This window comes from Spermophilus citellus (genome assembly GCF_964194105.1).
Source record: "Spermophilus citellus genome assembly, chromosome: 9".
NCBI classification, from domain to species: Eukaryota; Metazoa; Chordata; class Mammalia; order Rodentia; family Sciuridae; genus Spermophilus; species Spermophilus citellus.
In genome coordinates, this window is record NC_138191.1 from 24005991 (window position 1) to 24150169 (window position 144179).

The 144179-nt window shown below is 38.2% G+C and overlaps 3 protein-coding genes and 2 pseudogenes across 9 annotated transcripts; 2 read left to right on the plus strand and 3 right to left on the minus strand.

Moving 5' to 3' along the window:
- Nucleotides 1-25378: 25378 nt before the first annotated feature.
- On the plus strand, nt 25379-42632 carry DENND2D (DENN domain containing 2D). Of its 2 annotated transcripts, none has more exons than XM_081308748.1 (12): nt 25379-25795; nt 30184-30359; nt 31143-31255; nt 32096-32165; nt 32865-32942; nt 33992-34132; nt 35319-35467; nt 37841-38018; nt 40785-40826; nt 41234-41315; nt 41638-41877; nt 42173-42632. In XM_081308748.1, the coding sequence occupies exons 1-12, from the start codon at nt 25645-25647 to the stop codon at nt 42247-42249; spliced, it is 1497 nt and encodes a 498-aa protein (XP_081164874.1). In that variant the 5' UTR covers nt 25379-25644; the 3' UTR covers nt 42250-42632. The 2 variants fall into 2 exon arrangements, with proteins under 2 accessions (XP_081164874.1, XP_081164875.1); XM_081308749.1 differs by lacking the exon at nt 25379-25795 and adding an exon at nt 29229-29605.
- Nucleotides 42633-44794: 2162 nt separating this feature from the next.
- CEPT1 (choline/ethanolamine phosphotransferase 1) lies at nt 44795-83352 on the minus strand. Of its 3 annotated transcripts, none has more exons than XM_081305284.1 (9): nt 83234-83352; nt 76256-76666; nt 68549-68696; nt 66548-66689; nt 53328-53412; nt 47366-47497; nt 46776-46934; nt 46149-46274; nt 44795-45570 (listed from the first exon to the last, which is right to left on the minus strand). In XM_081305284.1, exons 2-9 carry the CDS (start codon nt 76592-76594, stop codon nt 45451-45453), a joined length of 1251 nt encoding a protein of 416 aa, XP_081161410.1. In that variant the 5' UTR covers nt 76595-76666; nt 83234-83352; the 3' UTR covers nt 44795-45450. The 3 variants fall into 3 exon arrangements, with proteins under 3 accessions (XP_081161410.1, XP_081161411.1, XP_081161412.1); XM_081305285.1 differs by lacking the exon at nt 53328-53412 and adding an exon at nt 60251-60335; XM_081305286.1 differs by lacking the exon at nt 83234-83352 and adding an exon at nt 83131-83222.
- Nucleotides 83353-83829: 477 nt separating this feature from the next.
- DRAM2 (DNA damage regulated autophagy modulator 2) lies at nt 83830-108274 on the plus strand. Of its 2 annotated transcripts, XM_081305294.1 has the most exons (9): nt 83830-83949; nt 85705-85775; nt 91042-91186; nt 95482-95549; nt 96440-96579; nt 103361-103538; nt 104050-104132; nt 105062-105154; nt 105642-108274. In XM_081305294.1, the coding sequence occupies exons 3-9, from the start codon at nt 91056-91058 to the stop codon at nt 105747-105749; spliced, it is 801 nt and encodes a 266-aa protein (XP_081161420.1). In that variant the 5' UTR covers nt 83830-83949; nt 85705-85775; nt 91042-91055; the 3' UTR covers nt 105750-108274. The 2 variants fall into 2 exon arrangements, with proteins under 2 accessions (XP_081161420.1, XP_081161421.1); XM_081305295.1 differs by lacking the exon at nt 91042-91186.
- Nucleotides 108275-133668: 25394 nt separating this feature from the next.
- Nucleotides 133669-134396, minus strand: LOC308657221 (small ribosomal subunit protein eS6-like; annotated as a pseudogene). Its single transcript has one exon. The product of its transcript is annotated as a small ribosomal subunit protein eS6-like (transcript).
- Nucleotides 134397-137354: 2958 nt separating this feature from the next.
- LOC308655460 (lanosterol 14-alpha demethylase-like) lies at nt 137355-138731 on the minus strand (annotated as a pseudogene). The gene has a single exon. The product of its transcript is annotated as a lanosterol 14-alpha demethylase-like (transcript).
- Nucleotides 138732-144179: the final 5448 nt, after the last annotated feature.

Sequence of the window (144179 nt, forward strand, 5' to 3'; positions counted from 1 at the left end):
CACCCACCTTTAAAATGTAAGAAGAAAATCCCTTAAAAATATTAATGGGGGCTGTAGCTCAGTGGTAGAGCACCCCGCCTCACACAGGTGAGGCATTGGGTTTGCTCCTCAACACCACATAAAAATAAATAAATAAAGATATTGTATCCATCTACAACTAAGAAAAAATTTAAAAAAATATTAATGGAGGGCTGGAGTTGTGGCTCAGTGGTAGAGCTCTTGCCTACCATGTACTGGGTTCGATCCTCAGCACCACATAAATGTAAATTAAAGATATTGTGTCCACCTAAAATTTAAGAATAAATATTAAAAAATATTAATGGAGTGTTATGTCAGCTACTATATAAACCAGTAAACCAAATATGACTTGATTCCAGTTTTCTAGTGATTTATGTTTTCAGTGTGGGAGATGAATGCAAAAATGAAATGGTTTTTTTTTCCTCCAAACTGAAAATTTTTAGAATGTAATTGTTGCAAATATATATTACAGCAACACCCTAAAGGAGATTTAGGAATATAAAGCAGAAATTGAAAGTATTTACTAATTCTTTTTTAAAAAATTCTTTTATCACTTTGTTATGTATCATTTCTAGCTCCAGTTCCAGACTGCTTCTCCTCTCCTCTCCTCTCCTCTCCTCTCCTCTCCTCTCCTCTCCTCTCCTCTCCCCTCCTCTCCCCTCCTCTCCCCTCCTCTCCCCTCCTCTCCCCTCCTCTCCCCTCCTCTCCCCTCCTCTCCCCTCCTCTCCCCTCCTCTCCCCTCCTCTCCCCTCCTCTCCCCTCCCTCTCTCTCTCTCTCTCTCTCTCTCTCCACACACACACACACACACACACACACACACACACACACAACAATTCATGACAAAGCATCCTTTCATGTCATGAAAACATAGTCCTGTACTCATCATGACATTTCTATCAGTGACAGGCACATACCTGATGGTGGTCCTGAGGGCAGTCCTGTAAGATGCTGTTGTTTGTGATGCTGTAGCCATCTTAGTGTGTGTAAACACTTGCTGAAATGTTTGTAAAAGAGTAAAATCAGCTAACAGGGATTGCATTCGACCACTGAGCCACATCCCCAGCCCTATTCTGTGTTTGCTTAATGTCTCGCTTTTGCTGAGGTTGGCTGTGAACTCATGATTCTCCTGCCTCAGCCTCCCCAGCCGCTGGGATTTACAGGCATGCGCCACCATGCCAGGCTTAAAAAGTATTTTTGATGTCCTCTGTCCATCTTCATCTAAAGCATCTTCCACTAGCAGGGGAAAGAGGACAGAGGTGAGAGCTACCTAAGAGGCAGGATAAAGGAGCAGAGAATTAACATTCGGACACCGCAGCTGTGCAGGCAGAAGGTGGAGCAGTGCTGAGCGGGAAACCTTCCCTGCCCTTGGGGGATCCAGGCAGGCTTCCTGCAGAAAGCAAGCTTTGAGCTGGATCTGGAGTCCGGACTCTGCGGGGGGGAGGGGGGGGAGCGACACCCTCTGCAGTGGAGCTGCAGGCGCGGGAGCCACTTACCTGTGGCAGAGGGGAACTGTGGGACCGGCGAGAGTAGGGGCGTCGTGGGGACTGAGATCCCCGAGCTGAGCAGGAGCCTAGGATGTCTACTTCTTGACGTATAAGGCCAGATTTAAAAGCCAGCCCTGGGTCCCCTTGATTTGCAAGGGGCCTGGGAAGGCAAACCTAGCTCTGTTCCAACCTCCGGGAGGACCCAGGAGGGAAAAGCTGTTCTTACTATCAAAGGTTAGCTCCGAACTATGCTTCAACCCGAGGAGAAAAATCGGGAACCCCATTCTGTCACAGGATGAAGTAACAATGAAGGTTGGCTATTTATTAATCACTGAGAAAAATGCGACACTGTCTCAGGTCCAAACACAACCCTGGGTCCAGAGTAGAATGACTCCAGCGAGCGCGACCGTAGCAGGAGATATGGGGGAGTAGCGCCCTCTGGTGGTAATTGTTGGGCAGCTCAACAGCCGGTTGGCTCTGCGCTAGTGTCTTGGGCAGGTAATTTATCATCTCTTGGCTTGGGGATGTCTCAGAACTAAGTTGGGAGGATGGGTAGGGAGACAGGAATTACGTCATGATCCTGCTCACTGTGGAAATAGGTTTGCACCAAAAAAGAGGAAGCAGAGGGAGAACACCAGTGAAAATCAAAGGGGGAAAATAAGTAAGAAGAAATGATCTTTTTGAAATAGGGCAAAGTGAGTTTTTCTGGTTTGCCCTAAAACATTTGCATTCCTAAGGCTTGGAACCCTCCTGTCTTATATTCTGGGGACTGATCCAGGCCTCAGCTTGATATAACAGAAAGGGGATTTTGTTTGTGTGCCTATAGACTGAGGTAGAGATGGCTCTATTAGCATGTGTCAGCATGGAGCACTGGGGATACCTGCTAAGAGTCCTTCCATCTACAAGGAAGTCCCTCTGAGTCATTCCATCTACAAGGAAGGACACAGAGGGAGGCGTAAAGAGGCCAGGTTCCCTAGGGGTCAGGTGGGGATAGAAGAGACAGCAGCAGATTCAGAGAGCTAGTGAGAGCTTTGGGCCTGTGAGGCACCCAGAGAGTCTAAATAAAACTAGGCCCATTGAAGAATCATGGGGGGGGGGGGACTTCAGAAGGTTCCAAACACCTCACTGGTCCTGGGACCCTTTATAAATGAGCAGTTCCTGCCAAACCTGAACTCACATCTCTTGTACACATTCTGGACTTTGTGTGTGCATGACTCAGGTGTTAAAAACTTGTTTGATAATGGACTTGAACCCTTCTGCCTTCCACTATGTGGAATGTGAGCTCAAGACTGTTTCTTGATCCCTGCCATAACTTCAAGACTTGTGCTTTAAACAAAATTAGATCTCAGTTAAATGGACAAGTGCAAGAATAAGTGAATGGACCACTATCCACAACAGTTTTGTGGTGGGTAGTCCATTGCTGGTGAATGAATGGGTGACCTCTTGGAGGCACAGGCTGTGTGGTTGCTAAATTGGCTGTGAGTTGAAAGATGTTATGCTTGGGTTGATCCACCTGTGGGAACTTTGCTTCGAAGCAGGATGTGGGCTGAGAGCTTCTTCTCTTCCTATTTTTGAAGGTGGGGGTTGGGTACTGAAAGCCTCTCTGATCTGTTAGTGGGGCCTCAGCAGGGGCTGCCAGATCTGCAAAATGGAGAGTTGAGGGGGGAAGGGAGAAAAAGAGGATGTAAGCATCAGCCAGTCATGAGAATGCAGGCCGCCCACAGGGACTTGGGTTGTTCAAGTTGAGGCCAAGACTCAGCCGCCATCCACCCATGGCCCTGGCCCAATGTTTTGCAAGACAGAGACTAGGATGAAATGGGGTGCTATTATTAGAGCTACTGGAGGGGATTAAATGTGATAATGTATGTGAAGCACTTAGTCTAATACCTGGTTCAGACTGTACACTCCATGATTATTACTTAATATTATCAATTATTATTTTCCAAGGATTTCTGGATGTTCACATTTAAATGGAAAAAAAGGTGGAGTATTGTGAGGAGCAAAAGCCTGTGGTCTCAGGGTGACCCTCCTGTGGAGTCATCACCGACTGCCGGTGCTTTCCCTGGTTGCAGAGAAACTGGACTGGACCTTAGCTGTCATAGCCCAGTGGTCATTCCCTGTGTCACAGGCTGGGTTCTCCGGAAGCAGATGTGGAGCTGGAGTGTGGGCACAAGTTGTTTATCAGGAGTTATCACTTGGGAAAGGAAGGGAGGGAACAGGATTGGGCTGCAGGAAGAAGCTGAGTTTTTAGGCAGCTTTAACAAAGCTGCGCCCAACCTTGATAGAAGTCCTAGAGCAAGTGACATCCATCAGCAAGCTCACACTTCAGACCCAAATTTTCCTGAGCCTTTAGACCCTCATCTCATTCAGTCACCAAATGTAGGCTACCCTGGTAAGGTCATGACCTTGAAAAGAGAGGAGGCTTGCAGCCCCACAGCAGGGTGACAAGTATCTAGAAGGCTGCTCAGTAAGGAGGGCATCTTTATTCAGGACCTTCAGCCTGTTGGGGCCTGACGCACAGAGACGGATGTTTATTATTCTCATTGTTCTTTGAAGAATCCCATTTCCTCCAGTGTGGCGGTTCACAGTGCGTGTCCGCAGCATGCTTTCACAGACCCGGTCACATTTCCATGTTGGTGAGGGGCCCTCAGGCCATCTGAGGCACAGCCAACGTGGGCAGAAAGGGGTCATCCCACTGGCTCATGGTGGAGCCAATGAGTGATCTGATACCTTTCCCACCTAGTCGGAATGGGGGTCTGGGGAGTCCTGGGGGGATCCTGACTGAAGAAGTTAGCATCCCATGTGATGCTGGAAATAGGGACTGAGGGGAAGCTGAAGGTGGGGGGAGCTCAGAGCAACTACACCAGGGACTGGATGATGTGGCTTGAACAGAAAAAGAACCAAACACCCAGTTCCAACAACAGCTTTGCCTTGGACAAATTATTTCCCCGCCCTGAGTTTCAATTCTACCACAAGCCTGTGTTCTCTCACCCCGGTAACCGGCGTACAGGCTGAAATGTTTCACACACTTAATAAGTGTGGTCGCCTCCAGTCATAACTGAGTAACCCTTGCAGCATAATCTAGAAAAGTGCATGACACTTTGATTATGTGGGTAACGTGCAGTTCAGGGCTGTGGCCTTTGACAGCATGAAAGCAAATGAGGCGAGTCTTACCACTACCCCAGCTTTCTGCCTGGGGGCAAGGTCTGGACTGCAGCACAGGGAGAAGGACCCAGGGAGAGCATGGAAGTCCCACTGAGCTAAGGAGGCAAGGGTTGAGCTTAGGGAGGCTGAAATGTGCGTAAGTCCTGCCATAGAATAGAACAAGAGCTCCAGCAGCCTGCACCGCCTTCCCCCTTGGAACGCTGGTTGAACTGTAAGAAGTATGCCCATGGGGTGAAAGGTCAGGAGAATGGGCAAAGAACAATTACCAAGGAACTTAGTACCCCCAGAAAGCCAGAGGCCGGGAGACATTGTGCTAAGAGCCACAAGCAAATAATATGATGCATGGCACTTTTGGTTGTAAGGTGACAACGCCAGCTAACCATTGAGATGATGATTATGTTAAGATTTACATTCATATGGAAATTGGACTCCTGCTGTTCACCTTGGCCTGCTACCGGACTCATGTTACGGGACTCCTGGAGAGTTCCCATTGGTTGGGGAAGGATAGTAGGAGGGAATTCCGGGGGAGGTCCAGGCCCCCTGGTTCCGGTAGACGCGCACATAGGTGGACCGTTTTTTGGCTTGCCGGCGTGTATGGAGTATTGGCGGCTTTTTCAAAAATAAAGTTTTGTTCCTGCTTGAGTGGCTCGTGATTCTGTGCCCAGCCAGACTGAGGCAATTGGTGGCCCGTACGGTGAACACCTGAAACTTAGAGGTGAGTAAAATTGCTCACCCCTGAGGGAAGGCAACAAAATGGGTGACCATTTCAAAAAACAATGTGTTCTTGTTTTGATTTATTTTGTTTTTATTTCAAGCTCCCTAGCCCTAGAATTTTCTCAGGCGAACTGGGAAAAATGGTTGGCTCAAGGTTTGAAGTTATTCGGCCCTGAGAAAGACAAAATTGATACAACCATTCTCTGCTCCGTTTTTGTTTCATTCTGCTTCGGCTTTGTTTTATCCTATCTTATTGGGTTACGTTACCTTTATAGTAGATTAGAATCTAGTAAAAAACAAACCGAAAAACTGTTAAGTAAATTGTTAGAGGTCCAAACTATGGTAGAAAAAACGCTAAGTCAAGCAAAAGAGAAGGTCTCTCAAGCTAGTCAGACAGAGGAAAATTTAAATAAAGAAAGCTTAGAGGAAAAACAGCCATCAAGTGGAGAATTACAACAGGAGACTGCTACTAACTCCGTTCTATCACCAGAGGGCATAATTCAACCAACAGCTCCATCTACAGCTGAGCGGCCCTCAACTCCCGTAGTTGATGGACAGAATTCTAAGGCAGGACCCCAAAGATAAGCATGCCCTGTACTTGAGCAGGCAGGAAGGCAACAAATTCACCGTGCTTTAGATTTCAAAACAGTAAAGCAATTAAAGGAGGCTATAACAACCTATGGGCCGCAAGCTCCCTTCACGGTAAGCATGGTCGAATCTGTTACCAACTTGGACATGACACCAGCAGATTGGGCTAACATGTGTCGATCTGTGCTAAATGGAGGACAATATTTGTTATGGAAGGTTGCCAATGAGGAATTTTGCATGGAGACAGCTAGGCAAAATGCAGAAGCCAGTTACCCTCAAAGAAACCTAGATATGTTATTAGGAAAGGGACCTTATGAGGGTCAAAGACAGCAAATTGAATATGACCCTGGCATATACACACAAATTGCTGTAGATGCAGTTAGGGCATAGAAAACTTTACAGGGGCATAGAGATTTACAAGGTCAATTATCTAAGGTAATACAAGGAACTAATGAACCTTACGCTGAATTTATAGATAGGCTTATTCAGACAGCCTCTAGAATATTTGGAAATACAGAACAGGCAATGCCATTTATAAAACAACTGGCTTATGACCAAGCAAATCGTTGCTGCAGAGAGGTCATTAGACCACGGAGACATGAAGATTTAAACACATATATTAAATTATGTAGAGACATTAATAAACAAGGGCAAGTCTTAGCAGCAGTACAACAGGCTTTAGATGCCAGGCCAAAAACATGCTATAATTGTAATCAAACAGGACATTTTAAAAGGAGTTGCCCCATAAGAGGAGGGTTTAACAAAACTAGGTATCAAAGGAATAGAATACTGGGTATTTGCCCACGATGCCATAGAGGGAAACATTGGACTAATGAATGCCGTTCTCAAACCACCATAGAGGGTATTCCGTTATCAAAAAACAGACAAGGACCAAGTGTTTACCCACGATATTGTGGAGAAAGGTATCAAGCTCCATTGCCAAAAAACGGAGTAGAGGGCCCAATGCCCAGGGGCCCAAAACCACAAATATACGGGGCAATGGAGGAACCCAGCAGCACCATCAAGGTAGTGCCCAGGACACATTATCCATTAAATCCCTCATCAGACAAACTAGAGGGAGAGCAGGGTTGGACATCTGCACCTCTGCCAGAGCAGTACTAACTCCAGAGATGGGAGTTCAAATCATTCCCACAGGAGTAAAAGGACCTCTTCCCCAGGGAACAGTAGGCTTATTATTGGGATGCAGTTCTTCTACACTAAAAGGACTTATGATAAGTCCTGGGGTAATTGATCCCGATTATGAGGGTGAAATAAAAATTATAGCTAGTTCTCCAAGAGGTATATCAGTAATTTCACCAGGAGATAGAATAGCACAGTTATTAATAATACCCAGCCTGCATGATAAATTTTCCAGTTGTAATGTAGAAAGAAGTTCCAAGGGATTAGGCTCCACAGGTGTAGATTGGGCTATGCTGTCTTTAAATTTAGATTCTCGCCCAATGCTAAAATTAAATATTCAAGGACATGACTTTAATGGGCTGCTGGACACAGGTGCTGACCTCAGCATCATATCTCATCAAGAATGGCCAAAACATTGGCCATTACAACAAGCCACTCAAACGCTTCGAGGCCTAGGAGTGGCAACAAATCCCCATAGAAGTGCTATGGTATTAGATTGGAGGGATCCTGAAGGATGTGAAGGAACTATACAGCCCTATGTATTGGATCATCTTCCCGTAAATTTATGGGGACGAGATGTCCTAGATCAATTAGGATTAACATTAACAAATAACATCAATCCTAAGGTGCCCACTACTAGGGCTAAACAAGGCTTTAGGAAAGAAAAAAAGATTAAGAGAACAAGAACAAGGTATGACAGCACCTATTCAAATAGATCAAGAAATAAATAGACATGGATTGGGTTTTCAGAAAGGGCCACCGAGACAATCAAAATTACTTGGAAATCAGAAAGACCAATGTGGGTTCCTCAGTGGCCCCTGACTAAAGAAAAGATACAAGTAGCACATGACTTGGTCAGACAACAATTAGCAGAAGGACATATACAACCTTCCATATCCCCCCATAATACTCCCATTTTTGTCATTAAAAAGAAATCTGGTAAATGGAGATTATTACAAGATTTAAGAGCCATTAATAATGAGATGGTTATTATGGGACCTGCTCAATCAGGGATTCCCCAATTGTCTGCTTTACCAAAAACCTGGCATGTTTTAGCTATAGATATTAAAGATTGTTTCTTTTCAATTCCAATTCATCCCGAGGATAGTCCACATTTTGCATTTACTATCCCTGCACTGAATCATGAAGGTCCTTATCAGAGATATGAATGGAAAGTACTCCCTCAAGGGATGGCTAACAGCCCAACTATGTGTCAAATTTATGTTAATAAAGCAATCCAGCCACTTAGAAATCAAAATCCTGAACTACAAATATTTCACTATATGGATGATGTGTTATTGGCACATAAAGATAAAAACACATTGCTAGAATGTTATGCCACACTTACAAACTTATTGAAAAATTATAATCTAGAGATAGCAATAGATAAAGTACAATTAAATCTTCCAATTAATTATTTAGGAGTTCTATTATCCTCAACCATGGTCTGTCCACCAAAAATTCAAATACGAGTAGATCAACTCAAATCACTTAATGACTTTCAAAAGTTATTGGGAGACATAAATTGGATAAGGCCTTATCTAGGCATACCAACAGGAGAGTTGGGACCTTTATTTGATATTCTAAAAGGTACATCAGATCCAAATTCACCCCGCATGTTAACGCCTGAAGCAAGAAAAGCATTAAAAATCATTGAAACATATATGGAAAATATGCATTTGGATAGAATTGATATAAGTTTGCCTTTATTATTTATTGTACTACCAACAAAAAATATTCCTACAGGAGTATTTTGGCAAGAAGGTCCATTATTATGGATACATTTATCTTATTCTCCTAACACTATTCTTACTAGATATCCTGAGGCTGTAGGACAATTAATACTCTAAGGAATAAAAGCAGCAAAGGGAGTATTTGGGATTTCTCCCAATAAAATTATTACTCCATATACTATAGATCAAATTGATGAGTTAGCTAATGAGTTAAATACTTGGGCAATAATCATATGTAAAACTAGTGTTTCATTTGATAATCACTTACCATCTAATCCTTTGTTGTCTTTTTGGTCTAAGCATCCTGTAGTTTTTCCAAAAATGACAAGAAAAACCCCTATCATAAATGCTCCAAATATATTCACTGATGGGTCAAACAATGGTACAGCAGCAGTAGTTACTCCTGATCAAACTTTTACATTTTTAGTACCCAAACAATCAGCTCAAAAGGTAGAGCTTAATGCAGTATTACAAGCTTTTATGATGTTTAAAGATTCTGTATTTAATTTATTTTCTGATAGTCAGTATGTAGTTAATGATATAGTATCCCTTGAAGATGCTGGTAGGATTTCACCTTCTTCTACTGTTTTCTCTTTGTTTTCCGCTATACAAAGTATAATCTGGGACAGAAAAGATCCATTCTTTATAGGACATATCAGGGCACATACAGGATTGCCTGGAGCCCTTAGTATGGGCAATGAACTAACAGATAAATCTACACATGACATACATATTTTCTCCACAATAGAAGAAGCTATAAATTTTCATAAAAGGTTCTATGTCAATGCTAATACTTTACAAAAGCATTTTAAAATAACTAAAGAACAAGCCAGACATATAATAAAACAATGTCAAAATTGTGTGACGTTTTTACAAGTTAATCTTGGAGTCAATCCTAGAGGACTGATACCTAACCATATTTGGCAGATGGACGTCACACACTTGCCAGAATTTGGAAAATTAAAATATTTACATGTTACAGTTGATACTTCTTCCGGATTTTTGATGGGCTGCCTTCATGCCGGAGAAAAAACTAAAGATGTTATAGCTCATTCCTTACAAAATTTTGCCACTGTGTGCGTTCCAAAACAGTTAAAAACGGACAATGGTCCTGGTTATACTTCCACCTCTTTTAAACAATTTTGCTCATCATTTGGCATTACTCACATAATAGGAATTCCATACAATCCACAAGGACAAGGCATAGTTGAAAGAGCTCATCAAACTATTAAAATGTACTTATTAAAACAAAATGAGGGAATTGGAAAGGGGTATATATCCCCCAAAGATAACTTAAAATAACCCTTTTTACTCTAAACTTTTTAAATTTGGATTCATCGGGACTTAATGCTGCGGAAAGACATTTGTATTCAAAAAATGTACATAAGCCTAAGGTACTTTGGAAAGATATTCTAACAGGACAATGGAAAGGTCCGGATCCAGTGATAGTCTGGAGTCGGGGCTCTGTCTGTGTTTTTCCACAGGAGGAACAGCAACCGATTTGGATTCCAGAGAGATTAACCAAAACAATTTCTACAGAAAAAGAAGATGATTTGACTCAAATCCATAACAGCTGATATCCAGAACTCCAGCTTGGCTATTCTTACATCTTCGACCGTGATCAACCAGGATACTTTTTTCAATATCTATTTTATTATTGCTTTTCCCAGATCATAAAGTTCCATTTTAATTTTGAGCTCATACAGACATAAATTAATGTTTTTCTGATCAGTTTTATTTTTTGACTATGGAGTTTTTAAACATTGCAATGGAGATTTCACCTAAGTAATCTACAAGGCCTTTACTATTGTCTTATATGTTGTATGTTACGTGTGCACATTTCTGTTTTGTGTCGTATGTCTGTATGTGCGTATGTCCATATATCATATATGAGGAGCGCTCATAAAAATATGGATCCCCAATTTTTTTTTATTATTCACGTGATCTTAATGGTTTAATTTAATTTGGGTAAACAGCTGTTGAAGACTGTTTTAATATGTGTACAAATAAGCAGGTTAACAGATCTGTTTGTTTACTTTCACCTTTCCTTTTCATTATATTTAATAATTCTGTTCAGGATAATGTAAATTGTTCTAAAAATTGTTTTCTTAATACCTGTTGAAATGTTACATTTTTTTTTCTCTTTTCTTAACATCATTGTCAATCCCTATTTTCATCCCAGTGCTGGTGAAGACAAAGATGAAACCAAACTACAACTTCTTCAATAATTATCACAACAAACTGTATAAACTGATGCATCAATGAATAATAACTCAACAAGTAATGCTCAATCACTGAGTCGATTTATTTTGGGAGGAAATGGACATATTGATAGATTCCTCCACTTTGAACTGCTTACAAAACTTGCCTGGACTATGTATCACTTGTATGCATTGTGCTCTATCTGTTGATGCAGCGAATTATGGTAGTGCTGGTGTATCTTTGCTGTAGTGTCACCAGTGATGCAATTTTTTCTAAAGAGCTGTCTATTGACTTGATGTTGTGGCATTTCTGTATCCTCCTCCCTTCTACTAGTGATGGTCTAATTTGGGGGGCCAACTGAGGTGAGGCAAAGAACTTCACCCCCCCACCGGCACCAAGGTCAAATTTGGGGGCCAACAGAGGTGAGACAAAGAACCTCACCCCCCCACTGGTGCGTAGGCCTATCCACAGGTATGGCTATATACTGGACTGGTAGTCAGTGACGGGTATGATTCAGTTGCAGTGGTATCAACCTAAGACAGGAGGCTGATGCCTAGATGTCAGTTTTCCGATGACGGGTAAGAACCATATGTTAAATTGGACATACCTAACAGGCACGGTCCCTAGCCACATTGCCTGTTGCTTAATTAAACAGAAGGGGGCAAATACTAAGAGCCACAAGCAAATAATATGATGCATGGCACTTTCAGTTGTAAGGTGACGCCAGCTAACCATTGAGATGATATGATTATGTTAAGATTTACATTCATATGGAAATTGGACTCCTGCTGTTCACCTTGGCCTGCTAGGGACTCATGTTACAGGACTCCTGGAGAGTTCCCATTGGTTGGGGAAGGATAGTAGGAGGGAATTCCGGGGGAGGTCCAGGCCCCCCGGTTCCGGTAGACGCGCACATGGGTGGACCGTTTTTTGGCTTGCCGGCGTGTACGGAGTATTGGCGGCTTTTTCAAAAATAAAGTTTTGTTCCTGCTTGAGTGGCTCGTGATTCTGTGCCCAGCCAGACTGAGGCAATTTTAGACTGGTCAGAATGGAAAGTCCTTGTCAAGCAACCAGGAAACATTATAGAGGCCTCAGAAAAATCAAACCTTAGTAAAGGACTACACGAGCCCCAGAGTAAAGACCACTCTAGACCTGACCTAACTAAGCTGAAACACAAGGTTCAGAATGCTCAAGTTGATCTGCAAATAAATCAACTACCCGGCAACAAAATCTAAACATCCAACTACATAACATTTATTGCATTCAGTATCTAATAAAAAATTACTATGTATGCTCCATTTTGAAAACAAAAGACAAAAAACAAAAAACAAAAAAAAACAAGACAACTATGGAACTAACCTAGGTGCCCTGCCACAGATGAATGTTGGATAAAGAAACTATTTTACACACACACACACACACACACACACAAAATGGAATATTACACAGCCTTAAAGAAGAATGAAATGATAGCATTTTCTGGTAAATAAGTGGAGCAGGAGAATATCATGCTAAGCAAAACAAGCCAATCCCAAAGAACCAAAGGCCAAATGTTTTCTCTGATATGCAGATGCTGATTCACAATACTGGCGGTGGTGGTGGCTGGTGGGGGGCTAAGGAAGAATAGATGTACTTTGGATTAGACAGAGGGGAGGGGATATGAGGGTAGGAAAGATAGCAGAATGAATAGGACATTATGACCCTGTGTGCACATATGATAACATGACTGGTGTAATTCTATGTCATGTATAACCAGAAGAATAAGAAGTTATACTCCATTTATGTATAATGTGTCAAAATGCATTCTACTGTCATATATAACTATTTAGAAATTTTTAAACATCAAGAAAAAGCTAGCAGTAGAGTCCAGGTGTTTTGCATCCCCTCAGGTATTCTTTCCCACTCAAATCACATCATTCCCCCCTCCCAGCTTAGCTACTCTGAGCATCCCCTTCCACATCAATTGACTTCTCATTTTCTGCCTTCTAATATTGCGTGGGATGCTGACTCATAACCAGGAGAAGAATGGGTCAATAAAAATAGACCTAGAAGTGACAGAAATGATCATACAAGAACTTTAAAACAGCTATCCTAAATATGAACATAAGGAAGAGAGTAATGGAAATTATGAAAAAACAGGGAACTGAAAAAATACAACGTCTAAAATGAAAACTTCACTAGATAGGCTTCATAGAGTAGGTCCTGCAGAAGATATTGGTAAGTTTGAAGACAAGGTGATAGAAACGACCTAAACCCAAACAAACAAGAAAAAAAAAGCAAAAGCAAATCAGTCACATGCCCTGTAGGTCATTTTCAGGATTTTGATCTCCAATCTAAGTCATCGAAGCAGCACCATGGAGAGCTTTTAGGGGAGAGGCAATCCCATCTGACTCATGTTTTAATGGACTAATCCTAATTCTGGCTACTGTGTTGAGAATCGACGGAAAGAGAAAAGGACTTGATATTGGACAAGTTAACACTGCATTATTATGAGTGAGAGGTGTTGGTGGCTTAGACCAGGTTAATGGCAATGCGGGTGGTTAGAGGTGGTTGGAATCACAGCATGTTGTTTGGTGGTAGAGGGAACAGGATTTGTTCATTCATTTGATTTGGAATCAAGAGTGATGGCTACATTTCTATACTGAGCCTTTAACCATTTCTTGGGGGTAATAACTCTGTATCAGGTGGGATGCCCTTAGGTGTATGTAATAGGAAACTCAACTAATGATATAAAGGAACTGGAGCTTCTCCATTTCATACCTGGTTAGACCAGGGCTGGTCAGTTACTCAAGATTGCTGAAAGCATCCCAGGCTTTTACTATCTTTCTGCTAAACCATACCTTTTTAAAAAATTGATTTTATTTTTTTAAATACACGAGAGCGGAATGCATTACAATTCTTATTACACATATAAAGCACAATTTCTCATATCTTTGTATATAAAGTATGTTCATGCCAATTCATGTCTTTATACATGTACTTTTTTGGCATTACAATTCTTATTACACATATATACCACGATTTTTCATACCTCTGTATGTAAAGTAGGTTGACAACCAATTCGTGTCTTCATACATGTACTTTGGATAATGATGTCCATCACATTCCACCTCCTTGCTAACCCCCGCCTCCTCCCTTGCCCTCCCTCTCCTGTTCCCCATCCAGAATTCATCTATTCCTCCCATTCTCCCCCTCCCTATGAGTCAGCTGACTATGAGTCAGCCTCCTTATATCAGAGAAAACATTCTGCATTTGTTTTTGGGGGGATTGGCTACCTTCCCTTAGCATTATTTTCTTTGACTCCATCCATTTACCTGCAAATGCCATGATTTTATTCTCTTTTATTGCTGAGTAAAATTCCATTGTGTATATATACCACATTTTTTTTATCCATTCATCCACTGAAGGGCATCTAGGTTGGCTCCACAGATTAGCTATTGTGAATTGTGCTGCTTTAAACATTGATGTGGCTGTGCCCCTGTAGTATGCTGTTTTTAAGTCCTTTGGTTATAGACCGAAGAGAGGGATAGCTGGGTCAAATGGTGATTCCATTCCCAGATTTTCAAGGAATCTCCATACTGCTTTCCATATTGGGTGCACCAATTTGCAGTCCCACCAGCAGTGTATGAGTATACCTTTTCCCCCACATCCTCGTCAACACTTATTGTTGTCTTCATAATGGCTGCCATTCTGACTGGAATGAGATGAAATCTTAGAGTAGTTTTGATTTGCATTTTTCTGATTGCTAGAGATGATGAGCATTTTTTCATATATTTGTTGATTGATTGTATCTCCTCTTCTGAGAAGTGTCTCTTCCAGTCTTTGGTCCATTTATTGATTGGGTTATTTGTTTTTTCGGTGCTTAGCTTTTTGAGTTCTTTATATACCCTAGAGATTTGTGCTCTATCTGATGTGTGAGGGATAAAGATTTGCTCCCAGGATGTGGGCTCTCTGTTCACCTCACAGATTTAAAACATCCCTTAACAAGTTTTTTTTTTTTTTTTTTGTCTTTTTCCTTTGCCTCATAGTCCCAAGATTGCTGCTGAACTTCCAGGTGTAATGGTACTATTCCAGGAAAGAAGAAATGGCAGAAGGTCATAAGGTGCCCATCCAGCCGAGCTTGTTTCTTTTTATCCAGAAAACAAAGCTTTACTGGAAGCACATACCCACACACATGGGTCTTGTGGTCATCCTTAGGAGAATGACATTTGTATGTTTTGTTGAAAACGACAGGGGGTCATTGTTTTAGGCTAATCTCCTACAACTGGACCCCAATAAAACAAATTAAAAATCAAAATAGAGTCACTCATACTAAAAAAAAATCAACCAGAAATTAAGTGTGTTATCTTACCTTCCAAGAAATCAGAAAAGAGATAACAGCCCAAATTCCCAGACCAGCTTCAGGGGGCACTATGATGAGGTTCCTTCTGCCTTAATCCTTACACACAGAGTAACCTGACATGAACCAGCTAACTATTAGGTGTTGTGTATTGCTCTGTCTTCCTGCCCCTGCCTTACGAGAAAGTCACTTTAAAATCATCAAATGGTGTTTTCTTCTTGGTTGCTGCTTCTTTAGCCCTTTTCTGTCTATAAAATCCATCTCTTCAGCCCCAGCCCATTAGAACTCTTAAGTTCTGGGGCTTGATTTTGTCCAACCAAAAATAAGGCCGATTTGGATCTTTAAATTGTAATCCTGCCCTTTGATGATCTGATTTAGGTGGATTCCATTTCTCTCCTCCTTGAATTCAAGGGATTCGATTGGTTCTTGCAAACAGGGCTCCTGTTAGCCGGGAAGAAATGACATGGGACTGGCAGGAGGGATGTGCAGTAGGGAATGGGTGATTTCTACCATTGACTGCTTTTTGCTGCCCAATGGCATTGTGCTTGGGGAGGACTTCATAAATCAGCTGACTGAGAAGCACAGGAGGGGCACGGAGAAGGGCACCATTTCTGATGACAAAGCCACAGCCTGGAAAGACAGCAGCAGTGCCCTGGGGCCCCTCGGGGTCTGTGTAGAAGACGGCAATCAGCCTGGTTACCTGGAGAAACAAGGGACGTTCAGTGAGACACTAACATGGTAAGAGGGGTGGGGGGTGGAGGGGAAATGTGTCTATTTTAAAGCTGGGGGCAGAATTCTCCTTAGAGATCATTTTGTTTGTTTGGAAAAAAATTTGGATGATCACTTAGGTCCCGGGATCCAGTCTTCAGAGCAAAAAAAAAAAAAAAAAAGAAACAAAACTGAATTGCTCTGCAAAATAAAATAAGCAGAATCTTGAGTTTTGGCTGTCAGTGCAAGAGGAGGGTTAAAGCCATCCTGGGAACTGGGAAGGAAAGGGCAAATACTTAAGCTGATGGGAGAGAAAGTCAGTTCCCCAACGTGAGGCCCTCTCCCCTTTGTGCATAGAAGAAGTCTACCAAGCAGGCCAGGATTTAAACACAGGAATTCCTGATTGAAAGCCTGGTGCTCTCTGTGCCTGCAAGCCTCCCCAAGGCCACTCGCAGCTCAGTGTTGACCTGGAAGCTTTGGCTGGAGTCTGTTGATCATGGAGAGATGGGAGGTATGGGCTCACTGTGCTGGCAGGAAGTCCCACCACCCTCTCGGGGAACAGCCATTTCCGCTGGTTAGTGGTGAGGGTGACGGTTCCACCTCCTTCCCCAGAACAAGCTGATAAACAACCTTAGTCCTGTCCCTCAATTGGGTGTAATGCAACCAGGCCGCTGTTGCTAGGCCAACCGAGAACTTCAACCTGATTTCTTGACGAGGACTGGCACCTGAGGCCCGGACGATCTGTGCCAATTTGCATTGAGTTTCCTTTGAGCGCAAAACAAAACAGTTATTATCACCGCATGGCGCACTCACCCCGGAAACTTGAGGCTCCCTGTTTCTTATATTATCTACAACTTGATTGATGCTGAGACCTCCTACCCCTCATGCGGTCTCAGAACCTGATTACTACTATATTCGGCTTCCTCTCCGTTGCTAGGCCTCTTGTAAGCTCAGTTGAAAAAAAAATTAGTTGTACATGGCAATAATAAGCTCAAATGCTCCAATAACTGAAAGCATTTTTTTTTCTATCTAAAGTTTTCCTTGATCTTTGCAAGAACTCTACAAATTCTGTTGGATGTAAAAACACCTTAGAGGGCTGGGATGAGAACTTTGTGGAGTTGAGGCAGGTTTGTGAGGTTCCAATTCCAGCACTCAGCAGGGTGACTCTCAGGAAATGACAGCTGTCTCCAGACTTATTAGGGTAAGACATAAAAGTGAACAAAGAAGTGGGAAGTGACCCAGTGGGCTGGTCATTTGGGGGCTCCTAGAAAAGTCAGCTAAAAGTCAGCCTCCTTGGAGGCTGAGGCTGGCCCTTGGCCCCCAGTTGGTTTGGAATTCCGAGTGCAAGCTCCCTGAGGCCACTGAGTTAGGAAACTCTCTCTATTCACCAGAGTTCAATTTGGGGACAGGTGCTAACTTGGTGTATATGCTTAAAAAAGCACAGAGGACCTGGATATACATATGATGTGCATCCATCTCTTTAAATAAGACACGAAACTTAAGACAGAATGATGCTCTTCCGCAGCCAGGAGGGAAGGAGGAGAGTCGTTTCTGAGACCCACGTCTTTCTTCCTTCCAGGCTTCTGCCCCCTTGGACCTACCTTCTTTCTTCCTGTGGTTCTTTCAAAGCCTCTAGTCATCTCCTTGGCTTCCCCTGCATGTCACTGAGCAGGCAACTGTTCTAGCAGGGTCACTTGGCCCAGCTCCTTCCTGACTGAAGTGTGAGATGGGAGGAAGGGAATGGGGGTGGGGGGCAGGGGGCGGCGCTTTCTTGGCCTTTGTTACTCAGGGGAACTGGAGAAGGGTTGGGTGTTATAACAAGGACTTACTGATTTCTCTGCTCCAGGCCTGTGCCAGTAGCTCTCTGTTCTCTGTTGTCTGTCTCTGCTCCTGCAGTGAAAAGAGGGAAAACACAAGGCAGTTACCCAGCAGATCCCTCTCTTGGGCTGAAGACAGAGGCTTGGGCAGAGATGGCTCCTGGAATCCGGCCTGGCAGCCTCTAACTGGCTGTATGGGGAAGAGGCTCACGCCCTTCAGGGAGGCCAGGGGCTGGCAGGTGCTAAGTGCTCCTGGCAGCAATTGTCCCGTCGCCAAAGCTAAGCGCAGCAGAGCTCCCAGCATATGACAGCATCAGCCTGGGGCATATGATCACCTCTGATACTGTGCCTTCTGACTTGGTATTCTGCAATTCTAGATTCTTTTTGTCAATAAATGGACAGACTATGGTGATTCACAAGACAGATAAGGTGCAAAGGATGTGGAAACCAAGCAGGTGATAAACAGATTTCATTGACACTTAGGGAAAGAGAAGAGAATTTCAATTTAAATTAGTCAATTAAAATTCAGGTAGCCAGGTGGTGGTACACACCTGTAATCCCAGAGACTTGGGGTTGGGGGCTGAGAGGCAGGAGGATTGCAAGTTTGAGGACAGCCTCAGCAACTTAGTGAGGCCCTAAGCAACTTAATAAGATCTTGTCTCAAAATCAAAAATTAAAAAAGAGCAGGGGATGTAGCTCAGTGGTTAAGTGTTCCTGGATTTAATCATATAAAGTTATGTGTGTGTGTGTGTGTGTGTGTGTGTGTATAAAGTGTTGTGTGTATATATATAAAATTATGTATATATATATATATATATAAAGTTATGTGTATATATATATAAAGTTAAATGTATATATATAAAATTCAGGAAGAAGACACCTTTGTAAAAATGGTATAAAAGATCATTTATTGTTCAAAAAGACAATGAAAGATACATCATATTGCAAGATAAGTTATAGAATTAGGAAATTTTATAACCAGAAGAAGGGTTCAGTTGGTTAGCTTTGGAATTGAGCCTCGTATCCCTGATCAGAGTCTCAGACCAAATCCTGACACTGGAATTTCAGTTCCTGTAGTTGTGACACTGGGTTGATGCTTAAATTTCTCTTGTCTGACTAGGAGCAAAGTGCAGTTCTGGGAAATCATAGAGATAAGCAGAGAGATGATAATAAATTGCCTTACTGAGGTCATTCTTCCTGGGGTAGGTTTTTCTAGCGTGTTCCTTCAGGTAAGCAATTTTGTCTCAAAATCAAAAATTAAAAAAGAGCAGGGGAGGTAGCTGTTGACTGCGTTCTCAGGTGAGTATGGTTCAGTTGACACAACTTGCTTACGTGTCCACAAAGTTTTTTTCTTGTTCAGGTTTTTAAATCTTCTCTGCCGGAAGTTTGAAATATTGAGAAAACCAGGCATTTTGCATTTTGAATTGTAGCTAGAAATATCCAAGAGTCTGATGAATTTACAAAGCCCCGGGTGCTCTTCTGGCCCCTTCCTTCCCCTGTGTTGCTGAATGCTGTGCTCATTTCCCAAGCATTAAGGTAAAACTAGTCACCAGCTTTATTTCTAGGGGTCATGTGCATCTTGGAGGACTTCCAATAGCTATGACATCATTACGATGAACCCATGCAGGGAAATCAAAAACAAAACGACAATACAAACTCCACCCTTTGGGGGAATTCCTCAGAGTAGAAAATAGAAATGGGCAAGGCATTCGGAGACCAGTGAGCAGGCTGACCTGACTTCAGTCACACAGGATGTCTATTTGAAGTCATCATGGGCAGCGTTCAGGACATGGTCCAGTATGTTCAGCGTACTGGACCACGTTCAGCTCCATGGAAGACTCAACAACAAATCCTAGTGGACTCATCAGAGTTTTCCAACAACCTGAAGATAAGGTTTCCATTCGAGTTTGTTCACTTTGCCTGCTGGGTGACCTTGGGCAGGTTCCTTAACATCTCTGAACCTGTTTCTTCCTCTATAAAGCAGGAATATTAATAAATATCAACAAATTATTGATAAGGATGACTCGAAATAGTATTTGTAAAACACTTCCCATAAGGTCTATCTGTTTCTCTTACATGAATGGAGAAGGAGAACTGGGAACTCCTTAAGTGCAATCAAGATGGTGGGAATATAGTTCAGTTCAATAAATACATATTGATCATCTGCTAATATTGTACTCATAAAGCTGTGGATTCATTCATTCATCTATTCAAGAAATATTTATTAAGTAGTTTTTTTGTGAAGGGATTTGGTTATTTCTACTGGCTACTCAAAGCCCTAAATAATGCTGAAAATACATTTTGAAGTTCTTACTCTTTGTTCCTTTATTATGAATGGATTCTGCATTCACAGAGGGTTTAAAAGGGTAAGTAGAGCTGGGGATGGTAGTGAAAGCCTGTAATCCCAGTGGCTTGGGAGGCTGAGGCAGGAGGATCACATGTTCAAGGCCAGCCTCAGCAGCTTGTCGAGGTCCTAAGCAACTTAGTGAGACCCTGTCTCAAAATAAAATGTGGCTCAGTTGTTAAGCACCTTTGGATTCAATCCCTAGTATCAATCAATCAATCAATCAATAAAAAGTAAGTAGGTATTTCTAAGTGGAAGAAGCCAATCTGAAAAGGCGACATACTGCAAGATTCCAGCTATATATGACATTCTAGAAAACGTCACCTATGAGATAGTGAAAAGCTCAGGGGTTGAGATAATGTGGGAATGAGCAGAGGACTTTTAGGACAGTGAAGCTGTACCATGTGGTATTGTAATGGTGGATACATGATTGTCAAAACCTATAGAAGGTACAAGACAGAGTGAGTACTACAGCAGCCTATGGACTTGAATTAGTAAGAGTGTGTCAATATTAGCTCAGCAGTTGTAACCAGTGTACCCCACTAAAGAAAGACATTAACAATAAAGGAAACTATGTGTGGGGTGAGGGTGAGGGGAGATAAGGGAACTCTGTGCTTTCCCTTACATTTTCTGTAAACCTAAAACTCTAAAAATTAGTCTACTAGTTAAATTAAAAAGTAAGCAGAATTTTCACAATTTATTTTGTCTCCCGGGGGTAGGTTTGATTCCTCAGGCTAGATGCCTGCTTCTCTTCCATGATCCAGGGCTGCTCCGTTGTTGTCTTAACCCCCATACCTCCACATGATATCTCTTCCACAAGAATGTTGTCTCCACGAGGATGGGACTTTGTCTTCCTTGCTCACCTTTGTGGGATCATGTCAATCTTCTATGTAGACCTCCCAATGGCTTTCTATGCCTAATGCTTCATGTGTAGTAGGTCACTTAGTCCTAGGAGGTAGGTACCAATATTACACCCATCAAATCTGAGAAAACTGAGCACAGAGAGGTAAAGAAACTTGTCTGATGTAACACCAGCAATGACTGGCAGAGCTGAGATGTCGACCCAGGAAGTTCTGCTCCAGCATTTGCAGAAAAGGTACCAGAAAACCAAAGAGTGTTTTAAATTGTAGAGTATAACACATATTTTGGGTGGTGAAAGCATTTTAAAATATGCCTCAAACAGGCATATTTTTAAAAATGCAAAAAAAAAAAAAAAGGCAACTCCTATTCGCACATGGTAGGAGTTGGAATTGCACTGTGAACTTGTTTTATTTGGGGTGTGTGTGTGTGTGTGTGTGTGTGTGTGTGTGTGTGTGTGTTTGGATGCAGCATGGAGGCTGCTGTGCTTGAGACAGATGCAGACTGCTCATCCATTCACTCTCTCATTGGTTCACTTACTCAGCAGGATTTACTGATGATCTAATGTGTGTGTGGCCTTGGGTTAGGCAACAGGGACATAGAGGGACAAAAGAGACATGGCCCATGCCTCCTGGGAATGACTCCAGAAAAGGAGAGAATAGTTGAACAAATAATTTCAGAAACATATATGGAACTAGATACGTTCTAATAATTATAAATGCTTTTAAGGGAACAAAGGAAAGGTGTGATTGGAGGATCTGCTTGAATGGGGCCAGAAGTCAAGGAAGTCCTCTCAGAAAGGATATCCTAAGCAAGATACAAAGAATGAGTGGAAGGTGTCGGAGGTGAGCATTTCAAGGAAGAACATTCTGAACAGAGGTCTCGGCATGTGCAAAAAAATGTTGGGATTGAAAAGATCGGGGCACTTAAGAAGGATGGTATAAGGAGGGACAAGGTGACACGGATGAAGCCAGAGAAGAAACAAGGGACAGATAAGTTACATCAGGGCTTCATTCAAGGAATAGATGGTTTGTTTGTCCACGGTCGAGCAGAGTCTTTCATCCAGGGGAGACATACGAGGGCATTTGTTGCAGGGCAGACCGTCATCCTTGTTTCCCACATTCAGATGCTCTTTTCTATCCCTGGGTGTCATCGCTCATTCCTGGCAGGTGTGTAAGTCATTTGTCCAAGCTGTTTCTCACAGGAGATCAAAAGCCAAGACTTGAGGCAGCTTGAAGGAATCAGGGCTGAGGCTTCTGTTCCTCTCAAGAGGAAGAGCACCTTAGAGCACTGTGGATATTGTCATCCTGGGGGAAGGAATGTGGTTTTCATTGTTGTTATTTTAGTGCTTTCGTGGCTAAGGACCAGATCAGACCCAGTTATGGGATAGGGTTACCTCTGAGTGGAACAAACAGTGCCACGGGTCACTCATTCTGGAATATGTGGATGCTGAGGCAGGGCTGAGCTCCAGGGCATTTCCACGGGAGTCAGGTCAGCCACATGGGGCAAGTCTAGGGAGAGGTGGAGGTGTGACAAGGAGAGGACCCCTGTGCAGCCCCTAGAAGTGGTATTACTTTGGCTTTAAGTTCTCCTTTCCAATGTGCTTCCTCTATCACAAAACAAAGTCTTAACAAACCCCAGGCAAGGTCCTGGCAAGCCTGATTCCTGATCTTCAACTGTCATTGTTTGAAACTGAAGACAGGGTCAAAGTCCAAAGCAGCAGAGGAGAGAACTGGAACAGTCTGTCTTGAGACAAATGTGTGTAACTGCAGATGGAGAAAACAGCAACTGGGGTCCCCAGGAGTGGACTGTAGTGAGGAGTAACTGCCAAAGCTGGTCTGTGGAGGATGTGCTTCTTGGAGTGGCTCAGAAATGCTTGGAGACACAAGCCTGATACAACTGCTCTCAGCATTCAAAAGAGGCAGAGCTGAGACTCCAGCGATGTGAGGATTAAAGGGACAAGAGAAGTTTGGAAATCAGATTATGAATGTTCTTTCTAATCCTCCCGACTGCCCCAGAAGTGATTTTATCATTTTATCATCTCAGGAGAGTGAGCTCAGGGAAGCACCTAACCCAAGGCTGCAGGTCAGGTCAGGGGCGGAGTGGGGCTCACCTCCAGGTGCTTTTCAGATGCCTGACCTGCTGTTGTGTCAGGCTGCCTCCCTGAAGGACACCGTTGTGTGCATCCTTGCAAGACCTTCATAAAAGAAAGGCTGGGGTCATTGTCCGCCACTCCACAGCAAGACTTGGGGGAACAGTCACAGGGGCACAAAGGGAGATGGCAGCTATAAGGAAAAGAGCTTTTCTCCCAGCAGAAACGGAGGCCTCTTGTGCTGCCCTCACCACTTCCTTATCCACACATTTATCCCTGCTGTCCTCTTTTTCATCTCTCTTTGCCCCCTTAGGTAACATTCCCTTTTCCTATTTAAGCCAAACTTCTACCTAAGCCTCTGCTGGCACTTCCTTGCTCCCCGGGCAGGCCTTGTTCATCTGCACACTTTCTTATACTCTAAACCTCTGCCCTCTCTCTCTGCCTCTAATAAGCTCTAATCTTTACCATCTAACCCACTACTTTAAACCAAATCTCCCTCTAAATACAGACCAGTCAACAAGTGCTTCTTGTTATTCACACTTTGCAAAAATGTAGATGATGCTCCCTAACCCCTCAAATCCGAATCATTCCTCATGTCATTCTTAACCAAATTCCACCTCCATTTCACTGTTGTTATTCAAGTCCCCCTAATGTCCTAATTAATGAATACTTTAAAAAATTGGGGAGAAAGTCTCATATAGAGACATATAGAGAAGTGCTAGAGTGTACAATGCAGAGAAAAAATACTTAGTGAGTACACTTATATATCTACCACCAGGTTAAAAATGTACGTGACCACACTCTGAAGCCCATAGTAAACTTCATTACTTCCTTCTTCCTTCTTAAACATAACACCATCTTGACCATACACTAGTTTTGCCCGTGTTAAACTTTACATAAATAGAATCTTACATCCTGTACTCTTTGGTGTTTGGCTTCTTTTGCTCCTTATATTTGTACAATATAGCCATGTTAGTATGCACAGTGGTGGTTTATTCATTTTAATTACTATACAGTACTCCATTGTTTGAATATACCACAATTCATCCATTTTACTGTTGAGGGACATGTGAGGTTTTTCCAGGCTAAGGCTATTTCAAATAAGGTTTTCATGGACATGCTTGCCTTGTCTTCTCGGTGCACTCTTGCACTTTTCTTTATCTGTTTTTAAGGAAAAAAAAGTAGTTTGGTTGGGAAGATTAAAGTACAATAAAGTTGACCAATGGGGCAACTTTATCACAAGCAACTCCTGCGTTGACAGAGACATCCAAGACAAAGGTCTAGCCTAGAGAATGTACTTGGGGGAAGAGCTGTGTCCTTGCGTGCAGGAACCCAGAGAATAGGGAACAGAAACGGACTGTGTAATTAAGTGCAAAATTGCCTACGCCCAAAGTAAAGGCAACTTTTAGAGTCTCTAGGCTAAGAGTAGACAGTTTAATACTAGGGCTGGCTTCCCAACTTCTGCTCTCCCCTCATCTGTGACTGGAGGGTCACCTTGAAAGAGAGGAAAGGGGGATGTGGGTCTGGGCGGGGGGCCATCCCATGGATCCCAGACATACTTCTGCCAAAGTCTCTTCTTCCCTCTGAGACCCACTCTGGAAGCTGAGTGGTGAACAGAGAAACTTCAGATGGGCTCTGCACTTCCCACCCCTACAGATGCGTGTCCTGGGAGGGAGTGGGAGCCAAGGCAGATCCCCCAGGAACAAGTGGCGCTTATCAAGCTGTCATGGTTGGTCACTAGAATTTGAAGTCTTGGCATATTTGGAAGTCAGTGACAGTGAGAAAAGGGAGGAGAAACTGCAAGGCTGCCATGGGATTTGGGATTAGAGGAGGAGTGGAGATAGTTGCAATGATGATGACAGTGTCTCTTAAATTTGTATCACATAACAGCTTACAAAAAGCTTTCCATTCCCTGAGTTTTACATCTTTCCGGTAGGGCAGGTAGGACCGTCATCTTGTCCATCTGGAGAAGGAGACTGGATGGAAGGCAGGGTCAGGCCCCTAAACCAACTCTCCAAGAGCCTCCAGGGTGATATGCAGAATGTGGCAAGAGAAATGGCCAGAGGCCAAAGCAGTTGCAAGGAGAGGGGTGCAGGGGTTGAAAAGGTGGGAGGGCTCTGAAAATTCCGCCCCCTTCTGGGGTTAGGTTGGTGCCATCTGGGAGCTGCACCTTCCAGCCCTCGTCCTGGAGGTGGGGGTGCCTTTAGCCGGGACCCCATGCGTTCGGGGACTGCGGGGCTCGGAAAGTCGAGCTTCCTTGCGGGGTGGAAGCGAGGTGGCACCGCCCCTCCCGGACGCGCGTCGAGCGCCCTCTGTCACCCCACACTGCCCTGCCAAGGGCCCAGAGAAGCGCGTCCCGCCCAGGTGCGCCGGGGGGTTGGGCCGGAGCCCGGAAGGTGCGCCGCCCCGCCCCAGGCCGGTCCCCGCGGCCCACCCCCCGCATGAAAGTGAAAGTGTCGGGCCCGCGGAGGTCAAGGATTGGGGGGCGGGGCCGGCGCGGACCTGGGAGCGGGCGCCCGGGCACTCGAGGGGCCATGGATGGGCTCGGCCGCCGCCTTCGAGCCAGCTTGAGACTGAAGCGCGGCCACGGGGGTTAGTGCTGGCCAGGGCGCGTCGGGGCGAGGGTGGGGGACCGAGCGGGGGCCCGGGAACCGGTCCTAGAGGGTGGCGGGAGTTGGGGACCCGGGAAGGACGACGCGAGGGTCGAGATCCGGGAGCAGTTGGGCGGGACTCGGAAAGACAGGGCGATTGGACGGGATTAGGGGTCATGTGAGCCGGGGACAGCGCAGGTAGCGGTGAAAAGGGTTAGGTGGGGGCGGGGGCGGAGTCAGCCAAGCGGCCAGGTCCACCGGGGCGAGGAGGAGGCGACCAGCCGGCGACCAGCCGAAGGAAACCGTTGTGGGGCCCCGGGGCCACGTGTCCTTTTATTCAGGAAACTTGTGGTGCAACCGCAGTGTGCCTGAAGCGCCCGGGCTGCGGTGTCCCCTCGAAGCGCCGCCTCAGTCCCACGTCGGCTGGCAGCTGCGCCCCGCCTCGCAGCCCCACGCCCGCCCGTAGCCTTTGCCCAGTTCCTGGGAACCAGCTGCCCCTGACCCTGCCAAGACAGCCGGCCACGAAAACGGCCCTGCCCGGTGACCACGAACCTATCCCACTCAGGGGCGCCCAGGTGCCCCGCAGACTAGCGGCGGGTGGGCAGAACTGAGCTGAAGCCTGCTTAGCTGCTTCCTGAGTGACCCAGAGATGTGGGACACTCCATCCCATCACTGAGATGGGACTAATTCCCCTCATCCAGTTGGTGGGGATGACGTTAGTAGTCCATGTTAGTTTTCTTTCTTTTCTTCTCAGAAGAGGGTTGGGCTTTGGAGGGAAGGTAATTAGGATATCACTAGGTTATTCATTCATTCAACAAAGGTTTATTGCTGCTTGACTAGCCAGTCCTACTGCTGAGTAGCCATAACCGTTTAGATTTTTTTTTTTAACCTTAAGTTTCCTTTTTTGAGGAGAAACAAACACGGGAAGGGGGGACCAGCAGGGGTCACTCCCAGACCGCCCACTCCTTCCAACATTGACAAATGGACAGCCCAGTGAGCTTCTTTCCTGCTCCCAGTCCCAGAGTTGGAGAGACCCCAGGATGAGGTCAAAGCCTCCTTCTCTGAATTACAGTGGCTGTGTCCTTTTCCCATCCATTCTGACACCCGGTGCTTTTCCCCAGCATCCTTGCTGTTCTCTCCAGTATCTATTCCAGCTTGCACCCTGAGGGAGAGGTCAGAAGCTGGACAGTGACTGGAACAGAATGCAGGGTGAGACCTTTCTTCTCTGGAGAGCACTGACCTGGGAAGTCAGCCCAATGGATGGAGTCTGCCTTTTGTAGCCCACATGAGACTTTCCTCTGGCCCCCACCCACTCACTCCAACATAGATCTGGTGATTGTTGGGAAGAACTTCCTGGCTGTTTAGGAACCGGAAGATAATCAGTCTCTATTATCTGTCCTGAAGTTCAGCACCTGTCAGGTCAGGAGTGTGTCTTCTTTGGCTTCTACACGGGACAATCCACCTTCCTGGGGATTTTCCCTTTCCTCTTGTGTTTTTCTGGTGCCTGGTGCGTAGGTATTTGCATATTAGGAGGGGGTGTGTGTGTGTGTGTGTGTGTGAATTGCCATAGTGAGGAGGAGTGTTGTTAGCGGTCCTGGGTGGAAAACAGCTCAGTTCAAAGAGAAAAGTTCAGCTTTTCAGACTGCGGTCAGAAAATCCCCTCACCTCTATTCTAAAGGGTTCTGGGACTTCAGTCCTATGGTTGTGGGAGGGGCTTCCTGGTGGAGGAAAAAGTGTAACTAGTCCTGACTTCCCTAGAAAGGGTGAGTCCCTCATCAACTAAAACCCAGGATGATAATCCCTTTCTGGGGCACTGGGATTACATGAAATGCTTTACAGGAAACGTTTGTGATGGATGCTAGTTTTCTGTCAGGCTTTTCTCTTCTTTTGATGACCCCTTTTGAAACTGGGGAGGGAGAAAGCAGGTTTTTGTTAGATTTCTTGCGCCTCAGTCAAAAAGTCTAGTTATGTTTTTTTGTCAAGGATTTTTGATTTTTCGCTGTTCCTTTGGTCTCCTGATAAAGCAAGAGGAAGCAGGCTTAAAATGCTGCCCGAAGGATTTAGGAAAGGGCATGATTTCCTGAGGTTCAGGAATGATCAGCGAGAAGATTCTGGATCTCAGAGCCCTTTGCAAACCTCTGTGGGTTTTTTGCTGTGTTGCTTATTGGCAGTGGAAGGCAGGAACCCGGACCTGGAGCTTTCATAATCCCCACCTTCAGCAGATCCTGTTAATTTTAAATAGCCTCTGAATTACTTCATGCCTCAGTTTCCTCACCTATATCAGGAAGTTGCTTGTTCCTCAAATAGGCAGTAAGGATTATTCAACAAGTCTGTGCAGGTGGTATGTAGGTAAAGGTGTGGCAAAGTCTCTGAGTTCTGGTTCATGCTTCTCGCCAATTATAACATTTGTAATATCCTTATTTACTGGGATTGGGATTTCCCCAGGAATCATGGCCACAAAAGCCCAGCTGACAGCTCTTAGCAGCAAGGCAGCCACCTCTCCTACCCCAGAACCCCACTCTCTCCCAGAAGGCTGCTTGTTCTCCGCAGGAGTGGCTGACCCTGACACGGAACCCCTCGGCCTCCAGTCTCTTTCTTCTCTGAGGCAATTTCCTGACAAAAAGTTCTTCCTTCTTATCGTGTGCATTTCCTTATTCAAGGGTGTCTGTGAGAAGCCTAGATGGTTTACTGCTAGTTTTTCCCTCTTCCTTGTTCTTCAGATCCAGCCGTGGGCCAGCAGTTCAGCCTGTTGGCCTGCCCCCACAGGGAGACAGGCTAAGCAGGAATGGGGTGGAGTGGAGATCACCCAGATGCTTTCCACTGCCACTAAGTGACCTTTAGGCTGCTGATGCAACCAGTCCCCTACTTTAGGCTGGAGACAATTTCCTGAGTCAGTGGTTCCTATTTGGAAAGAGGGAATTTGCTAGAGCCCTGGAATAGTCCTAGTGAGAGAACTCTCTGCCTTTGCACAGGATGTGTTGCAGGGGGTTATTCCAGAAATAGCAAGAATTCCCAACTCAGGGGTGGACTTTGTTCTCTACTTCATAATCAGGAGAGGAGGCTGTGGTCCATATTAGTTTCTAGGACTCCCTCTCCTGCTAGAAGAATTCATCAATAGATCATTATTAGGCCAAGTCTACCTTGATCAGGGAATGCTTGGTTCTGTGATCTCATTTGAGGTCCTGAAGTCCTTGAAGTTTGTAGCAGGTAACCTCGTAGGAGCTTTCAGCTGCTGTTGACCATGTTGAGAAGTGAAAGGTGAGCAACCAAAGCTATGGGGATGTAAGATCCCTGTCCTGAGACTGGCGAGGTTCCAGGATCCACGGTCTGATGCTATCAGGCGTTCCTCAGGGCGGTGAGGTTGTAAATAAACTCGTTGTGAAGTCTGCAGTCCAGAGTTACAAGCCCTCAGCCCAGAAGCAGCCGGTCCTTGGAGGTGTTTGCTCATGACCTTTTCTTTCACCACACCCTGGGGCTTTTGGGAGGAGCCTGGAGCTGCGTTGCAGTGCCAGGATGCTGCCGCTCTCATGCCCACGTTCAGCTGCCTCCTGGGTCCCGTGACATCTTTCTTGTTCAACCACTGGGTGCACAGGATGGGAACTGTTCTCCCCTCTTTGGAAGCTAGCGTGTGGCTCCTCTTTAGAGAGTTGTGGCTGGAGACCAAAGCAGTGGCCTCTCTGTAGCCAGCCTGTGCTGGGGGAAAGGGGAGCCCACTCCATGTCCTGAAGGCCCAGGGAGATGGAAGGACGAGCGGTCGGCCGAGCACTCAGGCGCTTCCGAAATCGACTGCCTCGACTCCGACACCGAGCAGGTCAGGACTGGCTTGTCCACTTCCTATTTTATCAGGAGAACCCTTTTAAATGGGACTGTTCCTTTCTTGAAGTGCTCCTTCCTCTTTTTCCTTCATATGTTGACCTCCACGTGTCCCCCCATGTGGCTGGGCCATGAGGTTTTCCCTGCAGTTTTGCAGAGCTGATTGTGCCCTCTGTGGCGGTTGGTGTGATCACAGTCATATGCCCCTTGGGCCTGTCCTGCTCATGTAGAACAAGTTCACTCAAGGCATGCTGTTCCTGGACTCCTCCGGTAGGCAGAGACTCTGTGGTTCCCCAGGGGATAGGGGCTCTATGAGCCTGTCTAGTATATTTCCTCAGCTTCTGCCTCAGTGGTTTCTCTCCTTCTCTTGGCTTATCCCAGTTTTAAGCCTCCCAGGGCGTGTGTGGAAACTGCCCACTTGGCTTTGGTTTTGTTTGCTGACCGGCAGTGCTGGCCAGGCTCAGGTGTCTCAGCATGGGCAGGGCAGCCTGGAGCCCTGCAGCTTGCCCACATTCTCACAGACTCCACAGAATGGATCAAAGAGATCCTGAACTGACGGCACTGTCTTGGTTTCAGGATCTCCCCGGGACAATCTAGGGGAAGCTGTAAACGAACCAGAAAGGACTCAAGAGAACTCTCTGCCCAGCTTTGCTGGGGGGCAGCATTTCTTTGAATATCTTCTGGTGGTTTCTCTTAAAAAAAAGCGCTCAGGAGACGACTATGAACCCACCATCACCTACCAGTTTCCCAAGGTAAGGACTGAAGGAGGGGCTGGGGGCCGAGAATGGGGGTTCCACTCTTCCCCCCTCCCTGCCGGGACTGGAGCTCTGGGTGTGCTGCTTTTATTTCCTTCTTAGCCCAGCCCTAGTTTTCTGTTATCACCCAGAGAATCTAGGTCTGCTGCTTCTTTGAGGCTGAGGCTCCCTAGAGGGGAAGCTAGACTAGAGCTCTTGCCCCTTTTGGGACCTCAGAGTTTGCCCAGATTCCATCCTCAGTCACCTTTCTCCATAGGGAAGCTTACCTTCTGCCATGCCTTCTAGAAGGAGTCCCCTCCTGCTCTGTGGGAAGGAGAGGGCAGGGCAGCACAGAGTTAGTGGGTAGGCCGGGGACTGCACCGCAGCCCAAGCTTCAGGTTCCTTCTTGTCTGATGCTGCACTTGGGCAAGAGGTGAAATAGGGCATCTTTCTGGTTAACCCCTCTCGTTAGCAGGTGCAGCGACTGAGTTGGCCGCTTCTCTTTTCTGATGTGGTATCTCTCTGACATCACCCTCCCAGGGGCTGGGTCAGCTCAGGGCTTTTCAGTATGCAGTGTGGCCCCTGATCTGCTCCTTAACTATGTAGATCCTCAAGACACTAAAGTCCAACCCACGTTCACGTCAATGGGGCCCAGAAGGACCTCTCTTGCTAGACCCAGAATTCAGACAGAGGTGCCCTTTGACCCCCTATGTGGAAAAGCATATTCCGAGATAGCTTTAAAGCCTCAAAAGCCTGCTATCCTTCCTGCCCTCACAATCCCTTCCTTTCTTTTTCTTACAGCGGGAGAATCTGCTTCGAGGGCAGCAGGAGGAGGAGGAGCGGCTTCTCAAAGCCATCCCCTTGTTCTGCTTCCCAGATGGGAATGAGTGGGCACCACTCACTGAGTATCCCAGGTAACTGCTCCACCCTGGAGTATCAGATTGGGAAAGAAGGGGCAAGTGTGGGCCACGTGTGTCTCCTGTGGTCCCCTCCCCTGGTGTGCATGCCGGATTTCCTGCCACGGGGTGGAGTTGATTCATGTATAAACCTCTTGCCTGAGGGCCCTTAAGGCCAAGCATCTAGCTGTGGTTCTACCTCTGTCCAAAGATGGCTGGAATTCTCAGATGTCCCAGGAGCAATAATTGTATTTGACTCTGCTACTGGTGGAAACTGGACTGGGCAGGAGGCCTGTGGCCTCTATGAAGGCAACATAGCAAAGACCCTTATGACATCAGCCCTGGAAGTTGACTCCCTGGGTTTGAATTTGGCTTTACCACTTACGAGTCTGCCTTCAATACATACCTTTACAGGTGGGGTGTGGTGGTACAGGCCTGTAATCTCAGGGACCTGGGGAGGAGTCTGAGGCAGGAGGATTGCAAATTTACAGTCAGCCTCAGCAAACTAGCAAGACCCTGTCTGAAAATAAAAAAAATAAAAAGAACCGGGGATGTGACTCTGTGGTAAAGTGCCCTGGGTTCACACCCCAGTACCAAAAATAAGTAAAGCAAGCAAGCAATATCCTCTCACCCTCTCAGAGCCTCAGTCCTTCATCTTTAAAGTGGAAATAATAATCGAACCTACCTCAAAAGATTTCTTTGAGGATCCGATGAGGTGATGCATTTAGGGCTTGACACCAATAAGCGTTTAATAAATTACTGGGGTTATTACTAACATGATTATTCATCAGCTCCCTTTTGACCTCCTTTTAGAATCTAGTGAGTAATGCAAACCAAGTCTTGTTTGCTCTTTTGCAGGGAGACTTTCTCCTTTGTCCTGACCAATGTGGACGGCAGCAGAAAGATTGGATACTGCAGGCGCCTCTTGGTCTGTGTCGCTCAGAACTGCCCCCTCCTATCTGCAGCCTGCTCAGCTCCACAGCTGGGCTTGCTCAAGCTTCACTTGCAAAAGCTCAGGCTCCCTGCAGTGGTGGTTGTAGGGACTCAGCCCAGAACTTGCTATTATGCTAATGTCCCTTCTGCAGCCCCATGAGAAGGAGGACATTGCAATCCTTCTTTCTCACCTGTGATACCTTTGCTGGCCAGGTTCTGGTCTGTGCTCTTCCTAGCTTTTAATAGCTCCGTGCATTGTGAGAGGCTCCACTTGACTCCTCTCCCTGTCTTCTTATCCAGACCTGCAGAGGCTGGAATTTGAACAACTAGGTCCACTTCTTTGGGTCTCCATGATTCTCCACAAGCACCTTGACAGTGCTGTCCTACTTAGCCATTTCCTCATCTCTAAGACGTGCCTGCTCCCTCGCTTTGCTGATCTTCAGATTGTGTTGGCCCTGAAGGCAGCAGGGCTTGTCTATGAACCTCAGCTCCCTGAAGGCCATCTTCTTTTGACCTTGGTGACCATTCTGACCTCCCAGCTGCCTGCCCCATGAATGGAACCACTGCCTAGCCAGGCCTTTCTCCATCCAGCCCATAAGTCCCCATTTACCCCCACCCCCAGCACTCAGCCCTGAGCTCCTCAGCCCCAGGTGGGAAGGCTGCAGCACTGAAGATGCCTCTTGTCCCTCTCCAGCCTGCCGGCCCCGGCCCTCGACTTCCCAAAGTGTACTGCATCATCAGCTGCATTGGCTGCTTCGGCTTGTTCTCCAAGGTAGGGATGGAACAGGATTCCTCAGGGCCTGTTAGGCCTGTTCAGCTTCTGGGCTTGGTCTGGCTTCTCGAGCTTCCTGTGCAACTTGTGTCCTGAGTGGACCTCCTTTCCCGTAGCCTGGCCTTCATCAAGGACATTTGGGGACACTGGAGCAGAGAGGGGCTTGGGCCTAACTTGATTTTAGGAAAATCTGGAGGATTATCTCCCCTGCAGAGAGAGCAACACTGCTCCAACTTTAGTCAAGTCAGAAAGCAGTTGAAGCAGGATAAGGGGAAGAGCCTCAGGAGTCTTCTGCCCTGAATTCCAGTTACCTCCTCTGTCCAGTGGATCTAATGGTCCTTCAGCTTCCTCTCCCCTGGGCTGTGATGAGAAGTCTCTTTATGAACGAATAGGAAGGTAGTCATCATATAGTAGGGGCCCCAAGCCTTGCTCTAACCCCTTTAAGGGTAGAATTTGAGGTGCCCAGGTCTTGGGCTGCTGGATTGATTGGAGCCCCAGCACACTGAGTCAGGATCGGAGAGGAGCCGTCAGAGTGGACATGTCTCAGTGGCTGTCAAGGGCTTCTTAGTGCTCTGCCCCAGCAAGACTCCCGGGGGACCAGGGCAGGACCTCCGTCAGCTTTGCTTGGGTGGAACTTTCATCTGAGCAGTGTTCCGAGGGCTGGAAGCAGTTCCTGACCCTGACTTTGGAGAGTCTCCATTGGAACTGGAGGTCAGAGTGACACTCAAGAGGTCACTGGATCCATTCCAGGCACTGCTGTCATGGATGCTGAGTACTCTGGCGTGGCTTTCTGGGGCCTGTCGTTTTATTTTAGTGTGGGAAGGGAGGCATATGGCTTGGTAGAGAGAATGAAAAGAAGGCTAGGACATATCTGGTCTTGTTCAGAAGATAGAGAGCAGATGATTGAGCCTGAGAGCAAGGGAGGGAAAGAGCCAGATGGTGGAGGGGCCTCGAAGGTGCATGAGACTAACCTGAAGCAGCGTGAGCGCCTCGGGATGATCAGTGGCATCCCTCTGAGTCTTGTCTCTTGTGGCCCTTTCTTGTGGCAGATCCTGGATGAAGTGGAAAAGAGGCATCAGATCTCCATGGCTGTCATCTACCCATTCATGCAGGGCCTCCGAGAGGCAGCCTTCCCTGCACCTGGAAAAACTGTCACCCTCAAGAGCTTCATCCCTGACTCTGGCACAGAGGTGAGCTAGCACATGGGTGAAAGGCCCCTGGCTGGAGAGGGTAGGCTTCTGTGGCACCTCTCACTACTGTTCTTCTACTCACCAGGTTAACGTACAGAGAAACTGAGCCAGGCAGGGACTGGAACTTGGTTAGAATTAATGGCAGAGCTGACAATCAAACTCACATTTGCTGAGTCTTCCAACATGATACCCCAAAGCTCCTAGTTATTGTTCAAGCCACTGAGATCAGTAAAACATGTAGATTGAGGGTTTTGGTGCTAGAAAGGACTTTGTCCCCAGTCCCCAAAGGGCTGCTTGCATAGAACACCTCCCTTTTATTCTGTGTGTCTGTCCTATATTTCTTTCTTACCTGTAGCCTCCACCTGCCTGCTTCTGATCACATATCTCCATCCCTGAGTCCACCCCCACCATGGTACGTGGGGATGCTGTTGTTCTAAGGCACAAAACAGACTGAATAGTCCAGCAAGTGGGACAGTGTTCAAAGAATTCTAGTCTGACCCCTGGAATTCTAGTCCAGAGCCATGGAGGGTCTATGTGCCCCTCTGAACTCTGTCTTCCCCATGGAAGAATATGGAAGCATCTAGGATTGTTCATTTACTTGAAAAATAAGTACTCAATGATTTCTGTGTGCCAATATGTACTATTTTCTGCATACCCAGTGGTGACCAAAATGAATGTGGTCCCTTACCGCGATGGAGCTAAGAGCCTGATAGGGAAGACAGACATTAAATAAGCAAACTATCAATGAATATATAATTAAAAAGTGTATCATCTCAAAGAAAGAAAATCCAGGGCGTTACATGAGAAAAAGATGATGAAGTAATTGGTGGTCAAGGTGGACCTCTAAGGCCTGATAGAAGGTAAAAGCCATGTGGGGCAAGGGAGGACCAATCTGTGAAGGGCTTCAGGTGGGAGAGCATGGTCTACTCCTGAGACACAGGTAGACAGGTGTGAAGTATGTTGAGAGGAGTGCATGCTCAAGGCAGGACCTCATGTGCCATGTTGAAGATTAGGTCATGCCATCCTTAGAGCAGAGCAAACCCCCCTGTGGGTTTTTTATAGGGGCAAAGAGACAGAATCAGATTTCTCCAGTGGGAAGCATGGAGTAGGGCTGGTAGCAGCCCAGCTTTCTGGGGTCTGAGGGATCTTGCAATGTAACGACTCCTCCCCTCTGGTTTTCCCACAGTACATCTCACTGACCCGGCCCCTGGACTCCCACCTCGAACACGTGGATTTTAGTTCCCTGTTGCACTGTCTTCGTTTTGAACAGATTATTCAGATCTTTGCCTCTGCGGTGTTGGAGAGAAAGATCATCTTCCTGGCAGAAGGTCTCAGGTGGGCTCAGTCACTGGATGGCCTGCATCCCTCGGCCACGGGAACAGACTAGAGGTTCTCAAAGGAAGTCAGACTGTAGGATCTGTGTGTCCACTCTCCTGATTCCTGTTCTTGAATCCTCATTTTAGATGTAGAAAAACATCTATTGCAACTCCCCATCCCTGTCTCCAAACTCAGTTATATCCTGGGCTTAAAGAAGTTTCCTGATTTAGCTCTGAGCAGGACACTGAACTGTCCTTGTTCCTGAGACAGCCTAGGCAAGTCCAGTTAAGGTGAATGCAGGCATGATGGTGCCTTTGCAAGGCTGAGTGAGGAGAAGGGGTGGAGAATAGTCCAGGAGGGCATCTGATGCTATGAAGGATAAGCCTATCTACCCATTGATTCACTCATTCAACAAACGTTTATTGTATGACAACTGTTTGCCAGATAAAAGCATTGGGAAGATACCAACAAGACATGGTTCTTGACCTTAATGGGTTGCAGGATTGGGTAGTGGTTGAAAGGATTGGTATTGAAGTCAGCAGATGAGTTTCAAATCCTGTTTTCCATCTGCAGCTATGAGGGTCCCCCCAGGTCCCCATCTTAACTTCTTGAAGACATGATCTTCTTTTCTGTAGAATGGGAAATGATTGTACCTACCCACAGGGTTGTATAAAGAATGAAAGGAAATATTCACATTATAAGCATCTAGCCCCAGGCCAGGGACATATTGATGAGGATTAGCTGCTATTCAGAAGTTTATAGTTAAGGATTTCCCTGTGTGTAGTCAAAGCAGGGCACGGTCACATCTTGATTTCTACCTCCGAAAGGCTTCATGTCTAAAAAGTACATGGGAGACATGTGACAGATGGAGAAGAAAAAAAAATCATAAAATAGGAGGGTTTAACCTTCTATTTATATCTGGGCAGAGGGTGGGGGAACAGATCAATGTCACTGAGCTGACAGCCCTTGTTCTAACTTTTAGGGAAGAAGAGAAGGATGTTAGAGAAATAACAGAGGTCAGAGGTCTAGATGAATGTCATGGGTCAGTGACGACTAAAGAGGAACTAGTCTTAGTTTAATCCTTGTGGGAAAGACATCATCTTTGCTTTAAAAAAAGTTCTTCCAGGACTGGGGTAGTGGCTCAGTGGTAGAGCGCTTGCCTAGCATGTGTGAGGCACTGGGATTGATTCTCAGCACCACATACAAATACAGGGTCCATCAACAACTAAAAAAATATCAAACAAACAAAAAGCTCTTCCACTTCTAGGTCTGTGTGGAAAGAAGTTTCTGTGGTGGCTGTGGCTGGGGTTCTGGTCTTCCCCTCAGATCAGTGTTTGGGAAGAGAAGGGGGAAGGAGTGAACCTTCTCCAGGGAGATACCACCACTCCCCACTTCCTTCCCATATGGAGTTTTCAGGCTCCTGAGACTCGCACTGGGAGGGGACTTCCAGTCAGCCAGAGTTGTAGCTACACGCTCAGAGACTCAAACCTTTCTTACTCAGGAAGTGCTAGCTTGATACCAAGAATTGAAACAAGGTTTCCGCATCTGTGTTTTTATTGGCTTTGGCTTTGGGGCAATTTGGCTGGAGGAATGAAGAGCCATGGAAGCTGCTAAGTAGAAGCCAGAGTGTGCATGTGTGCGAGCCTGGGGGCGAGGAGAAGGCTGACTGGGCTTGGGCAGGAATGACATGAGGGATGCTTTCTTGCATAGCTTAGAGGAGCCACCTCTGTGGGACTTTCCATGTAGGAATTGCTGAGCCAGAGGTTCCTGGAATCTAGGAATTTCCCAAGCTAACTCGGGCACCAACCTGGTAGCTTTCAATGCCCTCAAGTGGCCAGGGTGAGCCATGTGAGGTCAGGGTGGGGGATGAAGGTTTATAAACACAAGGAGAAAAGGCTTTGCTCTGCACTGAGGCCCAGGTGGACAGTTTGTCTCTTTATTCCACTGTGAGTTCCTTAAAAGCAGGCCCAGTGTCTTACTCTTCCTGGTATCTACATCATCCTCAGCACAGCTGTCGGTACACATTGGTGGCTCTGTCACTTCTCTGTTTGAATGAAGACATCCCTTCTTCTCTCCCCGCTTCTGAGCCATTTTTATTTTGGACCAGTAATGAGATGACTAATTGGGAAATGAAAGATCAAATAGATGCCCCACCCTGGGTTAGTGGAGCCTGTGGCTCCTTAGTGCAGAGAGGGAACCTCTCCTGGTTTTTGCCCTTCTCCTGGCAACAAGTGGTGACAAGCTCTGTGATCTGTGTGGCTCCCAGACTTGCCTTTTTGCACAGGTGCAGGAAGGACTTGTAGTAGCTGCTGTGGGTGCAGGGCAACGAGAGGGTGTGTAGGGCGGAGGTGCAGGGTCCTCTCTGACTCTCTTCTCTGTGCTCCATCCCAGTACCTTGTCTCAGTGCATCCATGCTGCTGCTGCGCTGCTGTACCCCTTCAGCTGGGCACACACCTACATCCCTGTTGTGCCCGAGAGCCTTCTGGCCACCGTCTGTTGCCCCACTCCCTTCATGGTTGGAGTACAAATGCGCTTTCAGCAGGAAGTTATGGACAGCCCCATGGAAGAGGTATGCTGCAGCCAGAAGAGTACGTGATTTGGAGCCAGGTAGACCTGGATTTGGATCCCGGTTCTGCTACTTACAGCTATATGATTTGGGGCAAGTGACTTACTCTGTAAAATGGGGACAAGTGTTCAGTTCCTAGGGATTCTGGGGGAAATATCCTGTATAAACCTTCTAGTCCGGTGCCTGCCACACAGTTGATGCTTATTAAGTGTTGGCTGTCTTCTCCTGAAGGATTTCTCTTGGGTTTAAGAGGCAGCATGTAGCTTATTCAGAGGTCATGAGACTGTCCTGTACCAGCTGGCCCTAATGAGCAATCTCTGGGGTGTCCCATCTCTCAGTGGAATGGATGATCCCAGCTGGTCTATACAACACACACCCCACTGGAATTCACTCAAATTCCTTGGAAATGAGCCTTCCTGCAAACTATGTGTCTTGAGAATGCCAATTTCTACAACAAGCACCATCTTTCTGAGTGGCTCAGAGCTTAGTTGGTTTATGAGGATATAGATTCAAATCCCATTTTATTTTTTTAGCTTCTTATATTTTGGAAGTGCCACTGACATGGCAGAGGGCTCAATTGTGGAAAAGGACACTAATCACATAAATCTCTAATAGTTAGAAAATCAACTGAAAACATGTCCTGTTTTGAGTTGTCTGTTATAACTTCAAAGATGGCATGTTACTGTTATCTGAAAGCAGAAGAACTATTTGGGAATGACTGTCCTGGCTAACTACTGACTCCCTCTATGCAGAGAGAGGGCTACCCAGATGAGAGGAGTCTAGAAGGAAGCTACTTGAACAGGCCCCAAGCCAGCCCTAGTGGGAGGATTTCCCCCATTTTGCATAAGAGATAGCTAAGGTGCACAGAACCCTGAGCTGAGGCCACACAGGCAGCAGCAGATCCCTGCACAGATAAAACCACTCTATCCATAGAAAGCATTGCTGGGAAGCTGAGAAGCAGGCTGCATTTCCCTTCTTCTCTCCCCCAGTTCTCCCACCCTCCTCAGAACTGCTGACTGAGTACACATGCCCTTTGAACCACCCTTAGCCTTGTGACTAACTGGGACAGAGTATTAGCACTGTGTTTGGCAATGAAACTTAAACTGTCCCAACCCTAGAAGTTATGAAACTTCCTGACGCTGCAGCTCCAGCTCCTCGGAAGCTGTAGTTCCTCCCTTCATGACCCAGAGGGAAGATATCCGAGAGTCAATGGACTCCGCTCCTGCTAGCCAAGAGCCTTGGCTTGTTTCATTCCTCAGCATCTGCTCAGAGAAATGGGCAGAGGGTGTGGAAGGAGGAGGGCAATGTGGTCAGAGTATGTGTGGGGATCCCCTAACTCCCCACATAGCTCTAGGGAAGGAGTTAGTCAATAGACACCAATGTGCCCAAATACTGAAAGAACTTCTAGGAGCAACTTCAAAAAAGAATTCTTCATACATACTCTTTCCTTTCCTTCCAACCCCCCCCCCCCCCCAATGAACAGCTTTTCCTGCTGAAGGCATCTGAGCCTTTGTATACAAGTGGTTTCAGGCCTGGACTAGTTCAGCTTTTCTCCCCTGATGATGGATAATTACAGTGCAGGCTGTTTTTTTGGTATACTTTTCAGTCCCTCTCTTATATTTGGAAGAAGGGAAGATCCTTCACCCTCCTGTTAAGACCAAGGTCAAAAACTAAAAAGAGGGGCCCAGCACAGGCCCCTAATGCCCAACACAGGATTTGGGGCTGGTATACTGGTGACTGCATATCCTGCCCAAAGGCAGCTGCATGTTGCCCTTTAAAACATGGATCAGTATTTAGAGGGCCTGACATTTTAGGAAGAGCCCCAAATCCAAATTTTAAGCAAAATATTCCAATTTAAATATCAGGAACTAATCCATTTATTTTAAAATACTCTGAATCTAATAGATCTTCTAGTTGGAATCAGGCAGCAGCATGCCTGTTTATAGTTTCTCATCTCCATTGTAGGCCCCTCAGGCTGAGATGGAGCTGGTTCTGGAACTAGGGTCCCCCATATTCCAGCCCTGTGCTTGACTTACCTGTGGTTTGTAGGCACATGGTCTCCTCATTCCTTGCATGCTGTGTCTTTTTTTTTTTTTTTTTTTTTTTTTTTTTTTGCTGATAGGCTCAAAGCTCCTAGATTGTTATTATTTTTAAATAGAACCTCAGGCAACTGTACATAAAGTTGCTGCAAGCATTAAAAGACGGAAACATGTCCACTTTGGTCCTTAGGCTGACAAGTGGAAGGCAAGTGTAGAGAGAGGAATGTAATCCCAAGGACAGCACAGTTTAGGTTCTCAAAGGGTCCTGCTATTTGTCAGCAGTATGACCTCTAGCGACTGAACTTCTTTAGATGTTTCCTTATTTGCAAATAGAAGTAGTACCTGCTTCACAAGACTGTTGCCAGGTTTAAATGCGAAAATGTGCAAAGTGCTTATCATGTATGCCAGGTACTAAAGGCTCTGTAATAAGAGCAATTACTATGATCAGTGTTTTATTTCAGGCAGTTACTGGCTAGGATTTCCCCATATCGTACCTCCTTCTACCTGGGCTCTTTCCCTTACCTCTTTCTACATGCTCACCCTTTCCCTAGGAAGGAAACAGATTCTCGAGGAAAGTGGTAAGGAAGGAGAATGCCAGGCAGGAAATGAGATTTGGAGATGCTGATTTCGTGGTCCTCTAGGCCCAAAGATCTAATAGCCAGAGTCAGAAATGCAGATGATAAGTCCTCCTATGGTTTGTGAAGGAATAAAACCATTCTGTTTCTTTCAGGTCTTGCTGGTGAATCTTTGTGAAGGAACCTTCTTATTATCGGTAAGCATCTGAGTTCTGAGTCCTTGCAGACCCACCACCAATGCAGCCACTCTAGCCTCATGGGGTTTTCCCTATTTTGACGAACATTTGAGTGAGAACTCCTGGTATTAAGACCTCCTTGCTCTTGAGGAAGTCCTATAGACACTGACCACTTCATTACCAGGTGATCAATGCTCATACCTCGAGTAATGTATATAAACCAAGTACTACAGAAATGGAGGGGAGCCCCTGCTAATGTTTTGAGCCAAACTGAAGATGAAGAAACAGCTCTGTTGTTTCTCTACGTGAGCGATTATTTGGGGGTGGAGCAAGGGTGTGGAATTCATGCTCCCCTCATGGTCTTCTGCTACCTCCTTCCTTCCATACCTCCTCTTTGTTGGAACTCTGAGCTGACTATCCTCTTCCAGGTTGGAGATGAAAAAGATATCCTGCCACCAAAGCTTCAAGAGGATATCTTAGTCTCTCTTGATCAGGGAATCAGTGACTTGAGTAAGTCCTCTTATTTTGTGGTTGTTCAAGGAGTTTGAGGGCAATTATTCCCCTTCAGAACTAAAATATACTCATTCAGCAGCCCTGGGCCAGTCTCAGAGGCCTAGATCTTGAAGCAAGTTGGAATATGAGATTTTTCCTAAGCAATGGCAGAGAACCCACACCCGAGCTCTCGTCTCCATCCATCAATTGGTATCATGAACTCCTGTCCCCCTGCTTTCCCTAGACACTGTTGGCCTGAAATGAAAGTTGTCCTTAGAGGTGAGATGAGTAACTTTATCCTCTGTCACCCTCTAAGATGGTCATTGTATATCTCTGACAGCTTCAGAACAAACCAACGAACATGTTTCAGGCCCTTTTGTGCAGTTCTTTGTCAAGACTGTGGGTCACTATGCTTCCTATATCAAACGGGAGGCAAACGGGCAAGGCCATTTCCAAGAACGGTCCTTCTGTAAGGCTGTGTCCTCTAAGACCAACCGCCGATTTGTGAAGAAGTTTGTGAAGACACAGCTCTTCTCCCTTTTCATCCAGGAAGCTGAGAAGAGCAAGAATCCTCCTGCAGGTACAGTGACAGCCCCCACTAGCCTTATTTCAAACAGAGGTCACCTTTAGGATACAGAGGAGGGGGTGAAAGAATATTTCTTTCTAGAGGCCCATAGAAGAGCTGTAAAGTTTATTAGTAGGCTTGGAAGGAAGGAATCTAAAACCTAAGAAAATGCCTCATTGGCTGATATTATGTAAAAGTTGGTTTGTGGTGTATGTAGTATGGGGTACAGAGGGTATTTCTCATTTTACTCCTGAGTTCATCAGTCTGCCTGATCATGTTAGATGCCTAACCTCTGTATCTGAACCTACAGGCTATTTCCAACAAAAAATACTTGAATATGAAGAACAGAAGAAACAGAAGAAATCAAGGGAAAAGACTGTGAAATAAGAGCGTGGTGAACAGGAATGACTTGACTTACAAGCCAGTTCTGGACTTTGGCCCCTGCCAGAGTGGTGGGATCAGCAAAGCTCAGCTCCCAGAACCCATGGCCTTCTCCAGAGTCCTGGTGTCCAGGTCCTGCTTCATACTGGTATCTGAATTTGGGATCACAGGTGTGAGCTTCCTTGGGACTTTTTGGGGGCTCAGACCCCAAGCTCACAGAACTGGACTCAAAGCTGCCTTTTTTGCAGAGGTGACACAGAGTGGGAAACTGTAGTACATGTGTTGTAGGGAACCACCACTACGAAATCCTCCGCAGAGCTGAAAGAAGTTGTGGCCCAAAGGCTCAGCTCCTCCACATAAAAACAGAGGTCTATGGACACATGAGGATAATAAAGGCGAGAATCTCATTGTTTACATGTGTGTCAATGTATAATATAATACATGTGAGAATAAACTGGATTAGAAGAGGAGGCCTTGGTCATGGTGGGCTATGATTAGAGTCATAGAGTCACAGGGGTCAAGCAGTACTCCACTTACTAAAAGGATAAGAGATCCTGGTAAAAGCAGCAGCAGTGCCAGACACAGGGCAGGAGAGTACAGGGCAGCTTGAGTGGAGAATCTCAAGTCAACAGAAGTCACTACCTGGCTTCCATAAATACATCTGCCTGCCCATCACTCCCTGATTGGACTAGTACTTTACCTGCAGTTTTAGATATCCCATTTCCAACTGCTTGTTGTTCTGAGAAGCCCAGTTTGATTCTTTGGCTAAAGGTAGAGGGATCCCTGTATTGACATTTTTTCTTTTTGGGAAAACAGAATCATAACTGCAAGAGTCTAAGGAGTTTAGTGGTTACTTAGTCCCTCTTCCCTCTATACCTCTACTGACAGCTTCTGTTTAAACATTGCAAGAGATGGGAAACATTTTTAGAAGCATCTTGTCTTTCAAAAATTCTACCTCTTTTATTTGTTTGAGTGTGGCCCTCAGAGTCTCTGAATTTTATAAAGAATACAAATGTTTTGGAGGGTTGAAAAGGGTCAGGGGGGCTTCCAAATTGAAGTTAAAGCCAATATAAATTGATCTGGAGAACACAGAGACACTACTGCAGGTGTTCCACTGTCCACACCGTGCCAACTATGTTGCTGTTCTTCACAGCTTCTAAGAATCACAACATCTTTTTAGGCAGTTTATGGCCTCTGTTCCTAAACTTAGTTGTACCTCAAAAGGTTTCAGAGCAGGGACCAGAATCCTGGGAAGCTCATGAGAATACTGAGGCTCCATCCTAAATCTACCAGCGCGTCCTTAGAGATAAGATCTGGAAATCTACATGTTTTTTAAAAAGGTGCTTCAGGTGATTTTAGTACTCCACTAGATAAATCAACGTAATAATCAGAACCAGTGGAACTATACAAATGTACCCTTGATGTTATGAAAATGGTATCTAGGGCTGAAGCACACACTGCATCTGAGTGCTTTTCAGATTCCCTTTATGCTGAAAAAAGACTCTAGGATATACATTTCAATTAGCCCTCAACATCTTAATTTACAGATTTAGCTCACTAAAATCCAGTGTGGTGTAGGAGAAAACACTGAACCAGTATTCAGAAGACATGGATTCTAGTCTCCATTCTAAAGGAACTCAATACTGAGTGTCATTGGTATGGCAGTTAGGCTCGCCAGGTGATTAATGCCTCCCAGGTGATGAATGCCTGCTGTGCCTGTTGTGATAATCAACGGAAGACAACAGATGCAACTGTTGAACAAGAGTTATCTTCCTTTTTCCTGCTTTGTCCTAGATTTCAAAACTTTGCTGGGTCCCAGCACGTTCCTATATGTGTTTCTCTATTCCAGATGTTGGAGAAGTTACTAACAAAGGTAATGAAGAGATTTCATTTTCTATTACGGTTTAGGAAAGAAATTCAAGGTTTAACTCATCTTGCGAATCCAGATTTACACTGGACTGATGGACTCATGAAGAGTGCAACAAAGTGCAGTTCTGGCTGCCAGGGAAGGAAGTGCAGCTACTGCTTATTCTGGATTATGGAACAAGGTATAAATAAAAGTCAATAATAAGATAGTTTATTTTAACCCTAAAATGTTTCTGCTGTCTCTCTCTTCATTCAAGCAACTGAACATCTATACAAATGAAAATAGATCTGGTTCACAAGGACACTTAGTTCCTATTTCAAATTGTAGTATAAACACGGAAAAGGAGTGTGCCAGAAAAGGAGAGTGCAAAATGACCCCTTAGAGAGACCCAGGCAATTACTGAAAATGTAGGGGAAAGGACTCAAGATTCCCAAATGTCCCATAATCACAAGGGTAAGGGAACAACTATAACACAACAAACTCATCAAGAGGGAAGATGAACACTGTTCATCTTTTATAAGTTAAATAGTTTCTATAAGATAGGTCGGTCACGGGACACAGTATGACAACACAGCTGACCAAATTTCCTTATTTATTAAAGAACAGGAATAAATTTTCCTTAAATTTTAAAAAATGACATTAAACTTAGTTTATCTCCCCATTGAATAACACTTGAGAAAAAGCTGGCTTTTAGATCATTTATTTATTTAAAAAAATAAAATGGATCGACAAAGTTACCACATTATTCTGCATGCTAATAGGATTTCCCAAGCCCACAAGAGATACCATTTCTTGAGCAATAAAAAAATTACATCCTCAACAATGTGAAGATAGGAAACCTTTCAACCCAAATTCCAGGTCTTTATCACTCATTTCACCTCACAAGCTAGTGGGATGTATCTGTGTCACAAGCTGAGCTCTTTAGTAAAGAAAGCTTGAGAAGACATAAACAAGGGTGTTACTAAAAGATGATAATTTGTTAAAATTATAAAACAACCATCTTTTGGCCTGCAAATATTCTACATTAGAAATTTCCTTCACTGGGGACCTGCTCCCCATGACAATATTATTCTGAAGCCAGGATAATTACAAACACATGGCATTTTTTCCTGCATGCTTTCTTGGGCCAAACCCTGTATGATGACATGTACAATTTACAGGATGGGACTTGAAATTCCCATTCTCACACAGGATAGTTAGGGAGTGTTACCAGTAACAAAGAATAAAAGTTACATAACATTGATTATAAATTATATTTGTTCTTATTCACCCCCATTCTTCTTAATATGTTCAGATTCTTTCCTGCAGAAAACATGAGTTTCCTATATAACACCAACTAATTAATGATGATTAGAATGAGCTGTAGAGACCTTGATTCTGAAGACATGTATGTGCAGGTGAGACGCAATCTGATTGCAAACACTGACACAGTAGCGGATCAAATCAAAGAAAGAGAAGACCTGGAAAGAAAAGGGACTGTTAGATTCTCAGCACCTGCTTAGGTAATCTCTACATTTCCCCCAAAGGAAAGGAGTAGCATCTTTCTTCTCTCTTCAAATTCACCATCAATTCTATATAATTTTGTAACTCAGTTTCTCCATGCTTTTTCCTTTCCACTAAAGATCAATAAACTCTTAGAGAGACAGTAAATATTTTAAATTCTGTCTTTTGTCCAAACTCTTCCACTCTGCCACTATAGCATGAAAGCAGCCACAGACAATACAGAAAGGAATGGCTGTGGCTTGGGTAAACAGGTTGAGGGCCTACAGGGTATAGTTTGAATTTCTGATTTACATGGTCAGAAATTTGGAATTTATGAGTCCTAATGTAGGAAGAACTAATAAAAATAATGCAAAACAAACAAACAAAAAACTCAAATACAAAGTCACAAGGAACTTCCACACTGCCTTATATATATGATTTGTGGATTTCTGGCATTCCCATTCATAATTCTATGATTCTATAAATTAGGACTGGCTCATTAAAAACAAACAAACAAGGAGTACCAAATCATGAAATAAGATAGGAGAATACCTACCAAGGCAATCCAAAGTACAATATACTCATCAATAAAGCTGTTAAAATACTGGTCCAGAAACAAAAGTGCTGGACCTATGAAAGCTGTATCATGCAAATGCATTTCACTTTTCGTCATGTGTGCAACCTATGAAGAGAATAAAATTAATGATGTAGGCATTTTCATATTAAAGCAACTGGGAGCAATGTGGTAAATCAGTGTTGTATTCACACAGAGTTTCAAGAATTATTCAGCAATAGTTGTTGAATTTCCAACACTAAAAACTCAATAATCTGATGTGTGAGAAGGAAAGGGACATATCATGTCAAACTAAGCTTGCAAATGCATTCTCCAAAGAGCCTTAATTTGAGTGTCCAGATTGAAGACAATATACTACAGAGTGAAGATAAACTGAACAACCAAATTATAACAGTGCATAAAATGGTGAAAAGTTCTAGGGGTTCTAAGAACTTCTGGTAATCTCAAATTGCAGCGTTACGAAAGACTAAAAATAGCTTCCATAATGATTTCAAAAGATTTTTATTGTAAACCCTAGTCTGTTTAGGAAGCTATAAAATAAAAACAAGGACCATAAAACCAAAATAAGATGAAAGTTAAAAACAAAACAAGTAGAGTTGAGGTGCTTACCACAAGCTTATTTGTGATTTTAGCTGATACAAAACCAAATGTCAGTATATAAAGACAGGGATGCTTCTCAAAAAGCTGAACTGCTGATTTCTTGTAGATCATTACAGCTAATGCAATCACTGATCCAATATGGAGAAAAGGAGAAAGGACACTTGTTCCCTGTACAGAGTGAAGAGAAGTGGTAAGGGTACTATTCAATGTTCATCAGATACCACATGGATCTATCATAAAATGGATCATCTCAAACTTTCTATAATCCCATGGTGCCTGACAGCCAACAATATCTATAAACTGAACATTGGAAGAGCTAATGAAAAGCAGCAGCAAGAATGGGTTAGGCTTATTATTTACAAAGCAGATCATACTTTCTAAAAATATGTGTGTGTGTGTGCACGCACAAGAACATGCATATATAAGCATATAAATGTATGTATGTATATATAAAACTGAGAAGTTTTGGACACTTTTCCTTAAGGCTAAGTAGAAATACTAAATTAACAAATGATTTTATATACTTCAAATGAAAAACAAATTGACCACAAAACCAAGTCCTAGTTTGGAAATCAACAGAAATCTTAAGATATACTCACTGCTATTGTTGATCCATTTTTGCCAACACCACCTGTGAAGATTACACGGAAGTAATTTGTACAGGAAAATATGGTCCCTGCTACAGTACAAAGCGCAGGAAAAATTTTCATTTGAATATTCAGCACTGGAATCTTTAATAGGTAGAGAGAAAGAACAATTAAAATATATACAAATTAAAATTTAAAAAATAGTATAAATATTTGATTTATATTCCCCAATATTCTTCATTCCCTCCAGTTTAATTAATACTTAATGGAAGCTTCCTTCTCCTCTTCATCATAAGCAATATGACAAGACTCAAGAGATGAGGCTGTAAAAAATTAACTTACTTCTGACACCTTTAAAAAAAATGGATTCAATTTTATTAATCTGTGTCATAAGCTAAGTATGATTCTCCTAATGCATCCCAGAGATCTGGCAACAGTGAACTAGGCTAATGTCCTATAAAAGGGGTGTGCCTTGCCTTTTTCTTTGTGTATTTTAAAAATTCTTCCTTTAAACCTGTGGTATACCCCTATTGTAGTGAGGATATATGAAGCATAAAAGGATAGAAATATTTGCCACTAAATTAAAAATACACAAAGTAGAGAATGGAAGAGAAGGTTCGATTTGGAAGAGTTCCCAATTCTAGATTGCTAAGACACAGGCAGGTAGGAAAAACAAACAAACAAACAACCAAAACCCTTGTCAAGCAAATCCAAACAGTTACAGCTCTACAATCATGTATCTAAATTTCTAACATATTAGGTTTACTTTTAATAAAAAGTAAATAACATTGCTATGGTACTATATACTGAAAATATGAATTGATTTACCTAAAGTAAGGGGGTTGGGGATTGAGTAGATCCATAACATGCATTTAATCTTCCAAGAACAATATGTATCATTTAAAATGAAAGACACTTGCACTCTAAACTTTTAAAATCATTTAAGAGTCTCTTCTTTTTTTACATTTCTCCTTTAGTTCTCATGGTTTCAAAATTTGTCCAATATTGATTGAAAAGATAAATGATAAATTTCAGTAACAGAAACAAATGATTACAGGAAAAAGATTCCAAAAGCCCACAGTGGTTTGTTAGGCAATGAGTTCTTAAAATGAAAACTTTTTTTTTTTTTTTTTTTTTTTGCAGTACTGGGGATTTAACCCAGGTGTCCTCTACTGCTGAGCTACATTATTAACTCTTTTATTTTAAGACAGGGTCTTGTTAAATTGTTGAGGCTAGCCTCTAAACTGTAATCCTTCTGCTTCAGCCTCCCCAGTAGCTGGGATTACAGGCACCTGGCTTGCTGAAAATATTTTAATTAAGGCTATTTATATTTTCTGGGATGTCATCTGCCTACACTTTTAAACAAAATCAAAAATAGGACAATTCTTTTTCTTTTTGTGTATATAAAACCCCAGTAAAACTGACAAAAATAAACTTTAATGTTTGGATACTCTATTAAAACTCTGAAGAGCTCACTTTATTTGCACAACTCTATGACCTCTTACAAAACTACAGCACTTAAAAAATACTGAAATCAAACATTCAAATTTCAAGTGGTACCATAGCAGTGTTTAATTTTCTAAAATGAAATAGGTCTAGCTAAAATCAAGTCCAGAACTTTAGGGTGCCTCCTAAGTGGTCTTCTTCCTTCCCTGATATCCAACCCTGACAGCTCAAATTCAAAACTTGTTTCCAATAAAGGAGAAAACCAACACTATGATTGCTTTGAACTCTAAGGGATTTTTTTCCTGCTCTCAGAAAACTGGGGGAACATTACAATCTAAATCTGATGCACCTGGCTGGAACTCAATACTCTGGCTAGTTTTATAGTTCCCAGTCTCTTCTGCTCTGCTCCCACATTTTTCCTCCCATAGAGACAAAGGATCTCTCTGGCAAATGGGGAAATACTACACTTGACCATATTCCAAAAGAAGCAGAGCATTATTTCATTATAGGGGCATCCCTGCAGTATAGCCAGAGTATCTGAGTGAGTGCCAACTGTGTATAATAGTTTCTGTATCACAATTAGACTGATAAAGCATCTTAACCACATTTATAAGTGGTGAACCTGCTTTAGGATCATGGAAATTGTTGCCCTTTGAAAGAAAAAAGAAAAATACAAACTTAAAAAAAGCCAGGCAAATTAGTACATATCTTGAATTGCAAAGTAAGCAAGCTAAGATGTAAGAGCAAAATATCATAAACATTTTTAGGGTTCTCATTTACTTCTTTTACATGTTAGTTATAAACACCAAAATATAAGCCCTTGAGTGTAGGATTTTGTTTGAATTGATTTATGTACTCTCTGTAGAGCGCTGGTTATTGTAGGTGTTCAATATTTATTTGTTGAATGAAGATTAAGATCTCTTTTTCTCTTATGCATGTAGAATTCCTGTTTGGGGAGTGTATGACAAAACATCTTGCTTCCAACATTGAAAATGAAAAAGGTAGTTAGGTATATTAAAAAAAAAATAAGGCAAAGAAAAGTAAAAGCTGGAGTTGGAGGAATCCCTAGTCTTATACCAATTGAACCACTTATAAAATGCACTATATTTTCATGTTGCCATTTTCACCCATCACTCAAGATCAAGGAGGGTGGGCACATTCTATCTTTTCTCCCTGTCACAAAGGGTGGGGACATTGTCTTTCCCACTTTGTTTCTATCATCATCTTATTGGCATTCATCAAAGGTGGCCAAGGTGCAGCCACTCTAGAAAAAGGCAAAGAGCTGTACTGGAAACACCTTATTTTCAGTCCTGCTTGAAGTTTTGGTAATCTTCAAGACTTGGAAAGACCAAGAACTGTCTTGGGCTATAATGTCACGATAATGTCTTTTCCATAGCCAGGGGAAAATTCTCTGGACTCATGACACAAAATAATACACCCAAATAATATGAATTAAATGTAATTCATTTGGTAAGGGGTACTGGGGATTGAACTTAGAGGCACTCAACCACTGAGCCACATCCCCAGCCCTATTTTGAATTTTATTTAGAGACAGGGTCTCATTGAGTAACTTAGCGCCTCACTTTTGCTGAGGCTGACTTTGAACTTTTGATCCTTCTGCCTCCCCAGCGGCTGGGAAGCGTTCGCTTCCAAGCCAGCAGTAATTTGTTTTTAAAAAGGTTAGAGATTAAAACAAAAACAAAAAAACAAAAACAAAACTTAAATTTTCAGCACCTGTAACAGATTACAATGGACATGGAAGTGTTTTAGTTTGACAATTTGGATTATTGCAGATTATTGTCAGTTATTAACTAATAAACTTGTTTCCTTATAATAAAATGTTCTTGTAGGTTTTGTAGATTTCAGTAAAAATAGAGAAAGCATCATTTTAAAATTAGATACTTTCACCAAATACAGTAAATGTTAACATAATTGTTTAAGAAAAATTACTATGTCTGAATTATTTAAGTGCAATGGTACTTTTAAAATTTTTTAGTACAAGAATGAGAAACAAATAGTTTATACCACATTATCAAGTCTTTGGTCCTACCAAATGATCCCGAACCTTCATTTGTAGTAGAATCCAGTTGCTTAAACTGAATTCCAAAAGGTTTACTGCATATTTAATCAACTACATTTAAGAGAATCAAAATCAGTGCAAGTAACCATGAGTGGATTGTATGTGGTTCTTTTCCAAAGTGAGGATTCTCTCTTTCTCTCCCTTCCTCTCTTTCTCAAAGGATGAGATGTACAAGATAGTTCTAAGACTTTCCAAAAGGAAATATTCTTTTGGGAAGTAATACACAGAATATATGATTTTTTTTGTTTCTTGAAATGCATAAACAAAGTACTAACTTTTGTTCATAAAAACAACTTCTTTCCTTTAAAAAACAAAACCCAAACCAAACAAAAAGCAAGTAAATAGCAAATTTTAATAAAACCCCATCTTTTTGGACAAAAAAGCAGCAAGAAATAGGCAATCCAAATATAGTAGATGTAAACTGCTTACCTTCGCAAAATAGCTGATCTTCTGGAATCAACTTTATGAAGATATTTGTACTTTTTTGTTTGCTTTTACCATAAATTTGCCTTCTAAATATAAGTAAAAGCTCTTTAATTTAATGAGAATTTGGAAAGCAATTTTATTGCCTCAATCTCAAGAGATGAAAATCTCACAACTGAACCCTAAATAAATACTTTTTCTCTGTTTTGGCACATAAAATACACTACATGTAGTAACTGTTCCTGAGCTAACACAATGCATTTCAAAAAGTATATTTAGTAAAGAACTCATAAGCCAAGAAAAAGAAAAGAAAAAAGTAGTAATACAGGTTGAAAATTCTTAACCATAATATCTAAAACTTAATGCTCAAAAAGTTTTGGATTTTGAAGCAGTTGAGATTTTCTTTTTTGATTAGGGATGCTCAACTGCTTGAGTCTATGCAAATATTTGGTAAATTTGAAATAATCCAAAATCTGAAACCCTTCAGGTCCCAAGCATTTTAGATACTCAATCTGAGGAGTGGTCAGAGGTCAATTTGGAAGTCTGTGTTGAGAATTGCTCAAAGAACGCAAAACACTTCACCAACCTCAAATACCACTACAGAAGTCAGGTCCTTCCCTTTGAGTAGAATGATGCTAACAGAAGCACTAATGAAGCTAACAGAAGAGGAGCTTGGGAATCCGTTTTCCTGCTGCAACTAACCTCATTAATTCTGTTTGGATTGCTTGGCCTGGGAATTCCATTTTAGTCTTAGATAATCTACAGAAAACTTCCAACAAAGGCATTAAACAATTTCTGGCAATTAATAATTAAGGAAATGTGTCAGTTACACTTCCTGAAACCCCTCATTTACTTGCATAAGTGAGTTAAGTAAGGAAAAATCTTTTTCAATGTATTTTCCCTTATATTTTAAAAGTAATCTTATTTTTAAGAATTATGTTCAGGGCTGGGATTGTGGCTCAGCGGCAGAGTGCTTGCCTTGCACATGTGAGACACTGGGCTCGATCCTCAGCACCACATAAAAATAAATAAAAATAAAGGTATTGTGTCCATCTACAACTAAAAACAAATTAAAAAAATTATGTTCATTTAGGCTTAGTAAGATTTTTAGTAAGATTATAGCAAATAAATGACACTGTACTCTGAAGGGGGGGGTAGTGGTAACCAGCAATTAACTGAGGATCAGGGAGTACAAACTACTTTGACCCCAATCCAGCAGACTGTAGGAGCAGCATCAGCTTTCATTGAATGATTCCTATTTGGTAGGCACTATTTTAAGTGTTTAATACATATTAACTCATTCAACCCACAAAATAACTTTATGAGAGGACTACTATTATTGTCCTCATTTTGCATAGGAAGAAACTAAGCCATAGACAGTTACATAATAGATTAATTTCACACAGTAGGCAGTGGAGCCTGGATCAAATAAGGGTAGCTTGATTTCAGAGTTTGTGTCCTTTGCCCTGGTATTATATTCCCTATCTGAAGTTCACGTAAAGAATTTGTTTGTAGAGAGACTGTATTTCTGGTCAACCTGAAAATCAAGGTCATGGTTTGTTAATCCTGTATCACTAACTTCATTCAATAAGTATTTATCTTTTTTTCTGAGGCAGAGTTAATTTACATTCCTAAATTTGTTATGTGGCTTTAAGCACATGGCATGCAGAAAAACTAGTGGACTGACATAGTTCAGCAAAACAAAATGTGCAATTTAATCTTGTCACTGGTTAACCTGTTACATTACCTGGTCTTTCCTAATAAGTAAAATGGGATGACAATAATGATTCAGATTCTTACAGGCCTTCAAAAATAAAACATTGGAATACACCTAATGTCCTATATAACTCCAAGTAGCAAAATTCATCCTGCCTTCAAGAGAAGTATGTGTCCTACTGTTTGCTGTGATTTCTAATTTTCAGAAAAAATATTTTAGACATTACCCTTTAATGAATTATCCCATATTAGAAAACACAAGCAAAGACAGCATGCATCACATGGGATATACAATGTGAACAAAGTTACCATAGATTGCCAAAAAGGTGGTCCTCCAATCACTGCCAGCAAATGCATGATTATTATGAAGATTTGCACTTCAGTCACATCAATTCTGATTAGGTACAAAAAGCCAAAAAAGCATAATTACTCAAAACAATTTCATGTTAATTACCTGCAAGCATAGCAGCATTCCTCTATCATGCACAATAGAAAAAAAAAAAAAACTCAAAATATTGAGGAAAGGTGAAAAGGAGGTATCAAAATTTGTTATGAGCAAAATCATATAAAATCCAGAGTCTTAATTTAACTTGATAAATTTCACAGAGCAATAAAAACCCCTCCTTTCCAAAGGAAATTTCTGACTCAGTAAATTACTGAAGCTGGATTTATTTAACTGTAGTTTAGTTTAACCTTTCCCACCAAAAAAAAAAAAAAAAAAAAAAAAAAAAAAAAAAAAAAAGTATACCTGTGTTAAGTTTTGAGTATCAAGCAGAGGATTACATTGCATGGGTATATGATATAAAATCTTAAGTGCTTTGTAGTATCAAATGAAAAAATGGTGAGCTTTAACTAAAGTAACAAATCACTGAGATCTTAAAAAAACATACTGTTCTTTAGATACATTCATTTAATGCTTGCCATGTTGTGAATGTAAAAAACAAAACAAAACAAAACAAAAAACCCTTTCATCCAATTCTCAAATTCTTATTCTCACTAGGTTAACTACCTTCGCATTTCTGGAAAGAAGATACTGAAAGCAGCCAAGAAGTGGCTTTAGAATTGCTGAAAATGATCTTATAGTCAAGAAGAAATAAACCTGGTGCAAAAAGAGGGCAGTAGAAATTAGAAGCCTGAAAGTCTGGAGAAAAACAAAACAAAACAAAACAAAACAGAATGTGGGCAAAACAGTTGAGAAGCAAAGCATATGCTGGTGTCCTTTCCTTCGGTAGACTAGCACTATGTATAATCTTGATATCATTCTTAGATTGCTGGATCCAAATGCTTTCTAGTGTTTAGAATTTATCCTACAGATATACTTGTTTATAACCATGGTTATTCACTACAGATTTTATAGTAGCATTTAAAAAAAAATCAATGTGGGAGTGGTTATATAAATTGTAATACTTCCATACAATGGAATATTTTGTAGCTCTTAAAGAGAATGGAGAAGAGTAGCTCCCTAAATATCCATATGGAAAAATAGCAAATATATTAAGTGAAAGAAAGTTGCAGAATGTATGAGACTACTTTTTGTGTCAAAAAGGGAGAAAATTAATATGCTTTTATTTTTACCAGTAGATGCATAAAACATTTCTGGGAGGATACATTACCTATTAGGGTGGTTACCTATTATAAGGGAGGACAGGGTAGGAACTAGGCAGCTGAGAGGTAAGGATGAGAAGGATACTTTTCACTGTATACCTTTTTATAGTGTGTTTTTCAATTGAGCAAATAATTTAGCTACTAAAAATAATCAGTCTAAGAAAAGTTGGTATCAACAACAAGGGGGTTCAGTTTCCACAGAATAGAGCCCCCACTTCTAAAATTAATACCTAAAGCAGATAACCTATAGTGTGAGCTTAAGATATGTAAGCTTTAATGCCCATGAAAGATAGCTGGGTTGAAACCAGTCTCTTGAAACTAAAACAACACAACAACAAAAACCAAAAAAATTATCTTTATTTGATCAAAAATATTTTTAAATAGAATCTTATTCAGCTGCAAACAAATAGTGATGTAGTTATCTTGTTATACACACTTATTGAAAAAAAAAGTGGACTGAATTAGGCTAAAAAGAATCTGTAGAGCTGACCTGGTGAGTGGTGTTGCCAATAAGGGAAATTACACTCAGGAGCAGACTCAGGAGACTAAGCAGGTAGGTGTCAAAGATGATCGGTTCTGTCTTGGGTGGAGAAGGGCAGACATCTTAGAACATTTTTTTCTGGACATATGAAGTAGCCTTTTGGAAGGGGAAGGGCCAGAAGTATAGAATTACAAAATAAAAATGGAGGGAACCTTATGCAATTAATCTTTCTACTGTGGATGAATATAAAAGAGAAAAGATCTTCACAAAGTCTCAAATTGGGATTCTTAGGGAAAGATTTGTGGACTAGCATGTTTCAAATTTTGGGAGACAGAATTTTATAAATTATTCAGACACTGTCATTATATTTAGTTCAAAATGTTTTAATGTTAGGAAAGGGGGCCAAGGAAAGCTTACCAGTCAGTAGGTAGTTAGGAATATTTTTTCCTATTTGCTTATCTTATTGAGAGTAATCCTCTGAATTCCAGGCTGAGATCTTTGCTCTGAATAGGAGAACTGCCTATCATCACTTCTGAAGTGTACCATTAATCTTGACTAAGAATGAAAAAGAGTACAGTGCAAAGCTATCTCCAGTGATGAAGACTGAAGTTAGCTGAGACAGGTAGCAGAAATGATAAATAGAAGACCTAATGATTCTGTTTAGAAGAGAAGTAGTAACATGACAGTCCCTTCTGCCATCTGTCCACTAAGAAATCTCTCAGTGTGGGCTCAGTTTACCGGATTGCTTATTAGGAACAGGTTCATTTTAATCTTTTTGGCCATGTGGGAAAGACATGTAGAAAGACGAATATATATAGGTAGGAATTTGGAATTTCTGTATTCACTTCCTTTTATTCTTACTGTTTAAAAAATCGAGACCAGGCTGGGGTTTTGGCTCAGTGGTAGAGCGCTCGCCTGGCATGTGTGAGGCACTGGGTTGGATCCTCAGCACCACATAAAAATGAACAAATAAAATAAAGATATTGTGTCCATCTAAGTGAAAAAACATTTTTAAAAAATGGAGAACCATGGGTGATAATATTCCCAAGTGTTGGGATATTGTTGAAAATCAAAAAGAAAAAGAAAAAAAAAAATCAAAGAAACTGACCACCACTACAACAAAGAAAAAAAAAAAGCTCTTCAAAACATAAGGATTAAAAAAAAAAAAAAGACATAAGGGGCATGTGCACCCCCAAACAACTGTGATTTAAAAATAAATAGGTCTCTTATCTGCAGCATTAGATTTCTACAGCATAAAATTTTGGAGGGAGAAAGCATAATTTTCTTTACCTATGAAGATGTCTGAACATCTTGACTGGTATTGCTTTAAATAATTTCCTACTTCTACTTAAATTTAATGTAAGCTGTAAAAGGACAAAAAGAATTCCTTCAATGGTTATGGACAACCCGTAATTAAAATTTTGGTCAGAACATACTTAAATTACAACAAGCCACAAATGAACATTGTTTTGGTTCTGATGGCTATCACAAGGATAAAAAAGGTAAAAAGCAAACCAGCTGTGAGATCTGAGAGTGCTCCCATTATTTTAATAGGGAGGCTGTTAAGTATGGCAGTTCAAGGTCAAAATAATCTTGAAGATCAAACTTCTAAGATCAATCATTCCTTAAAACAACACTCTAATGATCTGCTGATTAAGATGTAGAGAGAACAAACTGTCCTTAAATGAAAGAGTAATTTCAACTTCTAAACAAGGAACACCTAATCTCTTCAATTTAAGGGAGGATCTCAGGGGGCATTCATCACTATAGGAAGGTGGCTTAGAAATCTCACTGAAGACAGCGATCATATCAGAAGTACAAATTAGCCTTTAAAAGTGGTATTTAGGGCATAGTGTGCAACAGCTACAAACTATCTACGTTAGCAAACTGAGGAAAATTTCTGTTTTTCTCAGTGCTGGGGATTGAGTAGGCAGGTGCTCTACCACTGAGCTATACAATGAGCCCCTGACTATTTTCCAAGTCTTAGTTTTCTCAGTATTTGGAGAGATAGCTAACAAATGTGCAAATGCACTTGGCTTGAATTCTAATTCACTATTTAATGAAGGATGAAGGTATTTAAATGATATTCTGTGAGAGCTGATAAGTATCTTAATCATGTTTTTGCATAATTTTTAATGTCTTCCCCCTCTAAAAATTAGAAGATAATCAATTTGTCTTCTACATGTGACACAAGCATCTTAAATATACACTTGCAGTTAATTTATATACAAAAGAATTTCTGTTAAGCTATAAATAATAAACACAACTGTGTTATGATTTAGGTTAACTATTAGTTTGGTTAACATAAAATATGTAGTAGGGATAAATTTACAATGTCAAAGAAACCCTGGTTGGTACAATTTGACTTGTGAGCTTCTGCTTAAAAACTCATTAGTTTGATGGCATCTGAAAATGAATTCAAGGTTCAGACTACTATCAACTACAGATTTGTTTATTTGTAAATGGATCTGAATTTACAGGTAATTTATGAATAAGCAGAGCATGGCATTCATAATATACTTTACTAGAAATACTATGGGTAGGGTGAAGTGTTAGTAGACTGAAAGGAAGACTAGCCTAGAAATTCATCATATTGTCCTACAACATTTTATTTTCTAACCTTGATAAGGGACAAACTAGCAATGACAACAATCTTTGATAGGTATTAAATAACATTATCCATACAGCTGAGTGGTAACTTAGGTCTTTTTAATTCAAATGTTTATAGAGAAAACAGACAAATCTAAGTGTCTGTTTTTAAAATAAGCTGAATTATTAAAAACAGTAATACCCACCACTTGAATAACTTTATGGGTCATAAGGGTTTTTTTTTTTTGGGGGGGGTGCTAGGGATTGAACTCAGGAGCACTCAACCACAAAGCCACATCCCCAGCCCTATTTTGTATTTTATTTAAAAACAGGGTCGTACTGAGTTGCTTAGTGCCTTGTAATTGCTAAGGCTCGCTTTGAACTCTATTCTCCTGTCTCAAGACTCCGGAGCTGCTGGGATTAAAGGCATGTACCACCACGTCCGGCGGATCATAAGATTTTTTGAAGACTATAAAGCAAAAATCTGTTGAATAACTTGAGAAAATGGAGAAAAATATAGGCTAAAGCTGGAATAAGTCATTGAACAGAAGAATTAGAATGCAGATCTAAGCTAAGGGGCAGCCTATCCTCATCACTTTTGGAAACAAGAACTCAAAGTAGAGTTCACTCCATTTGTTAACAACCTTGGAGTCAAGGAATCATGAATTTATTCTATCTGTATCATATTCAATTCTAGAAGAAATATGCAGGCTACTGGGAGTTACTAATACAGGTCTTAGAATTAATAAAATAACAACAACAAAAATACAATAACAACAACAACAAAGACTACGTCCCAAGCACTGTAGTCACCAGCATATTTACATATTTAACACTTCTCATCTTCACAACTACCCTAGGAGGTAGGAAATACTATCGTAGTTTTATACATAAAGAAATTAAGTCAGAAAAATTAAGGTTTTTCCAATGTTACAGAGAAAATAAGAGGCAGAAATTTCAAAGATATTGGGAGTGCTGTTCTTATGCAATGTTGGAACTCCTAACTTTTAGCCTGCCTATCAACAGGGGCAAATTTTTTTTTTTTTATTTGCTATTGCTAAGATGATGCTTTCAGGATGATGCTTCTGTATTCTAACACAATTTTACCAAAGATGTTAGAATACAACAGGAAGTAGTGAATAGAAAGTTTAAATGCTAATAAGTTAAATTAATTTAGAAAAAAATTAGGGTATTTTGTTATCATAAACAGGAGAAAAATAAATAAGTCAATATTCTGACTTAATCTTATTAAGAAAACTGGTGAGCACAACAACAAAAAATAAAACATGATAAAAAATTATAAATCCAGGCGATTTTAATGAGCATAAAGCTACAAGTCTTTGGAGAAAGTACTAGAGACAGAGTAAGGGTCAAGAGAGGATAAAGACACATACTGAACTACCCCCAATTATTTTACCTATGAGTGAATCCCATAAATAAATATGTAGATACATTGTAAATTCAATTAAAAATGGTTTTGGTTTTGCTCCTAGACGTCTATAGTACTTCTCAGTATTCTTCATACACCAAGGTTATTTTGACAAAATATGTAAAATATCCCTATTAAAGTGCTTGTAATTCTTTTTAGAGGAGCAAGGGACTTATGTAGAAAATCTAATGAAGTTTTGTATTGTAGGAATGATCTGTCAAATTTTCATATGGACAATTCCTCAACATTCTCTGAAATGCAAAAGAAATTGAATGTAGGCACTCTGTTTTTAGTTGTAAATAAACTTTCACACTAAAGTGCGTAGGCTTCTGGATTTATTTTTTACTGAGGAAATATTTCCTAACAAATGTTTTTGAACTTCTAAAAGTCTGAAGGTCAAAATTACATTTCTAATATGAAAGAAAAACGATATACTACACTTCTTTAGGGAAATATGTATTGCTAAAAGAAAAAACTGAAAGAGGAAGGTATTCAAAGGGTGACTATAGTGACATGAAGAGCTAAGGATATTTAATTTGAAAGCACAACTAAGGGAGGAAAACATTAAACAAAACAAATAGAAATGAGAATAATTTCTAGCAGAAATTTTTTATAATACCAAGATCATTGTTAATCCAAGCTGAAGAAACAGAATGCTTAAAGGATATGCTGAAGAAGTTAATAAGCAGAATCTTTCCTACATTGAGTTCTCTGAACTTAACTTGTCTAAGAAAAACTCTGCTTGTTTTTCTTCTGTTTTCAAAATAGAAATTCCAAAAAAACATAAAACCCTCAAAACCCAAAATCTATCTAATGGTGGAAAGGTATTTGTTTTAAAAAATATTACATACAGTGAAAGTAATATTAGGCATAATAAATAAATGGAAAAGTGAATTGGGATTAGCATCAAATCATCAGAAATGACTTTTCAAAATCTTTGTTATATTAATAGGGTGGATTTTTATTGCCCTATTGTGTATTAAAATTATTTGATCTATAATAATCTGTTTGTAAAATATTACCAGAAAGATTTTTTAATTTTCTAATTATTCTGTGCATGACAAAGGTGCTGTCTTTATTGAGATCACACCATTGTTCATCAGACAGCATGAATATTCTAGCAGTTACCGTGAAGTTCCAGAACCAAGGCCCCAGGGTTCCTGTGAGGAGCTGGAATATTATAATTAGGATCTGGGACTCTGTAACATCAAATCTATGCATAGGAAAACAAACATTTCAAAATAGTTTATTCAGAGCTTTTGCTAAAAAGGCTTATTAAAACAGGTAACAAAATAGCATTTTCCTTATAAAGACACCTAAAGATTCAAGAATACAATTTATACTCTATTATGCATATACAAATATTTCTTATCCAAATAAAATTAGTAGAAAAGTTTTAAAAAAATTAAAACTGTTAACACACTGAAAAAAATGACTTGTAAGTTGGCAGCTGGAAATATTGGTCCTAAAAACAGTCAACTCTCAGTTACCTCGGAATAGCCAATACTACTTGCCAAATAATTACACTGTGACACAGGTCCCTTCAGTGTCAGAACATATCTAGACTTCCCTGTAGACAGCAGTTACATCCCAGCCTCTAGTTTCATTTTTATTCTCAGTGTTCAGATACCTAACATTACACAAAAGCATTTGGCTTTAGTTCTAATTCACTATTTAATGAGGGATATGAAGTAATTTAAATGACATTTTGTGAGAACTGGTCAGTATATTAATCATCTTCCCCAAATTTCTAATGTATCTTTCCTCTCTTAAAACAAACAAACAAAACAGAAACTCCAGAGAATTATCTATTTTGCACATTCGATAAAAAAACCACTAACCTTGTACTCCTTTACTGCCCCAAACTTTATCACACTCCTAATTCTGTTATCTCAAAAAATTGGCAGATGCATGTGGAAAAAGTTGGAAAGAATTTAGTCAAGTGATTTCTTGGATATTGATAGAGCAAAAATCAAATTGGCTATTTCCTTATCCGATTCCCTGATAATTGTTAGTAGAAAAATCTTTTCATTTTTTTCTCCTTTTCTTGTGGGGATTCCACACAAGCATTATAACTCTTTATTACACTGGATTAATCTTTTAGTGTTAAAAAACAACAACAAGAAAAACAGTTCAATCACTACCCAAGTTTTGGAACACAGGTGGTGACAGAAAAAGATTAATACAGAAGAGGCTTCAAATAAAAACTACATCAATCAAAATTAAGAATGAGAAATACTAATGACTTAGAAAGATGTCTCCAATTTTACCTGATGACCAGAGAGCACAAACTGCAATCTAGGTCTTACATTAATACAAATGGCTGTTTTAGAATATTATATGTAACAATTGATAAATTAAGTAGACAGAGTAGGGGTCAAAATGAATGAATCTTTGCAAAGGAAAAACTACATGGGGAAAGGAGAAACTAAAAGGAAGATCTTCAGTATTTAATAATTCATGTGATGAACCTTAAACACATAAAGATATGAAGATTCCATATAGGTATTTGATAGCAAAGTTTCCTAATTCTTAAACAGAAAATAAAAATAAAACAGAAATAAAAATAAATAAAATAAAAAACAACAAGGAAGTCTTTTATTACAAGGAAGTCTTCAATTAATTATTCTTTAGAAATTACTTGGATAAAAAGATAAACTATATTTATCAAACTGCCAGTAGAATACACAGTTTACTAACTTTTTAAATTAACTATAGAAAAGAAAAAGTGGGATGTTATTTGCATAAATAGAAATAAATGTTTGGTGGCATGTTTTTTAGCTAATACGAAATCTTAGAGGCATGAACTGAAAAATTAAATGTACTGTGAAGATTAATACTCTGTATATTGTAATTATGAGAACACTAGAAATAACATCTGTAAAATTAGTAGATTCAGACTTTATAAGAAGAAAGAAGCTTAGAGATCATCTCCTCCAAAACTCTTATTTTACAAATTAGAAAATGAGGCTTATGAAAGTTCTGAGCCTTGTTTAAGCTGACACATATACAAAATAATTTGATGATAACGTTTGAGTCAAGATACACTGGACTCACTTCAATTTATTATAATTTTTTTTTCTCTCAAAAAGATAATTAAGAGTATTTTTCCTGAAATAATAATTTAAGCAAGAGTTCTGCTTTTACAGTATGGAAGATTTTTTAATACATATTTTATTTAAGTGTAGTTTTATTAAAGGTTGCTTAGGGTTTCTAAACATGTATTTATAAAAATGATTTTATACATACAAGTTATAAATTTTAAAATATCTAGATATAGAGGGTTTAGGACTGAAGTGTGTAAATGTGAGCTCTCCCATTTCCTATAATTCATAATCATTTTTAAGAATATTTCACTAATGTTTACAAAAGAGCTTCAACTCATAATGCTTGTTTTCTTCTACCAATCCCATGCTTCCATTAAGTTCTCTAACCTTACTTCCCTCTCCAATCTTTCATAACTAGGCTAAATGAGATCTAGTCAAACAGTACTCATTTCTGTCAGGGCACCATGACAAGAGTCCAAGAGCACCATGTAGACAGGGGTCTGCTGAGATGTGAGAGGTACTAAAATTCTATGCAGAAGACAGCTTTTAGCTGTGACTAGAGCAAGTGCTACAAAATATAGCTTATAATTTCAGGGAAGATGTATTCAAAGCATATTTGCCTTCTCAATTCTAAACTTTGAATGGAAATTATTTAGCTATGGATGAATTAAAATCCTATTCAAGATACTATGACTATACTCTAGCAATTAAAACACTAACATTAAAGAGATTAAGGAGAACAAAAACTTCTTATTTGGTAAGCATTCTATTTCATAAGGTTATTAAAAGCATAATAACCAGAATCTATTGTACATAAAAAATCCTCAAGATTCTTTTCAATTGTGTATAAATATCAAATGAAAACAACTGAAACAAAAATATTCTAAAATAAGATTCCTTAATGTTCTTAAAGTAGTTTTCACTTTCCTCTAAGAGTAAGAAAAAATGATTTTTAAAAATTTCTTTACTCAAGCTACATGAGAATTGATTTTCTCTCCTTTTTAATAAGTAAAATAAAATTTTTACTTTCTTTTCCATGCATACAAACTTCAGGTAAAGTTTAATCATACAGATGTCTTTAGAATATATTTATGTATTCTGTAATCCTCCATTGCATTGGTATTTTTATAAATATCTCCTTAAATGTAAAGCACTCACAGCATATTTCTATGAATGCTGTAGCCTGCTTTTAATTTTAAAAAGAAATTCAGTGTTGTTTTCTATCTGCTACTCTAGAACTCATTTGGTTTTGTATCTTCAGCTATCTCACTCCATAAATAATGCTCCTTCTCTTTTTTCAGTATTTTCTATCTCTTTTTCTGCCCACTCAAAATTTTTCACTGAAATTAAAAACCTTCCTTTTAGCCTATATTCTCTCCTCTAATCAACAGCTCTCTTCTTCCCATCATAGCCACACATTTCTAAGTAACATTAAATGTTGTGTAATAAGTGGTACTGTATTTAGTTATTCTACTCACTACAATCTGGCTTCTGCCCCACCATTATATAAAAACTACTATGGATGGCTCATGCTGCCAAATTCGTTGTGCATTTTTTTCTGTCCTCATTTTGAGTCTTGGCAGCACTTGGCATTATTCTTTGTTGAAATACATCCCTCTTCTGGCTTTTCATTCCAGCATTCCTCCTACTCTGGCTGTTCAATAATTTTCATGGGCTTTTTTCTCAGCTTCCTCTCTAAGTTTTCTGTTATTCTATTTGGATGTCTAACAATCATCACATTTCCTAAGTAGCTTTCCTTTAAATAGTTCCTTTTCCTGTAGTCCCTTACTCTACCTTCCATCCAACCACCTAAGGAGTCATTCTAATTAATATCTGTGCTCTCATTTATTCCCTACACCCAAAGACTATGTCCTACAGTTTATACCTCTTAAGTCTTTCTCTAACCTACTTATTCCTTTCTCACCCTAAAGCACTGATGCTGTGTTAGTTCAGGCTCCATTATCCTCATATTAATTATTCTGATGTCTTCTAACCAGTCTTCTTTTTTTTCTGTCACATTCTACTCTCTGCCATGTTGCCAGATTGATCTATCTAAAAGGTATTTTGTAATTTTGCACCTTTAGGCCTTGCAAAAGTTCCCTGCAGATTTGGGATAAAAGCCCACATTTCTTGGCAGAGCAGAGAAGGTCCCTGATCTTTCCAGGCTTATCTCCTGCAGGTATCTTATGATCCAACCATGCAATTCTCTAAATACATAATTTCATGACAGAAAACAAGAATAAGGGGAATTCTAAGACCAGAAGACAGAAAGCTGTGCTATCAAATCAGTCCTACAAACCTATTTTTCTACTATTTTCATGGTTAATATTTTCTCCTTTCTTAACTTCCCACACCATTATGATTGGTGCTATATTACTTAAAAGGGAAAGAGAACACATTAGGACTGGTTGGTAAATAAGCTTTCAAAGTTAACTATGAGATTCAATTTGCAGTACCAAAAACAAAAACAAAATGGTTAACTATGAGATAATAACCAATAAAACATCAACTATGTGAAATCCAGATATAACAAATTTTGCCATTTCTGAAAACAGTAGAAAAACTACAAATTAAAACTGAATTAAGACAAAACCAAATGATCTTAGCGATCTAACATATTTAGTAGTTTATGTAATGCAGAGAAAGACTATGAAAATATTATTTAAATAAAGATTATAAAAACAATATTGAGGAAAAAAACTGTAAATATTTTCAATTACTGTTTCTTTTATATAAGAACTCTCCAGTTGGGTTCAGTGGCACACATCTGTAATCTCAGTGGCTTGGGAGGCTGAGGCAGGATGATCCTGAGTTCAGAGTCAGCCTCAGCAACAGTGAAATGCTAAGCAACTCAGTGAGACCCTGTCTCTAAATAAAACACAAAATAGGGCTGGAGATGTGGCTCAGTGGTGAGTGTCCCTGAGTTCAATACCCAGTACCAAAAACCAAACCAAACCAAACAAACCTCTCCAATCTATTCTGAGCACTAATCATTTTATAAACTGCTGATGGATACACAGACATAGTTTTCACAACAGATACGCATGTCTGCTATCATCTCTAAAAATAAGGGTTCCATCTTAAGATAAGTCTTAAACACATTTTCTAGGCCTCTTTATTTTAAAATTATTCCAAGATATTTCTTTTACATAGTTAACATCCAAAGAATTAGCAAGTATTCAGTTATTGTCAAAAGGACACGATAAGTTCAATAAATAAATTTAAGAAAAAAACCCATCTGAACTTGTAGTAAACAACTGAATTTCTCCATGTTGTGGCTTTTTCAAGGTCTAAAAACTAAGTTTACTAAAGTTCTAAAATTAAAAAAAAATCTATCAATGATTCATCTTTGAGACTGAGATGTTCTCTTGTTATCTGCCTTCAGAGATTTTTATTTTGACATTTTATGAAGTATACAGTCTTTTCTCAAGGCTTTTTCTCTTTGAATCCTATGCCATGAAAAAAGAAATAACTTAAATGGTGTAAATAGGATCAGTGATATTTAATTAAAAAACAATGGGTGAGTGCCATCATTAACCAAGTTCCAAAACTGGTTAACTCATTAATACTTATGGAAAAGTACTGATCAACAGGTAGAGACTCTTTCTTTAGGAGTTTAAAAGATGTGGGCTGGGGATGTGGCTCAAGCGGTAGCACGCTTGCCTCGCATGCGTGCGGCCCGGGTTCGATCCTCAGCACCACATACCAACAAAGATGTTGTGTCCGCCGAGAACTAAAAAATAAATATTAAAAATTCTCTCTCTCTCCCCTCTCTCACTCTCTCTTTAAAAAAAAAAGATGTTTATATTTAATTTTTAAATTCTCAGGTATATTTGTTGGCAATAATAAACTATATGATGTGTTCATGTCAACTATGTCAACTGAATTATTAAGAGCTTAGATTTTAAAGATTCATAAAGAACACAATGTAAAAAAAAACTATATAAACCTAACTAAACTATGAAATTTAGAGATGAATATTACTCTTTGCTCTCAGAAACTATCTTATTTCCTGAAAATACATTTTTATATATCAAAATAAAACAGTGAGTAAGGTGAATAATGGTAGGGGGGAGAGTGAGTTTGTCTAGGAAGACAAATGGAAACAAGTAAAAAGGGGCTATGGTTTTTCATATTGCTTTAAAATATGCTTTTTTTGAAGCATATTTTCATATTGTTTTAAAATTATAATTGGGGGGGTTCTGATATTTCCTTTTTAAAAAGTAATAGGGGGACATGATAGTCTATTAGAAAACAGCTATAATAGCTTTAAAACATTTCATTTATTAAACAAATTTAGTGATTTTACCAACTCCTGATACTCAAATACCTATAAGCAACCCACATCCTCCATAAAATTGTCATTAAGTGTACTTACATTCCAAATCGTAATGTCCCAGAAACATATGTTTGCCAGTGTGCACAATAGAACATGAATGTCCCAGCAAAACAACAAAAAAACATCCAATCAGGATTTGTCCCAAGTTGTACCGCAATACAAGTTCCAAGAACCACAAAAACTGCAGAAAGAAAAATCATGATGAAAACGGGACAAAATAAATAACAAACAATAATTGAGCTGGAAATAACCTTAGAAGAGACAAAATAAAGTATTGTCTACTCTCAGTAATTGATAATAACAGGAAAAGTAGAATATAATCTTTTATGCTACATTTTATCTCATAATTTCAACCTCTTTTTTCACTAAATCACTTGGTGGAACCAAAGTTCTTGAAAGCAACTAAAATACTTGGGCATTTTTTGGAATATTCTCTTGACTTACTGATACTAATGAGTAGAAAAAAGTTCAAGGCAGCCAAAAAGAAAACAAAAATGAAAAACAAACAACAACAAACCCCAAGGGACCTACTTGCTTCAGGTTGATAACTGTCTTTTCTTATTTAGTAGATATCATGGGTGACATACATAGAAAAAAAAATTCCTATAAAAGTTTGGAACTTAAACTACAATGCAAAAATTGTCATTTTCAATAAAAAAACAGGATAATGGTATTCTGTGGTCACGTGGTTAGCATCAAGATACTCAGCTAGCTTTTTTTCAGTGGAAGTTTTTTGAATTTTTCTTGACTTGACTCTTAGAAATTATAAGAGCTTAGTTTCTCTTCCTTGTCTACTAAGAAAGTTGTTATCAGGATACAATGAAATAATGATTCATTCTGACATGCACCTACATCATCTACAAACCTGAATTCAGGAGATAAAGTCATCAAAGGGCTTTTTTTTTTCTTTCTTTCTTTCTTTCTTTCTTTTTTTGGGTGGCAGGGTACTCGACCACTGAGTCACATCCTCAGCCCTATTTTTTAATTTAGAGACAGGGTCTCACTGAGTTTATTAGCATCTTGCTTTTGCTGAGGCGAGGCTGGCTTTGAACTTGTGATCCTCCTGTCTCAGCCTCCCAAGCTGCTGGGATTACAGGCATGCTGGTGCCTGTAAACATCCTGGCTGTTTCCTTTTTAATGCCATGCCAAATGATAAGAGAACTATGGAACCAAATTAAAATAAGGAGAAAAAGTTCCTGTCAGGAAGACTAGTTAGAAATTCATTTAGTACTAGGGGTGTAGTTCAAGGCATCAGGCCCTGGGTTTGATCCCCAGCACTGCCAAACAAACAAAACCACCCAACCAACCAAACATTTTCCCTCTAAAATCATACTAAAATATTACTTAAAAACATTGCAACACTAAAGACATATCACCCTGTAATTCATCTATCCTAACACTTTACTGTATTTTTTCTCATCTTTTAAAAAACTGTACATATTTAAAGTACACAATATGCTGTTTTGTATGCTATGTATGACGTGAAACGATTATTACTATTAAACAAATTAACCTATTAATTGCCTTCCATGGTTTTCTTTTTACTTCATGTAGGAACGCCTAAAATCTACTGTTTTAGCAAAAATTTCAATATACATTGATATTAACCATAGTCTTCATACTGCAAATTAGATCTCCAGATTCATTCAATCTACTCTTTTTATCCAAGCCCCATCACATATTTATAATCCAAGACTAAAATGTCAATTTAAGATTCATTTAAATATAAAGATCAAACAAGTCTCCCACTACTGTGCTCATCTATAATTCATGAGGTTTTCTTTAATAATGACCATTATACCTTAAACCTTCAAAAAGATGCCCCAAACCATACTTACGATGAAAAAATGAACTTAATTTCTAAATTCCCCAATACTGCCAATAATGAACAAATATGAATCAGTTGCAGTCGTGAGAAATTCTTATTTAATTAAAAAATCATTTATTCTGATGACCAAACAAACCCTTATTTATCCTAAGGCTGTTTATCAAAATGTTTTTATCAGTTACTACTCATTAACATTAAAACAGTAACAATACCTGTTGATAATGAATCACAACCATGATCAAAAAGTTCTCCCAAAGGAGTACTACTATTGGTTCTTCTTGCCTGTTTCCCATCTATAGCGTCCAAAGACTGGTAAATGAAAAGGCCACATGCACAAGCAATATATGCCCACAGAGGTGCCTGTGAAATAAATAAGAAAAACAAGAGTATTCAGACATATTAGTTACTGTGTTTGGTTAACACCTTTTTTTTTTTTGTTGGTCGTTCAAAACATTACATAGTTCTTAATATATCATATTTCACAGTTTGATTCAAGTGGGTTATGAACTCCCATTTTTACCCCGTATACAGATTGCTGTATCACATCAGTTACACTTCCATTGATTTACATATTGCCATTCTAGTGACTGATGTATTCTGCTGTCTATCCTATTCTCTACTATCCCCCTTCCCCTCTTCTCCCCTCCCCTTTTCTCTCTCTACCCCCTCTACTGTAAATCATTTCTTCCACTTGTATTATTTTTCTCTTACCCCTCCTTTCCTCTTATATGTAATTTTGTATAACCCTGAGGATCACCTTCCATTTCCATGCGATTTCCCTTCTCACTCCCTTTCCCTCCCACCTCTCATCTTCTTCTCAAGCTCTTCGTCCCTACCCTGTCCTTGGTTACTCCCCTTATATCAAAGCAGTCATTTGGCATTTGTTTTTTAAGGATTGGCTAGCTTCACTTAGCATAATCTGCTCTAATGCCATCCATTTCCCTCCAAATTCTATGATTTTGTCATTTTTTAAAGCGGAGTAATACTCCATTGTGTATAAATGCCACATTCTTTTTATCCATTCATCTATTGAAGGGCATCTAGGTTGGTTCCACAATCTTGCTATCGTGAATTGTGCTGCTATGAACATCGATGTAGCAGTGTCCTTGTAGCATGCTCTTATTAGGTCTTTAGGGAATAGACCGAGAAGGGGAATAGCTGGGTCAAATGGTGGTTCCATTCCTAGCTTTCCAAGAAATCTCCATACTGCTTTCCAAATTGGCTGCACCAATTTGCAGTCCCACCAACAATGAACAAGTGTACCCTTTTCCCCGCATCCTCTCCAGCACTTGTTGTTGTTGGACTTCATAATGGCTGCCAATCTTACTGGAGTGAGATGGTATCTTAGGGTGGTTTTGATTTGCATTTCTCTGACTGCTAGCGATGGTGAGCATTTTTTCATGTACTTGTTGATTGATTGTATGTCCTCCTCTGAGAAGTGTCTGTTCAGGTCCTTGGCCCATTTGTTGATTGGGTTATTTGTTATCTTATTGTCTAATTTTTTGAGTTCTTTGTATACTCTGGATATTAGGGCTCTATCTGAAGTGTGTGGAGTAAAGATTTGTTCCCAGGATGTAGGCTCCCTGTTTATCTCTCTTATTGTTTCTTTTGCTGAGAAAAAACTTTTTAGTTTGAGTAAGTCCCATTTGTTGATTCTAGCTGTTAACTCTTGCGCTATGGGTGTCCTATTGAGGAATTTGGAGCCCGACCCCACAGTATGTACATCATAGCCAACTTTTTCTTCTATCAGACGCCGTGTCTCTGATTTAATATCAAGCTCCTTGATCCATTTTGAGTTAAGTTTTGTGCATGGCGAGAGAAAGGGATTCAGTTTCATTTTGATGCAAATGGATTTCCAGTTTTCCCAACACCATTTGTTGAAGATGCTATCCTTCCTCCATTGCATGCTTTTAGCCCCTTTATCAAATATAAGATAGTTGTAGTTTTGTGGATTGGTTACTGTGGTTAACACCTTTTTTTATCTGCAGATATTATATCTTCACTCTTTAGAGTGAGTGTTTGAAGTTATAGAAGATAGAAGTGCTACATAATTAAGAACTTACTGAAATAATTAGGATTGTTAGAATTAAATTCCCTGCTTTTAGGTGTGTTTAAACAGATGCTAGTTAACTATATGGGATCTTCCATATCCCTGGGGTTCCATATTCATGGAATCATCTGAGGCTCTATTATATTCAGTATTAAAAACTGTGTCTGCACTATGTTCAGACTTTTCATTATTCCTTAAACAATATAGTATAACAATATTTACATAAATTGGCATTGTATTAGTTATTATGAGTAATGTAGAGATGACCTAAAGCATATAGACAGATATACATAGCTTATGTGCAAACACCACACCATTTTGTATGAGGGATTTAAGTATCTGCAGATTTTGCTATCTGCAGGGAGGTCTTGGAACCAGTTTCCTGTGGATACCACGGGACAACTACTTCTCAGAAATTTTATAGAAATCTATGAGATTTCTTCCATAGAAGCCCTCCCAATATGTAGATTCTAAGATCTGAAGAGCCAATTAGTGAATAATCTAGTACAGTTTTTCCCAAGTTGTACCTTTCAAGATGTTTAATGCTAACCTCATGTTTAATACTGGGTTAAACAACATTAAACAGATTTCCTTTCTGCAGGACTTTTACCAACCCCTAATATTACTAATACATACTGTGAATACTCAAGAAGGGGAAAAAATATACTGATATTTTCCACATTTACTTGAGCAGGTAACTTATTTTTATACACATTTCCTTAATGGTTCATGAAACAACCAGGGAAATGATGGATCTAGTGCAGAGTGCTTAGAACATTATTTTTCAAATATTTAGAGTCACATTTTCAAGGAATAGTTTCCCTTAGACAGGAAATGAACTGCTGGTATTAAATTTAAATAGTATGTGTTTAAAAGAGGGCTTTTATTTGGATCACTGTATTTAAGAATATGGAACAATGTTTTACAATACTTTTCACTATTTTCCCATGCGTAGGCCATGAAAAAATTTTTATAATCACAGGTATCTTCTAAGATACTGGTTACCAGTTACACTGTATTAAACACTTATAGCTGCAAATAATATTTAATATATTCTGTACTGCAAAGGGGTTTCTTTATGAAAGAGATCTGTTTAGATTATTAAAAGGTAAGGCTACTAAAAGGTTCATAGAATGTACTTCCCTTAAGCTAGAGTTTCAAATCTTGAAGACAATAATTATAGTTATATAACCATACTTTACTAAAGCACTCTGAAATGGGCAATTAATCCTAGGACTAAGAACTCCCTCTTCTGGGCTTTAGGTCTACTGCTTCTTGCTGCTAAAGTAATCCTATAACTCTCTAGGGCTGTACTGTCCTACACATTAGCCATCAGTACAACTATTTTAGTTTAATTAAATGAAATTAAACATTCAGTTCTTAAGTTACACTAGACACATTTAAAGTTCTCAATTGCCACTGTAGCTATGGATACCATACTGGACCACAGAGACACAGAACCTTCCCAACACCTCATACATTCTCTTAAATGTCTCTGTTTTAAGGGACTAGAGAGCTAGGTCTAACCATAGGATTTTAATGGGACAAAAAAGGAACTGAACAGATGCTTCACAGAAGAAATAAAACCAATCAACAAATATAATGAAAATATGTCCAACATCTCTAGCAATTAGAGAAATTCAAATCAAAACTAAGATTTCATCTCACTCCCGTCATTTTGGCAATCATCAAGAACAAGGCAACAATAAATGTTGGCAAGGATATGGTAAAAAAAGGTACATTCATACATTGCTAGTGGCACTACAAATTGGTGCAACCATCGTGGAAAGTAGTATGAGATTCCTCAGAAAACTTGGAATGGAACCACCATTTGACCCAGCTATCCCACTCCTCTGTCTATATCTAAAGAACTTAAAATCAGCATACTACAGTGATGCAGCCACATCAATGTTTATAGCAGCTCAATTCACAATAGCTAAACTATGGAACCAACCTAGATACCCTTCAACAGATGAATGAATAAATAAAATGTCATGTATATATATACACAATGAAATATTTCTCATCCTTAAAGAATGAAATTATGACACTTGCAGATAAATGGATGGAGCTGGAGAATATCATGCTAACTGAAATAAACCAATTCCAAAAAACCAAAGGCCAAATGTTTTCTCTGATATGTGGATGCTAATTCACAATTGGGGGGCAGTAGCTAGGGAAGAATAGAGGTACTTTGGATTAGGCAGAGGGGAGTAAAGGGAAGGGAGGGGGTAAAGGATAGGAAGAATAGTAGAATGAATTGGACATTATTACCCTATGTACACATATGATTACACGACTGGTGTGATTCTATATCATGTTCAACAAGAATAAGAAGTTATGCTCCATTTATGTATGATGGGTCAAAATGCATTCTACTGTCATATAGCTAATTAGAATAAAAAAAAATTTTAAATGTTACTATGGAACACACACACACACACACACACACACACACACACACCCAATCCTAGAAAACAATAATATTTATACATATAAGAAAGAAAAACTTTCTCATCTTTAGATTTTCCTTTCTTAATTAAAAATCTATAGAACACTAAGCTAATATTTATATGCTTCATGGTCTTATATGGTCTCAGTCAAAAACCTGTGAAAGATACTGAATGAACAAAAGAACACATCTGAGCCAGGATATCATTAACCCTAATAGGAAGATATGGAATAAACCGATTTTCAAAATCTTGCAATTTTTTATGTGATTAATTCAGATGAAAAATTAGAAACATATGGTTTTACTAAACTTTTGAAACAGTTTAAGGATTTATACAAATGCAAATATATATATATATATATATATATATATATATATATATATATATATATATATATTGGTAGGAGATTTTTAAATTTTTTTCTTCCTGAAAGGATACACCAAACAATTGTCAAACATTGTTATGTTTAGAAGAATTGGTAGGAAAAAAAGGATATGCAAGTAAAAAAGAGAAGATTATGTTTTTTGTTTATATCTTTCTATGTTTGAATTATGCTATGTAATTTCCCCCTCTCCTTTTTAATGTCAATAGAAGAAATTAAGCATGCAGTAAGATTATGAGCAATGTGGCATTTTAATTTTCTTTTCATTTTTTACTAGCAAATAATATCTAATAAGTTAGATATTAGAAATGGGTAAAAAACAGTACATAAATTTAAATTTTTTTTAAATTTTAATTTTTTTGGTACTGGGGATTGAACCCAGGGGCACTCTGTCGCTGAGCTACATCCCTAGTTCTTTTTCTTTTATTTTGAGATAAGGTCTCACTAAGTTGCCAAGCTAGCCTTAAACTTGCAATCCTCCTGAGTCACTGGGATTCTATGTGTACCAACATGCCTGATTTAACAAGTTAATTTTTGGTAAGTTAAATCAAAAGCATTAAACTTAGCAATATAAAAACAAAAACAAATCAGCATTTAAATAAAAAACTCTTATGAATATAGTTTAAAAATTATATTTATTTTCAACAAAACTCTTACTGAAAATGGTATAGCTCAGTTCTGGTTTTCATGTGTGTAAAATAGACAACACTAACTTCCTTTGTCTTGTGTGGCAAGGATAACTCAAGCATATTAACATATATCAAGCTGCATGACAAAAACTCAAATGAATTTCTGGTACTAAAACCAAAACTACTAGATGAAGTTTAATATTAGTAACAAAAAGATCAAGGAGATACTAAAAAAGAGAAGTCTACATTTCTACTGCAGGAATCTGAAAATGTAGAAATTTGAAAAATGGGGACTAACTCACCTTCCTTTCTTATCTATTAGGAAGCTAAAACCATTAAAAGTGACCTTTTCTACCAAAGAAATGGGTAAAAAACAGTATATAAAAAAATATGAAGAATTGATAGTATATGTAGACATAAATCTTCTTGATCACTTACTGGTAAAAGGCCTAAAAGAATTGCAGCCATAATGAAAGTTTATAAATTTATAAAACCTTTGGCTCCAAAATGCTTATAGGCAAAAATATAAAACTCAATAATAAGGACTTGGATGAATCTATGACTTCATATGTTCTATATTATTAGAAGAAATCAGAAATGGAAGGGAGATTGTGAGGAAGAATAACAGGCTATATACTTGAATTTTTTAAAAAAATTAATGAAACAATAACTATCTACCACTTATTAAGCATTATAGGCTAAGCACCCTAAATGCATGATCTTTCTTAATTCTTGTAATATTACAAAGTAAGATCTAGAAAGATTAAAGTATGACTCAGATAATTTATATACTTACTAAAGATCACAGAGATTATAAGGAACTATTACAGAAGATAGGCCTGGCTTATTTTAATGTATTCTGATTTGAGCATAACAAGTATTTCTAGCATGCAGCTATAAATGCATTCAGGCATGTCTCCTGCAGGACATTACCTTCCCTTGTAGAGCACTGAACAGTAGCTCAGTAATATTCCACCTTGATTCCCCCCAGAAGTTTGCTGTTATCAGAGTATTTCCCATTCTGGACTCTCCCCAAAGGTTTAACTAATTCTAGAGTTATTCCAATAATTCCAAATCACAAACAGTGGCCAAAGAAAAGCATTATAGAACATGGAACCTGGTAGGTTCTAGGGTATTCAATAATTGATGATTATTGTCTGATCCATCTTTGATCTTCATTGTAGATCTAACTTTAGACTATTGGAGGGCTTCAGTGGAATCAACCCCATTTTCTGTTGTTCTAATAAATGAATTTGTTAAATCTGCATCAAACTTTTATAGAAGTAGCAGTGAGGGCCTCAGTAAGCTCCAGGTGAACCGTTGGAGGAAATGTGATGAAGGACCCCAGGACGGGTTTAAATGATTTTTATTAGACTTTCTATTTTAAGTGTCCTAAATGAGGTACAGCAAGATACTTAAGAAAATGAGGGAAAATCAGTCATATAATCTATATAAACTGTATTTGAATAGTAAAAGAGGATTAAAATAAACAAATATCTGGAAAACAAAAGTCACATGCTTTATGGGTAACTGTGACCTTTAATAGCCATTCACTTTAAGAGATAAAGGAACTGGATGGTAACTTTATCTGAATAATCTACTTTAAAAAAATTAACTTCAATTAAGAGAAGGAATGTTGTGGCCATTATGATTTCATGTAATTCAGAGTCACTTTTACATCTTTAGTTCCACAGTAACCAGACAGATTATTCTGATTAATAAAGGCAGAACAGATGTTTCTGATTCTTTTCCATCTACCTACTTTAGTTTACCTTTTGATAAGAAAATTAAAAAAAAAATCAATATACCCATTTGGATGAAGAGTTTTAGTTTTATTTTCAAGTAATGGATAGAGAGAATAATATAAGAGCAGAAGAGAGGTGTGGATTTGAGAAGGTTTATATAGTCTTTGGAAGCAATACCATGCTTTCTTTCTTAATGGCAGCCAGAGCAGGATATGAAAAAGAGCAGGATATTGACTTGTTTTTTACATTTACTTTCCCTTTTTAGAAAAGTGATATACCTGAAGTCTATCAGCCACATATTTACAAGAAGAGAAAAGGGATATTCAACAATTCTCTCTGGAAGGGAGAGAAAAATGTTTTTGATAGTACTAGTTTATAGTTATGCCATCTCAAATACCAGACTTTTCTCTCTGATCATTTTAAACTTTACTAAGATTTTTATTCAACCATTTGGAAAACAAAACAAAACAAAACATAAAACTCTTTTATAAAGGGATGAAATTTTACATGTAAATTCTGCTAACATTAATTAACCTACTAGTATCAAGTATATCCCTTGCTTCTGGTTTCTAATAAGCATTATTTAAAATGACCCAGAAATCCCAATTACAATATTCTGATACATAAGAAATATTATGTTTTGGTAAGAAATCCTCTTACCTGCTCTGTAGCTGTAGGGCAGTAGAAGACTAATAAAATAGTTGTACAGATGTTTATTGATAGTCCAATGATGGTGATGAGATTTGGTGCAATCCAGGATGGAACTCTTCCTACTAGCCATTCCCAATATCCTTGCATTAAGGGCTCAAGCAGGGACCGTCCAGCACTTTGATATCTGTGTTCTTCTAGCCGCTTTAGTTGGTGTCTTGACAATGGTGGTGTAGGTAACTGAAACAACTTATTTAATACACACCCTGTAGTACTCATATGCCCAAAGCCCATGGGGGACTCTGGGTGAGAATCTCCACATCGTTTCCTTGTTGGCCGATGCCCACTCATGGATCTTGGTTTTCTTTTATTTGGAAATAACAATTAACCTTGTCTTGTAGTTTTTTTGTGATTCGTGTTTACCTGAAAAACAAGATATACTTGTCAGCTACTACTTACATTAGTATCAGCAAATTAAAAAAAAAAAAATCAACCTGCTAATAGAATAATAAATATCAAAGAGAAATCAGAAAACCAGGGGCCCAATTTTTGTTCTAGTTCTTACTGAAGGTTTATAATCTCACTTTTAAGTGAAAATTATTAAGGGGCTTTAATAGTCATCGGTTTCATGTTACTTTACAGTTTGTTTGACTTTGCAGCTCACAATCTTTTTTTCTATCTCACATACATTTTTTTCTCTCTCAATACTATAACAGAACAAATGCTAGAAATAATCTAATCTCTTCATATACATATATAGAAATTGAGACCCCCAAGGCTAGGAAAGTAGTATTAATACCAGAGGAATGACTTGATTAAAATGGATCTTAAACTAGATTTTTATTTAATGATAATAGCTAACATTTAATATTGAACACTGATATTAACGTAAACCTTTATAATTTTTTTTTTTTTTTTTAGTACTAGGGATTGAACTCAGGGGCACTGAATCACTGAGCCGCATCCCCAGCCCTATTTTGTATTTTATTTAGAGACAGGGTCTCACTGAGTTGCTTAGTGCCTCGATATAAGAGGTGTTCAAAAGAACACAGGGTTTCTGCTTATGCTAAATCAAAAGACAAACTTCTTATTGGTGAAAAGGGATACAGATGATATTCTAGATGGGAATAAACAGTAAGAGAAAAATTAACTCTAAGAAGACAATACCATATATGTATCAGCAGAATGACCCTACAAAATGAGGAAGTAGTAAGAATACAGGATAAGAAGATGTGATGACTGTTGATAAAAAAACTAAGTTTAAGCCCTGAAACCTTGCTCAAGATTTAAAAAAGATTCACAACAACATACTTATAATAAGTAATTAAACAGCATAAGAAAACAATTATATCTTCAAGTTTAGCAATGCATAATACACACACACACACACACACACACACACAGACACACACACATTCATCAGAATGGAGAAGGAAATGAGAACAATTAAAGGCATAAACTACTATTCTCACAAAGCTGAGAATGGTAGTTTATGCCTGTAATCTCAGTGGCTCCAGAGGCTGAGGCTGAGGATTTCGTGTTCAAAAACAGCCTCAGCAACTTAGTGAGATCCCGACTTAAAATAAAACATAAAATGTGCTGGAGATGTAGCACAGTGGTTAAGCGACCCTGGGATCAATCCCTGATACCAAAAAATAAAAAAGAAAATTAGCAGATGACCTCAATGGTTTTAAGTGGTAATGGACTAGAGTAACAAGGTAAGAATGGAAATATGAAAAAGACAGTCAAGTTTACAGGTTTTCTATTTGGAAGGAAAAAATCAGTAGAAAGTACTCATGTATGGCTATGAGAGGTGAAGCAGAAGAAAAAAGGAATCAACAGCTAGAGATTAGTGGTACTGCTTTTAAAAGAGAAAATTAGAATGGAAAACCAGTTAGTTATTTTTTGACTTTTTGGGGTAGGGGATGAGAGAGAAACTGAGGTGAAGTGTAAGCTATAGGACTAGAAGATATAACAGGTAACAATTATTTTTAGGAATCCCCCCTACCCATGGCTTCTCACATGCTGGGACTATAGGTATATGTCCCCACACTTGGCTGATAAATGCAACTTTTAAGTAGAGATATTTTAAACAAAATCAAGACTAGAGTTTGAGTAAAAGATGAAAATTTTGCCATTACTTAGAAGCTAAAGTCCAGTAAAGACTAGAAAGTAGAAAAGGTTTGAAGGGATTAAGTATGGAGAGAAAAGCAAAAGAATGAAGAACATTGTGGGAAATCCATAGTTAATGAGTAGGAGGAGAAACAGCAACTCTAAGAAGATTAAACAAAAATAATCTTCATAGAATAAAAAGGGTAGTAACAGTGGACCAAGAGAGCTGTATTTTGATCTTCTCATCAAAAACTATCTAGAAAGTAGTATGTAATTCCCAGAAGTGATGCAGTATGGGAATGCAGAATGTGATAGAGAACTCAGAACCTCTCAATAGATCTGGTAATCTATTAGCAAAACATGTAGTTGATGTTTCTTCTCCCCCTCCCACCCCACCCATGACAGGATCTGGTTTATTCTGTTGTAATAGGGTGGTCTTGAATGGCAGGAGCCACCTCATACTTGATTAAGGGATGAAATGAGGGCTAATGAAGGCCAGTGGTTGGAGAAGTTAGGAGGTGATGGCAGTACAGGCCATAGGGACAACCAGACATGGCTGAGCTGGACATGTAGATACAATGTTGGTGTCACATATGAACCAGGATATTTTCCCTATATCCTCATAAATATTCAATTTCGAAATTTTTAACATCATTAATGACCTAAGGTGGCATTCAACATTTCTGCCAATCGTGTTTCTTAGCATTTGCCCAGAAAACAGTCATTGTAGTCAAGCTAACTTCCTTAAATACATTTTCAAAAATCTCAAAAAAAAAATTATCAGTGCTTCAATTCAACTAAGTGAGGTATTCTGAAGTAAAAATATTTAAATTCAAACCAAAATGATAAATCGAAACTAACTTCTCACTACTTCAAAGAATTCTTCCTCACAGATATATCACAAAGCTACTGATTAAAACTACTTTTAAGTGATGTCTGTATAATGTTAAACAAATAGTAATGGGATCACTTGAGATCTACAAACCAAAACACTTAGTATTATAGTAGCCAAATTTTCTAGTCAAACTGAATGATGCATTTTCATATTTGATAAGAATAATCAGCTTTGACAGAATTTCACTTGATAGAAGAATAAAAAGTTGAGCCAACCGCATCTGAATTTTATTGTTGCAGTGTTCCATTCTTCTATTATTAAACTTCATACAGTGAGGGTGCTAGCTTGCTTTTGGCACTGAACAAGTACAAGCAATTGATCCTAATGGTTTTAAATTTGAGCTTTTGGCAGGACTAGTTAACAAACTGATACTTTCCTTCTGAGTTTCCCCTTCATGACCTAGATTTCTTTTAACCTTTTACTTTTCTTTTAGAAAAATCTACATTTTGACAAACCTTTGCAGATCCAGCCATTATATAATTCATACTTGAAAAGAGACAATGAGTTTTTGAAGGGGTTCCTTGCCAACATTTCAATTTGGCAACACTGTCCTTGTGGAGTTATTAGCAACAACACTGCAAACATAAATTCAGATACATGTAGCCCTTGACATACAGATGGCCACTTTACTTTCAACACATGTAAATAGCTACAGAGGTTACTCACACTACCACAGGTCCAACTCCATTCTTTCTCCAATCATATGTGAGGCGGGGACTATAGTCATGAAAACCATCTCAGAAAAAAACTTCTGAATTTTAGCAAAAGGAAAAACAAGCATGTCAAGGGAGTAGATACAAAAGGAGGACAGACTATGTGGAGAGAAAAGTGAAAGGATATAGGAAAGGAACTGTGTAAAGGAGGTACAAATATAACAAAACTTATTTTAACCATGAGATTTTTTTACGGAATCAAGCCTGTGCTCAAAAGGATAAGCAGAAAATGTCCTTTCTCACCATAGGTGCAAGAAATTAAAACAATAAAAAAGTAAAAAATTAAAATTATTGCTGGCTAGCCTAGAAAAAATTACCCACCAAACCAATTTTTATAAGAAAATGTATTCCAAGTTCTAAATTCATCCAGCCAATACCTAAATCTAGTGAATAATACAGATAAGGTCCCAGCTCCTGTGCACAGTGAGGAAACAACTGAAAACTTGTAAAACAAATAATAACATTGCAAGGTGTAATGGGCTCTGTGGGAAAACAAAATGCTGAGCCAGAAAATAGTTGGGAGTACATGTTTTAAATAGGGTAACTGAAGTTTCTGAGGAAGTAACTTTTATTCCAAACTTAGGAAAAGAAGGAAGGAGATGGTTTAAGGGCAAGAAGAAGAATAGTTTTAAGAAAATGGAACAGGCCCTGAGACAGAAGAGAGCTTATCTTTTTCAAGTACCTGAGGAATCACAATGGCTAGACAAGAATAAACAAGATAGAAGAGTGGAACAAAAATGAAGATAAAAAGAGTGCGACAAAAATGAAGTTTGAAAAGTTAGACAATGCAGAAGCAAAGAGCTGAGATTTTATTCTGATGTCATGGAAAAACCACCAACAAATTTACAAAGAAACCTACAATTCTGGGCACAGGCTAATTGTTAACTGAGGATAGTTTTCATAAATCATAAAACTGAATATTTTAAACTGTAAAAAATTCCCACTGCCTTTAAGGCTCCAGAGTCCTGCACTCTTGGTAATACTTGATGCATTTTGAACATTTTCTGTTTATTGTGGGTCTCCCCGCCCCTTCCTCTCATCACACACACATTGCTTAGTAATTTCCATATTAATATTTTTTCTTTCTATCTTGTACCATACCTAGCACTAAGTAATTAGTACGTACTTAACAATGAACAAATATGGACACATCTAGTATTTAATGAGCACTTAGTTGTTTCTAGATATTAGGGAAATAGAAAGATTGAAATATTCCATATTCTCAAGAAGCTCAAAAGGTGGTGGTGGGGGTTTGTAGTCTTATAAATGGATAAATTATAACACGATGCCAACAAATTGTTTGGGGAGTCCAAAGGAGAAGACATATGGTCTGACAAAGCATTTTCTTTGTACATACATGAATATTTATGTGAAAGTCCAACAAAAGTACAAGATTATAATCAGAGATATTTAATGAATACACTTACTAAAATTACACACAATTGTGGGCCTTAAAAAGTCTATCATGTAAAACATTTGTGTTTATAGTGGCTGAGGATAATGACATTTGCCTACCATATTTCTGTTGTGACTTTAGCATGGGGTACATCTGACTATCACATTAAAAAAAAGACAAAAGATAAAAACCAAAAAAACTTCAACCGCTGAGCAGAGGACAAGGTAAACTTACACAATATCCAACCTGTTATGTGAAATTCCAGAATTTTCATTCCTCCCCCCACATCTAAGGGTGCCAAGTTTTGATCTGCACTGATTCAGCATTATGTTTACAATCCTTTCACAGGGAATTTGTGATACGTACTCCTTCCCACCTTATGGTACTACCAAAGGAAAATACTAATAGCTGGCACTACCAGGAAAGGAGGCATATTATAAAGAATAAGAAAGGAGAAGGAAGAAAGAAAAAGAAAATAGGAAAAAAGGATTAAATTCAGCATTACTTAACAAATGATGCATACAGCAAGTTTACAGAAACAAAAGCCTTTTCAGCAGACTTGGAAGCAAAAATACTACGTGTAAAACAACTTGGATCTAGTGTTTTGCTTAAGTGCAATCTTGCATTCTTTAAGAAAGGAAGTAACTTTCTGGGGGAGGGCGGGGAGCAAAAGTCTTGCATTTCATAGAATATTTTAAAAAAGAAAATATGCACCCTAGAAAAGAAATTGCTATGCAATAAAATGTAACTGTCCTTAATAGGAGAGGCAGAGAAGAGTCGTAAAGACAAGTTGTACAAGAAGCTTTTAAGTACTTTTCTCAGCATAGAACAAATACGTAGCAAAATCCTTTCAGAACTTCAATCCCTGGAATTTTATGCAAAAGCCAATTGTTCTAAATTGGTAATATTATAAACACCCTCATCCCAATCTATGTTGTTTTTTGAGCCAGTCAAGTACAAAAGTATTCGAACACATTTCTACAAGTTCGACAGCAGGTACTAAATTTTCTGACTACGTTCAGATGAAACATTAATATTTGTTCAAAAGCATCTATACATCCGTCTACTGCAGTAGAGATTCGCTTAACTAAAAGATTTCAAGCAAAATCACACATTCAACACCAATGATGCAAAATGCCACACACACCACACACACACACACACACACACGACACAAAAATGCCACGCACGGTATTCTAGAACACAAACAAGGATAAATGTAAAGATCTCATTCATCTCAGCATTCCTGGGAACACTGGCCAACACCAGCGATCCTTCAGTCCATTCTCCTTCCAAGAATATTGCTGAAATTAAACCCTAGCCGGCAATCTCAGAGAGCTTGTCAATACGGGTTGAAATTTCTAGAAAAGTTGCTGATCAAGAAGCGAGGCCCAGCCATGAAACACCACCACCGCATTCCAAAAGGAAGGCAAGCCCGGCGCAGGACGCCACACGGTTCGTGGACTCGGCAGCACCGGGGCAGGAGGGTGTGGACCTGACAGGCAAGGTCGGTTCCGCGCGGGCAGCGCCCCAGCCCTCGACCTGCCCAGCGCTGGCCAGGCAGGCGCTTCTCGCTCCCACAACCCTCGGCTTCCTCACAGCTCCGGGGATTCCACCCCCGGACCCCGCCACCTCAGCCTCCAGAGTCCCCGAAGGGGCCAGGAGTCGCCCCTCGTCCTCCCCACAACCCCGCGCGCGAGGCCACCCGGTTAGAGGAAGAAGGACGGCGTCTGCCTCAGCGAGTCCATCCGTATTATACCGTAATGCCCACCCCTAAGCATCCAGTCCTCTCTTCACTCTGCCTGGGAGAAACGCCTCCCACCACGTCCTCCACTTCCCAGCCGCTTTCCCAAGACCGATCCCCGCAGACTTACCCCGACCTCAACAAGCACACCCCTAGAAATAACAACTTCGACTCCTGCCGACTGGATGAGTGATCGGCGGCAGCACTTTCACGACACTTTCGCGATTGCCGTAAAGGTAGAAAGGGTCGGGAGGAGCGGCGGCGCGCCCGGAGCTGGCCTGGCTCCTCGGGAGCGCGCCTCGGGGCCCCGCCCTGTCTCGGAGCGGCTGGCAGGGTTCGGAGCCTGCGGGCGGCGCTGGCTGGGCCAGCCAGGTAAGATAGGCCGAAGGTGGGGTCGGTGGGGCAGGAGGACGGATCCAAGCGCCTGGAGTCCCGCCGCTCACTCTAGAGGGTGCGTCAGGGGGTGGGATCGCAGTTCACCCATCACCCCCGGTGGCAGGGTGTGCGTACCGGAGCTGGCACCCTCTCCCTCCTGGAGCTAAACTGTGCCAGGCGCTGGAGAGGGGCTGGTGGTGACGGGAGACTTAGGCCAGCTCCGGGGGACCAGAGGGAAGCTGGCGAGTGCAAGCTGGGCGCGGGTCTCCGCACCCCACTTGCCCCCACCCCTGACTCCCTGCGTACCCCGAGTGGTGCTAAGTGCTAAGCATTGTCTCCCGCTTCTTTCCCTGACCCCAGGCAGCGCGGAATGCTGCACTCCTGAGGAAAAGGGCAGTGGTCCAAGTATTTTCTGCGGTTTTAAGCGGCTACGGATAACCTTCCCTCCAGTCCCACAAAAACTAGATTTGAGTAAGTGTTCCTGTGATCACTTCTGGGCTCAAATACCTTGGTGGTGAGGGCCAGCAGGGAAGTTTGGAATTGAAGTCCTTGGTGACCTTGTGTTTACGTGAAGCTCCATCTACTATTCACAATTGTATTGCAGGGAGTGGTCTCAATACCGAAAGGAAGTTGCTTGTCCTGTGTGTCCTCGTATCACTTCCAATTTACAGTAGGATGCATTTGAAAAATAAAAACCACAGCCTAAAAGAATCGTTTTTTCAGTTCTTCCATATTTTAATTTGTAAATCAGTACCCCGATGCAACTCTTTGTATTTGAGTATCAGATTCTCATTTTTTTCCATGTAATTTATAAAGATGTCACTTAATCTGCTAGACTCTTTAGGATTTAACCATTGGAAAAATATTACATTTGTCAGGGGGACACGTGAGAGTTTAGAATAACCATTTTCTGTTATGCTTTGCTTTTGGCTTAGTGGTTCTGTGTAGCTCGGAAAGAAGCTCAAGATTTTCTGTCACTATTTAGAGGAGACTGCATAAAATTTTCATCTTATTACCAGTGACTTAAATATTTGACAAATATTCTAACTGGAGTTCTGTTAGGTGGAGCTTCAGAGAAAGCAGAAAAGATAGGTGAGAGATTCAAGAACATTCTGCTAACCACTGCTAGGTAAAATTATTACTGCATATTTTCCAAGTATTTTTTTAAAGGTTTCTTGAATCATTAACCATTCATGCTATTTGCTTTACTTGTTTTCTGGGGCAGAATTGAATGTTCTTAAATGATAGGGTGAATACACATAATTCACATATCAAAAAGGTCATATATGGGGGCTGGGGATGTGGCTCAGGCGGTAGCGCGCTCGCCTGGCATGCGTGCGGGCCAGGTTCGATCCTCAGCACCACATACAAACAAAGATGTTGTGTCTGCCGAGAACTGAAAAATAAATATTAAAAAAAAATTCTAATTTTGCTTAGCTGGGAATTACTCTGGCATGCTTTCAGCTTTCTAAGGTGAAAATACAGAAACAATTAGTACACTTTCGCACTTAGTCTGTGTGCTTAAAATTTTCACTTTTCATTGGCAGAGTGGTAAACCATTTCAATCTCTGCCTGTCCTCTAAATTATTAGTTTAGACCACGAGAACCTTCATGACCTAAGGAGGTAGGAATACAAGATGATTCATTTATTCATGTACAAGATTCTACTGAATTAACAAATGAACCGTACTCTCTTATGCTTGCTCTGTTCTACTGTAAGAAATAATGCTTTGAGGGTTTGGCTGTTTTACAAATAAGAATACTGTAACTCAGAAGTTAAGTAACTTGCCTGAAGTCATATTGCTGGAAAGTGGTAAAGATAGGATTTACATTCAGATGAATCTGATCTAACAACTGTGTTTTTTAGATTGCATTTCAGGGACTAGTTAATGTTTTATTTTGCTTAATAATAAAGTATCATTCTTCCTGAATCTTTATCTTTCTTTCTCTAGGAGGAATCCTTTGTTTTTCATTTATCCTTTTTGAGGCCAGAGAAAAGATGTTTGGTATAACAAGGGTTACAAAAGTTGATATCCTGGATTTAAAACATTATTTAATTTCATATATTTCACCACCATTATTTTAAAAAATTTAAGTATCAACTCTTTAAAGAAAAATGACCTATTTTTGTTTTCCCACAAACAGTTATGGATGTGTTGGCCTAAAATTGTACTGTTTTAAATTATGTAAATCAAAACAGTAATTTCATATTTTCTTTTGATATAGAATTCAGGATTTACAAAAGGTGCAAGTTTGGGCAGTTCTGAAGACTACAATTTTGTGAACTTATAAAACAGGTAATTTGTCTTTCAGATCTAAAAAAGGAACAAATATTTATTGACTACTTACATATTATTTCATGTAGTTCTTGATTAAATCTCAATGAAACAACTATTTATTGAGGCTATTTAACAAATAATACTAAAGGCTACTATTTATTTATTTTTTGGCACTGGGGATTGAACCCAGGGGTACTTTACCACTGAGATACACCTCTAATCCTTTTTATTTTTTTATTTTGAGACTGGGTCTTGCCAAGTTTTAGGCCAACCTTGAACTTGGGATCCTCCTGTCTCAGCTTCCTGAGTCACTGGGATTATAGGTATATGCCACCACACCTAGCTAAAGATACTATTTATTGTACATTATCAGTGTGTTAGGTTCTTTCCTGATGCTAATAAGTATGCAGCACAGTCCAGTGAGATTTTTCCATGTTAAGGAAAGGTTCAGTATTTTTGCTGTCCTGTTGGCAACCCACTACACTCATGTAGCTTTGAGTATCTGAGATGTAGCTAGGGTAATAGAGGAATTGAAATTTTAATTTTAATCAATAAGTTGAACTTTTAATTTAATTAGCTATACATGCTATTAGCTATTATATGGACAGTATAGTTTGTGCTGATAATATTCCCATTTTTCAAAGGAGAAATTGATTCAGAGAAGTTATAAAGATTGCCCAAATTCACACAATTTTGTTAAAAATTTTTTTTGAGCAGTAGAATACTTTACAATTAAAAAAAAATGGCTGGGCTGGGGATGTGACTCAAGCAGTAACACGCTTGCCTGGCATGCGTGGGGCGCTGGATTCAATCCTCAGCACCACATAAAATAGAATAAAGATGTTGTGTCCACTGAAAACTGAACAATGAATATTAAAAAATTCTCTCTCTCTCTCTCTCTCTCTCTCTCTCTCTCTCTCTCTCTCTCTCTCTTTCTCTCTTAAAAAAAAAATGGCACAGGGGATTGCCACGTCCCTAGCCCTTTATTATTATTTCTTTTAAATAATTTTTTTTTTTGAGACAGGGTCTTCCTAAGTTGCCAAGGCTAGCTTTGAACTAAAAATCCTCCTGCCTCAGCCTCCTGAGCTGCTGGCATTATAGGCATGCCACCTTGCCTGGCTTTAGGAATGTAAATCTGGCAATACAAATAGAATGGATGGAAGGGAAGAAAAGTAATTAGGTCAAAAGAATTGAGAATATGAATCAAGTGGGTACAGTGTGCACAATGAAGAAGGATTTTTGTAAATGATTTATGGAGATAGAATTGTTATCACTAAAGGACAGTATATGAGGGCTTTGGAGAAAGGTTACTCAGAAATCCCCAAATCTGGATAACCTGGAAAAAAATGGTAATGCTGCTTATGAAAGTATAAAAACCATGAACACTTTTTAGAATTAAGACGATTTGGTTTGGGGTATTTGTTTATTCAACAAATATTGAGTGATTACTGTGGGCAAAGCCTTCTGCCATGTTTAGGTGGATAAGTAAAGTCCCTCTTCAAGGATTTTATTCACTTGAGGCACCCTCCTAAAATGTTCATACTATAGAAAAAGAGTTGAAGGAGATGTGCAAATCAAGTGCTCTCAGAAGAGGGTGCTTGTGTCCAAATACAAAGGGATTAGGGAAGGTTGTATATGGAAGACAGTATTTGAGCTCTGTTTTGAAGAAAAGATATAGACATGTAAAAACAATAAAGCATGGAGGAAGTTTTATTTCTACCAGTGTGGTAGACTAAATTTTTGGAAAATTCCTTTTACCAAAATATCTAAGTGCTGAATAAATCACATTATCTTTAGTTGTCAAACTGAGAGCTGAAGTTGAAATGGCATACTAGCAGCATGACTCCATTGGGTGCATTTGATAGATAGTAGATAAAGCACAACTGGGGGCAAATGATAGGCTCCCTCTGCTTCCTACCAAGGTAGTTATCCCTGTGACTTCCCAAGTGCATAACTCAAGCAGGCACCATTCACATGGTAGTTCCTAAATTTCTAATGACTTTAGATGGGAATTATTAGAAACAGAAACTATTTTATTTAGATGCTATTTTAGCATTTATATAACAGATGTTAGCAGTGACTCAAATTTTGCAGAAATTGAGAATTAGTGTCCCAGAAACCTATGCTGGAGAAAGCAACTATGGGTTCTTGGCAAAGATTTGCTATGATTAAATTGATGAAGGAAAGAAGTGATGGGATAGCTTGGGACCGACAAGAAAAAGGAACAAAACAGAAGAGATTATGATAATTTAGGTAGCAGTTTACTCAAATCAAGCTTAAAATGATGATTTTAGCCATAAAGAAACTTACTAGCAAGTTGTAAATGTTCCTATTTGGTAGCAAGTCAGATGATCAGAGTCAATGACATGTGCAAGTCAAAATGACTGAGATTTCATTATTTGGGAAGTCAGGCTGAAATGAGGAAGCTGAACACAGTGAAGGATTATGCAGAATGGGGTGGAAGAATATATACAAAGTTCATGGGAAATACAACAAAACTTTTTTAGGTCTTCCAGATAATTCTTATATACATAGGAGCAATTTCTTATAATTTAAAAGTATTTCTATGTATTTAAAATTTAAATAAATATATGAAATTGTTATGTTTTCTAATTCATGTTATTAACTCATTTTTACATAACATCCTCAGTCTAGAATTTAATGGAGAGAGTGATGTGTGCTATAGACGTGTTTAGGTCCTTTTTTCCTCCTTTGTGGAGAAATTGGAAACATAATGGTGAAAAAAAAAAAAAAACAGTTTCCTGCCCTCATAGAACTTAAAGTTTAGTGTGGAAGATAAAACAAACAGGTGACCATTAAGTGTGATGGGTGTCCTGATTGGGGAAGGACTGGGTGCTATTGGGAATAGCAGACACATTCAGCTGGAACCAGAAGGATTGGGACCTGAAAAATTTGTGACATTAACTGGATAGATAATTTGGTAGAGGCAATTACATTGTGGTTGAGTCATATACACAACAATATGCATGAAGGCCTGGAATATGCATAACGTGCCTGGCATTGGCACATTAGAAGATCGATAAGAAGCTATGAGAGTTTGAGTCCTATCTCTTATATTCCCACCCTATAGGTTCAGGTAGTTCTCTTAACTGCTCTAATTTTATTGAGAGGATTAAATAAGATATGTATTTGAGGTGCTTAGTAACATTACTAACACATAGTAAACACTAAGACCTTCTATAGGGAATAATAAAGATGAGCCAGAAATTATGAACAAAGAGTAGCTAGAGGTGAATATAGAAAGTAAATAGAGATCAGATGATGCAAGGACCTTAAAAAGTAAGTAGAGTCAGATGATGCAAGGACTGCATGGACCACATTAAGAAAAAAAGATAATTTGTTAGAGCTTGGGGTAACCATTGAAGGATTCGTTGTAGGAGAGTAAGATGATCAGATTGCTATTTTAGAATTAGGAGGATTATTCTGGTTTAAGGTGGCAGCTAGATTGATTGTGCTGAAGACAAGAGGAGGACTGAGTAATGTAGAAAACACAGAATACTTCTCTGGTCATCAAGAAGTGTGAGGGAATTTCTTCCCATAACAGCCAATCAATCTGTAGAAGAAACTGTCTGAATGCCTTCTGACTCAATTAATTCTGACAAACACAGAATACTTCTCTGGTCACTAAGAAGTATGAGGGAATTTCTTCCCATAACACCAATCAATTCTGCAAATAAACTATCTGAATGCCCTCTGACTCAATTAATTCTGACAATATCCACCTGAAGATAGTATCAGGTCCTACAGGTTGAGGGCTCAGTCCCATAAGACTGCCCCTATTTCCAGTGCCAATCTTAAGACCCAAGTTGTTTTATTTGTGCTTCTCACTGACCAGCTTATAAATGGGGATTCCCAGAATCCCCTCTTTGGGTTCAAATAATTTTCTAGAGTGACTCAGTTTATGTTAAAAGATACTACAAAGGACGAATCTAAAGGTATACATATGGTAAGGCATGTGGGGAGTGCCAAGGAGCTACATTGACCTCCCTGAGCTCACTACCCTCCAGGAACCTCCATCTACATGTTCATCCATCTAGAAGATCTCCAAACCCAGTTCTTTTGTTTTTATGGAAGTTTCATTATATATGTATAATTGATTAAAATATTGGCCATTGGTTATCAGCTTAACCTTCAGCCCCTCTCTCCTCCTGGGAGGTAGGGTGGGGTGGAGCTGAAAATCCTGACTCTTTTTGGGAAGGGTGGATACTGGGGATTTTAACCCAGGGACAATTTACCACTAAGCTACATCTCCAGCCCTTCTTTTATTCTTTCTTTCTTCCTTCTTTCCTTTCTTTTTTCTTTCTTTCTTTTTTTGAGAGAGGGTCTCAATAAGTTACTTAAGGCCCCACTGAGTAGCTGAGGCTGGACTTGAATTTGCCATCCTCCTGTCTCAGCCTTTTGATGCAAGGACCTTATGGACCACATTAAGAAGAAAAGATAATTTGTTAGAGCTTGGGGTCACCATTGAAGGATGGTTCCCCAGGTTACCCATGCGCTTACTGCACCCAGCAAATCCCAGCACTTTAAGCACACTGTGATCTTTCCTGTGATCAGCACCCATCCTGAAGCTACCTAGAGGTGCCAACCCCAGTTATCTCATTAGCACATAAAAGATAAATTCCAAAGATTTTAGAACGTTTTGCCAAGAAACAGATGAAGTTTGAACATCAGCAAACTTTTTTCTTGTCATTATTCCCTAAATAATATAGTATAACAACTATTTACATAGCATTACATTGTGTTAGGTATTATAAGTAATCTAGAAATTATTTAAAGTATATGGGGAATGTGTATAAGTTATATACAGATACTATGCCATTTTATATAAGGGATTTGAGCATCTGCAGATTTTTCTAAGGTGTCCTGAAACCAGTCCCGCTAAGGATACAGAAGGATGACTATAGATACTTAGAAATATCATAAGGACCCTTCAGAAAGTTAATGATAATCATCTGGCTAAATATGATAATAGTTTAGGTTGAGTAATGGCTATTAAGGTGGAGAGAAGAAATTTAGGGGAATAAGCAGTACTTGGTTATATGTGGGAAAATGGGACAAAAAGTAAGTTTCTGGCAATGGCAAGCGGGTGAATCTTGGTTCCATTTACTGGAAAAGCAAAGAAGAGCAGGTATTGGAATGGTGTGGGGGATGTTTTTGGAGGAGAACAGCTCAGGGTAATAAGTGCAAGGTGGTAGGAATAGATGGCTAAATTAGACTGAAGGAAACTATGACTTATCTTTTTAAATTTGTTTTTCCACTTCAGAAGATCTGTTTGAAATGTGGTGGTTTCAGCAAGGCCTCAGTTTTCTTCCCTCAGCCCTTGTAATTTGGACATCTGCTGCTTTCATATTTTCATACATTACTGCGGTAACACTCCACCATGTCGACCCTGCTTTGCCTTACATCAGGTCAGTCTTTTTTTTTTTTTTTTTTTGAGACAGGGTCTTCCTAGGTTGCCCAGGCTGGCCTTGAACTTGTGATCCTCTTGCTTTAGGCTCCTAAGTAGCTGGGATTATAGAGATGCACCACCATGCTAGGCGTGTATAGGAGACATATCTTTATGTCTTTTTCATATTGTACATTGACACTGACATTTTATGTCAACATTTAAAAGTTCTTATTTTTATGTATTACAACAACAAAGGAAATGTAAAATGGGACTTGTATTTGGCTTTTTCTATGTGATACAGAAATGTGGAGCGAATGGGATAAAATTCAGTTGGTAAATTGATTAATGAATCGCGACCCCTTCATGCCTTATCTTACCAGTAAGCATTTGAAATTGTCTCAGAACCTCAGTGGAGTTCTTCTCCCCTTAACATTCAAAAATGCTGCAAACAAATGATAGTAATAATAGGAAAAGGTGGTAGTGATAACAAAAATGTATTCATTTGTTTATTGTATTCAAGGTAACATTTTAAGCATTCTTCATGTCTTAGATAATTGAATCTTTACAACATGCATATAAGGTAGGTAGGAAAGGTTATCCTCATTTGAGAGAAGAAGGTATGTTAAGTCACCTTTTGTTACTGTAATAAGTACTGAGAAAATCAACTTATAAAGAGAATAGGTTTTTGCTGCATATTTTTTAGAGATTTCAGTCCATGATCGATTGGCCCTGTTACTTTGGGCCTATGACAAGGCACCGTATCATGGTGACAGTGAGTGGGAAAGCAATACCGCTCACCTCATGACCCAGAAGTAAAAGAGAAAGGAAAGAACCAGGGTTCCTTAATCCATTTCAAGGGCATATCCCCAATAACCTGAAGACCTCCTGCTTGGCCCCACCTCTTAAGGTTCCATCACTTCTAACAGCACCTTTCTGGGGATCAAGGCTTTGACATGAACTTTGGGGAGACCTTGAAGATCTAGCTATAGCAAAAGAAAAGAGGTCCAGGAAGCTTAGGTGATTTGCTCAAGGGCACTCAATTTGGTAACTGTTGGAATGAAGATACAACCTGGGTAGTTTGACTCTGGGGGCTGTGTTATTTATTCTTTATGACATGCTTTCTAGATAATTCTGACACATCAAGTCTCAACAATTTTGGGTAATTTTTTTGAAATTTCAAAACTACTAATGATGTGAGTATTGTGGGTGTAGGTATTTAATTACATGTGCTATGTTTATAACAATTTTTTTTTAAATTACTAAAAGAGAAGTCCCTTCTTGACTCTTCTAGTTCATTCTTGCCCCCAGGGGTGACTGATGGTTTGATAGATTTCCTTCCTAAGTTTGATTTGTTTTGTCATCTATATTTATACAAAACTCTTTCTCTCTTTTATTTCTTCTCACTTTTAACATATTTTTTTTGGGGGGGGTCTTAGTTTTGTTTCATTTGTTAAAAGGTTAATTATATAGGTTAATGATTTTTTTTGATTGTTAGAAATAACACTATAATGACAGTTATATAACATGTAACTTTATATATGTATGCTACTATTTATATTTAGGTAGATTCCTAGAAGTGGGATTGCTGATAGGTAATAGCATACCAACATTTTTAGTTTGACACAGCAAATTCCCCTATAATAGCATTTCATCAATTGTGCATTAATAAAAAGGAAATGAGAGGGCTGGGGTTGTGGCTCAGTGGTAGAGTGCTTGACTAGCATGTGTGAGGCATTGGGTTCAAGTCTCAGCACCACATATAAACAAATAAATAAATAAAGGTCCATCAATAACTAATAAGTATATTTTTAAAAAAGAGGCTATGAGAAAAATAATAATCTTTATGAATGGTTTCTGAGTTAGTAAGATTCAAACTTTTATGTAAAAGTTAAACATTAAATAGGGAAGGAAGATGATGAGAACATTATTAAAATATCATTTTTAAATATGAACATCTACCAGTGTTTTAATCTAAATGATTCTACTTGGAATATAGGTCCATAACTATTCAACTTCTTTATGATGCTTTGGAAACATCATTCTTCATAGAGATACTGAATGCGTTGCTTTTGTTGTTGGAATTAAGTAGCATTTTTCACTTTATGTTTGTTATAGTTATTTAATTTATTCATCTATTTATTTTCTGAAAAATAACCTTTCCAATACAGAAAAAGCAAAATTTTAAAGGTTGATAAACAGAATATTCATTTTGGCTTTTTAAAATGTCAAGGAAAAATCTGGGCATTATCATGTATGTTTGTTTTTTCTATAGTGGTGAGGTATCAAACAAATGATAAAAGCAAATTTGGTACACTTCGAGAATACTTACAAAACCAACACTTTTTTTTTAATAATTTAAGGTTATAAATTCTAGGAATAATTTGATTGATAACTACCACTGTGCTAGAGATATACCCAGCCTAAGGAGCTAGACCATTCTTTAGTAGTTCCTAGAGAAGGCATATATTTAAGATTCATGAGGGCCTTTCAGTATTTTTATTTTCCCTTCTGAGAACTTGTCTTCTTTCACTTTAAAGGAAGTTTAAATAATTTCGGAGGCCACTGAGTTCTTATTGAGAGTTTCAGTTCTCTGATGGTACTCCATGTGATCTTCTACTAGTGCCCTAGACACTTCCTTTTCTCTCCTGCTTTTAAAATTTTTTCTGCTAATGAACTTGGTGTTACTCTGGAATCTTTCTCCAACATTTTAAGGTATTTAAACTCTAGCACTGATTTTACTTCTCCTAGGTTCATTTCTTTAATTTACAAAATACTTAAGATAGATGTTCTGCATAGTTCATTTTAGTCTGTAAGTCCTATCCAAAAGGTTTAGTTGTTACAGCCCCAAAGGACAGAACTGAATGTAAATTGCCCTTAAAGGCAAATATTGCTGCAAGTTCACTTCTCTTTTTTTCCCACTTGGTTAAAGTGGTAGGTGCCCAAGATACTACAGTTAGTAAATAGTGTGTTTTCTATTTGGGTCTATGTATTGCACAATACCCTGAAGGACAAGCATGTAAACAGATATGTTGCAATGTTGAATGGCAAGTCATTTTGATAGAAATCTGGACAAAAATGTTGTGTTACTCTCCTAGAGGAGTGAGTAGTTCAAGGCTGTAGAGAGGAGAGGCCTCAAAATTGCTCTCGAATGTTAGCTTCATAAGGACAGGGCTTTTTGTTTCACTTCCCTCCATATTCCTGTCTCAGAAATGATGTCTGGCTAATGGTAAGTACTTGATAAAAAAAAAATTATTTTGGAACTCGGAATTGAACTCAGAGGTGCTCTACTACTGAGCCATATCCTTTTATATGTTTTATTTGGAGACAGGGTCTCACTAAGGGCCTCTCTAAGTTGCTAAGGCTAGTGTTGTTGGGATTACAGGAGTGTACCACCATGCCCAGCTTGATACTTTTTTAATTGAGCAAGTATTAATTGGATTATAGGCAAAGTCAACAACAGGTGCAAAAAGGCGAGTTGTGAAAGGGCCTATGGTATTCAGGGAGTATTCTGAATAGACAGATAGATGCATGTGCTTGGTTCATGGTAAGTCAGCAACAAAGTCTTAAAATAATAAGGTAGCTTTTTCTTCATTAAAAATCAATTTATATTAATTTCTATTATGTGGAAGGTAAGTAATCTTAAATGTTGTTAAAAAAAGTAAAGCAGGCAAATATTTGAAGTACAAATTATCATGTTCTCTCTATATAGTGATATAAGTTGAGCTCATGGGTTTTTAAAAGATAAAGGGTTTGAAGTAACTCCTGTTACTACTTATTCCGTAGAAGAAATACACACATATATCTAGTGTTATGGTTTGGATCTAGAATGTCACCCAAAGTCTCATGTGGTGAAAGCTTGATCATCTATGCAGCAGTGTTCAGTGGTGGGACTTTTGGGAAGAAACTGGATCATGAGGGCTCTGACATGATCAGTGGATTAGTCCCTTGATGGACTCATGGCTGAATGGACTATTTGGAGGTGATGGAAATTGTAGGAGGTAGGGCCTGGTTGAAGGATGTAGGTCCTTCTCTGTGGGCATGCCCTTGGGGACTATATCTTGTCCCTGGCCCCTTTCTCTCTACCCCCTCCTCTTTCTGACCTCTTCAAGGTGAGCAGTTTCCTCACCATGAAGTACTGCCTCTCCACAGGCCCAGAAACAATGGAGTCAAGTAACTGGACTTAAACCTCTGAAATTGTGAGTTTAAATAAATTGTTCCTTCTTTCAGTTGTTTATCTCAGGTATTTTGTTGCAGCAATGAAAGCTGACTAAAACATGAAATGTGATAAATTCACATTTTCTTTTTTTCTTTCAGTGACACTGGTACAGTAGCTCCAGAAAAATGCTTGTTTGGGGCAATGCTAAATATTGCTGCAGTTTTATGTAAGTAATGAGAGAGATTTTATCAATCAAAATTAATACTAATTACTATTTTCTTCTTTAAACATGATTAATACTAATTACTATTTTCTTCTTTAAACACGATCGTGTCAATTATTTTATTGTTATAATTGAGGAAATGTTTTATGAACCAAAATTTTATTGATTTACTGAAATATACTTTCTTTAGCTATGATTGTTTTAAATATTTGAATTCACTTATGTGATATTTATTGTTTGCTTATGTCAAAAACAAGGAAAATTATTCAATTTATAGAAATTTATTTTATAGCTGAACTCTTCAGAAGTATGTCTGTAAAAGCATATCTTTGTTATGTTTTTTGGCAATACTTTGGCAGTGGAAAGTTTGACTTGGCCCTTTCTTGACAAGTAAGTATGGAAGTGGGCTTTTTTCCTGTATAATCTGAATGTTATATCTGATTGAGCCAAATTCTAGTAATTTGAAATAAAATGACATGAGAATGAAGCATATAAACTTTTGGATATTTTTTCCTGTGCTTATTTCATTCAAATTCTAGAGCAAATTACATTTGCCTTTGATGCTAATCATGAAGATATTTTGTGTTTTATAGAGCTCTTAGACATCACACATCTCTTAAGTTTTATACTAAATATTTATAGACATGAGACTAATGGAAGGCAAACAACTTGCTCAGACACACAGAGAAACCAGTAGTTCTATGATGCAACCTTAAAAGTTCTTAAAATCTACAGCTTTTGTTGTTGTTGTTGTTGTTGTTGTTGTTCTTAGATTAACTTTAAAAGGAAAAATCTGTGCTTCTGGATAGCAGTGACCTTTGTGAACTCTTCATTGGCAACTTTATTCCCTGGTTATTTATTACTTTGTTGTTTTTTGGATTCTCTCTTCCCAGGCATTGCCACCATTTATGTTCGTTATAAGCAAGTTCATGCCCTGAGTCCTGAAGAGAACCTTATCATCAAATTAAACAAGGCTGGCCTTGTACTTGGAATACTGAGTTGTTTAGGACTTTCTCTTGTGGCAAATTTCCAGGTTTGTGTTTTAGCCCAGCATAGGTATTTTTTTGAAGTACCTAATTATACATGTTTAAAAAGGAAGCTTGAAACATTCAGTTACATGCTATTTTTGTCTTTGCCTTAATAAAATGGAATCTACTGCCTTATGTTGTTGACCTTGTTAGAAATAGCTACTTTCACAATAAAAAAATCCAAATGCAGTAATTAAAAAAATATACTTTATTCTAACTTTTTAAAGGATCCATTGGACAGTTAATTAGCCTCTTTATTACTACTTAATTGGATATTGTTTCAAGACCAAACAGAATTGATATAAGTGATACAATCAGAGACTTAAACACCAGTTGTTTTGTTGTTCATATGATAAGTCACAATCATTTTCCTACTTTATGTACTTGTTGGATGTTTCAGTTGGTTGCCTTCCCATTCCTAGGTGCCTAGCCCATTAGGAAGTAAGGAAGGATCTATAGCTTTTCTAGTTTTTTTGGGGGAAATTTCTAATATTACTATCATTATTAATAAATAATAGTATTAGTAATATTAGTTACTAGTATTAGTAATATTAATTCCTAATATTACTATTCCTAATAGTAGCAATCAGCCTCACCAAATACACTCATTTGAAACTTGACAGTAGTGTGCTTTCTGAGAAATATATTGATAGTCAGTTTTATTGTTGTGCAAACATCATAGATTGTACTTACACAACCTAAGATGCCAGTATGTAATCTAATCTTATAGGACAACCATATATATGTGGTCCTTATTGATGGAAACATTTATGTGGTGCATGACTGTATTTGTAAACTCTCCACATTCCTGTCTGTTGATGCTCTTCAGAGGAGTCGATAGTAATAATGGCTGCACGCTTGGTATGTGTTAGATTTTGATTAATCTCCCTGCAGTCTTTAAAAGTTTTGGATTTTTGCAGCATTTCATATTTCCAGTTTTTAGATTAGGGATGCTCAACATGCAGTAAGCTATATAAGCGTAGTCTATGTGGACATTAAGGTAATGCTAGCTGCTTTAACAAAGCCTGAATTTTCAGTGGCTTATCACAGTAGAGGGTAGAGGTCTTACACATGAATCCAATACAGTTTTTTTTTCTTTTTTTCCCATTGACTCGTGGCTTTTCTCCCAGAGTAATTTAAAGCCTAGCCTGTGTCCATCTTTGGGCTTTGTCATGCCCTAGGGCCTCTGTTTACTGCAGCTATTTGGCTGAAACAGTAAATTAGGAGATGGCAAAAGTCACACCTACTTCTTAAAAATTTTAGCATATGTTAAAAATTTATTCATTAAACTTATTAGGCAGACTTTCTTTAGGGCCATCTTGACTAGCAACTGCTGTGAGATTTTGCAGTAGCAGGAAGAAATTGGGCTCACCTCTAAATGCAAAGAAAAATGGGAATTTATAGTGAAGAAGCAGCATGGTGGTCAGTGGATGGAAAATTACTGAGAAGAAATATCAGGGATAAGGAGGTATTCTGACTAAACTCACCTAATAGGATTCTTGCTGAAAGTAGACCAGGATGATTAGATATCACCTGGGGGATGGTGGAGTTTGAGGAACCCAATCAGGATCAGCAGATGTTTAAGATGGGGGATCCTAGTTAAATTGACTTAGACAGACTCTTGCTAAAATTGGATTGCAGAGATCAACATGGAATCCCACATGTCAGGGCTAGTTAAGAAGAAAGTTTAGAGTATTGTTTGGTCAGGGAAAGATTCCCTGCTACCTTGTGGTGACTCACATCATTCTACAGATTTCCATTTGCTAGAAGTGGAGGTTGGAGATCGGGGTAGCTAGAAAATGTAGTTTTGCTGGGCATTAATGTTCTGAACAACTCTGTACTATCTATAGAAGGGGAATAAAATTTTTGGTGGACAGTTAAGTAGCTATCTATGACATAAATAGAGTCCTGCCTTTTTTCATCAGTTTTTATAGATCTGTGTTAAAAATTACTTTGGGAACTGGGCACAGTGGCACAAACCTGTAATCCCAGCAGCTTGGGAGACTGAGGTAGGAGGATGGCAAATACGAGACCAGCTTGGTCAACTTAGTGACACTCTGTCTCAAAATAAAATTTTAAAAAGGGGCTGGGATATAGCTCAGTGGTAGAGTGCTTGCCTAGCATGAATGAAGCCCTGGGTTCATTTCTCAGTACCATACACAAATTTGGGGGGAACTTTTAGGGCATGGCTAGTGATTCATTGATGTAGTTGTCCTTTGATAATTTAACAAGATCTCATATCACCCATAGGGTAAAAATGAATCTTAAATATTTATCCAACCCAGTAAATTCCAATAGTATTCCCTGATAGAACTCACATGAGCTGCTTTTCTACCTTGATCTCATTCATCTACTAAGACAGTTTATATGCTTGCTTTTTTATTTTGTTTTGGATTCCTCTTGGCCTTTTAATTTTATATAAGATTACTCTTTCTCTCTTAATTGCATCTCTTCATGCAACTTTGGACCTGTTGAATGTTCTCTTCATCTTTCACTGTTGGCTTCCTTGCTGGCCCGGTTCATTAGCAGACCCTGCAGCATTTTCTAGATATCTAGTAGCTCACCTTCCTCTGTAATATAAACTTTTCCTACTTATGTAAAGTGGTGACTGTATTGCCTCCTCCTTCCTCTTTTCTTTTGCAGTTATAAACTCTATTTGACTTACACAGCAAAAATTATATTAGAACTTGGTCTGTATTTTCACTTGAAAGAGAGTTTAACACTATATTTATTTTAAATAGATTAAGAACCTACTGTTTTTATCTTTTAAATATTTCTTGTGCATCTGTTTCTATTTCCATCTCTGTTTCCCTCTGTTTTGGTCATCTTTTTCATTGCTGTGACCAAAGCCCAACAAGAACAATTTTAGAGGAGGAAAAGTTTATTTGGGGGCTCACAGTTCCAGAGGTCTCAATCCATAGACAGCTGGCTCCATTCCTTGAGGTTTGTGGAGGGGCAGACATCATGGCGGAAGAGTGTGGTGGAGCGAAGCAGCTCACATAATAATCAGGAAGCAGTATATATTATATAATATACCTCAAAAGGCACGCCACCCCCTGTCCCCCACAATACCCACCTCCTCCAATTACACCCTACCTGCCTTCAGTTTCCACTCAGTTAATCCTCATGAGGGGATTAATTCACTGATTGGGTTAAGGCCCTTATAACCCAATCATTTCAACTCTGAATATTTTTACATTGAATCGCACATGAGATTTTGGGGGATACCTACTATCCAAACCATAACACTTTCTCTACCATCTCCTTTTTAATCAATTTAGATTTCATTATCTCTCATCCAAACCATTGGTTCCTCTATATTTACTCTTATTTGCTTTTAATAAGTTCTTGATATTGTAGCCAATGTGATACTTCTGAAATGTATATCTATCTCACTCTTTTTTAAATGTGTACTCTTGCTTAAATCTTTACAGGTTCAGAAAGTACATGAAAAAAGATAGAATCAAGAGAGGAAAAATAATTTGACTAATTAATTAATTAACTCTAACGGTCTTAATATAATCTCAGTTTTGTCTAACCATCTAGCCTCATCATTCTTGTTCTTAGTGTCTCTGGTGTATATAATGCCAGCCTCTTTTGGGTTCCTTAAATAAGACAGGTTTATTTAACTCTTTTTTCATATGCTATTAGGCATGCCACAACCCAGAGCTTAAGAAGATTTAGGCTAAGTAAGATCTTTAGCCTAAGATCTCAGTACATACCATAATTTTCTGTCAGTTCCTCCTATAGAATATTTGAATTTTCTTTTTTTCATGTGTATTCTCTAAGCTTCTGAAAACTGAGTCCTCATAGCTCTTATTACATTCTAATTTTATATCAGTGTTTACTTAAATTTATTGAATTTTTTGATTGATAATGTTTCTTCATTAATTTTAAGTGCAGTGGTTTTGTTCACCACTGCATTTCTAGCACCCAACAGTACTTAGCACAAATACACTCTGATTAATTATTTAGGAACTTATTGAGAGAGGCCAAAAGACTAAGCAGATTGAAAAAAAACAAATGCTGTTACTACTACTATGGCTGTTTTCATTTTAAGAGATGCCTAGCTGTGTGCCATGGTGCATGCCTGTAATCCCAGGGGCTCGGGAGCCTGAGACAGGAGGATTGCAAGTTCAAAGCCAGCCTCAGCAATGGCGAGGTACTAAGCAACTCAGTCTCTAAATAAATAGGGCTGGGGTTGTGACTTAGTAATCAAGTACCCTTGAGTTCAATTCCTGGTACCTCCGCCCATATACCAAAAAAAAAAAAAAAAAAGCCTACTAACTGCTATAATAGAGTATTTGAAGAATATTTAAAGATTAAATATTTTAAAAACAAATTTGGGGGCTGGGGATGTGGCTCAAGCGGTAGCGCGCTCGCCTGGCATGCGTGCGGCCCGGGTTCGATCCTCAGCACCACATACCAACAAAGATGTTGTGTCCGCCGAGAACTAAAAAATAAATATTAAAAAAATTCTCTCTCTCTCTCTCACTCTCTCTCCTCTCTCACTCTCTCTTTAAAAAAAAAAAAAAAACAAAAAAACAAATTTGTACAAATGGTTAAGTGTCCTCAGTGCCCACAGAGGCATTTTTCCCTCTAGTAAATTTATACTCCAGGAAACTTAGAAGGGACTAATAAGCAGAAAAATGTATTAGTTTCCTTGGGCTGCCATAACAAAATGCTGCAAACTGGGTAGTTCAAGAGAAATTCATTTTCAAAGTTGAAGGGGCCAGAAGACTAAAACATTAAAGTGTTGGTAGGGTTGGTTCTCTCTTGGGTACTCTAGGGAACATCTTCTCCCAATTTCTGATAATTTCAGATAATTTCTGGTCTCTTTTGGTTTTTGACATCATAACTCTAATTTATACCTTGGTTAGCATGGGGCATTCTCTCTTCTCAGAGAGACTTGGGAAGGGTTAAGAATAAGTAAGTGGAAAATTAGTTTCTAAGTTTTATTAACTGCTTTTAGGTAAAGATTTTAGATCACTTACAAAATATATAAGTTTTATGTCTTAAGATTTGCATACTTATCTCTATAATTTCTTGTTTGTGTTTATTTCATTAAAGGATAAATTTTTGAGTTGTTAAGGGATATATTTTCAAAGGGATAAAATCATACCTTTTGTACAGGTATCAAAGATTTTATTGAACTTATTAATTATTGAAGCAAACAGTAGATATTATAAACTAGTTAAAAAAGAACAGTCCAAGTAACATACATTTGTAGTTAGAGAATATGGGAATGAATTTACAAATGGATGCAAAATTAGCGAAATTGGTCATAATTCACCCGGTGGTAATCAATTATATTCAGTAGAACATAATTTGCATTTGTATGGTTAGGGATTATTGATTATTGTAATTTTCTCTTGAGTTAATGTCTGCTCTTGTTTATCAACTTCTGTCATTATAGAAGATCTTACCTTATATTTACTTAGTCTCTTAAATGATATTATTAAGCAGAAAAATTACCATTAAAACCAGTTTTATGTACATCCATTTCAGTTTTTTAAAAAGTTAAATACTCTCCATTCTTTACTTTTTAATTCGTGGGATTTTGTTAAGGAGCTATGTTCTGACATTGATCAGGCTATATCTATACTTCGTCAATGTGTAACACCCTGAACCACATAAAAATAGCCCTTTCTCTCTCAAAAGGAAGCCAATGCCCCTAGCAAATAAATTACAATCTCTTATTTCTTTATACTAGGAATCTTCTCTTACCTTCATCTAAGAAAATTGAACTCTGTGTTTGTGTATTAGTACAGTTGATTATAAAAGAGGAGAATAAAGCTCTAATCCCTTTTCTTTTGTTGTCTTAGTCATTACATATCTTCTGTGTCAAGTACTGTATTGGATCTTTTCAAACAAAGGAAATATAGATGACACCAGTTTAGAAAAACAGCGATTCAACTGAAAACCTTTTGATTGCAGAATTTTAGAGAAATCTGTTGTCTTTTTAAAGCAGAGCGTACATATAATGTTAAAAAGTAAAATATAAGGGGCTGGGGCTGTAGCTCAGTGGTAGAGCACTTGCCTTGCAAGTATGAGGCACTGGGTTTGATCCTTAGCCCCATATAAAAAATAAACAAATAAAGATATGTGTCCATCTATAACTTAAAAATTTTTTAAAGTAAAATATAAGCAGATAACTATAGGAAGGAGAAAAAATTATAATTTATAGTATTCCCTGGTGTATAAGGCCAAAGGAGAGTATTTTAATTTGAGCCCTTAAAATACATTTAAATTTAAGCTGAATTTAAATCAAACCACCTCATCCCCAGCATTCCCAGCCATATTAATCCTTCTTGAACTACTCTTTCTATTACCCTTATCACCATGTAACATACTGTGGAGTTTCCTTATTTCTAAAATTTATTATTTATTGTTTGTGTAGCCTCACTAGAATATAAACTCTGTAAGCGCTGGATTTGTGTCTGTTTTGTTCACTTATGTATCTGAGGACTTAAGTAGTACATGGCTTCTAATTAAGTACCCATATTATTAAATGTAAACATATTATTAAATGAGTAAAAGAACAAATCAGTAATTACTATCATATTTTCAGTGGTAGTATATGAAGTAATTTGGTTTTACTGTAATCTTCAGGTTCATGTTAAATATTAAAAGAAAAATGTTTTAGGAAATAATATGTTGTTGAATCTGCAGAGCTTCTCCACTCAGTGAATGTCCTATTGAAATATCTGGCTTGTGCTTTTGAATATTGGATTGCCAATGTGTTCTGAGTTTCCCTTATTGACTTATTTTTTTTATCTACCTCAGAAAACAACACTTTTTTTTGCACATGTAAGTGGAGCTGTGCTCACCTTTGGTATGGGCTCATTATATATGTTTGTTCAGACCATCCTTTCCTACCAAATGCAGCCCAAAATTCATGGCAAACAAGTCTTCTGGATCAGACTACTGTTGGTTATCTGGTGTGGAGTAAGTGCATTTAGCAGTATCCTTCACTGTAAAGTGTGGCTATACTTGGAAGAGGATTGAATAACAAAAATTAAGTGAACACTATTGGTGCACAATGTAAGCAACTTTTTTGTGTGTATGTGTGGGAGGGAGTCTTAGGTTATTAACCCTAAACAAACTAAAGGACTGTAAATATAAAACTCAGTAACTGAGCCAAAAAATTAAGGTAATGTTTAGCCTGATCATACTCACTTTAAAGAATTGAAGGATGCCCTCCCTGTGACATCTAGTAGAAGTTTATGATAGAATTATAGTTTCTGAGCAAAGAGAGAAGGGATCTACTATGAGGACTGATTTGTGGTGATCATCTGGGCACATTTTGAGTTTTACTACTGCCACGTGACATTCAGTCTTTAAGAAACTTGGTTTGGACTTTGGCAACAAATATATGAGTTATCCTATTGGACCTTCAAAGTGATTTTTGTTTTGGATCTAATTTAAATTTACAGGTCTTCTCTGAGATTCTTCCTTGACTTATTTTTTAATAGTGCTGACTTGCTCATCAATTTTATACAGTGGGGATTTTGGCACTGATTTAGTACAGAAACTCCACTGGAACCCTGAGGACAAAGTAAGAACTTGGATCTTATAAAACTTAGTTTTATATTAAAGATGACTCTACGGGTTGATTTTGATATATTTTTCATTTTATCACTAACCAATGAGACTTCTTTAGTAATCAATTATGAATTGGGATTTTTTTCTAGATATGATATAGTTTATGCAGATCCTTGTGATATATGGATATTTTTAAGACATGTAGAAAATTATAATGGCAAATGTGTTTTCTCAGAAATTGCCCTAAGTGTGGATACAGTATACCCAACTGGGATTTTTCTGTTTTTAAAATACTTGTTTTCTGAACTGAAAAGTGTCTTCTCCCACATTTCATTATTTTGTTATATTTTCTGGAAATTTATTACAGACATTTGTAGATATTTATGTGGAGAAAGTATCTTTGATCCTGAGAATAAAAGAGAGGAGAGATATATAACTAAGAAATAAAAGGAGTTTATCTGTTTTCACAAACTACTGAGCAGCATTTTATTTTAATCTGTTTTATAAGTTTCAGCCCTAAATAGGACATATTTGTGGGAATGAATGAAATGACTTATTAGAGTCTCCTAATTGCAATCTGTATATTATTTCATACTCTAAAAATAGCCCTTACTAAGTTTATGTTGAACATTTAAAAACTTTTCTTAGTAGCATTTTATGAATCTTATGACTTTGGGAAGTAGTAACTTTTTGGTTGTAGAATAGGAATTCCCCTGTTTTGTTTTACTAAGTGGAAATTATATTTGTTCTAGGTGAGACTAAGATAGCTCATATGATTTAAGAGGAATTTCTGTCATCTACTTTAATTCTTAATATTATGTTAAATAAATCAGTGTTGATTTTCAGAAGACAAACTAGTTTATAAGAATTTGTTTTGTTTTGAGAAATATTGTAGATTAAATGAAATTTCACAAAACTATAAGTTTTTCTCCTGTCATTCAGGGATATGTGCTTCATATGGTTACTACTGCAGCAGAATGGTCTATGTCATTTTCCTTCTTTGGTTTTTTTCTGACTTACATTCGTGATTTTCAGGTAAGAAAACACAGTCTTGGATTTATAGTCAAACTTCCTTCGGTGGAGTAAGAGAACATTTCATTGGAAACTTCAAAATCTGGTACCATAAATAATAAGCAGAAGATACCTTCCCTGGTGTAATTGTTTGAGTTTGGGGAAGTGGTGTATTGCTAATGAGGTTCAGCCTCAAAACTGGAAATGAAAACATACTTGAAGAAATTCTTTTGTAGAATTTTCATACACTCTATACATTTACATAGACTATCCTCAACCTTTAGTTTCACTGATTCTTCGAGAAAAACAGGAAACTTTCTGATGAGAAAAGCTTTGTTTTTCTCGATCACTTGATAACTTTTTTAGGAAAATAGCACTCTCATTCTTGTTACTCATTAGATGGATTTATATCTCTAATCACAGAAATTCTATAGAACTTACTAGAGAGGAAGTTACTCTTTCTTTAAGGAGCAAACTTCTCTATATAATTTTCTTTTTTGTTCTGTTCCAGAAAATTTCTTTACGGGTGGAAACCAATTTACATGGATTAACCCTCTATGATACTGCTCCTTGCCCTGTTACTGATGAACGAACACGACTACTTTCCAGAGATTTTTAATGAAAGTATAAAATATTTCTGTACTGATTATGATTCTCAGGGATGGAGAAAAGGTTCAGAAAAGTAACTTACTACCCTCTGAAATTTTCAACCAATTAATCAAGACTGACAGTGACATTGATGAATCCTGATAATCAGGAGACATGAAATAAGCCATTTGATAAATCATTTTAAGGATATAATCAAGAGGACTATTTAAAAACATTTATACCTATACTTTTTTATCCCAGGAAATAAAATCAAAGGACTATAGCATTGTAGTTTTTTCTACTTTATTTACAAGAAACATCCTGAAGTGCACCAGTCTATACAACCCAGCCTTTCACATTTGTAAGTCACTATAAAAATATGTTTTGATAGCACTTTTATGAGAGACATTTTCCATGTTTCCAAAATAGTAAGTATTCGTTAATAAATCATTTAGAACTGGGCTTTAAAGTTTGGAGTTTTGCCACATTAATACATTTATTATAGTGTTTAAAATGTTGAAAAAATATTTTTTTTGGAATCCACCTATAAATGGAAGCAGACCTGATGTTTTTTTTTTAATGGCTTAAACTTTGCACAAGAGATTGTGTAGGAATTGATTTGATTTTGTCCACAAGGCCAGATACTATGCCGATTTATCACACATGCTTGCAATAGTTTTATGAAGCCTAGTCTCTGATATGAGATTTTTAATAACCAGTGATTGAGGTAACTAGTAAATTTACTTCTGTCATGTTTTACATAAAACAAGAGTTAGTATTTATAAACAAGGCTAGGCAGTTTGTAATAGCAGATATCATTACTATCAAAAGTCACCCCAGATTATAATTACTAGTAAAAGTAGTCATGACAGGTAAATATTGAGCCTGGTTAATGGAATGTGGCCATTTTAGAATTTACACTAAGAACAAACTAAGAAATCAAAAGGCAAAAACTTAGGTACAAAATAATAGTGATTTGCATCTATTAAAACAATTTTCTCTTTTGTCATGCAAGTGATTATATAGTTTCTATTTGAATTTCTTATTTGGGCAGGTAAAGAATGCTTTACAGATCCCTGGTGAGATTAAAGGGGAAAACATGTTCTGGTGTTCCTAGTGGCAAACTGGTTTGCAAAAGAATCTTTTGAAGAAGATTAACAAGATTTATTATATTTTTAGAAGAGATGCTTCCAATGCCAGAAGAAGAAATGGTGAAATGGTTTAAAATGTTAAGAAAGAGCAGTCTAAGGGAAAGTGCTTATGTGATGGAACTAGAGACCATGATTATAAATAAGTCGCTAAAGAAATCAGTAAATAATATTTCTAAAAACATTTGTGGACTAATAATGAGGAAAATGGGAGAAAATAATATTTATCTATTATCAAGAAATGTGAACATGGGAAGAATTCAACAAATGTTGATTGATTGTTGTCATAACTAGAAAAATTGGATACAAATCACAAAAAGGTATCATGTCTTTGAAAATCATGGTGCCACCATACCTGGGAAATATCATCCAGTCTAGATTGCTACAATTCAAGCAAACTCTTAATTCTAATTATGAAGAATCCACATTATGATGAGAAGAAATTGATGGAATCAGAGCTCACAAAACTGTAAATTATGTGTGGGAAAGGTGGCTCAGGAACTAACATGGACTTGTTTGTCCATTCTAGAATGTCAGGATTAGAGATACAAACCACACATTAACAAAATGGTTTTAAGACAAATAGTACTTGGATAGAATTTAAATTCAATTAGTTAACTTTTACCCTTAGAAATAACATGGGCTGAAAATATTAATAGATTTTAAAAAGTCAAGATATTTGAAATGTATATTCACCCCTAAGTTTAAGGCTGAAGTCAAGGAAGACAACCACGCTCTCCTTCAATTATACTTTTCCTCTACTGTCAAGTGCGATAGCTTGGAAGAACAGGTAAGACATTTCTGTTTAATTCAATCAACATTATTTTTTGTTGAATGTTTGAGCTTTCAGAGTAAGATGTTGTAAGGTAACAATTTGCAGGTACTGCAAACTAATAGTGAAAAATATATTTCCTTTTTGTCTTGGGTACACAAGAAGACAATGTTTTCTAGCATCCCTTGCAATTAATTATAGGCATGAGAGTGTATTTTAGAAAGTGGAGTGGATATGTTTACTATTTTTGTATTCAGGTTTTGAGAAACAGGAGATGTTCCCACCCAGTTTTTCTCTTTGTATGTTGAATATTGATGTCGACAAGATTGTAAGATATGGAAGAATCACAAGGTAGAAGGAGCCAAAAATAGTTCACTTTTGGTCAGATTTCAGAAAATCAACTTGATATATAATTTAGAAACTTCATTTCCATCCAAATTACTAAGATTATATTGCATATTGCTGAAATGTGTTATATTTTGTGGGTGCTATTGCTGGAATGATGTCATGTGTTGTGGGTGCTCAATAAATGTGTGAAAGAGAAAGTTGACATTTCCTGTATCTTCTGCAGTGTCCAGTACAGATTCCCTGCAAACTAAAATCTCAATAAATATTGGCTTATTAGTACTCTGTAAATCTCATTATGTACATCTTATCTGTTTTCAAACAGTCAAAGTGCTGGTTTTAGCAAAGGTATTCTCATTTATAAGGAAGGAAAAAAAATACAGAATAGACCTTAAAAAAGGAAAAATCTTTGTGAGGTGTTGTAGGTCTTAAAAGTAGGTGATATGTCTGAAAGCCAAGAATAGGAATAGATATCAAAGAGAATATCCCGGATACTTAAAATATGCAATTGTGATATAATGCAAAGAGAAATCTATAATTTAGAACCCTGACAATGCAGTTGAAAAGTGCAAAGACTCTACTAGAATTTCACCAGAGCTCAAATTTCAGTTCCTGCTGAGAAATTCTGTCCATTACTCAGAATATATTTGAAGGGAATGATAAAGTGAATCAAACTGTCACTGCAGTAAAGCCCAGCTCTTCCTCAATGGCAAATCAGATTAATTCAGCCTTCCACTCTAGGAGTCTGACTAAGGAAAGGCATAGCCTTTTCTGGAGGTAATCATTATTTCTTTTCATACCTACTGTCCTTTTATAGAAAATATCCTGCGCATGGTAAGAAATTATAAGACTTGCGGAGGAGTAAAAATTTGATCCAGAAAGATAACAGTCAATACAAGCAATCTTGAAAATTACCAGGTTGTTTGAATTATCAGGGGTTGATAACAATAATAAAAGGTATGAATAATTGAGGATTGTAGCAGAGATATGGAAATAAAAAAGTAGAAGCAATGCTAGAATATGATCTATGACAACATGGATCAATAAACTTAAAGACAGGACAACTGAAAGCATACAAAGTAAAAATCAAGAAGGAAAGGAGTGAAAATAAGAAGAATATCAGATTTGAAAGAAAAAAATCAAGTGGCCTACCACTTGGTATAAAAGAAAAGTTTGAAGACATCTTAACCAAGGACTCCTTTGAAATTGATGGAAATTAACAGAGAAAAATCAACAAAATTGAGAATGAATTTTTGCCAGGTATGTAGTGCACACCTGCCATCCCAACAACTTGGGAAGCTAAGGTAGGATTGCAAGTTCAAGGCCAACCTCAGCAACCTAGTGAGGCCCTAAACAACTTAGTGAGACCCTGTATCAAAATAAATAAAAAGGGCTGCAGATGTGGCCGAGTAGTTATGTACCTCTAGGTTCAATCCCCAGTACCAAAAAAAAAAAAAAAAAAAAGTGAATTTAAAAAAAATTGATAAATACCTTACAAAACTGATATACTGGCCTGAATAGTATCTCTCTCCAAATCCATGTTCACCTAAAAACTTCACAGTGTGACCTTATTCAGAAATAGAGTTTTTATAGATATAAATAGTTCATACTATATAAAGCTGGACCCTAATCCAATGATTGGGGTTTTTATAAGTCCACATGAAGACATGGGCATAGAAGGACAACCATGCAACAATGGAGGGAGATACTGGAGTGATGGAATTACAAGCCAGGGAATGTCAAAGATTGCCTACAACCAGACCTTTCAGAGGGGAACTTGATTTTGGACTGCTGACCTCCAGAATTGTGAGAGAATACATTTCTGTTTTAAGTCACTCAGTTTATGATCATCTGTAGTGGCAGGAAACTAAGAAAAATGATCAAGTTAAAAAGAGAAAACATCAATTGCTTACATCAAGAATGAAAATGAGGACATCATTATAGAGCCTGTTGATATTAAAGACAATAGAAGAGCATGTTATAAACAACTTTATGCCAATAGATTTAGTAAATTAAATTGACATTTAAATATCTTTAAAACACAACTTATCAAAAATGATGTAAGAAGAAACAGAAAGATCTAAAAAATAAATGGAATTGGTAATCCCAAACCTTGACAAAAAGAAAACTCCATGTTCTGATGACTTCAGTGGAGAAGTCTATCAAATTTTTAGAAGTGTTACTAAGCTCTGCACAAACTCTTTCAAAAAGTAGAAAACAAACTTGTTTTATGAAGCCAGGATAAATCCAGTAACAAATCTTGGATAAAATATTAACAATAAAAGAAAAATCAGTATCTTGAGAAAATTTTGGCAAAACATTTAAAGGAAATAGATTTTGACAATGCAATCTCTCTCTCTCTCTCTCTCTCTCTCTCTCTCTCTCACACACACACACACACACACACACAGAGTCACACATTAAGACCAAGTAGAGTTTAACTTAGTAGAGACATTTGAAAAAAATCAAAGATTTTATTTGCTTAAAATCAAAATCACTTGTAAAAATTGTTGGGGAAACAGATATTCCCATAGTACAAAAGGGTTAATGAATAGATTATTTGTATAGTTCAGATGGAAAACATGCCTTTATATTGATTTGAGAGGACTAGTTTGCATCACATTAACCAAGTATATTCGTCCTTTTTGTTGCTTTAACAAAATACTTGAGGCTAAGTATTTTGAAAATAAAATAGATATATTTGGCTCAGTTTTGGAGACAGAAAATTCAAGATCAGGTGGCTCCATCTGTTCATTCTGTGGCAAAGTCTCCTTGACTGCCTCATAAAATGTGGAGAAACCAAAGGAACTGGCTATATTCAGAAAGGGTCAAGTGAATAGGGTGGCTTTGTTTTATAACCTTCAGGGAACTACATTAATGCCTTCCAAGGATTTTGGATCTTTTAAAGCTTTCAACATCACCACACTACCAGCCTGGAGCCAAGCTTCGAGGACGTGTCCCTCTGGGGGACAAAATATATCCAAATTATACCACTAAGGGATCCAGTTGAGTCTCACTAAAATTGGAATAAATGGACAAAATAAGTGCCCCATGATGGGATGTGCTAGCGTCACCTATTAGACCTTCTTATAAATATTTATTAATCTGTGCATAATGAATTTATTGGATCAAATTTTATTTTACCAGAAATACTAAGAGAAAAAAGTTAAATGAAGTAATGAAGTTAAAGACACATTCTTAATGTGGTATTTTAAACAAAGCAACTGGCATAGTATTAAAAATTGTCATGTATTTACACTTCTTGGTAGAATCTCAGATCTTGGAAGGGCAATGATCCCATCTCAACAACTTTTAAAAAGGAACTTTTAAGGGGTTGGGGGTATAGCTCAGTTGGTAGAGTGCTTGCCTTGCATGCACAAGGCTCTGGTTCACTCCCCAGCACCACACACACACACACACACACAAATAATAATAATAATAGAAATAATAATAAAAGAAATAAAAATTTAAAAAGACACACAACAAAAAAGGAAATTTTAAAAAGAATTTTTAAAGAAAAATGATGATCTGTGAAAACAGTATCAGAACAATTAAAATTGTGGAGAGGGTGATCTAGGCAATAGCCATTTTCTACTCTGTAGGTGTCTTTCACTGATTCTAATCATGGGCAGTGGGGTTTATCTCACACAAAATGATTGCATTGTGAAATAGAACACAAGTAGGCATTTAACACTTGCCTGAACTAGAGCAACAGATTGGAAAATTGAAGTGCCTCACATAAAATTTATACTAGTCGCTGATATGACAAGCACATCAAAAGTAGTGTTTTTTTGAGTATTTGGACAGCACACTCTGTAAATAAGATATAATTAAGATACATAGAACTTGCATCTAACAATTTCAAAATGGACATTCATTTCATGTGCATATGGAAAATTTACCAACAAAGGAAATAATGTTCAGTCAAAAAGCAAGTGTCATGATTTTTCCCTAAGAGCTTTTTAAATTGTGCACCTGAAAGATTAGATTCGGGAGTTAAGCAGTGGGCCTGTTAAATAAAACTGGAAATACATACAATTAACTAATTATGTGTACTAAAGAGAATAATGAAGGATAAGAAAGCATAGGATAATATAAAATATGCAAAGTGAAGTACGTAGAGAAAAGAAATGGAAATAAAGAGAACAATCTAAGAAACACGGACTGCAGTCACACATGTTTAATTACAGTCCCAGTAAAGAGGATAGTGAAGGAAAAAGAAACAACATTTAATAAGATGAAGGTTAAATATTTTCAAATAATGGCAATATCAAATAAGATAAATTTACAAATTTTTATCTCTAAGAAAACCCACATGTATGGACAACATAGATTGCTGAAAACAGTAATGAGAAAAAAAGCAGATGGATAAAAGATACATTATAATCAAAGAGAAACAAAAAATTTCAGCTAATTTTGCAATAGAGTAAATGAAAGGAAAAGAAAATGGTGTAGGATTTTTTTTTTTTTTTTGTAAAAAGTTTATGTTGAAATGTACAGGTCTTATATTTCCACTATTTGAAAAATGTATACACTCATGAAACCTAACCCCCTAAAAAAACATTTTTTTCATTCTGGGAAGGTCCCTTGTATCCCTTCCCAGTCCCCATTCTTTCACAAAGGCAACTGACTTTTTAAAATAAGTAATAATCCTTTTTTAATATATAAAATATTAGGATACAATTTGACAATAGTCTTTTAACCACAGATTAATTTTGCTTATATTAGAGTTTCAGAGAAATGCCGTCATACAATATGTACTATTGTCCGTTCGTCTTTATAATATCAGAATAATGTTTTAGATATTTATTCAAGTTGTTTCTTGTATTGTTTCATGTTATTGTTGCATGATTTTACATTTTGTGAATATACTGCAATTTGTTTATGGATGTTCCTTCTGGTGTAAATTTCAGTTGTTTGCAGTTTGAGCTGTATGAACAAAGATGCTACAGACATTTTCATATTGTTATTTTTGTGTTAAAGTGTTGTCAGTTATCTTGAGAAAATATCTTTTTTTAATATTTATTTTTTAGGTGTAGATGGACACAACACAATGCCTTTATTTTTATGTGGTGCTGAGGATCGAACCTGGGTCCCGCCTGAGCTGGGCGAGCTCTCTACTGCTGAGCCACAATCCCAGCCCCGAGAAAATATTTTAAACAATTGCTGGATTACAAGGTTGATATATGTGTTAATTTATGGTAAACTGTGACACCAATTTCCAAAGTGATTGTATCATTTTATCCTTTCACCACCAATGTATGAATGCTTCAGTTACTTAATACTTTTGCTAACATTAGTTTTTGTCTACAGATCAGTTTTGTGATATTAAAAACCCTACAACTAATATTTTCTGTAACTAAAGGAAAGTGGTCAAATTTAAGAAATTAAACTTGATACAATAGTATTTAACTACAAAATGCATTCAGATTTTAGTATTTTTTTTCACTAATGTCCTTGTCTATTCCAGATCCAATCTAAGATTCCAAGTTACATTATTTATCTCCTTAGAGGTAGGGTGAGGATAAAAGTGAAATTTAATAAACACTGTAAAATGAACACAATAGACACCTTTCCCCCATATCTGCCATTTTGCTTTCAATGGTTTCAGTCACCCATGGTTGACTCTTGTTTGAAAATATTAAATGGAAAATTCCAGGTATAATTGATAGGTTTTATAATTGAGTAGTATATCATTTCACCAGGTTTGAAAATCATTCCTTTGCCAATGTACCCATGTGGTCTATGCTGCTTGTCCATTAGTCACTCAGTAACTATCTCAGTTATCACATCAGCTGTTGCAGCTTCATACTGCTTATGTTTAAGTAGTTCTCATTTGTCTTGATAATGGTTCCATAGCATATTAACAGAGATTCTGGCCCAAAGAAAGGCAGTAAAGTGGTTCCTTTAAGTGAAAGGTGAAAGCTCTCTAACTTAGGAAAGAGAAAAATCATATGCTGAGTTTGTTAAGATCCATGTTAAGAACAAATCTTGGGGCTGGTGTTGTGGCTCAGTGGTAGAGTGCTCGCCTAGCATGCACGAGGCACTGGGTTTGATCCTCAGCACCACATAAATGTAAAATGAAGATATTGTGTTTACCTAAAACTTAAGAATAAATATTTTTTTTAAAAAAGAACAAGTATATCTGTGAAGTTGTAAAGATGGAAGAAAATATTCTTACTAGTTAAGTTATAGCCATGGTGTGTGATAAGTGTTTAGTTAAGGTAGAAAAAGCTTTTAATCAGTGTATGTAATTGAATAGTGTACTATTGTATCAAATTAACCTTGGTACAATAGTATTTAACTACAAAATGCATTCAGATTTTACTATTTTTTTTTTTTTTACTAATGTCCTTGTATACATATTATACACAAGGCTCAATACTATCTGTTTTCAAGCATCCACTGGGGTTCATGGAACGTATTTCCTAAGGATTAGGGGAGACAATTAAAATTAAAAGGTAATGATGGTCTTTATTTTTTCTTGATTCTTATTTTATTCACACTTTAACTTTTTATATTCAAATAATTATATACTACAGATATTGCCAAAATAGTATAGAATCCCAATGACCATCACCCTGTTTTCTCCCAGTGAAACTATCTTTTATAAATGTAGTAAGATATTTGAATTAGGAAATTGCCAGTGGTTCACTGTTACCTAGGCTACACATTTCTATTTTTACATATTTTACATGTATTGATTTGTGTATGTGTGTGTGTATGTAATTCTTGTCATTTTAGACAAAGTGGACAATTGTAAAGCCACCAGAATTAAGATACAGAACTATCACATAATCACAAAGGAAATGCCTTATGCTAATCCTTTATAATCAATCATACCTCATCTTTGTCCTCTTGAAACCACTAATCTTTTCTCTGTCTCCATAAATTTGTCATTTGAGGAATGTAATATAAATAGAATTATACAGTATATAGTCTTGTGAGTGACCATTTTCCTACTACCCAGAGTGCATTTTGATCTAGCCACATTGTTCATGCATCACTAGTTATTCTCCTTGTTAATGAAGGACATTCCATTGTATAGATGTGCCAGAGTTTGCTTAGCCAATCATCTAGAAAAACTAGGGATAACAGGAACTTACCTCAACATTGTAAAAGCTATCTGTGCTAAGCCTCAGGCTAGCATCATTCTAAATGGAGAAAAACTGAAGGCATTCCCTCTAAAATCTGGAACAAGACAGGGATGCCCTCTCTCACTACTTCTATTCAATATAGTTCTTGAAATACTGGCCAGAGAAATTAGACAGACAAAAGAAATTAAAGGCATAAAAATAAGAAAAGAAGAACTTAAATTATCACTATTTGCGAAAGACATGAATCTATACCTAGAAGACCCAAAAGGGTCTACAAAGAAACTACTAGAGCTAATGAATGAATTCACAAAGTGGCAGGATATAAAATCAACATGCATAAATCAAAGGCATTCCTGTATATCAGTGACAAATCTTCTGAAATGGAAATGAGGACAACCACCCCATTCACAATATCCTCAAAAAAAAAAGTACTTGGGAATCAACCTAACAAAAGAGGTGAAAGATTTATACAATGAAAACTACAGAACCCTAAAGAGAGAAATAGAAGAAGATCTTAGAAGATGGAAAAATATACACCGTTCATGGATAGGCAGAACTAACATCATCAAAATGGCAATTCTACCAAAAGTTCTCTATGGGTTTAATGCAATGTCAATCAAAATCCCAACGGCATTTCTTGTAGAAATAGATAAAGCAATCATGAAATTCATATGGAAAAATAAAAGACCCAGAATAGCAAAAGCAATTCTAAGCAGGAAGAATGAATCGGGCGGTATAGCCATACCAGACTTCAAACTATACCACAGAGCAATAGTAACAAAAACAGCATGGTACTGGTACCAAAACAGGTGGGTGGACCAATGGTACAGAATAGAGGACACAGAGACCAATCCACAAAATTACAACTATCTTATATTTGACAAAGGTGCTAAAAGCATGCAATGGAGAAAAGATAGCATCTTCAACAAATGGTGCTGGGAAAACTGGAAATCCATATGCAACAAAATGAATCTGAATCCCTTTCTCTCGCCATGGACAAAAGTTAACTCAAAATGGATCAAGGAGCTTGATATCAAAACAGAGACTCTGCGTCTGATAGAGGAAAAAGTTGGCTCCGATCTACATATTGTGGGGTCGGGCTCCAAATTCCTTAATAGGACACCTATAGCACAATAGTTAAAAACAAGAATCAACAAATGGGACTCACTCAAACTAAAAAGTTTTTTCTCAGCAAGAGAAACTTAATAAAAGGTAAATAGGGAGCCTACATCCTGGGAACAAATTTTTACTCCTCACACTTCAGATAGAGCCCTAATATCCAGAGTACACAAAGAACTCAAAAAATTATGTGTGTTTTTGCTGTTCTTTGATAATAGCCATTCTAATATGGGTGGGGTGATATTTCACTGTAATATATATCAATTTGCATTTCCCTAATGGCAAATGGTATTGAGTATTTTTCCATATAGTTATTGGTCATTGTATTTCTTGAGAGAAGTGTTTGTTCAGATCATTTAGATTATTTGTCCTTTTAAAATTTTGATTATTTCTGTTTTTTAGAGATTTATAATTATACATAATAGTTGGGGTCATCCTGACAAACTTGCACATGCATGGACATCAATTTCAGTTCATGATCTCTCCCCTATTCCTTCTCATCTTCCTTCCTCTTTCCCATTTCCTTCCTCTACCCGACTTCGTTTTACTCCTCTATTATTATATTTGATTGATTCAATATATTTTACTATCCTCCCCTTTCCCTTTCCTTTATTTTTCTATAGCTTCTGCATATGAGAGAAAGCATTCTCTTTTTTTTCTATTGTTTTTTGAATTCTTTATAGTGCATATTAATCCTCTGCAGATGAATAGCTAGCAGACATTTTCTCCCATTCTGTGGATTTTTCTCCTAACTCTATTGTTTGTTTCCTTTGCTCTGAAGAAGCTTTTTGATTTGATATAACCCCATTTGTCAATTCTTGCTTTTGTTTCTTGTGCTTTTGGAATCCTATCCAGAAACTCATTATTTGTACTAATGTCTCGAAGTATTTCCCCTGTGTTTTCCTAGTGTTTTCAGAGGTTCAGATCTTTAGTTTATGTCTTTCATACTCTTTGAGTTTTTCTTTTTTTTTTTTTTAACAGAGTGAGAGAGAGGAGTCAAGCTTCAGTTTTCTGCATGTGGATATCTCGTTTTCCCAGAACCATTTGTTAAGAGGCTGTCCTTTCTCCACTGTATGGTTTTGGCACTTTTATTGAAAATCAGTTAGCTAAAAATGTGTGGATGTATTTCTGGATTTTCTATTCTCTTCTATTGGCCCACATGTCTGTCTTAATGCCAATACCATGCTGTTTTTGTTACTGTGGTTTTATGGTATGTCTTGAAATCAGTTACTGTGACGCCTCTAGCTTGGCTCTTTTTGCTCAAGATTCCGTTTGTTATGTAGGGTCTCTCAGATTTCAAATGAATTTTAGAGTTGTTTTTTCTAGTTCTGTAAAGAATATCATTGGTAATTTAAGAAGAATTTCTGCAAATTGCTTTGTATAGTATAACTATTTTAACAGTACTTATATTTCCAATCTATGAACATAGAAGATCTTTCTAATGTGTGTGTGTATTTCCATTTTTTAAATTATATTTTGATAATTTTCATTGTAGAGTTTTTTCCTTTTTGTTAAGTTTATTCTTGGGTATAGTTTTTTATTTTATTTTTTTGTGGCTATTGTAAGTAGGATTGCTTTCATGATTTCTTTCTCAGTGAATTCGTTATTAGTATATGAAAACAGATACTGATTTTTGTATGTTGATTGTATTTCCTGCAGCTTTACTGAATTAATAGTCTTCATGGAGTCTTTCTGATTTTTCTTTGTATAGACTCATATCATCTGCAAACAGGGATGATTTGACTTCTTCCTTTCCTATTTTTATGCCTTTTAATTTCTGTCTCTTACTTTATGCTCTGGCTAAGTGTTAATTTAACTCTAATTCTAGATTGCTGAGAATGGACACCCTTGTTTTGTCCTGATCTTAGAGGAAATGCCTTCAGTCTTTCTCCCTTCAATAGGATGCTATGTGTTTGTCATAGTCAGCCTTTATTATGTTAAGGCCTGATTGTTCTATATATAATTTCTATTCAGGGTTTTATCATGAAGAGATGTAGAATTTAATCAAATATTTTTCTATAACTGTTGAGATAATCATTTGACTTTTTATTCTTTATTTTGTGTGTGTTGAATCAACCTTGCATCTGTGAAGTGAAACCATGTGATCATCATGTCTGATTTTTGAAATATGCTATTGAATTTTATTTTCAAGAGCTTTGTTTAGTATTTTTGCATCTGTGTTCATCAGAGATATTGGACTGTGTTTGTTTTTGCTGATGTTATATACTCATTAGAAGAGGTGTCAAGGTAACGCTGTCCACATAAAATGAGTTAGAAAGGGTTCCCTCTCTTTTAATCTATGGTATATTTTGAGGAGCATTGCTGTTCTTTAAATGTTTCATTAAATTCAGCAGTGAAGCCATCTAATTTTGGCTCATTGTTAGAAAACTTTTAAAAATTGCTGGTTTAATATCATTACTTGTTTTCACTTTATTCAGATTTTTATATGATTGGTTTAATTTTGATAGATTATGTTTCCATGTATTTGTTCATTTCTTCTAGATTTTTCCAATATGTTAACTTATAATATTTTATAAACCTAATGATCCTTTTAATTTCTGTAGTATCAGTTGTAATGTCTCCTTCTTCACCTCTAATTTTATTTAGTTGGCATGTGCTGTCTTTTGACTTGTCTAGTTAATTTTTTATAATTTTGTTTAACCCTTCAATGAACCAACTCTTTGTTTCATTGATCCTTTTATTGTTCTTTTAGGACTCTATTTCATTTATTTCTGCTCTCATCTTTATAATTTTTCCTTCTATTAATTTTGAGTATTTTTTCTTTTATAAAATCTTGAGATGCATCATCAGGTTGTTTATTTGAAATCTATTTTTTAATGTAGCATTTATTGCTATAAACTTCCCTCTTAGTACTGCTATTGTTGTATCCACAGGTTTAGGTATATTGTATTTTCATTTTAATTTGTTTCAAGGATTTTTTTTTAACTTTCCTCTGACCTCCTCAGTGACCCACTGCTTATTTATAAGTGTCTTCAGTCTCCTTGTTTTTGTGTAATTTCTCAAGTTTTTCTTGCTATTGATTTGTAGTTTCTTCCTGTTATGATAAAAAGATAACATAATATGATTTCAATTTTTAAAAATTTTCTAAGACTTGTTTTGTGACCTAATATGTGGTCTGTTCTAGAGAAAGTTGTACATCATGATGAAAAGATTGTATGTTCTTTAGCTATTGGAGAGAACTTTCTGTAAGTATCCATCAAGCCCATTTGATCTAAGGTGTAGTTTAACTCTGATGTTTCTTTTCTAAATTTTTATCTGGATAATCTACCCATTCGTGACAGTGAGGTATTGTTGTATTAAAGGCCCCAACTGAGGTGTGGCCAGGAATGGCCGAGTGGTGAGAGCAGCCCTTACAGAGATGCCTATTAAGCTCCATCAAGATGACAGCCTCCCCAAAGCATGGAGATTTCATGGCAGAACCTCTGGGGGAAAGCCAGTGGGGAGCCTGGCTGGGTTTGGTGAAGTCCTGGGCAAGAAGCTGGAAGAAAGGGGCTTCGACAAGGCCTATGTCATCCTTGGTCAGTTTCTGGTGCTAAAGAAAGATGAAGACCTCTTATGGGAATGGCTGAACAACACTTGTGGTGCATTGCCAAGCAGTCTCCAGACGGCTTTGGGAATGCTTCAAGAATGGTGTGACTCCTTCTTGTGATGTTCTCTGGGAGCCATCAATCCCAGCCCCATTATCAAGTCTCCAGAGTTTGCAGCTGAGTGGGGGCTCCTTGTGTTCTACAAATGAAAAGATTTCTGTTGACATTCTCCAGGGTCTTTAGGAGTTTTCTCCCTTTACCGTTTCAATCTTTTTGGAATTTTTGCTCTTGCATGCAGCTCCCTTCCTCTTTCCTCTCCCAGTTACATGGAAACCATTAACTACCTTTTCTGATTGGATTCTGGGCCCCTTCCCTCACCCCACCTTCACCTCTGGTCTGTTTGATGCCATTTGGCACCTTTTTTTTTTTTTTTTTTTTTTGGCATAACAGTCACTGTCCTTGGAAAGTTTTTTAGATCAAAAAAGTCATGGCCTCATAAATAAATAAATAAATAGATAGATAAAATAGCCATATAAATAAATTAATAAAGGCTCCAACTATTAGTAAAGCCTGTCTCTCCTTTCAAGTCTAATAGTGTTTTATTTTGTTTTCAATAAAACTGAGTGCTCTATAATCCCAGCAGCTCAGGAAGCTAAGGCACAGGATCGCTAAGCAACTCAGTGAGACCCTGTCTAAATAAAAAATACAAAATAGGGCTGGGGATGTGGCTCAGTGTTTGAGTGTCCCTGAGTTCAATCCCTGCTAACCGCCCTCCCACTTCAGAAAAAAACAACCACCACAAAGCTGCTCCATTATTTGGTTAATATAGATTTTTTATAATCATTATATCTTCTTGATGAATTGATTCCTTGATCATTCTATAATGACCTTCTTTGTCTCTTCTGTTTTTCTTTTAATGACTGTTTGTCAGGTATAATTGTAGCTATTCCTTGCTTTTGGATCCATATGATTGGAATATCATTTTCTATCCTTCCTCTTGTTCACTCTGTATGTGTCCTTACAGGTGAGGTGAGATTATTGTAGGCAACATATTGTTGGGTCTTAATTTTTTTTATATTCATTAAGCCACTCTGTGTTTTTTAACTGGCAAATTAAGACCATTTATATTCAGAGTTATTAACAAAAGGTATGGACTTGCATCTGTCATTTGGTTGATTTTTTTTCTAGTTGATTTGAATACTCTTTGATTCTTCCTCTCTTCTTCATGTTTATGGTTTGGTGGTTTAGTATATTGATAATGTTTTATTCTTTTTTATTCATCTTTCATGTAACTGTTCTTCTCATGGGATTTATACTTCCATGTGCTTTCATTGTGGCAGTTATCTTTCTTCCACTTCTGGGTGTAAGTTTCCTTTAAGTATCTTTTCTTTATAGAAACAATTTATTTTTTAATATTCTCTCACAAAGATGTAAAAACATAAAATATCAATTTTATTTTAAAGCATAAAATTCTGATATAAATTCCAACTCAAATATAACAGTACTTTTTAATAATTAGATTAAGTCTATTTGTTGAGAATGAGAATGAGAAATAGAATATCATTAAGTTTGCCGCAGTCTTGGCTGGGCACAGAATCACGAGCCACCACACACCTTGTAGATTCAAACAGCAATCTTTATTCCCGAACTCACACCGGCCTCTACACACGTTCTGGGGAAATCCAAGTTCTGCTGCCGCCCAATTCACCTACTCCACGAGGCTTTCTTTTCCAATCTTTCTGAATCTCACGAGAACACAACGGGAACTCAAGGATCGGGCGAGCCTGAGGCAGCAGGATACGCCCTATTCCCCCCCCCCCCCCCCCCCCCGCAGGGTACACCTTAAACCTGGAACTTCCCTAAACCCAAGATTGTCTTAAACCGGGAACACCCTAAACCCAAGGAGTGGGATACTTCCTAAAACCTGCAGGATACACCCTAAACCTGGATCCACCCTGGTCCTTGAGCAGGGTCACCTTTCTCAAACACACATGCAATGTCACAGCAAATTTCCAAGGCAAGTCCATTTAACATGGGGTACGCTGGCAAGGAAATTTCGATGCGTCATTCCTACTTGGCAATGGCCCTCAGCATAAGTTGATGCTTTATTTATGTATTGTTTGTATTTGTTCTTTTTAGTTATAAGTGACAATATAGTCTATAGGCATACTTATAGAAACATGGAGTATATCTTATCTTCATTAGGATTCTAGTCTTATGGATATACATGATGTTAAGATTCACTGTGGTGTGTTTATATATGAACATAGGAAAGTTATATCAGATTTATTCTATTTTCCTTTTCATATCCCCTTTCCATTCTTTTCATTCTTCTTTGTCTAATCCATTGAACTTCTACCCCCCCCCCCCTTCTGTGTGAGTATCTGCATAAGAGAGATCATTTGACCTTTGGTTCTGGGGGATCAGCTTATTTCACTTAGCAGGAGAGTCTTCAGATCCTTCCATTTACTGGCAAATATCATGAAGCTATTCTTCTTTATAGCTAAGTAATATTCCATTGTGTATATATACTACATTTTCTTTATTCATTCATCTGTTGAAGTGCATTTAGGTTTTATAGCTTAGCTATTGTGAATTAAGCTGCTATAAACATTGAGGTGGCTACACCATTGTAGTATGCTGATTCTAGATCCTTTGGATTATATATGGATGAGTGATATAACTGGATCAAAGGGTGCATCCATTCCTAGTTGTTTTTTGAGGAATCTCCATACTGCTTTCCAGAATGGTTGCACCAATTTGCATTCTTACCAGCAACTGACTAGTGTACCCTTTTCCTCACATCCTTGCCAACATTTATTGTTACTTCTTTTTTTTTATGATCTAATAAATAAATAAATAAATGACAGCAAAATGTATTACAATTCTTATTACACATATATACCACAATTTTTCATATATCTGTTTGTATATAAAGTATTTTGACACCCAATTCATGTCTTCATACATGTACTTTGGATAATGATGTCTATCACATTCTGCCATCCTTGCAAATCCCCTGCTTGCTTCATTTCCCTCCCACCCCTCTTCCCTATCTAGAATTCATCTATTCCTCCCATGGTCCCCGTCCCTACTCCACTATGAGTCAGCCTCCTTATTGTTACTTCTATTCTTGATAATTGCCATTCTAACTGGAGTGAGGGGAAATCTCAGTGTAGTTTTAATTTGCATTTCTGTAATTGCTAGAGATGTTGAGCACTGGAAGATGGAAAGTTCTCCCATGTTCTTGGATAGGCAGAATTAATATCATCAAAATGGCCATACTACCAAAAACACTGTACATATTTAATACAATTCCTATTAAAATTCCAATGACATTGTTCATAGAAATAGGAAAAGCAGTGAGGAAATTCATCTGAAAAAATAAAAGGCCCAGAATAACCAAAGCAATGCTTAGTGGAAAAGTAAAGCAGGAGGCATCACAATACCAGACCTCAAATTATGCTACAGAGCTATAGTAACAAAAACTGCATGGTATTGGCACCAACAGACATGAAGACCAAGGAATAGGAGAGAAGACACAGAGACAAACCCACACAAATACAGTTTTCTCATATTAGATAAAGATGCTAAAAACATACATTGGAGAAAAGATAGCCTCTTCAACAAATGGTGCTGGGAAAACTGTAAATTCATATGTAGAATGAAATTGAACCCCTATCTCTCATCCTGCACAAAACTCAAAGTGGATCAAAGACCTAGGTATTAGACCAGAAGCAGTGCACCTACTAGAAGAAAATGCAGACCTAATACTCCAACATGTCGGCATAGAACCAACTTTTCTTCAAGAATCGTAAGGCACAAGAAGTAAAGTAAAGCAATAAATGAGATGAGTTTCTTCATACCAAAGTAAACAAGATCATGAAGAGAGAGCATACAGAATGAGAGAAAATCTTTGCCACCTGCACCTCAGATAAGACATTAAGTTCCAGCATTACAAAGAACTCAAAAAGCTTAATCTCAAAAAATAAGTAACCCAATCAACAAATGGGTGAAGAAACTAAGTAGACATTAAGTATCTTTTTTTAAAGGCTGATCTGGTGGTCATGAATTCCCCTAGTTTTTTCTTACCTTGGAAGGTTTTTATTCTTCAATTTTGAAGAATAACCTTGCTGTGTATATTCATCTTGGTGCACAGTTGTTTTCTTTCAGGACTTGAAATACATAATTTCATGGCCTCCTTGCCTGTAGGAAATATGACATGGCATTTTTTCTTTTGCGATGTTTAAACTCTTTTCTTTGCCTTGTGTTTTTTTTTAAGAGAGAGAGAGAGGAGAGAGAGAGAGAGAGGAGAGAGAGAGAATTTTTTTAATATTTATTTTTTAGTTTTCAGTGGACACAACATCTTTGTTTGTATGTGGTGCTGAGGATTGAACCCAGCGCCGCGCGCATGCCAGGCAAATGTGCTACCACTTGAGCCACATCCCCAGCCCTGCCTTGTGTTTTTGATAGTTTGATTATATGATGTCCTGATGAGGATATTTTCATGTCATGTGTATTTGAGGTTCTATAGGCCTCTTGTACTTAGATGTCCATGTCTTTCCCAGGATTAATAGTTTTTGCTATTAACTCATCAAATATGTGTTCTTAGACTTTATTTCTTCTCTTAGATGTGCCAGTGAGGTGGACATTTAATTTTTTAATGGTACCTCAAAGATCTTTTTCTTTTTTTCTCCTTTAATTCTGTATGAATGTGATATTTCAAAATACTTGGCTTCACAGATATTCTTTCTTCCATTTGATCTATTGTGTTTTTAAGGCTTTCAACTGAGTTTTTTTTTAAACCTGACTTCTAAAAAGAACAAATAAGAAAAAGAAGCTAATAAAAACCTGACGTATAATTCTTAATTTTCAAGATTTCTGATTCTTTTGCAAAATCTCTTTCCTGAATTTCTCATTCATATCCTGTATTTTCTTCCTAATTTTAATTGACCATTTATCTATATTCTATTGGATATTATTGATTTTTTTTTAAAAAATCATTCTTTTTAATTCTTTACCAGGCATTGCATCCACCACAGTACCTTTGGAATTTGTTTGTGGAGATGTATGAACTTTAGAGTTTCCATTACCTTGTGTTTTCATATTTCCTGTGTTCCTATGTTATGATTTGCACTTCTGGCGAAATGGATATGTCTACCATTTTATGGAATGGTCTTCATTGTAAGCAGCTTTCTCTTAAACATGTGTCTTGTAATATCAGGTTTGTTTTGCAAAGTTGAGTTGAGTTCCATCTGACAACTAAGGTGCAATCTGCATACAGCTTCTTTGTGATTCATTTGAGTGCCATGCATTCCATGTCAGAGTGGGAGAGACCCACGATTTCTGTGGGCCAAACAAGAGTGGGAATGCTTAAGCAATTCAGGAAAGTGTGTTACAGATAGTAGAGGGGATATACTGTGATTATTTCTAGAATGGAAGTGGTGGCTCCTATCAGGTGGTAGGGATTTTCTCTGGCACTATTGGTATTAATTCTGTTACTTGAATGGGTTTCTAGTATTGGCTGCTTCCAAAGTGATGAGGGTCCTGAAGCACTTGTTCTCTGATTTGACACTAGTGAAGATTCAAGTGTTTCATGAGAAGAAGGGGAAGGAATTATAGCTTCTTTTTCTCTGGCACTTAGCAGTACATGATCAGACAAGGTACAGAGGTGACTTGTGCAGGGAATCTGTGTAAGGTGGAGTCAGGAAAAGTGGTATTCTCTATTGCTACCGTGGGCTACTGCTGAAGTCCCAAAACTGGGACCTCAGAGCCCCTCTTAAGTATGTACTCCTGGGCTGGTGTGATGGCCAGAGTCTTTTCTCCCCCAATTCTTCTAGATGTGCCAAAGATTGAGCAGGGTGTTTTGCTATTGGAACCTGGCAAAATTCCTCTCAGCTGACCTGCTCCAAGTAGAGTGAGAGTGAAATGTAGCTGGCTGTTTTGGGCAACATTTCTTTCTGGACCTTCTCAAGCTATGCACCCAGAAGGTGGAGTGATGGCCAAGGGCTTTTCTCTCCTTTATCTTTCATTTGTAGTAGTAGCAATAGTAGGTTATGGCAGGAGCTAGCTAAAATTCCCCTTAGTTTAAATTCTCATAGGAGGGAAGGGAGTGGTACATGACTGGCACTGCTGGGCAGATGTTTTCTCTGGACCTTCTTAGGCTGTGCACCTTGAGGGAGGCACTCCAGCTGGTACAGCAGAAGTATTGCTTGACGCTTTCCCAACATTCATCTGTAAGGTGAGGAGGGAGTAGAGGGAACTCAGAGTTCTTTTATTGCCAGCTAATGATGGGTGCCTATGTGCTGTGCTGGGACAAGGGTGGTAGGAATCATGCAGGCTACAGCCCTGTGCCTTGTCCAAAGTTAACCATGTGTAACTAGCCATGTCCCCAGTCTCAGAGGGTAGGCCCCCTCCCCAACCCCTGGTTCTTGTAGATGGTACCCTCTAACCCATCTACTTCACAATACCCATTCTCCAAGTGTAGCACCATCTCCACTAAGGCATATGTGGCTTATGGGGCAGACATCCACTGAACCAGAGCAGTGGAATGTCTGTGGGGTTCCAGAGATGGAAATACTAGAATTTTCTGGCTCCCAAAGCATATGGATGTCCACTTGTTTCAGCAGAATTTGAAAAGACTATGTTTTCCTCATTATTTTATCTTTCATTTTTTTTGTCAAAAATTAATTGATAGTATCTATGTAATTTTTTCTGTATTCTGTCAGTGATCTGTGTGTATTCTTTCACCAGTACCACACAGTCTTGAATATTTTAGCTTCATGATAAATCTTGAAGTTGAGTAGTATCAGCCTGATAGCTTTATTATCCTTCAATATTATTATATTGGCTGGGCTGGGTCTTTTAAATCTCTGTATAAACTCTAGAATTAGGTACTTTTTAAACTAAAAAAATGCCACATTAGAAGCATTCAGAATGTCAACAAACAGCTGTATATTTTGGGCAATTAGAGTTCTATTCGGGTAACAAAGCAATGATTATTTCATATAAGGTATATTTGAGTTAACTTTTGTGCATGGCAAGAGAAAGGGATTCAGTTTCATTTTGTTGCATATGGATTTCCAGTTTTCCCAACACCATTTGTTGAAGATGCTATCCTTCCTCCATTGCATGCTTTTAGCTCCTTTATCAAATATAAGATAGTTGTAACTTTGTGGATTAGTCTCTGTGTCCTCTATTCTGTACCATTGGTCCACCCGCCTGTTTTGGTACTAGGACCATGCTGTTTTTGTTACTATTGCTCTGTAATATAGTTTGAAATCTGGTATTGCTATACCGCCTGATTCACACTTCCTGCTTAGAATTGCTTTTGCTATTCTGGGTCTTTTATTTTTCCATATGAATTTCATGATTGCTTTATCTATTTCTACAAGAAGTACCGTTGGGATTTTGATTAGCATTGCATTAAACCTATAGAGAGCTTTTGGTAATATCGCCATTTTGATGATGTTAGTTCTGCCTATCCATGAACAGGGTATATTTTTCCATCTTCTAAGATCTTCTTCTACTTCTCTTTTTAGGGTTCTGTAGTTTTCATTGTATAAATCTTTCACCTCTTTTGTTAGGTTGATTTTCAAGTATTTTATTTTTTTTGAGGATATTGTGAATGGAGTGTTTTTTCTCATTTCCGTTTCAGAAGTTTTGTCGCTGATATACAGAAATGCCTTTGATTTATGCGTGTTGATTTTATATCGTGCCACTTTGCTGAATTCATTTATTAGTTCTAGTAGTTTTTTTGTAGACCCTTTTGGGTCTTCTAGGTATAGAATCATGTCTTCCGCAAATAGTGATAATTTAAGTTCTTCTTTTCCTATTTTTATGCCTTTAATTTCTTTCGTCTGTCTAATTGCTCTGGCCAGTGTTTCGAGAACTATATTGAATAGTAGTAGTGAGAGAGGGCATCCCTGTCTTGTTCCAGATTTTAGAGGGAATGCCTTCAGTTTTTCTCCATTCAGAATGATGCTAGCCTGAGGCTTAGCATAGATAGCTTTTACAATGTGGAGGAAAGTTCCTGTTATCCCTAGTTTTTCTAATGTTTTGAACATAAAGGGATGCTGTACTTTGTCGAATGCTTTTTCTGCGTCTATCAAGATGATCATATGGTTCTTATCTTTAAGTCTATTGATGTGGTGAATAACATTTATTGATTTCCGTATATTGAACCAGCCTTGCATTCCAGGGATGAATCCTACTTGATCATGGTGCACAAAAGTTAACTCAAAGTGGATCAAGTTAACTCAAAGTGGACTCTGCGTCTGATAGAAGAAAAAGTTGGCTCCGATCTACATATTGTGGGGTCGGGCTCCAAATTCCTTAATAGGACACCCATAGCACAAGAGTTAATAATAAGAATCAACAAATGGGACTTACTTAAACTGAAAAGTTTTTTCTCAGCAAGAGAAACAATAAGAGAGGTAAATAGGGAGCCTACATCATGGGAACAAATCTTTACTCCTCACACTTCAGATAGAGCCCTAATATCCAGAGTATACAAAGAACTCAAAAAATTAGACAATAAGACAACAAATAACCCAATCAACAAATGGGCCAAGGACCTGAACAGACACTTCTCAGAGGAGGACATACAATCAATCAACAAGTACATGAAAAAATGCTCACCATCTCTAGCAGTCAGAGAAATGGAAATCAAAACCACCCTAAGATACCATCTCTCTCCAGTAAGATTGGCAGCCATTATGAAGTCAAACAACAACAAGTGCTGGCGAGGATGTGGAGAAAAGGGTACTCTTGTACATTGCTGGTGGGACTGCAAACTGGTGCCGCCAATTTGGAAAGCAGTATGGAGATTCCTGGGAAAGCTGGGAATGGAACCACCATTTGACCCAGCTATTGCCCTTCTCGGACTATTCCCTGAAGACCTTAAAAGAGCGTACTACAGGGATACTGCCACATCGATGTTCATAGCAGCACAATTCACAATTGCTAGACTGTGGAACCAACCCAGATGCCCTTCAATAGATGAATGGATAAAAAAATGTGGCATTTATACACCATGGAGTATTACGCAGCACTAAAAAATGACAAAATCATGGAATTTGCAGGGAAATGGATGGCACTAGAGCAGATTATGCTTAGTGAAGCTAGCCAATCCCTAAAAAACAAATACCAAATGTCTTCTTTGATATAATGAGAGCAACTAAGAACAGAGCAGGGAGGAAGAGCAGGAAGAAAAGATTAACATTAAACAGAGACATGAGGTGGGAGGGAAAGGGAGAGAAAAGGGAAATTGCATGGAAATGGTGGGAGACCCTCATTGTTATACATTTTGAAAGAGCATTATTTAATCTCCAGATGTTAGAGTGATTTCTGTTTTTTATCTTATTGTTGATTTCTAATTTAATTTCAATATAATATAATAGGATACAACAATTCTCTCTCTCTCTCTCTCTCTCTCTCTCTCTGTATTTGCTAAGGTTTGCTTTGTGATTTTAAATTGGTCTATTTTAGAAAATGCTCCAGGTGTTGCTGAGAATAAAATGAATTCATTGATTGATGGATGAAATAGTCAATAGATATCAGTTAGGTCCATTTAATGAATAGTATTTTTTTAGTTAGGAAGAATCTTTGCTTAGTTTATGTCGGACAGTCCATCTATTGGTGAGTGAGGTGTATTGGAAATCACCCAGTATTATCTTATTGTGGTCTCTTTGATTCTTTATATTGAGAAGGGTTTGTTTTATGTATGTAAATACATCATGGTTGGGGCTAAACATTTACAATCATTTATTGTTGTTGGATTATGCCCTTAGGCAGTATGAAGTGAACTTCTTTTTCTCTACTGATTTATTTTGCCTTGAAATCCACTTTGATATGAGAATAGCTAACCCTAATTGCTTTGAGCTACCATTTGCATGGTATATAGTTTCCCATTCTTTCACCTTTAGACTATGAATGTCTTTGTTTGTAAGATGAATCTCTTGTAAATATCATATTGTTGGGTTCTGTTTTTTCATCCAGACAATCTCTTTTTGATTGAATAGTTTAGACCATTTATATTCAGTATTATTATACAGAGGTGACTTTTATTTTCTGCCATTTTGATTCATTTCTAATGTTTAATTCAGACTTGATTCTCCTTGAATAGACTATTCTTCTAGTGCGATTTATCCCTATGTTGATATTCATTTTTATTCTTCATTTCTTTGAAAAATATTTTGTTAAGTATGTTTTGTAATGCACGTTCTGTAGTTATGAATTTTTCAGTTTCTGTTTATCATGGAAGGTTTTTGTTTTAACTTTAGTTCTGAAGGATAGTTTTATTGGGCATAGTAATCTTGGTTGGCATCCATTTTTTTTTTCAGAGTTTGGTATGTATTATTCCAAGTCCTGGCTTTTTTAGGTTCTGGATCAAGAAATCAGTTGAAATCTGAATTGGTTTACCTCTAAATGTGACTTGCCATTTTTCTCTTGCAGCTTTTATAATTATATCCTTATTCTTCATATTAGGCATTTTCATTATTATGTGTCTTGTAGAAGATCTGTTCTAATTCTGTTTATTTGGAGTCCTGTATGCTTCTTGTATTTGAATTTCCATCTCATCCTAAGATTTGGAAACATTTCTAATAGTATTTAATTGAAAAGATTGTATATCCCTTTAGTTTGTATTTTGGAATCTTCATCTACCCCAATGATTCTTAAATTTGATCTCTTGATGTTATCCCAGATTTCTTGAATATTCTGGTAATGGTTTCTTAACATCTTTTCTTTCTTTTCAACTTTATTTTTAAGATTATATACTTTGTCTTCAAGGCCTGAAAATCTATCTTCAAAATGTTCTAATCCATTGGTGATTCTTCCCATTGAATTTTTAATTTGGCTTTTTGAGTTTCTCATTTCCAGGATTTATGTTTGGTTCTTTTTCAGGATATCTATCTCTTTATTGCAGTGATCTTTCACTTCCTGTATTTTCTAATTTCACTCCTTATATTGTCTTTTAGCTTGTTGAACATTTTAACTACAAACCTTCTAAATTCTTTCTCTCACATTTCCATCTCTGTGTTGTCAATGGAGTTAGTTGTTAAAGTATTATAGGATGTTTCGGGTGGTTTGTTCACTGTTTTTTCATATTGCTTGTCTGTATTCCCATCTATTGGGATGCTTATTGGTTATTTTAAGCAAGGGACTCTTTTGTGAGCTTCTTTCTCTTAGGAGTCCTGGGTTAGGCAAATATGCAAATATTAATAGTTTAATTCAGTGTTTAGCGTTTGCTGGTTCCAGTGTCGGCACCACTTTGAAAGAAGCCTCTGAATCCTACTTACTATGATCACTTCACAACCAAGTCATGTGCTTACTCAATCTTGTGAAAAATCAAAAAACATGTTATTGTTCTTAACAGTTCTTCTAATCCATATGTAAACTTGTAGTGAAGTTCTGGAATAGGTAAAACATTAGTTATATATAATAAAATTTCTGTAACATTTCATGGGGGTTGAGAAGGCAAAGAGAGAAAGATTAAGCAAAAAGAAGAGAAAAAAGAAGAAAGGTAGAAATGAATAGTACATACCAAGGTAAGGAGAAAAAAAATGGATGGGGGTGGGGAAAATTGAGACTGTAGCAGACAGTGTAAGAGGAAGAATAGTGAGAAGGAGGAGAAAGTATAAACCAGAGCTAGGAGAAATAAAAAAGAGTGATTTCAATTAATGCTTTAAACCATTAGAAGAAATATATTCAAATGGGTTGAAGGTCCAGTGTTGATTTTTAGGGTAACCACTATTAATCAAGATAAAGAGTGATATATATGAACAAAGTTGATTTTATAGTTATTTAAAGTAAACTATGCTAAGGTGAAGAAAGTTCTTGTTAAATTTTTGTTTGGATTTAATGAGGATTTGGGATATTTAGAAGATACCCATTATTCTTGGCTTTGGATCCCTCCAGACATGCTGGGGTGCAGGAGTCACTCCCCCAGTTGCTTTGGACCTCCCACTGGCTGGTTCTGGTTTGTCAGCTCAGGGGCCTCTGTTGGTCGTTTTTATTGTGTGCCTGAGATTGAAAACTTTGTTTTCAATGGTTTTTAATGCAGAGCTCTGGGTTATTGTTATAAATGCTGCAAGTGACCATGTATCTGCTCCCCTCTACAGCATCCTTTTCAAAGTGATGTAAAGCCTGGAAGCTGCTATAAGCACAGGCCTGTGGTTGTGGGTTCTCCATGGTTGATCTGTGGTGCAGAAATATTCCTCCTGGTTGACATAGCTCATTGGGTACTATTTTTACTACTGAGTAAGGTGACTCAGCTGGCTTTCTTGGGTGTTCTATCTTTCACTAACCCAGATGGTGATTGGTGGGCACTGTTTCACTCTGCTGACTATGACTGTTACAAATGTCCAGCCAGTGTCCAAACACTGATCGTGGGCCAGGCTGGGTGCCATTACTATCTCCTGCCTTGGGTCCAGGCAGCTTTTCACCTTAACCAACTTCCCACTGGTTATTATTGCAATTCAGATACCTTCTTTTTAAGCATCATGGTCTCAGGCAGTTTCTAATTCTGGCCTTCCACTAGCCTCTGCCCCAACCTATGGACTGTCCCACTATGCCATTTGTTATCCAGGAATCTTCCCTCTAGAATGGGCCCCATGCTATCTGTGGCTGCAATCAGTGAGATAGCCCTTCTAGGCTTCATAGGACTCAGGCAATTTCCCACTGTGTCTACCCCCAGTGTCAGTGATCATTGGGAGCAACAGTCCTGCCGGATTCCCTCTCCTCTGCTTGGAGCCAAACTACCTTCCCACTTGGATTTGAGGTCTTGATTCTTATCTCCATGACTTGCAGGAGACTGCTTCATCTATACTGGGGTTCTTGTGAATGCTGCATGGAATTCGTGGAGGGATCCTTTTCTGCCTGGGGTCCCACTTGGGCTGTATGGAGCACTTTTTCTCTGGGGTCCTAAGGATGCTTCATGGAGTGCACCCTCTCCTTCTGGGTTCTCATGGAGGCTATGCAGAGCATTTCCTTTCTGCCCGGTTTCCTAGGGATGCTTTGTGGAACACTCCTCTGCCAGGGCATTCAGGTGGCACAGAGCTCTGCTCCACCCTGCTCCGGTTGTTTTTGGAGATGAGAAGGGGGTTATAATGACTTTCCTAGTGGTAATCCCTCTGTAAGTTCTTACTAGACAGATTCTTAAGAGGTTCCACCAAGGGATGTTCCCTGTATTTCAATTTGCTGATATCTGAAAATGGGAATGATTTAATGTGTGGTCATCTGTGTGCCCATTGAAATGGCTGCAGAGCCCAGCATGGGCTTTCTGTTTCTGTTTTGGTTTTAAATTGCTTGATCTGGCTTAAGGACAACTCATTGCTCCTATTATGTTTTAATATGGTCTTTTTTCCTTCTAATTGTTGTAAAACAGGTGATTTTAGGTGCTTTTCCATTCCCTCTCTGTTGCCTCTCCTCTTTCCCCCCACCCTGGGGTTGGAGAAATCTGAGCTTCTTCTTCTACTCTAGTAATTGATCTTCTAATCTCTCCATGTTTAGATTTTGTAACTCTGGATCTTAGAGATTTTATTTTGTCATCCACCTTTTAGAGCTGTCATTTTTTCAGTCTTATTTCTGTCTTATGGGGAGGTGAGGAATTGCTGTCTAGTTCTGCTCCACCATCTTAGCCTCCTTCAATTTATTCTTTTTTAATGTTTGGAAAAATTCACCAGAGAATTCAACTTGGTCTTGAACTTTGTTTTCAATGGTTTTAATTATTGATTCAATTCTTTACTAGACATAGGTTTATTAATATTTTTATCTTTTTCTGGCATGCATTATCATAGGTGGTATCATTCAAGGAAGTTGTCTATTTCATCCAGGTTATAAAATGTATGAACATGTATTCCTTTCTTATCCTTCTAATGTCATTTGAATCTGTAGTGATGTTTCCTCTGATTAGAAATTCTTATTTTTGATTGGACTCAGAAGTAGAAGCTCTCAGAGGGGACAGCCTGTTTCTCTTGGCAATCTGTTCTTGGCTTGGCAATCTTTTCTTGGCAATCTGTTTATTTGGCTTCTTTCATTCTCTTAGCCAAAAACTTGGCATGTTCTGCAGCCTTTTCCTTATTCTTTTTAGTATCTATCTCTTGAGAGCAATAGGCCTGTGTTTGTATTGCAGGACACATGGAGTAATAAGACTCTGAATCTTCCATGCTTTGGTTCTGCATTTTTTACCTTCCTTAAGAGTTTTCTGATAACATATTGGCAGACATCATTTTCCTTAGAGAGACTGGAAAGTTTGCAGATTCTGCTAGCTCTTTTGGGTCCCAATAGTATCTGTAAGTCCAGGAATATCCTTCTCTCCTTTTTGCACAATAACCAAGTTGAGAATGCTCAGATTGGCATCCACAATGCAACTTTGAACAGATTTGCACTTTCCCTCTCCAGTTTGCCTTGGTCTATAGCAGGAATGCCCCTTACTTAGTAGGTGAACATGGCCATGGGTCAAGACACGCTGCTTCATGGGGAAACATTGTTTGTTATTTTCGCCATTGATTCGGACTGCATAACCTTTCCATTCTTCACCCAGAGCATCAGCAGCAACTTCTCATAAAACGTACCAAGTTTGTGTTCATCATCCACTCCAATGAATTTCTGGCAGCCAGTAGCAGGGAAGGAGATAATCATCTTCATCTTGGAGCAGCTGATTGCCTTCAGGGCACCAGGAAAAAGAGCTTATCTCTGATATAATTTATGTCTTCTTTCTCATTTTTCTTAGTGTATCTAAGTTTTTCAAGCTTATGAATACTTTCAAAGAATCAGCTTTTAGTTTGTTGATTTTCATTTTTATTCAAAATAGTTTTAAATTTCTCTTGAGAATACTCATTTCACCCATATGTTTATTTAGAAGATTATCATTTAATCTCCACATATTTGGGAATTTTTAGCTACTTTTCAATTGTTTAACTTAATCATAGTCCATGCATACATTGTGTGCAGAATTTGCTTCCTTGTTTTTTTCTTGCTCTTAGAGAAAAACTTTCAGTCTTTCACCATTGGAAAAGAGATTAACGGTGTGTTTTTTCCTCTATGGGTTTATTATGCTGAATTAATTTCCTTCTGTATTAGGGTTTTCCAGAGATGCAGAACTGTGGTTGTGCAGGAGGACAATGTATATGAGAAAGTTAAATGTAGGGATTGGGGCATATGATTATGGAAACTGAGATGTCCCAGGAGACTGAGATGTTCCATAGTATGCTGTGTGCAAGCTGGAGAACTCTGAATGCCATTTTGTAATTTAGTCCATTTCTAAAGGCTTGATAACCACAGGAACTGATGTTAGAAGTATCAATCTGAATCCAAAAGCTCAAGAATGTTTAGGGGAGTGAGGAAATTAAGTTCTGATCCAGTTTGAAAGGTCTGATTACCGAGAGTGCTGATATTCCAGGGCAGGAGATTAATGTTCTATCTCATATAAAAAGAGAAAATCTACCATTCTTCTGTCTTTTATTTTGTTTAAGCTCTCCATCTATAAAATGATGGCACATACATTCTTAAAGGCAATCTTCTACTTAATCTACCACTTCAAATACTAATAACATCTGGAAACATTCTCATGAACACACCTAGAAATAATGTTTCTCCATCTATTTTGGATTCTTTTAACCTAGTCAAGTTGATACAAAAAAATTAACCATTATACCTATGTATCTATTCCTGTGTTGGTCAGTTCGAGTCTCTGTTCACTTTTATTTATTTTTTTCCTTCTGTTCCTTGGACTTGATAATTTCCATTGTTCTACCTACAAGTTTGCTGATTCGTTCTTTCACTTGCTTAAATCTGCCTTTTAATCCCTCTAGTGGATTTTCTTTTCAGTTGCTGTTCTTTACAATGCCAAAATTTCTTTTGGATTCTACTTAGGTTTTCTTTCTCTTTATTGATATTTCCATTTTGTTGAAACAACTTTTTCTTACTTTTCCCACCTCATCTGTCAGTTTGGGGAACATCTTAAAGATGGTTTCTTTAAAGTCTTTAACTAGTAGATCTACCATCAGGTTCTTTTTCAAGATGGTTTCAATTGGCTGAATTTTTCCCCTTTGAATTAGATCTACTTTCCTGTTTCTTTGTATTCCTTGTGTGTGTGTGTGTGTGTGTGTGTGTGTGTGTGTGTGTGTGTTTTAAATGACCATTTCAATCTAGTATGATGGTAACTCAGGGATTAGATTCTCCCTCCTTCCTTTAGGTTTTCCATTTAAATTTTTTTTCAATTGTTGTAGGTTATCTACCATTCTAAGATCACCTTGAGATATAAATTTACAGTCTTCTCAGATCTTTTCTAAGCTTGTGCCTTCTACTGGACATGTGTGGTGACTTACTAATTTACTCATATATGTTGTTTTGAAACTGAATGTCAGTGTCTTGCTTTCAAAGGAGGCAAAGTGGGAAATTATGAAAGCATTTTTTTTCTCAAAGAGAACTTTAATGTGAAAAAATGAGTAACAACAGAGATTTAATCTTCACAGAATTTAACACAAGTCTTCCAGCCTCTTAAACAGAACTGTAATATATATAAAGGACAATATTTTGGCTTCATCTAGTAAAAGCAGATCAAATTACAATTATCTCATAAAATTGGTCCCTAGTTATAATTTGGGTTAGGTTGATTCCTGAACATAGGCTTCACAGAATATGACCAGTGATATTATTTATCAAGTATCCTGCTTCATATTACCTTATGTTAAAGCAAGATATCCTGGTCTCAAATTCTATACTTTAATAAAGTTTAACTACTTGAATGAACAGAACTAGTAATAGAAACATCCCTAGTTGTATTTTGGAGAGGAGGTAGGGAAAAACCTTAAGCCAAAGTAGAAAACAAAAATATTCTCCTAATGACTTGATTTTGGACTTGCACATATATGTGACCTTGTGGAACAAGACTGATATTTAAAATATGGAGAAGCATATAATATTTAGTAATTATATCAAGACACATGGGCAGTCTTTAATGTATTTATTAATTTTAGGAAATATGATTATCAAGGTATGGTCCCAGATTTCTCATCTTCTGATAGTAGTGCTTCCAGTTAAAGGATATATTGAAGGTATATTTTTCAAAGGATATGTTTTTCTGCAACATAATTTAATCACTGCTGAATATCATCATACCAAAACAAATAATAGTACTCTTTTTAAGGCATTGACTATGAGTTTATTCCCTGCCTTTCCATCCTTACATACAAAAATTGACCAGATAAATGAATAACTTATGGTCTTCCAAAGGTAGAACTAGCCCCAGATTTGAAATTCCTGAACTTATTTGCCAAGAGCTATGTAGCTTTTAAAATTAAAACCCAGAAGTTGTACATTTAGAATCTGCTAATTATCTAGATCCCCTAAACAAATTACATGTAGGAAGTGTCAAAACTATTATAAAAAATTTCAAATGTCATTAAATTTGATAGAATCATTCAGTTAATAAAATATTAAATTAGTAAACTGACTCAGACCAGGGATATAGCTCAGTATAGTGCACAAGGCCCTGGGTTCAATCTTTAGCACCACCAAAAACAACCCCAAACAAAACAAAAACAAAAAAAACTACATTAAAATAATAAACTGGTTTTTAGAATTACACACTCAAAGAGTATACTATGAGAGCTGTTTCATAAACTTCATTCTGAAATGTTTTTGCAGCTTGCAATGATATATAACAAGTTCCTTGTAGACTTTTTCATTTTTATCTTTGTAGTGAATAATTGGATTTTCAGTAGTATTAATCATAGTTCTATAATTCACAATGAGAAAAAAATATCCATCAATGAGATCAAAATCTTGTAAATGAAGCATAGTGGACCAAATTGTCTTAATTTGAGCATAGGTAAAATTTTCCCCAATACGACTTCAAATGGCACATAGGCATACTTCTCTTCTGATGCTGGGTCATCCTATAGGTAGAGATCAGGATGGAAGTCCAGACTTCTACCCACGAATCTTTAATTGACATTGGGAGAAATGAAAAACTGGACGAATGGTACACCCTGCCACAGTCTGAGGAGTTTTGGCAATCTTCATCATGGTCATTATAGGAGGGCTTTCTTAATGTTTCATATATACATATTTTTTTGATCAAATAAATTTAAATTCTTGAGCTGGTCATGAGTTAAAGGAGGGAGATCCTCCCTGCAGCCTTCTACATTGTTCTAAATAACATTTTTCTTGAAGGGTTTTGTCTCTGGCCAAAAAGAAGCCCTTGCAGGCACTAATAGTTGAGGATGTATGCTGCCCTGCCAAGAGGAGTCCAATCAGCATCCCTGCTGTTTCATCATCTGTGGAAGGACACCAATCCTTATATGTAGAATCTAATAGAGTTTGGAGAATGTCATCAATTTTTCTCTTCTGATTGTCTGCATTTCTGGATTGACTCACAGAAAATATTCTTGATCTTGATGAGCTCTGTTTCTCATCTGAAATGAGGCAGGGACAGCTAATTGGCAAGTCAGGCTGTATGACTTAAACCTCCATCCAAATCTGCATATAGTTGTGCCACCTTCTCATTGAGTTGACGTCTGATTTCTTTTCCATGTAGACAATGGCTAGCTCTTAAAATTATGAGCTCAGAAAGAGCTTTAAACAATTTTTTTCCTTCACTTTCTCTCCAACTTTGGAAGAATTCATTTGTTTCTTTTTCAATTATAAAAAGACACTGACTGGTTAAAGTTAGGTCACTCTTTAATGTTTTCTTTTGCTCTAAGAAAAAAATGTATTTGGCACATCATAAACAACTCTATTCCCAAACATAGGTGTTTTAAGACGACTGTAGACATCTTCACACTTGGGTTTTCATTTTTACTATTAAAAAGCAGCGCAGCAATATCGCTCCCTAGGAGATAAGTAAGTTTTGCCCACCATGGTAAAACTAAATACAGGTGCATATTTCGCATATACTTTTTCTGGGAATTCAATTGGACATATACCAAATGCTATGGCATATCCAAGGAATGGAACTGGAGGGAAAATATATGGCGAACTTTTGCTTGTTTACGTGCCCATGTGCGTCACAAACTGGAGCGCGGTCTACGTGGCCATGCCCTCAGTAGTGCTGCATGATGTTGAAGTGCCCTTGTGCCAAAGAGAGAACTTGAGGAAGCGGTCTGTGCCTTTGGTGTATGCCATACAGGAATGAAAGAGAAGTGGATTTGAGAGGCCATGGATCATCCCCTGAGAACCACAGGCCATTCCAGCTTGCACTCCTGGGGTGTGGCGGGCCTGGGAGAGGGACAGCAGAGGGATCAGGAGTACTCCAACTTCACATACGTGGAAGCCACTTCAGCCTGTGTGGGGTCAGGGCTTAAACAAGGAGAGTGCTACAGCAACCTCCGTCTCTTCTTGGTACGCAGTGATCAGGGCACAGGAGTCCTGATATTTGGAAGACTGGTCCTTCTTTGCACACCCCATGCTGTGTACATGTTGCTTTAGGAGCTCAGGCACACCTAAACGTCTCAGGTTTGAGGGGTAGAAGAATGGTAGCTACTACCTTGTGAGGGACTGAAATTTACTTAAATTAACCACAATTTACCATCCAAGCTTTCCTTTGGAAGCTGCAAGCCTCTAGTAGGTTTGAAAATTCTAAAATAGTTAAATGGAATCTGCCAGTGCAATTATTGTCTAGGTGGAGGGATATATTTCTGGTGTTTCCTATTTTATCTTTGTAGTATTCTCCTTATCTTCTTCACTTTTATTTGTGTGAGTGTGTGAGTGTGTGTGTGGGGGGGGGGTAGATGGGAGACTGAATTCAGGGCCTCCTTAAATGTGCTAAACATATGCTGTACCAATGAGCTACAGCCCTATCTCTTCTTCATTTTTGAAAGATGATCTCCCAGGATTCCAATTTATAGGTCCCCCCACCCCTGTCTATTTTTCCTGCTTTTTTCCATGTCCCAAATGGAAAATAACACTTAAAATTCTCACTCCACTCTCCTTTCTTGCATAATTTTGGAAGATAAGTAGGATTGATTCAGATCATTCCTCTTTTGTGGGAAAGCTGTTTTATTCCTTTTTTTAAATCTTGAAGCTATTTAATGAGAATTTCTTTTTTTTAATCAAATGGGGTATAATTTCTCATTTTTCCAAGTGTACAGGTTGCAGAATCACATTGGTTATACAGCCATGTTTATACATACAGCAATACTAGTGTCTATTTTATTCTCCTGCCCTTCCTATCTCCCCTTCCTCTCCCCTCCCCTCCCATCACCTCTCTTTACCCCATCTAATGTGACACATTTCTTTTTTTTCCTCTTATCATCATACATGTATTTTGTATAATCATAAGGATCTCCTTCCATCTTCCGTGCAATTCCCCTTCTCCCTCCCATTCCCTCCCACCTCTCTTCCCTATTTAGTGGTAGTCTTCTTCTCATGCTCTTCCTCCCTACCACATTTAGAGTAACCCCCCTTATATCAGAGAAGACATTAGGCATTTGTTTTTTAGGGATTGGCTAACTTCTTTTAGCATAATCTGCTATAATGCCATCCATTTCCCTGCAAATGCCATGATCTTGTTATTTTTTAGTGCCAAGTAATATTCTGTTGTGTAAAAATGCCACATTTTTTTATCCATTCATCTATTGAAGGGCATCTAGGTTGGTTCCATAGTCTAGCTATTGTGAATTGTGCTGCTATAAACTTTGATGTGGCTGTGTCCCTGTAGTATGCTCTTTTTAGTTTTTTGGGGTATAGTCTGAGAAGGGGAATAGTTGGGTCAAATGGCGGTTCCATTCCCAGGTTTCCAAGGAATCTCCATATTGCTTTCCAAATTGGCTGCACCAATTTGCAATCCCACCAGCAATGTACGAGTGTACCTTTTTCCCTGCATCCTCGCCAGCACTTGTTGTTGTTCCTGTATATCAGAGACAGATCCTCTGAAATGGAAATGAGGACAACTACCCTATTCACAATATCCTCAAAAAATAAAAATAAAATACTTGGGAAGCAACCTAACAAAAGAGGTGAAAAATTATACAATGAAAACTACAGAACCCTAAAGAGAGAAATAGAAGAAGACCTTGGAAAATGGAAAGATATACCTTGCTCATGGATAGGCAGAATTAATATTATTAAAATGGCCATATTACCAAAAGCACTTTTCAGGTTCAATGCAATACCAATCAAAATCCCAGTGGCAGAATAGAAAAAAAAATTCCTTACAGAAATAGAAAAAGCAATCATGAAATTCATCTGGAAAAATAAGAGACCCAGAATAGCTAAAGCAATTCTAAGCAGGAAGGGTGAAACAGGTGGTATAGCAATACCAGATCTTAAACTATACTACAGAGCAATAATAACAAAAACAGCATGGTACTGGCACCAAAACAGGCAGGTAGACCAATGGTACAGAATAGAGGACACAGACACCAATCCAAAGAATTACAACTACCTTATATTAGACAAAGGTGCTAAAAGCATGCAATGGAGAAAGGATAGCATCTTCAACAAATGGTGCTGGGAGAACTGGAAATCCATATGCAACAAAATGAAATTGAATCCTTTTCTCTCACCATGCACAAAAGTCAACTAAAAATGGATCAAGGAGCTAGGAATCAAACCAGAGACTCTGCGTCTAAAAAAGAAAATGTTGGCCGTAATCTCCATCTCACAGGGTCGGGCTCCAAATTCCTTAATAGTACACCTATAGCACAAGAGTTTGAAACCAAGAATCAACAAATGGGATGAATTCAAACTAAAAAGTTTTTCTCTCAGCGAGAGAAATAATATGTGAGGTAAATAGGAAGCCTACATCCTGGGAACAAATTTTTACCCCTCACACTTCAGATAGAGCCCTAATCTCTAGAGTATACAAAGAACTCAAAAAGTTAAACAACAAAAAAACAAACAACCCAATCAACAAATGGGCCAAGGACCTGAACAGACACTTCTCAGAGGAGGACATACAATCAATCAACAAATACATGAAAACATGCTCACCATCTCTAGCAATCAGAGAAATGCAAATTAAAACTACTCTAAGATACCATCTCACTTCAGTAAGAATGGCAGCCATTATTCCTATTTTTTTGAATTGTTTTTCTTTGACTTCCTGCTGTTTGAATATGGTACTCATTTATTTAATTTATTTTTATCCTGGTTCATGTTTTGAGAGCTTCTTTTTTTAAAACGTTTTATTTGAGAGAGAGAAAGAGAATCTTTTTTGTAGATGGATACAACACAATGCCTTTATTTTTTTATATGGTGCTGAGAATTGAACCCAGGTCCTGCCTGTGCTAAGCGAGCACTCAATGGCTGAGCCACAATCCCAGCCCCTTCAGAGATTCTTGAACCTGTAGTTGAATTAGAAGGAATTTTCAGTCATTATTACAAATATTTGCTTGGTTGTTTGCTTTGCCTTGCCTTCTCCTTTTGGTATTCCCATTATTCATGTTATACTTTTTGTAGTTGTCCCAAGTTCTTGGATTTCCTGTTCTTTTTTTCCATCTTATATCACTTCACTTTTAAGTTTTGGAAGTTTCTGTGAACATAGCCTAAAGCACAGAGATGCTTTCTTGGCCTTGTCCTCTCTACCAGTAAGTCTGTCATCTCGGTTAACAATATTGTTCTCTCTCTTGCTGCAGTCTGGCTGGGCAAAAATAACCGGGGGGAAGGGGTGTATGGGGGGGGTGACAAGCAACTTGTGAAGGTTGACACAGTGGGAGCCGCTTTATTGTGAGACAGTAGAGGTATTTATACCTAACTGAATACACAGCTTGTTTCAATTTAGCATCATCCAGTTACAGCAATCAGTCATTAAGGAATCCTCATCATCTTATAATTATACACAGCTTAACTTAATTAACATCATTAGATACAGCAGTCAGTCATTAAGGAATCTCCATCATCTTAATGGCTTGCTGGCGTTACTTCTCAAACTACTCCTTCTGGCAAAGTGCCAGGTGCCATCTTGACTTGTTTACAGACCCTAACACTCTCTCTAGCATTTCATTTTATTTCTTAAAATTTTTATCTCTTATATTTCCCATCTGTTCTTGACAGTTGTCTACTCTTTCAATTTGATCGCTTAGGATATTAATCATAGTTGTTTAAATTATAGATTAGATAATTTAACATCTCTACCAAAGGAGGAATGTTTGCACTGTCCCTTAAAATTCTGTTTTTAAACTCTTGTGTGTCTTGTAATTTTTTTGTTGAAAGACAGGCCTTTAGTAACCTGGTGGTAGGGTTTGGACCAGGAGTAATGTTCAGTATTCCTATAATTAGTTCTCAGTCATTTAGGGAGTCTGTGCCCCTGAGCTCTTAACTTTACAAGTGCTCCCCAATTTCTCCCCCATTTAGGTAGGACAGTATGGCTAGAGCAGGCCAGAGTTTGGTATTTCCTTTCCCCCAGATTGATTAGGTTCTGATACAACCCCAATAGAGTAGACTCTGATTAGATAACTTCTTTTGAGGTCAGGCATTGTTAAGAATAATAGAATACTTTTATCATATTTCAAAATGGTTACTTTCCCCCTTCTACTGTAAGTATGAGTGTTCTTTGATATTTACTGTAAAAACCTGGTAGAGCTCCTGGAGGTAAAACTTCAAAAGTTTTGGAGGTTCTCCTAAGATAGACTGGAGTTTTAAACTCAGACTTTTTCACATGTGCTTCCAGTAATTAATAAATTACACTTAGGTTTTCTGACTCTGGTAGTGATTCCCACAGAGATTTCTGCTTATAGGTTTCTGCTTCAGTTAGTTGTGATTTCTCTGTAACTCCTGTCTGTCTCTCCAATTTTGTGGGCAGCAGTTTGCCCTGTGACCTCACTTCTCTGATAGACCTAAGAAGAATTGTTTTTTTAGTTTGTTCAGTTTTTTAATTTTTAGGATTGTTAAATAATTTCAGCAGCCTTACATTCTACCATACTAGGATACCATAGATTGGATAAACTATAAATAAAAGAAATTTATTACAATTCTGGAATCTGGAAAGTCCAAGATAAAAGAGCTACATCAGATCAAGGGCCTTTTTGCTGCATCCAAACATCACAGGACACATCACATGGTGACTGAGCACAGGGTAGAGAAAGAGGATGGGGGGGCAAGATTATAACAAAGGTATTATTGCAGTACCTGTCTCACTCCTGTAGAAGTCTGTTTAGCCTAGCCAGTTTTTACTGATGTTCACATATTATTTTTTTGGTTTATTTTTCATTTTTTTCCCTACTCTTTCAGATTGCTTAATCTTTCTCTTTATCCTTGCTTCAGGTTTGCTTTTCTTCCAATTCAAAACTGATCTTGAGTTCTCCAGTAATTTTTTATTTCAGTTTTTGTAAATTTTATCTACAGAATTTCCATTCAGTTCTTTTCAAAATTTACTAACTCTATTGATATTCTCCATTTGATGTGACATTGTCATCATGCCTATCTCAACTTCTTTAAATAGGCTTCCTTTAGTTCTGTTGAACATATTTATAATGGCTACTTTGA

Excerpts from the sequence above, each read along its gene's own strand:
- DENND2D (XM_081308748.1), top strand. The coding sequence starts at position 25,645 with ATGAAAGTGAAAGTGTCGGGCCCGCGGAGGTCAAGGATTGGGGGGCGG. Across the intron at positions 32,166-32,864 it reads GATACTGCAGGCGCCTCTTG|CCTGCCGGCCCCGGCCCTCG; the intron begins GTCTGTGTCGCT and ends GTCCCTCTCCAG. Across the intron at positions 38,019-40,784 it reads TGGACAGCCCCATGGAAGAG|GTCTTGCTGGTGAATCTTTG; the intron begins GTATGCTGCAGC and ends TGTTTCTTTCAG.
- DRAM2 (XM_081305294.1), top strand. The coding sequence starts at position 91,056 with ATGTGGTGGTTTCAGCAAGGCCTCAGTTTTCTTCCCTCAGCCCTTGTA. Across the intron at positions 91,187-95,481 it reads CCTGCTTTGCCTTACATCAG|TGACACTGGTACAGTAGCTC; the intron begins GTCAGTCTTTTT and ends TTTTTCTTTCAG. Across the intron at positions 103,539-104,049 it reads TGGAGTAAGTGCATTTAGCA|TGCTGACTTGCTCATCAATT; the intron begins GTATCCTTCACT and ends ATTTTTTAATAG.
- CEPT1 (XM_081305284.1), bottom strand. The coding sequence starts at position 76,594 with ATGAGTGGGCATCGGCCAACAAGGAAACGATGTGGAGATTCTCACCCA. Across the intron at positions 46,275-46,775 it reads AAATCACAAATAAGCTTGTG|GTTGCACACATGACGAAAAG; the intron begins GTAAGCACCTCA and ends TTCTCTTCATAG. Across the intron at positions 45,571-46,148 it reads TTGTACTTTGGATTGCCTTG|GTCTTCTCTTTCTTTGATTT; the intron begins GTAGGTATTCTC and ends TTTTCTTTCCAG.